The following is a 118834-nucleotide window of genomic DNA, read 5'->3' as shown; positions in this document are numbered from 1 at the left end:
TCTCTCTCCAGGTCTGCCCCATCTCACTCTCTCTCTCTCTCTCTCTCTCTCTCTCTCGCACATTCTACACATAAATGCAGATGTATGCACATGCATGCATATACTCTCTCTCTCTCTCTCTCTCTCTCTCTCTCACACACACACACACACACACACCGCACATACACTTATCTAAACGCACACTCTCTCCTCCCACACAAACTATCTCCTACATAGAAATTATCTGTCGTCTCTCTCTCTCTCTCTCTCTCTCTCTCTCACACACACACACACACACACATACACACACACATGTACACACCGCACATACACTAATGAAAACACACACTATCTCCTCCCACACAAACTATCTCTTACATAGAAATTCTCAGCCTTTCTCTCTCATGCATACACACACACTCTCTCTCTCTCTTCACGCACACACACTCTCTCTCTCTCTCTCACACACACACACACTTAAATAGATTTACACACATATATATAATTTTAATTAATTAAATTTTAAATTAAATTTTAATGGTAAGGATGAGTGGTGAGGTGTGCTCACTCTCAAATAAATGCATCTTACATGTAATCTCTCTCTCTCTCTCTCTCACACACACACACACACATGCACATGCACACTATTTATATATACATGCTTACATACCTATAGATACACATACATACATAATATATATAAGTGTGTGTATCTATAGGTATGTAAGCATGTAGACAAAGATTTCATTGAAAGATGTGAGATGAGATCTTTTTAGATTCAAATTGAAAATTGCATTGGAAGATGTGAGATTTGGCTCCTCCTCACGCTTTGAGGAGGAGTGGTTATTTTGAAATAGTCCCACCTCCTTTGCCCACGTGGAGGGAGGTGGAGTTGTGGTTAATCCTGTATAGATAGAGAGATATTGGAGGAGGCTTACGCGAAGGCACATTATTGGACATCTAGGAGTTGGGGAGGGAGAGGTTTGGCAACTCCGTTACTTTTCACTCCATGGCGTTGGATATTGGCCCTATTGTGTGTGGGGGGCGGGGGCGGGGGCGAAGGGGTCGCGCTTCATCTTGCAAAGCTGAGCTTCCTTTTGTTGCAGGTGGTTGCATCCTTCCTTGATGGTGTTGGCTCTGCCCATAGAGCTCCTGAGTGTCGTGTTGGGCGATGGAGAGGCAGTGCAGGCTTCTTCTTGGGCTATGTGGAGTTGGTGTTGGAGCTGGGTTACTGTGGCAAGGGTTGCCTTGCGATCTTCCAAGGCTATAGGCAAACATTGGCAATGGTGGTGGCCTCTTGGAGATTTTCTTGTGTTTGCTGTGGTGGTCAGCTTTGGCGAGCATGGCCTGTTGGTGGGCGGCGGTCACCTGTTCATGTTAGTGCTGCATATAATATATCATGAAAGTGACCACTCTCTGGCAAGGTTTGAAAAACCTTCTGCAAAATTGGGTATGCTGTTATGTGGGTGGACCAAATGCCCTCTGAGCGAGCTTGCTGGGACATGTGTGGACCCATGTAAGGTGTCTATGGTATGGCTTTAGGATGAAGATGGTGATGATGAGGGACCTTCATCAGGAAAATCTGGGGGTGCTGTTCTCCTCAAAAAATTGGGTGGTCCGGCAAAGGTCTTCCTCCTCTTCCACTTTGTGCCGAGCTTCCTCTTCTGCTTTGATGATGGGCTTCCTCATGCTGGTGGGTATCCACATGGTGTCATTTGGACGGCAAAGAGGTTGGGGAGGGCTTGGGGTTCGAGATAGGGATAGGGGGTGGAATGGAGGTGGTGCCCTGTATGTAGATTGTTTGCGGGCAGTAGGTCCTCTTAGCCTGTAGTGTGATAGATGACTTTGGTGAGGAGAGACACGCCACGAGCTTGAACTAGGGGTTTGAGCATATTTCATGGAGTTCCTTATGTAAATATTCCACCCAATTAAATTGTACGCTTTGGTGGATGCGAGCTAAGGTGGAGAGGTTGCATAACGATTGAATCTATCCATCCAGTGCAGGTGATGAGTAGGAATGTGAGCACCCAGGCATGCAAGTAGGAATGTGAGCACCCAGGCATGCATGACGAGTTTGGGGCAAGTGATACTTTGCCATTCAACCCTGTTTTTAGTGGTCAGCCCTTGGAAAGCATCACACATATGGCACATAACATTGTTGTACCGGATGTAAGGTTGCTCGACTCATGGGAGATGAGGTGCATCCTGAACGAGATTGAGGGTGAGATGGACTGTTTGGAGATTTCCCTTGTCTAGCACTTGCCCTAGGGCTTGGTTGATGTCGTAAGTTTCAAGGAAATATAAGCAATTCAATAGGTCAAGCTCCCCAAGGCTACAATGTAGGCAAGTCGTGGAGCCTTATTTGCTCTAGGTGGGTGACCATGGCAGGGTCTATTATGGCCCACTAACAAGGTTTTGTATAGTAGAGCAACTTGTGCTCAACCTTGTGGGTATTCTTCATGAAGCTATGTATGGTGTGGCCCTCAACCTACTGCATGAGCACCTCTCCCAAGTGGGAAAGCTAAGTCAGATTCTTTACATAATCCTCAAAGTGGTGGCCGGCATGCCTGCACTTTTTCTGCAGGAGGGTATGAGTTAAGACCTCATAAGATGAGTCTGAATGTGTGGGGGTAGTCCATGAGAGTTGGGGGTGAGAAAGCAAGCAAGGAGCTGAGAGAAATCGGGGGGAAAAATGGCAAGAGTTCAGCTAGAGGGCAAGAAGAAAAGTGAGTGAAATGAATGGGGGTGGACTCTTTTATAGATTTTCAAAGGTATGCCCATGGCTTCACAAAGGTACAAGCATGGCTTCATAAGGGTACAGCCATGGCTATAGAAAGGGTACGACCATTCTACAGAAAGGGTACGACCGTTCTACAGAAAGGGTACAACAAGTGAATGGCCGTGGCTTGACCACGGAATGACCGTGTTGAGGCAAAGTGAATGGCCGTAGATTTGATAAATGAATGTCCATGGCTTTGATGAATGAATGGTCGTGGCTCTAAAGAATGAATGGCCATGGCTCTTTGAAGTGAATGGTCATACGTTTGGAGTTGGGTTGTGTGTGAACAGGTTTTGTACCTTAAGACTACATGGTCAGCACCCCATTTACGGGTTTTATACTGACTCCTTGCCCAATTAGCGACAACGGGGGAAGACAAATCTAATGAGGTTTGGACAAGGCTGAGGGCTTATCATCGTGAAGCTCTAGTGCTTCACAGGAGGGAGGCGTTAAACGATAATGCAACCCTTGCCCACTATCTACACCACCTAGTGATATCCTATCCACCTCGGCTACCCCACCCGCCCTTGTTTAATGCCTTGTTGTGCAGAGCTTGGTGCGGATGAGGCTCTTAGAGTAGATGGGTTATATTGGTGAAGGAGAGGCCTCCTTTTGGGTGGCATAGAAGCAGGGTGATTGTGGTTGCTGCTGGTGATAGGAAGTGTCACCCTACGAGAAAGGAATTGGGTGGCTAGGACTCTTCATTTATCATGAGAACTATAACTTACCCTGAGGCTAGTTGTAATGTTACTGTCCTTTCATCCCAATTGATTTAACATCGGTTGTTTCCCATCCATCTACATTCGAGAAGGATCTCTTTGTGTAATATTCCTGCAGGCATAACATAGAACTTGCATTCCAAGGGGTTATTCTTGATATGAAACAAAATTATAATAACAACTATATATTGGACCGAATGTAAAGTAACAATAGTGATAGTGGTTGGGGTGTTCAATAAGGATGGCCTCTCGAGAGAGTGCCATGTGAACATAGGACATTAAATTGTGGTTAGCACCTGTTTTTGTGGTTAGCACTTGTTTTTGTGTGAAACCCGTCTCGAAGTGGTCATTCTTGGCCATAAACACGCAAATTTTACTTCCTAGTCTTCTTCTTCAAGGTCAAATTCTTGGGCCTTGTTTACTATGGTCATTCCTAGCCACAAACACACAAGTTTTACGTCCCAGTCCTCTTCTTCAAGGTCAACTACTTGGGCCATGTTTACTATGATTTGTTTTCCCCTAAAGCTTTGCTTGCCGTTCCTTGGATTTGTGCTGTGCCATTTCTTTCATATCTTCATGTGTTGATGTTTTTTTTATTTCTTGAGGTGAATTGCCAATAAGGTCTTTTGTGTAAGTGGGCTATAGTAGCACTTTAGCTTGCTACCCTTGAAATAACCAGCCATCTCGACACCATTGAGGGTCCCGATGTGCACTGTGCCTTGTGGGGTTATTTTAGTCATTAGGAAAGGTCCTAGTCCTCTATATTTGAGTTTCTTTTGATGATTTTTAGTACTATAGAGGAGGACCATATCCCCCTCGTTCATCTCCTTGTCTTTGACTCGGTCATCAAACCACTGCTTGCGCCTAAGTTTTTCTACCGACATTCCATACACAGCTATGAGATGTGTTTCATTAAGCTTTTCAAGTTCCCAAAGTTGAGCACTCAGGACATTCCCACACTGAGTTTTTCTTGTACAACCACTCTCAAACTGGGCATCAAGAACTCCATATACATAACCGCCTTTAATGCCATAGGTTAAACTGAAAGGTGTCATGTTAATGGCCACTTTATACGCTATGTGATAAGCCTAAAGTGCTACTGGCAACTTTTGTTCCTAATCATTGTGGCTTGCCTCTAATGTTTTGGTCAAGATAGTGCATATGGTCTTATTTGTGCTCTCGGCTTGGCCTTTGGCTTGGGGGTAGTAGGGTGAGGATTTTCAGTGTGTGACCAAGAATTCTTGTATAACAAGAATTGTATAACTTTATTAATGAAGTGTGTACCATTGTCACTCACCAACTGAAGAGGGCATCCAAAGCAAGTGATCACACACTCGCAAAAAGGAATTCTACTATGGATCTTGCATCAGCTTTTCTAGTGGCCCTAGCTTTGACCCATTTTGTGCAATAGCTCTACTAATGTATATTATGATTGGGAATGTTGGGTAGATGGACTAATGGGCCCCATAAAATTGATGCCCCATTTCTCAAATGGTTGTAAAGACATGACGGGATTGAGAGGCATTATGTCCTTATGGTGTGGAATTTCTACCCCTGTCTTCATTCATCGCATCGTTTGATGTATTCTGCTGAGTCTCAAGAGACAGGGAGGTGGGTCACCACAGTCTTGCTAGTAGGATTTTTTGAGTAGTAATATTTGCCCCCCATGAAGTGTCCTCTTGTGATTCTAGAGTGAGCTTGCTCCAAAATAGAGATGTATTCATCTTGGACACGTCGCTTCATACATGTAGGCTCCACATGATTCACATAGATGTCATATATGTATAATGCATAGCATATCTTCTATATTTTAATCTCTACACTAGATATCTCACCCTTTGTGGCATCTTCAATGGCCGTGGGTCACCTACAAGCTTCATAAGCTCTAGCATATAGTGGTTCATACATGTCATGTTTCACACCTGGATTTCTACTCACTAGAATTCCCAACTTATCATCAAGACTATCCAAACTAGATCATAACCTACATGTCCAATGCCAATGCCTTCAACCTTCTTCTTGCCTTTGTCCAATATGCACTACTCTTAGTGCTCACATCATGTCTCAATCTCCCTGACCATGGACTCACATTATATCACTACTACTAGATGTCTCATATAGCCCATACATACTAGTAGACTCCTCCAAATGGTAAGTGCTCATCCACATTAGCATCAATGTCATCAACCATGACAATCTCACTATCATTATACCAAATTAGCAATCTTCTCAAATATTACATCACAACTAATAAGGACCTTTTTTGTCACTAGATTGTAACACTTGTATGATTTCCTGTATTGTGCATACCCAATGAATATACACTTTTCTACCTTTGGATCTAATTTCCTTCTCTTCTCATCAATAAGAACATCTATATAAGCTACATAACCAAAAACTTTCGAGTGCCCAATGTCAAGTCTATAGCTAGTTATCCTCATCTCTGTGGTGTACTCTCATGAATAGCTACTTATAAGTATCTTATTCAACAAGTACACTGCTATTGCACATGCTTCTACCCAATAGTAATTCGGCTTACTCTTCTCATTAAGCATGTCTCATGCTATCTCACCAAAGAATCTATGATTTCTCTCAGTAACTCCATTTTGATAAGGTGTGTACCTACATGTAAGTTGCCTTCGTATCCTCCATGATCTCACAAGAAATCATTAAATGCATGTGAAAGGCGTATTCACCTCACCATTTGTCCTCAAAAATTTGGTCCACTATCCATATTGCTTCTCAACATATGCTTTGAACTCTTTGAACTTCCCAAATGCTTCACCTTTTTCCCTCAAGAAGTAGATCCATGTCATTCTACTATAGTCATCAATGAAAGTGTCATAATACCTACAACCATTTATGGATGGGGTTTGTGTTTGATCCTAGATATCACTATGAATGATTTCCAAATGTCTTCTAGTCATTGACAATCCTTTGGTAATGGAAGTGTTGCCTACTTCCCAAACTAACATGCATCACATACATGATTGCTTCTATCATACTTGAACTTTGGCAAACCACCAAAACAACCCCTTTAGTTTGCATAGACTTAAGCTTTTGGATATTCAAATGTCCAATCCTCTTATGATACATGTCAATGTTTTGCACAATGCCATGTGAAAACATGGCTGATTTTAACTCCGAGATACCTACATCCAAAGTGAATACTCTTTCTACCCTTTGTACCTTTTCAATAAAATTATATCCAGTCTTAAAGTCCTCAAGAAAATAGCTATACTCATTGAACCTTACTTATAATCCTTACTCAACCATAGCTATACTCATTGAACCTTACTTACAATCCTTACTCAACCACCATTTGACCCATGGTGGATGCAAGGTTCTTTAGTGATTGATAGCACATACAATACATCCGACATTGTCTTCACTCTCTCGTCAATACATCTGGCATTGTCTTCACATTACAATACATTCAACATTGTCTTCACTCTCCCATCATGTATCTTTAATGTGGCACACTACCAACATGAGTAATGAGATACTACGTATCATCTCCAATAACATCATATATCCATGTGTTTGTGTGGGAAACTTCCTATCAAACCATTTACCACATGACATGTTATATGGATTGATGCACTAGACTCAATGTACCAAGTATGATCTCCTTCACTATGTGAAGTCATAGTGCCCATCATATGCTTTATTACAAACACATGATATTCATTCCCTAACCTACATTGCTAGAGGATGCATAGGTACCATGTTGAATTTTGCCACCTTGCAAATTATTTTACTTATAAAATTACCTGGCCATATGTCCAATCTTACCACAATAGTGACACTCACAATGGCAATTCCACACTACTATTAAGATTTCCATCTACCTCTTCCTCTAGAATTCAATCTCCCCTCAGCTTAAGAGTATGAATTTCTACCTCCTTACCACCTATACATCCTCTAGATGAGGATCTCCCCCTGCTTCTTTCACCTCTTTGTGTGTAAAATGCCTGGTCCCTTGCATGCCCATTGCTACTTGATGATGTATCTAATCTAAGCTTCAACTCTTCCACAGTAAGCAATGAAATCAACTCTTTAAAATTTACGAGATCACCACTTCTCACAGTGATGATGGAAGTATCAAATGATTTATACTTCTTGCCTAAACCTTTTAATATAATAGCAACCGAATCATTATCATTGATATATGCCAGTACATTTGCACATGATTTGATCTCATGCACACTTCTATTGTTCTGTGTTATACTATGTATGTTTTATTTCAATTGTATCTTCCTTGCATTTGTGTTCGTGTCATACATCTTCACCAATGTATCCCATGCATCCTTGTTATTATCTGCATCCTAGATATATCATAACATTCCATCTGTTACACAAATCAAGAAGTAATTTAACACCTTAAATTATCTTTCTGACCAATTCCTATATGCTGTAAGTTGTGCCAGAGTTGCACATTAATTGCAAAAACCCTTGGCTCTATCTCTTCACCTATCACCAAATTCCAAAGCTCTTTGCATTTCAAGAAATTTATCATGCGGTACTTCCAAATCTAGAAGTTGTTCTTGTCAATCTTTTCACCACTCATCTTGGCCAAACACAATGATTTAATAAGCACACTCAACTAATCAATGTAACCAATGTGGTATAATGCTAATCGTTCGCTGATATATCTATGCCTACATAAATCACATCAATGTAGTGTTAGCACCACTTGTATATTCACTTACTCAATGCAAAACCATTTTGAAAATTATTCCCAAACCATGTACATGTTCACATTGCACTCCCATATGCTCATTTTCTCCATATATATATACACATATAGTTGCATTAGGCATTAAGTAGACGCCTAAAAATTGTCATGCCAAATTTCTATAAGCTCCAAATCAATACCCTCTTGGCAGCAACATGTAAATTAGATTCTCAAAAGCTTTCAAATACCATGTAGCAATAGCAAATGCTTTTAACAATCACAATGCATATATTCCAATTTATGAAGTTCAACCTACAACATTAAGCTTCAACCAAGCTTGTGGGAAAAAATCACATACATCAACACTTCAACTTAATATTGTAGCAGGGATCCCAAATCTTCACCCTTATCTTGTCTCGTTCAGAACTTGAGCTACAAAACTCCAAATCTAATATTTTAGTAGTTTAAACACATTTACATAAAACAAGCTTTTTGTCTATTGTGATACAAGTCGATCTCTGAGTAGCATAGTGAAAGTTATCTATTCAAGCAAACTACAGTTTTTTCCTTCATATGTTTACAAATTAGCACATTTCATTCGTATACATTTCCACTTGCAAGCTTCAATGGACAGCATCAACTTTACTTGCTTTGGCTTCTTCCAAATACCTATAATCCACAAGAGAAGGGTTTGTTTAACTCAGCTCTTGGTCGAGCTCTATCATTTTCTTCCGATTCCCACTCCAATGGTGCTTTATAGCTTCAATGGTGACCTTCTCAGCTTCTTCCTTACTCTAAATAGCTTCTTCTTTACCACTCTTTCTCACACTCACAAAACCCTAGAAATGAGAGCACCAAGATCTGGTACTAAGAAAAGAGAATAGATTAAATTAGAGGAGACACACACAAACCCTAATATATGAGAATATACACACAAACCCTAATTGTTCTCATTAATCCATCTTACACAATGTAGAGAAGCTTCATAGGTAGCTTCATTCTCCTTCACCAAAATCAACACATTCTGCAAGTGATAAGTTCACACATAACATAAACTAGTACTAATGCGCCCACAGACGCTTGGGGCCAATTGGGCACGGCCATTATTGTTCACACACTACCAGACTACTATTAATATACCAACAACTGCCGATGAGCGTGTATTCTCAACACAACTCTCTAGCATTGTCATTATTGTATCACATTAGCGCTAATTACTTACTTTTCTTATACTTAGATTATGCTAAGATGTTGAGCCTAATCTATCACTATCCACCCTAATTACTCCCAACTTGCTTATTTCAAGTGACTTCTGATGTAATTACTTTTCTTGTACTTAGATTCTGCTAATATATCCACCCTAATTACTCTCAACTTTTCTTATTTCAAGTGACTTCCCATGTAATTACTTTTCTTGTACTTAGATTATGCTAATATATTGAGCCTAATCTATTACTATCCAACCTAACCACTCCCAACTTACTTATTTCAAGTGACTTCCCATCTATTGCTATCCACCCTAATCACTCCCAACTTGCTTATTTTTCAAAGTGAATTCCCATGTATCACAAGGAATTCTTCTAGCAAGAAGGCCATAATATCATTTATGAAATGTGTACCTTGATTACTCCACTAATTCTATTGTGTAATTAAAACTGATAGAATTCGTGGTGCTCATACTAGATAAACTATGTGGAGGAGAGAGACTCACAAAATACAAGAACATATCTTGCTTATTAAGTTGCTCAAATACAACTAGGCTTCTTGCTCCATACAAAATGCCTTCTAGCTCCACCTTTAAATAGATGAGCTAGTGGACCTTAAGTCCCTTCACACACACACCCTTCTCCTCCCCTTTTACATAACCTTAGTCTCTTAATACCCCCCTCAATACCAACTATGAAAAAATTTAGAATAGGTGGTATTAGACATAGGATGCCTTTATAACATTAGGCGTACAAGGCTAGGAATATAGGTGTGGTTACATTGAGATTTAAAACAATTTCTCAGTGGAGTTAGAGGCTGATACAAAGTTAGCCTCTGACTCTTTGTTAGGACATTTAGAAGTGATATGTCCCATTTGTTTACACTTGTTACATTTCATTTTGTTGGGATATTTGATCCAACAATTATTTGCCAAATGACCCACCTTTTTGCAATGGACACATCTTACTTTGATCACTTGATGTGACAAAGTTTGTTTGATATTCGATGAAGTTGTTGCATTTGAAGATTCAACTCCTCCCTTTGGCCTCTTTTCTTCATCAAGACAAGACCTTCAAGGGTGGGATTAGGTATGTTCTTCAGGGTGGTGACTAAGGTGGGGTACACCTTCTTGACTGCTTTTAGCAAAACATCCACTACATCATCTTCATCCATTCTCGCATTCAATGATGCAAGTTGAGCCATAAGGCCCTTTAAGTGAGAGATGAAGGCTCCAATGCCGTCTCCCTCTTTGAGTTCCAAGATGAAAAATTTAATTTTCAGTGAGATCTTGGAATTCTTACCACGAGCTCCATAGAGCTTATCAAGCTCATCCCATTTCTCCTTTGCAGTTGGAAGCTGGTCCACATGGTGGATGAAAGCATCATCAAGATGAAGCATGATGATGGCTTGTGCCCTCTCATCATCTTCAATATCTTCAGCCTTAGTTCGATCAATAACCTTAGTGCCAGAGATGAATGGCCAAAAGCCTTTGGACATCATCTTGTACTTGACAAGGACTTACCAAGTGTGGAAGCCCTCTCCTGAGAACTTCTTAATTTGGGTGTTGTCCTTTGACGTTGGGTATTGAAGGAGATTACTAGAGAGTAATGGGATGATTTATGAAGAGGAAAAAACTAAATTTTTTATATATTTTGGCTTAAGTAGAAAGAGAAAGGCTTATAAGAGTGCAACCACCCTTAATCAAGCCAAGGATGTTGCATAAAAAAGAAGATTAAGATGGTTTAGCTTATGGTTTAGCACTTAGGGTTTGTGCCCAACCACTAATTCTAATGGTGGGGGAGAGCTTCATTAGTGTCAATGAACACTTTATTTGGTGATTAAGATCATCATTAGTGTTAAAAAAACATGATTAGTACTTAAGAGCACATTTCTAATGTCTAATGACACTTGCATTGGTGATTAGATTCACCATTAGTGTTTAAGAACACTCTTAGTGTTTAAAAACACTTTGGAATGACTTCTTTTTGTTGGATTAGAAGCCTCATTAGTGTTAATTGATACTATTAGTGCTTATAAGCACACTTTGAAAAAGCTTTGTGCACTTGAAGATGATGTTGATGATGGAGCTTGATGAGAATGAGGCACATGAATACCTCATGATGTATGGCCACCGCTTCAAACTTTAAAAAAAAAAGATCAGCAAAAATAAGCCCTCACAAGAGCACTTAGGTGATTAGAGCAAAGAGGAGAGGATTAGAGCAAGAAAAACTTGATTTTGAAGCTTTAATGGTGAGCTTCAATGGCTTTGAAGGGGGCAGCCCTGGTTTTTTGACTGTAGCAAGTGCGTCGAGCCACCATTAGGAGTAAAACTTTGACTGTGAACTCTTGAGATCATGGGCTTCAAAAGCCCTAAGCCAATGCTGCCTGTGCAACCGCCTATACACTGTGTATTGTTGTACAGCAACAGCTGCGCTGCAGAGACAGTGCCGACTCACTCAGGCGGCAATGCCGCGGCAGCGAAGGGAGATTTGCGTCGATTGACCATATGAATCTGAGCGCCCAGCAGTCTCCTTCATCTTTCCAGTTAAAGCTCCCCAAGATATTGCCTTCACGAGAGCTGCTAGAGCTCCTCCACTGGTAGGAGGTTCTCCACAAAGGAAAAGATAAGAAAATTGACCTATTCTACACCACAAAAGTGACCTACTCTTGCCAAGCTCTAGATACCATGATAGAATTCGTGGTGCTCATGCTAGATCAACTATGTGGAGGAGAGAGACTCAAAAAATACAAGAAAATGTCTTGCTTATTAAGTTGCTCAAATACAACTAGGCTTCTTGCTCCATACAAAATGCCTTCTAGCTCCACCTTAAGCTAGTGGACCTTAAGTCCCTTCACACACACACCCTTCTCCTCCCCTTTTACATAACCTTAGTCTCTTAATAGAAACGTGAGAACACATTCTTATAAAGGAACTTGGGATTTGATATTGCATTAGATTTTTGAGTTTCTTTGACCTTTTTTTCATTTAGTAATAGTTTATGGTAACTCTAATATAGCATGTATGTGATTCTTCAGTAAACAACTAGGTTAATAGGACCGACATAGTCAAAATTCCCCACTTCTCAAAAGGTTGAAGTGATACCACTAGGTTGAGGGACATTTTATCCTTTTCTTGGACCATGGTAAACCTTTAGCATTCATCACACAATTTGACCAAAAAAAAAAGTGCATTTTCAAAGAGCATTGGCCACCACCTTAGGCCTCTTCTTGAAGGACCTTACAAGCTATGGAATCAATGTGGAAAACTGTTTTAGTAATGCCAAAATGAGCTTTCTCAAGAAGACTAATAAATTCATCTTTGTGAACTCATCTTCTCATGATGCCATCTTTGCATTTCTTGTACAAAATTCCCTCTATTAATTGATAAGGGACAACCTTCTTAATAAAGCATCTAGATTTATCTCTCTTGATGTGCAGGAGACCGCGAGGGAGACTATTGGATAGGTAGTGGCAATGTATTTGCCATATAATGTTTTAAACCATGATTCTACAGTTTGTAGAATCATGGCGCCATGATTATCATTCTAGAGAGATTCAAATCATCCTCTAGTGCCTTGAACAACCTGTGAACTAATGCCCAACTCATAGTCTAACACTAGCAGTCCCAATATAATAAACAAAGAACTCTCACAAGAGAAGAAGGTACTCCTGCCCCACCAGCAGTTAGTTGACTGATATGCTTTCTATTTTTTAGTATTATGGCAGGTAAAGATGTGAACCTCGATCCCTTATATGAATACCTAAGGTCACCCACTATCCTCAGGAGAGGAGGAGATAATAGAATCCCAAAGAATAAGGCCAAGGTGAAAGAAACTAAGCCTATCCACCAAAGGCCAGTTACCTTGGTTTACTCATGGAACGAGGAAGACTGTAAGATTTCTCCCTCCAGCTTTTGAGGTGTAAAGGTGTAAGAACCTCCCCTTCTATTCTTGTAATTATTCTCCTCTCTGAAAAAGAAGAAAGATCTTGTTTTACCCTGTTTTGGCGGACCAGTTTAGCTCTCTTTTTTGTTTGGTTTGATCCAAGAGAGAGGAGAGATAAAAATATCACAATTTTTTTGAATTAAAAACTTATCCACATGTGTGAAATATGCACCTACCTTAAAGGTCTCCCCTTCCTTTTACCAAGGTGTCAAAAATTCATTATTCCTCCAAAATATCTCATTTTTTTAGTAATATCTCATAGTTTTTAACTAATAAACCTTGTACTTAGTCAACTCTTCACCTTATGTGAGCATTTACTCATTTTTGGGTATTTTCTTTTATTCTTTGGATTTATCTCATCCAAATACTTGGATTAATCTTATTGGTCCATAGGAACCTAAATTGAACCATAATCTAAAATTTTTAAAAAATCTTGACCCTTAAGCTAAGGTCTTTTAAATCATATTTAATTGATTCCTAATGCACTTTGGAGAATTTATTTTGAACTTTTGTTTCATGAGAAACCATTTCAGACACTAGGAGGATTTTTATATCCAAAGATATCTCAATTTTGGATTATCTCTCTCTAGATATTTGTCCAAATTCAGCCAAACTGAGGCTGAAAAATTCTAGAACTTAGTTGGATTCAGTTAGTGGCCTCCCTCACTTATAAATAGACCCTCATTCGTTTGTATTCTCATCTTTGAGCTATACCATGCCAGTATTACATTAAAATACTCATATTTTTTATTATCCCTTTAAAATCCTCTACTTTTGGAGAGAGTGGAGCTTCTCTCTCTCTCTCTTCAACCATCCTTGGAGCTTTCCTCTCAACACACTAACCAATTGATTGGTTGGGGGCTTTTTCTAAGATAGAGAAGCAAGCAAAAACAAGAGGTAAAGTGTAATTTTATGGTTTTTCTCTACTATTCTCAATGTTTTCACTTCTCAACCCCTCTTAAGCTTGAGAAGTTTCTAAATTAAGTGTTTATAATGCAAATCAAGCTTTTCTTAGGAGTTGTAATTAATAATTAAGAAAAGTTTACATTTATGCTTAATTAGGATGCCTTTAGGATGCTTTTTATGTTTATCTCTCTCTCCCCCAAAGAATGGTCATTCCTATGACCAATTCTCTATTCAAATGATGCTTCTCATGGAGAAATTCTTAATTCACAAATCAAACTCCAGGCTTGTGAAGCTAGAGGTTAAGAAAATAATTTTTTATACTTATATGCTAATAAATTATGATAATCTTATGAGTTAAATCCATAAATTAGATTAAGGATTAAAAGATAGTTATACTATCATAATTATATTACTAAGTCTTATTCTTTTAAAAAATATTAAAAATTATCAGTAATAGCAGTGAAACTATGGCAAAATTTTTAAGAAATTGATACACAATTCATTCTTATACATAATGTAAAAAGAGGACTTCCTACCATATTCTAGGATTGAATATCCTAGGCTAAAAGAATGATTTTCATCACATTCAATGAAAAACTAATTTTTAAGGTTTATATATAATTAAATAATTAAGAAAAGAGAAAATTATGGTAATTTTATTTAAATGATAAAAGAGAAATTTCCCATGACATTTGGAATTCAGTCATTTAAATAGGAAGAGTGGAATTCTTAGCATATTAGAATTAATGGATATTTTATTTAAATTTAAAGAGAATTTTTAGATAAATTTTTTTTTATGCATGAGGAATATTTAAATGATAAAAGAGAAATTTCCATGACATTTGAAATTCAATCGTTTAAATGGAAAAAGTAGAATTCTTAGCATATTGAATTGATGGATATTTTTATTAAAATTCAAAGAGAAAATTTAGATAAATTTATTTTATGCATGATAAATATTTAAATGATAAAAGAGAAATCTCATGAAATTTGAAATTCAATCATTTAAATAGTAAAAGTAGAATTCTTAGCATATTGAATTAATGGATATTTTTATTAAAGAAAAGAGAACTTTTAGATAAATTTATTTGATGATAAAAGAGGAATTTTCATGATATTTGAGATCCAAGAAATTAAATGAAAAAAAGAGAAATTTTTAGCATAATTCAAATTATGAGTATTTATCAAAAGTAGAATTTTAAGCATTATCGAAAAATATGGATAGAATTGATTTTTATAAATTTCATGAATTCTTTTATTTAAAAGAAGAATATTGAATACAATTTATTTGAGAAATTGAGAAAGAATATGGAAATAGCCGTTTAAAAAAAAGAACCTTTATCTAGGCCAAGCAATTTTGTGACAGAAATTTAGAAAAAATCTCATTATCGGTATCGAAGTAAGAAAAGCTACTAAATGGGAATAAGATGTAAATGGGATGCAATAGGATGGGAATGGATGTGATAAGATATGAATGGGATGTGATAAGATATGAATGGGATGTGATAGGATGTGGTGTGATAGGATGGGAATGGATGTGATAAGATATGAATGGGATGTGATATGATGTGGTGTGATGTAAATGAATGTGGATGAGAAAACGGATGTGGATGTGCATGTGAAATAATGTGATGTAAATGAATGTGGATGTGAATGATGAGATGAGAATGAGATGTGAGGTTATGTGAAAGGATGAGATGTAAAGTAAATGGATGTGGATGTGTATGTGAAAGAATGTGATGTAAATGAATGTGGATGTGAATGATGAGATGAGAATGAGATGTGAGGTTATGTGAAAGGATGTGGATGTGGATGATGAGATGAGAATGAGATGTGAGGTTATGTGAAAGGATGTGATGTGATGTAAATGGATGTGGATGTGGATGTGATAGGATGTGATGTGATGTAAATGGATGTAGATGTGGATGTGATAAGATGTGATATGATGTAAATGGATGTGGATGTGAATGGATGTGATGTGGATGTGATGTGATGTAAAGGGATGTGGATGTGAATGTGATGAGATGTGAAGTCAGAGGTGTGAATGTGAATGAATGGATGGATGTCAATAGTCGTGCATGTGAATGACTGGATGGATGCGGATGAATGAGATGGGATGTGTATGAATGAGATATGATGAGGATAGATGTGATGTAATGTGCATAGAATGTATGTGAAGGGATGGTGATCAGAATGAATATGATGGATATGATGTGATGTGATGTGAATCGGTGGGTAGATGTGAATGGAGGAGATGTGATGTGAATTGGGATAGATGTGAATGGATGAGATGTGATGTGAAATGGATGTGATGTGATGTGGATTGGGGTAGATATGAATGGATGAGATGTGAATGAATGTAATGTGATGAGATGTGGACATGGGTAGATTAGTTACCTCGGTGCACTTGTGGACCAATGTCACAGCACAATCCTCACTCCACAGTGAGACAGTGGTGGATAACAAGAAGTGTTATTTCAGTACCACTCTCTAAGATGCATAGAATTGGTAAATGATGCTAAAGTGAAGAAGAAGCTAATCCAAACAAGGCTCGAGAGTCTCACAAAGGTAGTACAATAAAGTGAACACAAAGCTTTGTGTTGAGTTCTTGGCTTCTTACACCAGTACTACCAGAATAGCAACAACAATAGGGAATAGTCACTAGCGCGTTAAAGAAAGCAATCCTGATAATAAAGAAGCTCATTAGAGAAGCCATTGCCTTTTGGAACCAAGCCCACACTTTTCTCAAAAAATCTAGATTTCTCAAAAAAATTCCCAATCAACAAAGTGAACAACGGTGCTAAATCCACTCTTCGAGATCCCAAGCTGGAGAAGGCTTGGCATTTATGATTATGTAGGTAAACGCATTTGAAAGATACAATAGGGTGGACATGCGTAAGGTTTACAGGCTATACAACAGAGAAAGATATGATTGGGCCACCATGCTACATAGAGACTTCACACATTACCTCAGCACAACAATAAGGTGGTCAATCCGTACATCCTCACATAGGTACTTAGCCATGCTGTTGGGATTCCTTTGCTAGATAGCCACTTTTAGGAGCCAAAAGAGTTATCCATAGAAAAAACAATCTTGTAGAAAGAATTAGAGGAGCATTCCAACGGTCTAACTGAAACAAAGGATTTGATGGCCAAACTTAAATTGAAGGAAGAAGAATCATACAAGCCACTCCTACTCCAGCACTCCTATAGGAAATGGAAAAATCATCTTGGATGGTCACTATGCATGAGCTTGAAAAAGGAATCATTCACTACCTCCAATTGAAGTACAATAGGGTGGAAGAGTACTTGCAATAGGGTGACGCCTATGTCATCGTGCATGAGCTCGAAAAAAGAATCGTTCACTACCTCTAACTGAATAACAGGGTGGAAGACTACCTCGAACTGGGTGGAAGGCTACCTAACTGAAGTACAATAGGGTGGAAGACTACCTCCAATTGAAGTACAATAGGGTGGAAGAGTACCTGCATTAAAGTACCACAGGTTGGAAGAGTACCTGCATTGAAGTACAACAGGGTGGAAGAGTACTTGCATTGAAGTACAACATGGTGGAAGAGTACCTCGAACTCGGTGGAAGACTACCTAACTGAAGTACAATAGGGTGGAAGAGTATCTGCATTGAAGTACAACAGGGTGGAAGACTACCTCCAACTAAAGTACAATAAGGTGGAAGAGTACCTGCATTGAAGTACAACAGGGTGGAAGACTACCTCCAATTGAAGTACAACAGGGTGGAAGAGTACTTGAAAAATAGGGATTATGAGATGAAAGCTTATGTATCCCCGATCTTGGATGGTCGTGCACGAGCTCAAAAAAATAATCCTTTACTACCTCTAGCTGAAGTATAATAGGATGGAAGAGTACCTACAAATAGGGTGAAAGGCAAGATTATGAGATGGAAGCCTATGTCTCTAATCTAAGCATTTTATTAATCAAGATGATCTACTACCATATGCAAGATTATGAGATGGAAGCCTATGTCTCTAATCTAAGCATTTTATCAACCAAGATGATCTACTACCATATGCAAGCCTCCACCAACATAATTCTCAAGGGATATGCTCATAGTCTAGAAAAGGTGATAAACAAATAAGAAAAAGCACGTGGACCAGGCTACCAGCAGGGATGCTATAATTAAGCATAACGAGTTGGAAGACATCAACTAGGCTCTCAACACAAAAGTAAAAGGGCTCCTCAAGTAGTTGGAGTATCATAAGCAGGAGGTGATACAAGAAAGAGAACAAAATACACAGTTGTAAATCCATGTGAAAGGCCTCAAAGAACAACATAAGGTCAAGGTAGCTGATTTGGAAGCCAAGGCACACACACCACTGCTAGAGGTGCAAAACAAGGTAGCTAATGAGGAAGATAGTCCACTACGCTTTTTGAAAGAGATTGGAGGAAAAGAAAAAAGAGTTGTAGGCCATAGAGACATGCTCAAAAGTGTAGATAGTAGCCTTAGAGGGCCAGTTGGCACAAGAAAAAGAGATCTATGAGATCAACTGTGAAAACTATGATATCCAAGTCAAAAATCTCAAGGGATCTAGGTCTTACAAGCCAAAAAAGTCTCCATGCTTCAAAGCTATCAATAGGTGATTTCTCACCTCAATGACCAGATATTGGATGCATATACTATCATAACAAGTCTCCATACAGAGGAGAGAGATGACTTAGCCACTCAGCGCACAGGCAATGTTGAGATATCGAGCTCATCTAGTGAGGCGGTGGACACTGACCCGCCTGGGGGATAGGCACACCACTGGCATGGTTGGTGAGATCATGGGTGATATGCGGCCAGTGGGATGATAGGCTGTGTGACAGCCATTCTAGAGACTGGCATAGTTATAGCGCCAGCTCATTTAGTTGGGTTCACACTATAGAGAACCCTAGTATGTATTTAGTTGAGTACCTTTTCATATGTGTGTACTCTTATCTTTGTATATCGTGTGTTGAGTGTTGAGTGAAGAAGAAGAAGATTTTCAGCCTCTCACCTTGTGTGTTCTCTATTAGGGTTTTGTGAGTGTGTGTGTGCTTGCAAGAGCTCAAGCTCTCTTCTCCCCTGCATCTTTTCATGGTATCAGAGCCTGGTTCATGTAAGGGCTGAGCTGCAAGCAAGAGAAGCACAGGAAGCGGTACGAGGGTAAGAGCTCCAACTACTCTTCCCTATTTGTGTTGGTGATTGACTGCTCTACGGGAGGCATCGGCAAACGATCTCTGATTGAGGAACTTTCTTCGTGGGAGTAGAGCTATAGGGCAACTATACTGTCCTATTGGACTACATTTTTTGGGCCGAAAACACGTTTTGGGCACGTTAGGACCTCCGTTTTTCAGAAAGCAGGCGATTTCGAGCACTGCAGGTAACTCATCGATTCTCTGCAGAACTCTGTTTTAAGAACTGTAGGAAGACAAATTGGCTGTGCAGACACTGTGTGTGCTGCAAGGAGGTCAACAGTTACCATTGGGTGTATGTATGCACTTCAAGGTCACTGGTTGTGACATTTGAGTGTACTACAGTACCGTTGCAAAAAATAGAGCAGTTTGTGCAGGACAAACCAGAGTGCTATTTCTGGTAAATTTGTGTGTCTGGCAAAAGATGTTGAATGATGGCATAAACCAGATTGTTGCTGAGAAGCTTGATAAGAAGAACTTCCATGCTAGGAGGTTCAAGCTGACGAATTTCCTGATGGGAAAGGGTTATTGGGACTACATAGAAGGTGAGCATGAAGAGGCACCGGAGATACCAGAGATCAATCCGACTGCTGCAGATGTGAAAGAGTTCAAGGATTGGAACCAAGGAGCCGAAAAAGTTATGTATTGGCTCTCTATCAGTATACAGAATACCATGATTGGGCACATACAAGATGCCAAGTCCCCCAAGGAGGTGTGGGACACCTTGGTAAAACTCTATGAAACAAATACCAAGGCACGCAAGATACAGTTGAAGAATGAACTTCACACTGTGGAGAAAAAGAGTATGTCTGTGAATGACTATGTATTGAAGATAAAGGGTATTGTGGAATTCCTTGCATCTATTGGTGTTTCAGTAGATGATGATGACAAGGTGGAAGTCTGTCTACCTGGTCTCGCGCCACAATACAAGGGTTCAAGACGTCTATTCAGACTCGGGAAAACATTCCCAATTTTACAGATTTGGTGTCTATGTTGATTATAGAAGAGAAGAGCTTGGGTGGAGACCAACAGTCTTCACAAAATAAAAACAGTTCAGAGCAACATGCCTTCTACACAAGTTCAGGAAGAGGACGAGGTAGAGGAGGTCTAGGACGCAGTCAAGGAGATGGCCGAATAGGTAATTAGAATTATGGCTAGCAGCAACAACAACAACAGTCCCAGAATTCACAACAACAACAACAACAACACGCAGGTGGAAGAGGCCAATTTAGAGGCAGGGGGAGTCCAAGAGGTCGTGGAAATTGGCAAAGGCAGTATAATGATACACGTGGATGCTTTTATTGTGGTAATCCTGGACATGTGCAGGCAGATTATTATAAGAAGCAGGCTGACATGCAAAATGGAAAATTGCAGCAAAACAACTATGCATCCTCGAGTAGAAACAATGAGGATAATGAAAGGTTGTTTGTTATGCAGCATGTTGTTAATGCCATGTCTGAAAATGTTGAAGCAGCACATAAAGATGATGTATGGTGCGTTGATTTAGGTGCTTCGAACCACATGACAAGTCATGGGGAGTGGTTCAAGGAGATGAAGAATCTTGAAAGACCAGGTTTTGTGGAAACAGGGGACACTGCTCATCCAATTGCCCATTTTGGAGATGTGCCATTGTCTATGCAGGATGGCAAAGTGAAGTACCTTGTAGATATACTTCATGTTCCGAAGTTGGCCAGATGATTGAGTAGGGTTTGCAGGTTCGATGGTTGTTATGTTGAAGACTTTAAAGACAAGTGCAGGTTGGTTGCAAAAGGCAGCAGAGTGGGCAGAATGTTTACGTTGAATGTAAACATGCCTGAAGTGAGTGCTGCAATGTTTGCAAATGGTTCAGGAATTGTTGCAGACACAGACATTTGGCATAAAAGAATTGGACATGTGAATGTGTAGAGAATGAAGTCTATGCAGACTAAAGGAATTGTGACAGGGCTGCCAAAGTTTAAAGTTGAAGGTATGCAGAGAATATGTGAAGCATGCCAATTTGGAAAGCAAACAAAGCATGTATTTCCACATAACAGAAATGTGAGCAGAAATGCACTAGATGTTGTGCATTCAGATGTGTGGGGTCCTACGAAGACCATGTCTATGAGAGGCTGCAGGTATTATGTGACATTTATTGATGACCACACAAGGAAAGTGTGGTTTTACTTCATGAAGGAGAAGGGTGAGGTGTTCATTCACTTTCAAAATTTCAGAGTTATGGTTGAAAAGCAAACAGGGAAATATGTAAAGTGCCTGAGGTCAGATGGAGGGGGAGAGTACTTCTCCAATGAGTTCTCTGAATTTTTGAAGAAAAATGGTATTCAGAGACAGTTTACATGCAGATACACTCCGCAGCAAAATGGAGTTGCTGAGCGGAAAAACAGGCACATTGGTGAGATTGCGCGAGCATTGATGGAAGAGAAGAATATGCCGCATAGCTATTGGGATGAGGCTGTTTCTACAACAGTTTACATCATGAACAGGACTCCAACTGCAACCATACATGATGTAACTCTAGAGGAGAGGTTTACTAGCAAAAAACCTGATTTGTCTCATCTGAAAGTCTTTGGATGCATTGCATATGTGCATGTGCCAGATGAGCTGAGAACTAAGCTGGATCCAAAAGCTAAAAAATGTGTGTTTATTGGATATTCCCTTGAGCAAAAGGGATACAGGTGTTATAACCCTGCTACACGTGACTTGAGGGTAAGCAGGGATGTTGTTTTTGATGAGATGAGCAACTGGTATGCTGCTGAAAAAGAAGTTGTTGGGACTGATGTGAGTGGAAATGTGGTTGCACAGAATGCAAGTCAGGAATCACAATCTTTGAGTGGACCAGGAGAGTCCTCATCTAGTGGTTCAGTTGATAGAGCATGGAGTGGTAGGCTGCGTCATAATACCAGTCCTGCAAATGTGATTAGTACATCACATAAAGGCAAAGAGAAAGTGGTTGAGCCCCTTAGTATGCCTGACATTTCTACAGGGCATTCTCATGTTGATGGAGAGTCTAGGGGCGCAGAGATGAGCCTTGATGAGGAGCTTGGGATCCCAGCTATGAGAACACTTGGTGTAAAGAAGGCTATGGAAGCTATGAATACAAAGCTGCGAAGATCTGGGAGAGTGAAGAATCCTGTGCAGAGGTTTACTTATGATGGTTATAAGGAAAATCACTATGCATACATGGCAAAGGTTATGCAGGTTGTAGAGCCCACATGCATTGATGAGGCTGTTGGAAATGTGTGTTGGGAGAAAGCTATGGATGAGGAGATGGATGCACTATATGGAAATGAGACTTGGGATTTAGTGCAATTGCCTAAAGGCAAGAAAGCCATTGGATGCAAGTGGGTGTACAAAGTAAAACATAATAGTGATGGAAGCATAAGTAGGTACAAGGCTAGATTGGTAGTAGCCAAAGGATATGCGCAGACATATGGCATTGATTATGAGGAAACTTTTAGCCCGACAACAGTGAGAGTTGTGATAGCAGTGGCTGCGTCAAAGAAATGGTCTTTACATCAGATGGATGTAAAGAATGCATTCTTGAATGGGGATTTGCAGGAAGAGGTGTATATGTTGCAGCCACCTGGTTATGAGGATGTGAGTCACCCCGAGCATGTTTACAAGTTGAAGAAAGCCTTGTATAGCTTAACACTAGTTCTATAATTGGAACTAAAGTGTCCTGAGGACACTTTAGTGTCCTGTTTCTCACCAAAACTTTGGAATTTTTTGGGGAACCTAGAAACAACATTTTTACACCTTGTTTCAACCATAGGTCGGTTAAAAGTCAAAAAATAAAGGGGATTTTTCATGATGTCAAAACACAAGCTATATTAGAAATTTGACAAAAAACTCTAACTTGAAATTTTCATTGAAATTTGAAGCTGTTTTATCAAAAATCCCATAAAATGCCTAGAACTTCTTGAATAAATCATGTTTTTCATATTTGTAAAAGTCAATTGGTAGAACTTGGGGTTTCAAAACAACACAATCTCCTTTAGGTCCTAGTTCCTAAGCTACTTGTGAACTATAACAAAAATCTCATAATTACCAAGATGCCGAAAAAGAGAAAAATTTTGGTCTTCCAAAGGTACTTCCATAAAACTAGGGTTATGTTAGTGCAAATTGGCAATCGGAAATGATTATAGAGTTCAAAAACAAGTTGTTACATATTTTTTGGGGTCCCAAGCTCAAGTAAATCTTGCTACTTGAGCGCTATCTTAGTTTTTCAATCATGCTACATTTTTCAAAATTTCTAAATTCTCTCTCAACAACCATGAAACAAAGGTTTTAGGTGCCCAAATTATGTTTGTACAATGTACCTTAGCGGAATTATTCTATACAGACAAAATGTTGCAAGTTTACTAAGGAATGTAATGCGTATGACTCAAGAATCTAATCCAGAATTTTTGTTGTGTGCAGTTTTGACATTTTGAAACAATTAATATTGGTAGCTTACTAAGGGGCTTTTACATATAACTTTAAGATCTCAATGGATAGAGTAAGCATTGTATCACCTTAAAAAACTTACAAACACATTAAAACCATGTATTGGTTTGGATACAAATGGATGCTAAAAAATGGTGTATCAAACACACACAACTTTCTACTATTTTAGACACTCTCAATTGAATTTTATTTCATGTGAAACTTGGCAAAATCTTTGACACAAATATGAAATAATTACTTGGAATTTTTCATGGGGATTAGTGATTTTTTTCTCTAAGCTTATAAGCTGGTTTTCTCAAACCTGAGTTGTAGTCTCATGCAAGTTCTATTTATGGGTGTAATTCCTTATCATGCCAGCATCCAAATTGCAAGGTTACATTTTTTAAAGACACACTAGGTCACATATTCAAACTCCTCAAGAGGGATTTTGAATATGTCTTTCCTAGTGCAAGTAGCATTTTATTTGCATCGTCCGAAAAAGGACACTTAAGTGTCCTTTTTTGGTACCAAACTAGTGTTAAAACAAGCACCAAGAGCATGGTCTGACAAGATTTCTGAATATCTTGTCACTATTGGCTTTCATGTAGCCAAGGCAAATTTCTCGCTATATGTGAGACACAGTGATGGAGGGGTTGTGCTTGTTGTCATCTATGTATCTAGATGACTTGATCATTATGGGGGACCATGATGCAGAGATCTTTGATGTAAAGATCTTGCTTAGACAGAAGTTTGAGATGAAGGATCTGGGCGAGCTCAGATATTTCTTGGGCATTGAGGTGATTAGGTCACCACATGGTATTGGATTACTGTAGAGACAGTATGGCTTGGACATATTATCCAAGTATGGTATGACAGGTTGTAAGCCTATCTCAGTGCCATTGGATCAGAATGGCAAGTTAAGTGTACATTCAGGAGAGATTTTGGAGGATCCTACTATGTATAGGTGCATAGTAGGAAGCTTGATCTACATGACGATCACTAGGCCAGATTTGAGCTATGTTGTTGGGTTGGTGAGTCAGTTTATGCAGGTTCCTCGGAAGCCACATTTGGATGCATTGAGACGCATACTAAGGTATGTGAGGTCTACTTTGCATTGTGGACTATTTTATGAAACTGGGGACAGAGATATGTGTACATGGGTACACAGATGCTGATTGGGCTGGTAGTATCTCAGATAGAAGATCTACTAGTGGCTTCATGTTTTCTTTGGGGAGTGCTGCTGTGACTTGGAGTAGCAAGAAGCAGCCTACGGTTGCTCTATCAAGTACAGAGGCCAAGTACAGGTGCCACTATGGCAGCATGTGAGGTAGCTTGGTTGAGAAAGCTACTTGCAGATTTGGGTCTATCAGTGGTGGATAGACAAGTCATTTTCTGTGACAACATTAGCAGTATATAGTAGTTGGCCAGGAACCCAGTTTTTCATGCTCGCACGAAGCATATAGAGGTCCACTACCATTTTGTCAGAGAGAAGCTCTTGGCAGGAGACCTTGACCTTGTTTATGTCAGCACACAGGATCAGGTAGCTGACATCTTCACCACCAAAGCATTGGATACAAAGAAGCTCCGCACATTCAGGGCTTTGCTTGGCGTACATGAGATGGAGTTGAGCTCGAGGGCGAGTGTTGAGATATCGAGCTCATCTAGTGAGGCGGTGGACACTGATGACCCGCCTGGGTGATAGGCCCCACACTTACACCACTGGCATGGTTGGTAAGATCATGGGTGATATGTGGCCAGTGGGATGACAGGCTGTGTGACAGCCATTCTAGAGACTGGCATAGTTATAGCGCCAGCTCATTTAGTTGGGTTCACACTATAGAGAACCCTAGTATGTATTTGGTTGAGTACCTTTTCATATGTGTGTACTCTTATCTTTGTATATGGTGTGTTGAGTGTTGAGTGAAGAAGAAGAAGATTTTCAGCCTCACCTTGTGTGTTCTCTATTAGGGTTTTGTGAATGTGTGTGTGCTTGCAAGAGCTCAAGCTCTCTTCTCCCCTGCATCTTTTCAGGCAGCTCACTGAAGCTCACCAACAAAACGAGAATGAGACGTGGCAAAGGCATTAGTAGTAGCCCAAAAGGCACAAGTGATTTCTCCCTAACAACAGTTAAGCCATTGTGGGTAAGCTGACCAAGGCAGAAGATTCATTTGGTAAGCTAGTGGAAAGGGTAGCACCTCTGGCTCACCTTCCAGTGGTTCCTTGGGCCCCTTCATAGGCCTTTACTTTGTTTTTTACTTCACGAACATTCTCTCTTTGTCAATATAACATAAATTTAAGTGAGGAACTAACACAAGGGGATCTAACATTAATCTAACAAAATACCACTAGATACGCAGACCCCACAGTCATAATAGTTGTATTTAACGGGGCTCTCGACCTAAGAGAGGGACAATCTACATATATATATATATATATATGAATTCAACTAGATTTAATGAAGATGAGGAGCTCCTAGAGCTCATGAAACCTAATAATATTAATTCTTTTATTACTCTGCTTTCCCAAAATACAAAAGAGCCTAGAGTGGATGCTCACACACAGGTGGGTAGAAGCATGGGATATACACCAACACCTACTTCTACATAATAGTAAAACTTACCACCCTTATGGAATTCTTAAACTTTTTGATATCATATGTGCACACCTGTGTACTCTACAAACATTATTAGTATATGATTTTGAGCAAATACACATAGAGTATCCTTCATTCCCTAAGGAAGAAGATCTCCAAGCCCTTAATAATTTCTTCATCACTAAGGAGTCACAACCACCTTCCGCCGATGATGGGGATAAGGATAAGTAAGAAGAAGATCTTCAAGCCCTTCATGATTTCTTCATCTCACTAATAAGAACCCACAACCACCTTCCAATGATGGGGATAAGGATAAGCAAGAAGAACATGAGGACAACACCTACTCGGTGTTTAGTCTTATAACTACCTATATATCTAGTATATATGATAATCAAAATAAGGGAGAAACTAACACACCACTAGCCGAGAGTGACTTTCCTTCTTCCTCTTTTGATTTCAACACTAACCCTCTCGACCCTAAGAAACCCTTCGACAGTCAGCTAGAGGCAGACCCATCTACTCAACACATTCAAAGATGAGCTGAGACCGACCATTCAAAAGACCCTATCTTGGATCTGCCACACAGAATATGAGTAGCTTAGTCTCATAGGGAACCCATTGCTTAAGCCTCATCTAATGTATCGGGCTCTATTACAAATTATGCCTTTTGATACCACAAACCCTATTCAGATAGAGACATCCCCAAGCCACCAATTTACCATATCCCTTGGTAGGGGACATGCCAAAGGAAATTGATCTTGGAAAGCTAGAGCAGAATGGGAAGTGGTCTTCACATATATCATGATCCTATCAACATCCAAATGTGGCTTCTTAGGACTCTATATAAACTGACTAACTAGTCCCACTGAATAATATAAATTTGGTCTCAAGTAAATCAAGCTACCAACCATCTTTCTATACATAGTAACATCATCCAAGTCATCACCAATATTAGCCCTTAGCTTTGTGTTTTTCTCCAATGGTGTCACCATAGGCTTGTATCCATAGGCTTGTGTTTTTCTCCAATGGTGTCACCATAGGCTTGTATCCATTTATGCTATACTTTACTAACATATCCAAGATATATTACCTTTTAGACAACCATATGCAATGTGATGTCTTGATAGCCTCTATACTAAGGAAGAATCTCGGCTCTTCCAAATCTTTCATGTCAAACTGGTTGCTCAATGATACCTTCACATTGGCAATATCATTCCCACAATCACCTATGACTATCAAGTCATCCACACAAATGATAAACACCACCATACCATTCTATGTATTCTTTACATATAGTGAAGAATTTGAATTTTTCACATGAAATCCAATGCTAATGAGATACTTGTTAATTCTGTCATCACTCCATGCACATGGTGCTTGCTTCAGCCCATATATAATGACTTCTTTAATCCACATACATATGTGGGAAAATCTGGATGTACATAACCTTGTGGCTCTTCTATAAACACCTCTTCTTGCAACTCTCATTCAAGAAAGCATTCTTGACATCCATTTGATGTTTGCAATTCCCAACCTTTAGATCCAGCCAATGCAATCATTGATCTTACGGTAGCCATTTTAGCCATTACGCTAAATGCCTTATCAAAATCAAGTCCTTGAGTTTGTGCATAATCCTTGGTAAGCAGCCTTGTCTTATAAACCCATTTACAGCCAATCACATTCTTGTCATTTCGTGAATCAACTAAATCCCATATATCGTTATGTACCAATAAATCCATCTCTTCATCCATAGCTTTGTCTCAAGCTTCTTTCCAATAGTCTCATCAAAACAAGTAAGCTCTACATGCTTTTCACCATAGATGTCATATATGCATAATGCATAGTATATCCTCTATATGTCAACCTCTATATTGGATATCTCACCCTTTGTGACCTCCTCAATGGTGGCTGTGGTTCACTATGAGCTTCATGAGATCTAGCATGTGGCAGTGGTACATACCTTACCATGCTTTACATCTGGAGTCCTAATCACTAGAATTCCTAACTCATCAAGATTCTCTGAACTAGATGATTCATAACCTGAATTTCTAATGCCAATGCCTTCAACCTTCTTGTTGCCTTTGTCCAGTAGTGAACTATACTCAATGCTCACATCATGTCTCAAACTCCCTGACCATGGACTCATATTGTCACTACTAGATATCTCATGTGGCCCAGACATACTAGTAGACTCCTCAAATGGTAAGTGTACATCCACATTGGTATCAATGTCATCAACTATAACATTCTCACTTTTGTTATACCAACTTCATTCTACTATAATCATCAATAAAGGTGACATAATACTTGCGAAAATTTAAGGATGGGATTTGTGATGGACCGCAAATGGAAATGGAAGTCTTGCCTGCTTCTTTCGAATTGACATGCATCACATACATGATTGCTTCCATCATACTTGAACCTTGGCAAACCACCAACAATCCCTTTGGTTTGCATGGACTTTAGCTTTTGGATATTCACATATCCAATTCTCTTATGCCACATGGATGTCTAACACAATGCCATGCACAAATGCCATGGCTATGTAAAAACATGGCTAAATTTAACTCTGGAATACTTGCATCCAAAGTGAATAGTCTTCCTTCCTTTTATCTCTTTGCAATGAGCTTACATCCATTCTTGAAGTCCTCAATAAAACAACCATACTCATTGAACCCTACTTGCAATCCTTGCTCAACCATTTGATACACAGATACAAGATGATTTGTGATTGATGGCATATAAAATACATATGACATTGTCTTCACTTTTCCATCATGCATCTTCAATGGTACACTACCAGCATGAGTAATGAGATGATGTGTATCATCTTCAGTAACCACATACCCGTATGTTTGTGTTGGCAAATTCCTATCAAACTATTCACTACCATGACATGTCATATGATTTGATGCACCAGATTCCATATACCAAGTATCATCTCTTTCACTACACGAAGTCACATAAAACCCATCACATGCTTCATTGCAAACAAATGATCTTCATTGCTATGACCTGCATTACTAGAGGAAGCATAGTTGCCATGTTAAATTTTGCCATCTCATAATCATTTTGAGGGAGATAGAGAGAGCTAGAGAGAGTTTGAGGGAGATAGAGAGAGCTAGAGAGAGAGAGAAAGAGAGAGAGTTAGAGTTCAAGAGAGAAAGAGAGAAGAGATGGAGAGAGAGAATTAGAATTAGAGATAGAGTCTTCTTCTTCTTCTCTTGATTAAAGTAAAAGTGGAATCTTGTAATGAAAATTGGGTTTAAATTACCAGTAATGCAGAGCTAAGAAGTATCTAACTAGGTATTGAACTCCACCTAGGAGAGCTGATCCTTACTATTATCCACACTATTGTAAGGAGAGCGTGAGGGGGGGAGCAACAACACGCGGGTCACTATCTAGTAAACATTATTGCCGACGATGAGTGGTCCCTTCTCTAAATCTAAGGTCAATGGCATGCAGAAAAATGTTTTGGGTCCTTATTTTGGATTTGCAAACTCGTCCATATGGTAATAATTTTGGTTTTAATGATATGTGTATAAAGATTCATTTCAAATTATATTGGTAAGTCTTCCTGCCATTTGGCCTACTCACGCGCTCATGGGTTGTTCAATTTGAAACCCATCCCCCCAACACACATACTTTTTTTTTAATGGTGAAACCACTATCCCATTAGAGAAAACAAATATACATTCATAGCTATCCCAAAGTGGGGTAGCTACTACTCAGATCAGAAACAATGGGAAAATACTTCTAGTTGTTGGAAAGAAATGCCTCTGATTTCATGAGAATCTTGGAGGGATTGTAAAAGGGCTCTCCAAAAATAAACAAAGAGATGAACAGAATCTCTAGAGAAGAGCAATTGATTCCCACCATGGTAGATAGTACACAATGCCCATAGAATCTAGTCCAGCCGAGGAAGTTTCTATAATCTGGTAGCAAAGGAGAAAGGCAACCAAAAATCCAGAACATTCGTCCAAAATGCCTCCCAAGAAAATGAGCCCAGAGATGTCTGAACGAATTATCAAGAAAATCCTGAGAGTGACAACAATACCAAAGAAGGTAAGGCACACTCTCTGTAGGATGGGAGCAATCCCGTTGTGGCCACTTGAGGTGGTGCCTTGTAAAGATGGGGTGTGTGAGTTGTAATTTCTAATTCGCCAAAACTTTGAAATGGGGATGATAATAAATGCTAATGGTCTCTCTCTCTCTCTCTCTCTCTCTCTCTCTCTCTCTCTCTCTCTCTCTGTGTGTGTGTGTGTGTGTGTGTGTGTGTGTCTCTCTCCGCCCCCCCTCCCCCGGCACATTTCCATGCTCTTTATTAGCATGTGATCCGTTGGCTTGGATATGATGTTATAAGAGCCATTTCATGTGGTGAATGTACCCCTCTTCTATTAGATTGTTTTCCAACTCTTTTTGGGTGTCCCCCCCCCCCCCCCCCCGCCGCGCGGTGCGCTGTGCCCTCAAACCAAACAAGCTGCTTTAACATTGAGCACACCCTTGTCTTTGAATAGCTCATTTTCATAATGACCGAATGTACATTGAGCACACCCTTGTCTCCTCGCTGCCTTATCCCCACATTCCTTTCTGCGCTCCCGCCCACTTTCCCCCCTCCTTACCCTCTACCTTGTCAAGTTCTTTTAGCTTTGGGACAATTTTCTCTGTGGCAAGATTCGGCAACTTTTGGCCTCGAAACCCCAAGAGGACTCCATGGCAGCCACTCCGTCATCCCTAACCAAGGCTGTCGTCCCTTGTCTCTCTTTTTTAGAAGCAGACCTCCAGATCGCTTCGACAGTGGCTTCTTTGGAGGTCTCCACCTTGGTGTGCAAGATTGTGGGTAGCCGCCTGGTGTGCGAGCAGTTCAAGGATCTGTTATAGGCAAGCCTTCTTGGCACACCTGGAAAGATCATTGATATTCATCCCTTGGGGCATGGCTACTATTAGGTTGAGTTCGATTCGCCTGCAACTTTGGGCAGAGTCATGCAGCTGAGCCCCGTCACATTGCATCCGGCCCAAGCCTTCTCTACAAGGTGAGAAAACAGCTTCGACTTGGGGTTCGACCCTTTGGCTGGCGTCTCAGGCTTTCCCGTGACAATCTGCTTTCAAGGTCATAGGAACGGGGATAGGTGGTGCTATAGGGAGAGTGATACCGCATGCCATATCACTTCCTTGCCTTCGGGGGGGACCCTATTTTGTAGAGAGTTGAGTACTCTGGCCTCCTAGGCCAATGTTTCATCTGTCGATAGATGGGACACCTCGCTAGAGCTTGTCCTTGCCGTTGGCAATCCAGGAGGACGCCTTCAGTGGTCCCCCCACCAACCCCAATTGAGATCCTACTCAGGGGAGTGGGAGGGAAACAGGTTTCTAAGTACGAGAGCACCAGGACCTGAGCTTGGTGCAGGAGAGTGGCAGATCGCTGGCTCGAGGCAGAATTGCTAGTTGACTTCCAGAGCAAAGCAGCGCCACCAGGCGCGCTAGGATGGCAAGAGACATGATCTGGAGACCATTATCTCGTCAAGATCCCTCTCCAGGCTTTCAGTTTCTTGAGAGACTCTCTGACCCTTAAAAGCCTTTAACGGGCCAGACCTCGCATCCCCTCCCCCCCCTCCCCCGCCGTCTACTCTGACTCTCCCCCCTACAGCTCCCTTTGCTCTGGCTGTATTTGACCCCCCCCCAAACCTCTCTGGAGTCTTCGAGGAGATGGTGACTCCCATTTGTATATGTGTGGTGCTATATCACTCTAGACCGTCCACCCCAAAGAGTGGCGTGATGATCTTTTCCTTCCCATTGAGTGCAGCACTGGGGACGGATTGGAGCATAGACTCGACGTCCGCAGCTACTTAGGGACAAGCAATAGAGCTCTCGCACCATTTGCATGACTTGCGTATGACTAATGTGCTTACCCACCTCTAGCCTTTGGCTCGGATGCAGTTGGGTGGCTTTGACCATAGAGATCAGGAAGGGGAAATGATGTCCTCTAGCCTAGAGGTGCTGCTTTTTGTATTTCTTCATCTTTCAGTGGCAGTACCTTCCCCCCTCCTAGAGATACTTGCATTGTGACAGGTAGAGTCCAACGTATGCATACTCTAGGGCTGGAATAGAGTGGCTCCACATGGAGGGCATGATTCGTGCCCATCTGGCACGGCTTCGCCCTAGGATTGACAGTGACTACTCTCCATCAAACCCACGCCCAAGACTCTTTGAGTTGAGGGCAGTTCTGACAGTTCCGCCTCCCACAGATCTCAGATATGCGGATTGGCTCATGGAACATCTAAGGATTGGGGGGTCCATAGTGCTTTCAGAGGCGTGGTGTCCTTAGAGAGGAGCTTCACGAAGCAGCAATTGGTGGACCCACTGACATTATCTTCATTCAAGAGCATCATTTTTCAGAGGGACATACCTGCCGCTCTACTAGAAGATCCTGTAGGGCGCGGGAGTCACACTTGGTCCCATTCTTTTGGCCCCACCAGGACACAAGGTAGAGTATGCATTTCAGTCAGTGAAGCAACTATTGCCGGCAGTGGTTGACTAAGAAAACCATTGTCACTAGACGAGTTCAGTGGGGTTTGCATGTTTGGGATTTCAACCGGCCCTTCAACCAGTAGCCTCCAAGGAGGGTCTCCGACGGTCTCTGATCTGGAACCCCATGGTCCGCCGTCTGCCTAGTGGTCACATGCTTGGGGCTTGCTCGCACGTATCATGGGGAGCTTTGAGGATGGGCCCTGATAGGTCACTTGGAGACTAGCTTACATTTAGATAGCTTCTCCTAGAGGCCCAAGAGAGGAGCCTTACTAAGATCCAAGACAAGGACAAACTTAGTCTCGACATCGACTCCCCCATCTCTCTGGAGTGGTTGGCCCTGATACCGGACCCTCCTCCCCCATAATGGCTGGGAGTGTTCACCAGGCATGATATACCCCTAGCAATTCATGGTGTGGATGAGAGCTTCGCCTTGCTCACCATCTCTATTGGACCTCATGGCAAACTGGAAAGAGCAGAGACCCGCTTGGAGGATTTCAGGCGATGCACCTTGTAGAGGGTGAGGGTGATTGGTTTCCATGCACATGAGTGGCACATCGACTCTCCACATCGGCCAAGGTGGCCAGAGAGAGACTTTGGCATTTTGTGGATTTGGGAGGGCCGGCCAAGGTGGCCAGAGACAGACTTTGGTGTTTATGGATTTGGGAGCGCCTCTCACGGATCTCCAGTGGGACCCAAGAGAGTGGATATGGCATGATCCAGAGGACAGTGAGGAGACGCCTAGCACCCCCTTCTTTGCGTACATTGCACATCTGGGCCCTAGGATTCATATGTCAAAGGTTGAGGGCACTTTAGCAGCAGGAGCAGCACAGGACATTGGTAGTCCTAGGACCTCTTGCGGCACACTCTTCTCAGATTTTCAGAAGAGGCTATGGGATAGTTTTCGGTCGCGGAAGATCACTCTCTTCATGTGGTAGTTGGTACATAGGAGATTTGGAGTTGGCATTTGGTTGGCTAGCATTATGTCCGAGGTGTGGCCATCCCCAGGAGTCCTAGCATCATTGTTTTTGGGATTGCCTGAAGGCTCAATAGGTTTGGCAACAGATCTTACGCATTTTCACTATTGGGGGTAGGCCAGCATTATGTCTGAGGTGTGGCCATCCCCAGGAGTCCTAGTGTCATTGTCTTTGGGATTGCCCGAAGGCTCAGTAGATTTGGCAGCAGATCCTATGCATTTCACTATGGGGCACAATTGCTTGGGCCACTGAGGCCATGGTCATCATGTCATATGAGTGATTTATTATATTTTAATAAAGTGTCATTGTCTTTTAAGTCACTAGATATAAGCATATATAAGTATAAAAATAAAATAACTTTAAGTATATATTTAAGTGCAAATAATAATATAAGTAACTATGTAAATAATAGAATATAATAATATTATTATAATGTAGCATGAAAAAGGATGATGATTTATTATTTATTATATTTTAATGAAGTATCCTTTATTTACTAGAGTATAAACATAAGGTAATAAATATACGTTTATAGTTATTTGTAAGTACAATAATAAACATAAGTATAAATTTATTATAAATTTGAGTGTAAGTATAAATATGAGTATAAGTTAGATCAAACTCATTTATACTACCTAAAACCTAACAGTGGCAAATACATTCATTGGTGAAATTGTAACATAGTTTTTCAACTAATAGGTGAAAAGGCCTTTTATGTCGAGTGTCAAACGATCCATTATAAGTAGTCCTTCGAATGTGCATCAATACATACTTTGGAAGCTCAAGAACAAACAAGCATTATGATTTTTTCCATTGAAAAAGATTTTAACCAGCAAGATCATTCCCATTAGTCAATGGCCAAAATTTAGCAAACCGTAATCACAAATTCATTATAGTGCATCCACTATTTGACACGTTTTGAAATTAATAATTAGAATGCAGTCATTTTTTGTATTGTGAGATGTTGACTTGTTTAAGCACACACCTTATGGTGTGTGTGTATCGGGGTCATGTGGTAGATGTGAAAGATAAAGATAGACTTGATTCTAATGCATATAGCACACTCCCAAAAATAATAATAACTCCTAGACAGAGGCCTCTAGTCTCTTGCAACTGGACAGAAGGAGCTTTTACATCTGGTTCAACTACTCCGGTGTGCCTGGCACTTCATGCAATATTACAAGAGTAGGTAGGATGTGAGCGGCAGTGAGAGGTGATTCCTTGTTTGCTCATGGTGACTTGAGCAGTCAGGATGCCAGACAAGTTGAGGTGTAGCCTCTCTATTACTCATATTGTAAATATGAAATCATATCCATGGATTTCAAATGCTTTTATTACAGGGGATTTCAATAATTCGCCCAACTCTCATGATAACACCTCTTACCGCTCTCACATGATGTGTTTTGAAAGGCAAGATTGGACTGAGACAATGACTTCTTTGGATGCATGTGATTTGTGGACACACCTCATGCCACATTCAAAGGGTTAATACTCTTCATCATAATGTTGTTTTGCATTACTGGGCACGCTTGGACAGATGGTATCTTCTAAATGGTGCTCAATATGATGCATACAATGACTTTCCGTTACCTCATAAAACGCTACTTATGATTAACAACGGTTATTTGTCGCATGCTCGTTTCGTTGATTTGGTACATATAGCTATACATCCCCTTCTCACGCACATGCAAGAGGATATAGATTTTTGTTGGTTCAACTTTGTACAGCGTGCAAGCTGTGATATAGGACTACATGGGAGAGAATATAAGGCAAATCAAACAAGAATTATAGTGCAAAAGTACACTGAGATTAGCCACTCTAGAGAGCTAAATAATGACGAACAGCAGGTATTAACACAAGCTGAAAGTTGTCTTCGTCATAATGATGAACAACAAGTGTTAACACAAGCTGAAAGTTGTCTTCATCATAATGATGAACGTAAGCTTAATAAATGGCAAGCTAGGGCAAGATAGAGGCCATTACTAGATAAAGGCTATCTGTCAAAATCTTTTTTCAAACTTCCAGACAAAAACAATGTATTGCAAGGGTCAAAAGAATAGATGATACATGGACATGTACGAAAACACTTCTTCTTGATGCTTTCCATGAATACTTTTCTCGCATTTTTGCCGCCCCTCTCCCACTTTCGAGGGGAAAGAATTATACCTATCATCACACGCCAAGAGACTAACAATATGGATGACCCCTTCACAGATAAAAATTTGGATAATGCTACTAGGCAAATGGAAGCCTCCAAGCTAGGATGGATTGCCTGTGGAGTTCTTTCAGATGTTTTGGAATATTTTTAGATCGCCAATTTTACTTATGGTGAACCACTACTTGAATGTTGGTGGACAGTTGCCATGCTCATGGAAAGAAGGCTTGCTGAAATTACTCCCCAAAAAAATGACTTTGTGAAGAAGCTATATCGAATTGGAATCATCTCTCTTTAATACCAGTCATATATAAATTGGTCACCAAGATGCTTGTCAATAGAATAAAGGGTGTCCTACATGCAGGTTTGCATCTAGCGCAGTATGGATTTGTCCCTAGAAGATAAATCATTGACAATATAGCAAATGCATGTATTGGCATTGAATATGCCAAGTGTATGTAGCAGGATGTTCTCGTCATGGAGGTGGACATAGCCAAGGCCTTTGATATAATGTATTGGGACTTTATAGCCCAGGTAATAGACATAATGGGCTTTGGACCTAGAATGAAAAATGTAATCTTTTGGCTTCACCCAATGCTCCTTTACACAGATAAACTGGCACAAGATGGGTAGCTACATGGTCTCTCCATGGTGGATGGTACACAATTAGTGACGCAGGAGGCATATGTTGATGACCCTCCCTTTTTTCATAAGAATATAGAGGTTGATATAAGGACTCTCATGAAAGCACTATCCCTCTATGGTTTGGTTGTAGGATTACATGTAAATTTTCAAAAATCAAAGTTGCTTCCTTTGAAAAATTATGACTGGCAAAATAAGATTTGTGGTCGGTGAGATCATGTGACCTAATGAGATAGCTAGGCATCTAGATTATCCCATTGGTTGGGAGTTGTCTTTGAAGGATGAGACTCAATGGGTGATGGAAAAATTGCACTCTAAAATAGAATATTGAAAATTATCTACATGATCTCTACATGTGTGATTGCACATAGTATATAGTCAATAATAATGGCATATGTCCATTTTTATCTTTCGTTTGCCTACCTTGGTCGCACAAACAAATTGACAATTTCATGTTTAAAGCAATGGAATGCCTATGGAAAACCAAAATGGATAGAAAAGGGTTACATTTACTAAGGCAAGAGCTCATATGTTCACCTAAAATGCATGGCTCAATGTCCTTAATATTAATTATCATATACTAGCAAGGAAGCCCACTCTCCTACCTATATTTATAGATCAAGTCAAGCCATGGGCACGCATGCTGGGAGCTATGTGCACTAACATGTGAACAGATGATTGGATTATCAATTATGATGATATAGTCTTTGGGTATTTCCATGGTCGTATTCCAAGCTCTTCATATTCAACGGCTCTCATTCGAGATTAGTAAGCTATACTTTGTCATTTACAATGGCCTAGTAGGCCTCCGAATCGGGGTAACTCAATGTTGTTGCGGAGTATTCATTGGAGCAAGGTATTTGATCAACTGCTTAGTTTGTCTCAACCAAGAAAGGAATAAAATCTATCTATATTGGGGAGTCGTCACATACGTGATATTGTGGATGAAAATGGTTATGTTTTCACCTTTCCACATGTAGTCAGGCAATGTAATTTAGGGATGCATCACAAGCCAACCTAGAGGGTCATTTCGGAAATGATGTAGACGTTTCAATCAATCCCAATGCTTGAGGAGATAGAGAGAGTTCAAGATTTGTGTTTTGATAGAAAGCTTCCAGGATATATTCTTGTGCCTTTTTTCCCAATTGTCTATGGCCAAGGCTTATTGCTTACTCTTACTGCCTCCATGCATTGAGGATCACACAAATCACCTCTATCATATGTCAAAATCTCTTGCTTAGTGGAAAGCTGCATTGAAAAGAATTTGGAAGAGTGGATCTCCCCTCAAGCAAGGACTGTTTCTATGGAGATGTCTTTTGGCACGAAGTCATATTGCCACTACATCTTGACCAACAATTCTCGATATTTATATAATGAATGCAATGATTGAGATCTCAAGGGCATTGCCAAATCCTACATGTAGCCCATTCTGTTGCTTTACAAGGCCTCAAGGTCTCTGCATGTACGTACATTAGCTTTAACACTCGTGTAAAAAATTAGATCACAGAGATTCTTATATATGTCAAAATCTGCTCCTTTTTCTTTTCATTAAGAGTTATAATATGTAACTAGAATTCAGGGTTCAGAAGCATGGTGCAATAGCCACTCAGGCAAGGACCTACAGACTCTCAAATAAACTGTGTTGTGTGAAAATTACATTGGAAGTCACAAAATTCAAGCCATGCATATGTGACTTCTTCTAGACCATGCCAAGTCCTACAAATGCAAATGTGACTGCTTCTTGACAAGCAAGAATGTGGCTACAACTATGCCATAATCCTTTGTGAAAGTATCTGTTGTGATGCTCTTTGCGTCTCCATTACAAACCACTGGTCTGTAGGCATGATACTGCAAACCACAAAATTAGGTTAAATCTATTGCCTTTGTCTGCTCTCTGACAGTTTGTGGATTAGACCATCATTAACCATTTCTTCAAAGCAACAGTTTTATCAAGTATGAAAAATGTGTTCATGAACGGCTTGCATGAGCATGCATCTTGACAGTATCTTGAGACGGAGGAGGAGAAACATAGTATCTTGAACAGAAATTTCTATCAAGTAAAATAAAATCATATTGAACAGGCAGAGGGATGGTACTGCAGATTGCGAGGACAGGATGGATTTATTGCCTCTGATCCCCCTCAGGTTCGAGCCATTGCCACAGATTTTCCAGGGCCCTTCTTTCTGGATCCCCTTTCTTCGCGCAGGTGATGGACATGAGGGATCGGTATGGCAGCACACGAGAGGTGTGGTCCCCCCCGCTCTTCCGACCTTCTTAATGACACCCTTCTCCTCAAAGGAGCTGGCTGAGGCTCCGCAAGCACTCCCCCCGGGAAAATTCCCGAGGGAGGATGGGCTTCCGGTCTCTTTATTTCTTCATCATTGGGATCTCATGGAAGGCAGCTTCAAAGCCGCTTTCAATCAGATTATGGTACCAGAGAGGCTAACAAAGGGTTTGATGCACTTGATTCCCAAGGATGGAGAGGACAGATTGGAAATTGGGCAGTGGAGACTCATCACCCTCCTAGCTACCGCCTACAAAATCCTAGACAAAACCATCAGCAAGCGCCTTTTCAGCCCTTCCTCCCTAACTTCATTCATGGCACGCAGACAGGCTTTGTTCAGGATCGGAGTATCCACGACAACATCTTCACTTTTTGGGAGGCGACTGCCTCGGCCCGTTTGAGGCAGGAGGATTTGATAGTTCTCCTCCTCAATTTTGAGAAAGCCTACCAGGTGCTCATTCAGGGGGCCCAAGGTGACAGGTTCCCTCTTTCTCGTTCAGTCCGGCAGGGCTGCCCTCCGCGCCCTTGCTTTTCTTTTTTGTAGTCGAGGCCACGGGCAGTTTCCTCTCCGCCCAAGAGACCGGTTTACAGGGGTATTTGCTCTCACAGGAGGAGCTGCTTTACTCAGAGTTTGCCAATGACACTGCAGCATGGCTGACAAGAGAGGAGAGGATTCTCAAGAGATTCGCTGATGCGATAGAGATCTTTTGTCATGCATCCGGTGCAAAGATCAACTGGCACAAGCCGTGTGGATTTTGGGTCGGCTCCTCGCCCGCCCCGACTTGGAGGCCAGTTGAGACTTCAATGGATCTCGAGCAACACTCCTGTTCGTTATCTAGGATGCCAGAGAGTAGAGCCCCCTTCCGAGGACCTCAGTGAATGCACTCTGCTGAGAGTGAGGGTGATTGGTTTTCACAAGCATAGTTGGCAAGTTGCCACATCAACCCTCCACTGGCCAAGGTGGCCAGAGAGGGCATTTGGTGTTTATGGTTATGGGAGAGCCGCCCACACATGCACCTTCAATGGGACCCAAGAGAGTGGACCTGGTAGGATCCATTTGCTAGGGAGTGGCTCCCGTCAGTATACAACATGGCTCGGCCCACACATGCACCTTCAATGGGACCCAAGAGAGTGGACCTGGTAGGATCCATTTGCCAGGGAGTGGCTCCCGTCAGTATACAACATGGCTTGGCCCGCAAAATTCAGATGCTTAAGATTGAGGGCACCCCAACAGCTGCAGGGCAGTCCTAGGGTCTCTCTCCACAATTTCTTTCGGATTTCTGGAAGAGGCTGTGGGACAACTTTCGTCCACGGAAGATTACACTCTTTCTGTGGCAGTTAGCCCACAGGAGCCTCACGGTTGACACTTGGTTAGCCATAGGAAGTAGATTAGCAATCTATTCGAGGTGTGTCCATTTGTAGGAGTTCCAGCATCAAAGCATCATTGCCTTTGGGATTGCCCGAAGACTCAGCAGGTTTGGTAGAGATTTCTCCGCATCTTCACTATGGATAGGGCTCCCCCCCCACACTTACTTGGGTCATAGTTGTGTGGGCCACAAAGGCTGAGCCAGCCATGACATATGAAGAGGATGTTGGCACTACAGGTTGCTCATCATCAGATCTTGACAGCTCCAGTTCTGGCTCCCTCTTTTGTCCACTGGACTCCAAGCTCCTGCCAAAGATGGGAGATTTGCAGTGCATGGCATATCTGGCGAGCTCGTTCTAGTGAGGCCATCAAGGGCACCCCCACCCCACCAGCGGAGTCCGGAGCATATGGCTCAATATCATTCACACCCTCCGTGGACACTGGGGAAAGCTTTAGGGTGGCTCTGATCGCATGTGGAAGCGCCATGAGGCGATCTTCCCTGGCCATGAGGCGGCCTTCCCTGGACCTTTTCTCATTGACAGAGGTGGTAAGCCCACCTGACATTATAGACCATAGGTACGTTTGCACCCCCCCCCCCCCCCCCCCCGCCCCCCAACCCACCCAAACTGTATGAGGTAACCTCCTCCCCCTAGAGCGGCCAGCCTGGGAAGGAGAGCACCCCCCACCCCCCCCATTTTTTTCTCATCACCTTGATTATCGCTCCCTTGACAGAGCTGATTTTGTACTTAGCCTGCACGGCTGTTTTTTCTTGGTAACTAACTTAAGAATATCTTTTCTTTAAAAAATAAAAAATAAAAATCAGACAAAGGGAGATCTCAACCAATCGGGGGCACTATGCTGCCATAAAAGCCCCTTCGGAGTGGAGGAGAAGAAAATACCGCAGTTCCTCTCACATAAATTTGCTGCGTTTTGTTTGCGCAGATCTAGATCATCCCTGTATGCAGGCCCAGGTGGCCAAAACAGTGTCAACGGTGGGTGTCACTACATATACTGCAAATACACTGGGTGTCATAACCCTGAATACCCTCGAAGGCCTCTCAGCATCTGGTCTTCCAAAGATGCCACGCTGTGATACTAGAAAAAATCTCCCAAGTGGTGTCAATACTCAGTGAAGGTGGTGTGATTGTAACTCGGGGATATCCTAAAGCAAACATCTCTGAGCTATGCCCCTACAGAAAAGAATAACAGGATCTGCTCCCCTCCCCTCAAAAAGAAGCTGTGGGCCAAATTGAGTCAACCAAGCAATAGCACCCCCAAGTAATATAGATAAAATCACTCCTCAATCTGTCCAGGAGCTGGGCTATAGATACCCATATCCTCTGTGCTCCTCTGCACTCCCATAAGCAATGATACACTCTCTCGGATGAAGCTGGACATCTAGGATAAGAGGAGTCCATGCCAAAAATAGATTTGATGGGCAGCCCATTGTGGTGAAATAGCCAAAAGAAGTAGGATATCTAGCTCCTCCTTTACGAGTCCTAGAGTCTCTGCCAGAATCTCCTCTGAATGAGGTGTAATGTCATATGCCTCCCAATGAGGCCTAAGACTAGGAACTCTCTAGGTCTGTCCAAACATGAGCCACCTGGTGTTACGCAGAGTGTAGTTACAGAAAGGTATGCTCCTCACAGGATTGATCACATCAGTCCATTCCCACTTACCAGGGTCCCAATGTAGATATCTGATAGGGCATCCACCATATAGCCATAGGCACCACGAAGCATTGAGTAACCATCATTGGAGAAGGGTTAGTATACAACCACTTCCCAGGGCGACACCACTATTCTCACTCTACGGATCATAGAGCCAGGTGTGATCGCCTCTACATCACCTCTCTCCATCTGCCATCCAGACTGAATGGAGTAGAAGGCAACATACTCTTCCTCCTTAGGTTTTGGGAGTCCCATCACCTCAAGGGACACACCTGTCCCAAAAGAAACCCCCAACCACAAGTGGTGTTGATACTCATCTAAAAATGTACATGTGATCTAGTGGTTAGGTATAGCTGCATCAATTTATGCAATCCAACCGTGATTCCCTCTTAGATGCCTCTCTCTGATCATCTGGAAGACTTTTAAAGTTCTTCCATTTAAATACTCTCTCATCGCGCATCTCTCCCAGCCTAGCCACTCCATATATCTTGCTGGACACAGGGGCCTGCCAAGATCATCTTTGATAAGGTCGTTCCATATAATGGGCTGCATGCCAATCTCATCTACTGGGCTTGGGGACCTATGATGTAAAAATATCTCCATACTACTCCAAGCCTGGATGATGGAAGAAACGAATGGGGGTTGGGTGGGTGGGTCATCTGCCTCTGAGAGGATAAAACGTGTGATGTGCCTCCAGTCACCACCACTCTTAGGGACGAATTCAATAATATGGCAAAAAAAAAAAAAAAAATCCTTCCTGGGCTCAATAACGAGAAGGAATTCCCTAGGCACCAACTTGCGAAGCAGAGCTTTGCACTAGATCTCTGGATCAATATTGTTCAATCCTCCTTCGTGCTTGGGGATAATAGTTTCCCAAGCAACTCTGGCCCTCGTTTCCCACGCAACTATGGCCCTCGAATATCTAATGTTGTGCCATTGAGCCCTGACCATAAGAAGTCGAGGATTAGCGTCCGCAACTGTCTAGTGAATCTACGGTCATAACACCAACAAGAGGTCACATACCAAGTTGTGCCAAGCAACACCTGGTTTACCACCAAGGCTCTAGATGATAGATCGAGCTTCCAGGAGCTCCGAGGAGGAGCTTTTTCTTTACCCTCATGAACACAAGGGCAAACTACTGGGTAGGTGTAATGTCCATCCCAACCTGGCATCCAAGATATTTGGCAACGTGTCCTCTCTCAATCCATGTGAAGTCTACATCTGTGCCCCAGTCAATTCTCTCGGAGTCATTGACCCAAAATCTGACAGACTTATGCCAATTTATGAAGGACCCTACTGTTGCTACACAAAACTCTTCCAAGACAGTGCGAAATGAGCAATGACATGAGTAGGACGCCTCAAGAAACATCTTTATATCGTCAGCCAACTAAGAGTCCAAAAGCTCCTCCATGCTCAATGGCATCTCACTCCAGAAAAATGCTCAAAGTTTCTCCAAAAATGAGATACAACAGAGGAGCTAAGGGGCACCTCTGCTGTACGGAGCAAGAGATCTAGAAGCACTCACTTTGACCTCCACAAGAAAGCACAGGGTTGTGAGCTTCGCCAGAAAGGCAAGAGGCACCTCTGATCCAATCTTGAGAAAATCCCATGCGTGTGAGAGTACCCTCTAAGAAGTCCCAATCCACTCTATCACGGGGTTTCTCAAAATCAAGTAGCAAGATTGCCAAGGGCTGATTACTTGCCTTGACCCACTCTACTGCCTCCCAAAGATGTTATCAAAGATGCTTCTTCCTTGGAGGATTCCATTTTTATTTCTTTTTCCAGGAAGAAGATCCTTCTATTAGTTACAGAGAAAAACAGCCAAAATGGCTAAGTACAAATCCGTCCCCAAAGAGGAAACGCGAGTCAAGATGAACAAAGGGGAGGATGCGCTTCTCCTCCAACTGGCCGCTCTAGGAGGAGAAGGCGATCTCATACAATGGAGGGAGGGGGAAATAACCACACAGGTGGTCTGTAATGCCAAGTGGGCTTGCCACCACTATTTGTAAGAAAGGGACCGTGTCGCCAGATCTTGAGGTAGGCCTCCCAAAGCTTCCTCATGCAGTCTGAGCCGCCCTAAAGCTACCCCCACTGACCTCGGAGGGTATGAATGATATCGAGCCAAATGCTCTGGATAGACCCTGCTGGCGGGGTGTGTGCCTTCGATGGATTTGTTGCGTTGAGCTCTCCATATATCCCATGCAGCTATACTACTACGAATCTCCCATCTTCAGCTAGAACATGGGGTCCAACGACTAGTAGGCGGGGCTCGAACACTGGCACTCGAAATACAAAGGTGAGAGACTTGAAGGGCTAGTACCCCACCTTCCTCCTCATACGGCATAATGATCACAGCCTCAGCGGCCCAAAAAATAGTGCCCCATGTCACAATACGGGCGGGAGCCCAATCAAGGCCTTTGGGCAATCCCAAAGACAATTGACACTGAGACTCCTGAGGATGGCCACACCTTTGACATAATGCTGGTCTGCCCCCAATGGCCAACCTAGTGCCAATTGCTAAGCTCCTATGTGCCACCTATCACATGAAAAGAGTGACCCTCTGCAGCCGAAAGCTGTCCCACACTTGCTTCCAGAAATTTGCGAGAAAATGTGGTGGGAGGCCTTGGGACTACCAATGTACTGCTGCTGTTGCTAGAGTGCCCTCCACCTCTGACATCTGAATCCTACGGCCCACCGTGTAGCAGTGTAAGCAAAGAAGGGGGTACCAAGGATGGTGATAAGGCTAACATTGCTCTATGTAGGCCTGTCACATTACTTGGGACTGCATACAAAACTTTTGCCAAGGTAGTGAGCATGAGATTGCAACCAATGTTACTTATAGTCATTAATGACACACACAATGGAATCCTCCAAGACACCCAGTTGAGGCTTTTCAGTGGGTGTCTCGAGGGAAGCTCCTAATCGTTATCTTGGATGCCAGGTTGGCATTGACATCTCCCATGAGCAGCAGCTCGCCCCCCTTCTTCTAAGAATTCAGAAGAAGTTGTTATACTAGAGTTCGGCTAGGCTTTCCCTAGCTGGTCGAGTGTTGGGGTAAAGGCATTATGCCCACCCTTATAGTATGTACAAGCCCATAAGTTATAGTACATAGTACACTTAGTACTTTTAATGTACTAAGTGCACTATGTGTACTAGTGCAATATACTTGTGTGATAGGGGAGTCACACACACTCATTCCCATGAGTTGACTTATCCCCACAACTCTCTCTCTCTCTCCCTTGCTTCTCTGTGTATGTCTCCCACATGAATCTCAAACCCTAATCATCTCTCCCATTCAACTGGTATCAGAGCCTTAGGTAGCTGTCTTGATTCTCTCTCCCATTGCCCTGCACTGGAGGTGTGTGAAGCGAAGGCTAGCTTGGGTGTTGCAGGTGTCAGCTGACAGGCAGCGCAGCAAAGCGCTGCACAGCTGGTAGCGATAAGGAGCATTAGCCACAAGGCAGCATTCGTAGGCAGGCTGGGCGAGCACGTGGCAAAAGGCAGCTGAGCAGGTTGCCCAGCCAACCAGGCGCAGCCAGGCGCCTACGGCGTGAGCGAGTAAGACACGCAGGCGAAGGCGTAAAACCATTCATTCGTAGTGAAGTCGTCGGCTGGCTACAAGGCGTAAGATACGCAGGCAAAGGCGGCGGCAGCTGGGCGATTTCAACTGTCCCCGTGGGATCTTCTTCGACGGCTCGGTTGGGCAGCGTCAGCAGCTTGAGACGCCAACTCTCCCACAGGAGGCGTACCCACCTAGTCTAGCTTCGACGAGTTGGCGTCTGTCCCGGCTTAGTTGTGCTGTCGTGGGAGAGTTGGCGCCGTGAGGATACAGCCATCGCTATCACCAACGCTTTATGTCTGGTCCTTCGCCTGCCCAAACAGGGCCACGTCTGTGACCAGCCCAAGCCCAACTACAAAAGCAGCAGCAACTGCATCAGCATCAGCATCAGAAGCGCCCCCCCCCCTTTCCTGCAACAAAAAATCAGTAATTACAAGGTATTCTGCTTCAATTTTTTTTTGGGATTTGCAATTGAGCAAGTACAATCAATCAATTGAGCAGGTACAGGTGCCGAATTGCTCAATTTCTGAGCAAAATTGGCAAAATTGGGTGACATTGGTCACAATCAGGATCAATTTGCAAGAAATTGGATGTCGAAATTTGGGGCTTTGATGTAATTGTGCAATTAAGCACTCATACATGTTGTATGATGTGAGAAATCGCACATTCGGGCGAAATTGCAGCAAATTGCAGTGCAAATCAAGGGGCTTTTGTGCCGATTTGGTTGATTTGCATGCAGGCAATCGCATTTGATGCTTTGGGCAATGTGTTGATGCCTTACAAGCACTCAATGTGCCTGTAAATCAAGGGGCTTTCATGTATTGGATGCATATGTGGCCAGGGGGAAGCACTGTGAAGACTTTGGATGCCTTCATGTGCGTCAATGTACCATGTATGATCAAAAATTGATCCTAAATCAAGGGGCTTTTCAAGTTCGTATGCTTGTTGAGCTTGGCAAAGCAGCAGGCAAGACATTTATGCCTTGAATCCTCAAAAATCAGCTTGCAGTCAAGGGGCTTTTGCCCAATTTCTGTTCGGAACTGTTGTATGCAGTGTTCGGGACTGTAAAAGTCTGATTTTCACTCATTTGGACAGCCAGGAGAGCATTTATTGCTACTGTACCTGCTGGTACAGATTTGGTACAGCTTTGTACAAGTTTTGGCATGGTTGTACACTGATTTGAGTGAGGAAAAGGTTCAATTTCAGCTGTTGTACTTGTCGGTACAGGTTTGGTACATCACAGGTGAGCACTAAGTACTGCTGTACAGTACTTTGGAAGGGGAACAGAGCACATTTAAGGTGCTGTCCTAAATCTGCAGCAACCAGATTTTTGGTGATTTCATCACATACAGTGGGAGAAAAGTTGCATTCTTGCTTCCGCAGTGGGAGATAAAGCTTGGGAGAACAACTGTGAGCACTTTGTGTGCTTTTGGTGCAATGTTTGCACATTTTGCAGGGAGTCAGGCATTGACAGGTTGCATATTGCTATGGCAACCACAAGTGAGAGCTCTTCATTGCTTCACATCAAGAAGCTTGAAGGCTCACATAACTATGATATTTGGCAAACCCAGTGCTATAATGTATTGCTCCAGAAGAAGCAGCACAAGCCTATCAAAGAAAGGGGTGTAATGCCCGCTTCTCTTACTGCTGAAGAGTGGGAAGATATGGATGAGCTGGCAAGATCTACTATCATGTTGTCTGTGTCAGACTCATTACTTTTCAGCATTCGTGAAGAGAAGAAAGCTTGGGGAATGTGGCAGAGATTGCAGGACTTGTATGCCCAGCAAAGTGCCTCAAGCAAAGTGTTGGTTGAAGAAACTCATAGGTCTTCAGATGAAGGAAGGGGCGTCTATGGCAGCCCATCTAAATGAGTTTAATGGTATTGTCAGCCAAGTTATAAATCAAAAGTTGGCAATGGACGATGAGTTCAAAGCCACTTTTCTGTTATGCACTTTGCCAGAGAGTTGGGACACATTCAAAACCAGCCCTTAAATGGTGCTGAAAATGGTCCAAATGGACAGCCAAACATGGCAGAAGATATCCCTATGGATATACCACAGTTAGAGGAGATACCGGGCATGATTTTTCAGCCTTATGGCATGGAACAGGAGCCACCAATGGGTGATATGCAGGCTGGACAAATGATGGTCATTGGGTACGGAGGTCCACTAGACCCTCCAGAGCCCCTGACAGGTTTGTTCCAGGGGTTGACTACTTGATGCTTACTGACTGTGGGGAGCCCTCATGTTACAAGGAGGCTTTACAGAGGGCAAACAAGGCTCTTTGGGAGCGTGCTATGAAGTCAGAGATGGATTCTCTGCACAAAAATGGAACATGGAAGTTGATGCATTTGCCTACAGGCAAGAAGGTTTTGCCATGCAAATGGGTTTACAGGCTCAAAGTTGCACTAGATGCAAAGCCAAGATACAAAGCCAGGTTAGTGGCTAAGGGCTTCAAGCAGGAATATGGTGTGGACTTTGAGGAGATCTTCTCTCCAGTGGTCAAAATGACCACACTTAGAGCTGTGTTAGCTTTGGTTGCGCATGATGATCTGGACTTGATTCAGATGGATGTGAAGACTGCTTTTCTTCACGGTGATCTCCATGAGGAGATATATATGCAACAGCCAGAGGGTTATGCAGTGAATGGAAAGGAGAAGCTTGTATGCAAGCTGAAAAAGAGTCTTTATGGGCTCAAACAGGCACCAAGAGAATGGTATCATAAATTTGATACATTTATGAAATCCCAGAAATTCAGGAGAAGTGACATAGATCACTGCTTATACACCAAGAAAGCTTTGGATGGCAGTCTATTGATCCTCATCTTGTATGTTGATGATATGTTGATTGCCGGGAAATCTCGTAAAGAGATGGATGCCTTGAAGCAGAGGCTGCATCAAACCTTTGATATGAAGGATTTGGGTGATGCAGATCACATTTTGGGTATGCGGATACTTCGGGATAGAAATCAGCATGTGTTGTATTTGTCTCAGAAGGAATACATTGGCAAAGTTTTGTAGAGGTTCAATACGGACGGGGGGAAGAAGACTAGTACTCCTTTGCCTCCATATGTGAAACTCAGTGCTATGGACAGCCCACAGTCAGATAGTGGCAGGGCTGATATGGCCAAGATTCCGTATGCTTCAGCTTGTGGCAGTCTCATGTATGCCATGGTTGCTACTAGGCCGGACATTGCATTTGCAGTGGGAGTGGTTTCTAGATACATGGCCAAACCTGTCAAGAAGCATTGGGAAGCAGTGAAAGGTGTCATGAGATACCTGAAGGGCACACAGGATATGTGCATTTGTTTTGGCAAACAGGATGCATTAGTGCATGGTTATACGGATTCGGATTATGCCGGTCATCCAGATAACCGGAAGTCTACTACCAGTTATGTGTTTACATTCACAGGAGGTGCTGTGTCATGGATATCCAGGATGCAGAAGTGCACAGCCTTATCTACTACAGAGGCCGAGTATATTGCAGCCACAGAGGCTTGCAAGGAGGCATTATGGCTATCTCGGTTAGTGGTTGATTTGGGTTATACAGGGGATATTCCATTGTTGCATTGTGACAGTCAGAGTGCCATCCAGTTGGCAAAGAACCCTGCCTTTCATGCAAAGACGAAGCATGTGGATGTGAAGTATCACTTCATCAGAGGGGTGATAGAGAACAAGCAAATTCAGCTTGTTAAGATTCATACGGATGACAACCCGGCTGATCTGTTGACAAAGAGTTTGCCTCCGGAGCGGTTTGCTCATTGCAGACACTTGATGGGCATTGGATGAGGCCAGTTTCAGCCTTGATATGGCCTTGTATATTATCATGTACATGCTGATTTTTCTTTTCTTTCATTTAAGGGCACTTTGCCTTTAAGTGGGAGGTTGTCCCTTATAGTGTGTACAAGCCCATAAGTTATAGTACATAGTACACTTAGTACTTTTAATGTACTAAGTGCACTATGTGTACTAGTGCAATATACTTGTGTGATAGGGGAGTCACACACACTCATTCCCATGAGTTGACTTATCCCCACAACTCTCTCTCTCTCTCCCTTGCTTCTCTGTGTATGTCTCCCACATGAATCTCAAACCCTAATCATCTCTCCCATTCATCGAGTAGTGGTGGCGAACCAGGTTCTTCTTGCCAATTGCCACCATGTGGTACATTACCTCCTGCTGGTCTTTCTCCCAAGCATGTATTGTCAAGTTTAGTGTTTGATCTGGAACTTTATGTGGGCTAGCAGTAATGGGAGACCAGCTAGGACCAAGGTGGCATGGAGAGTGATCATTCAGCCTCGAAGCAGAGAGGGCTTGGGCTATTGTTCGAGGTATTCTTCCAGGCAGTGAGCCTTGGAAGGACTTCCTCCTAGCTAGGATCTCCACCCGCACTCCGATCCTGGGGGGCCCTTGGCACCTCAGAGCATGGGATGGGCCTTCACAAAGATGTGGGCATGTGGCTTTAGCCTAGCATTTGAGGACAGATTTACAGCTAGTCTCTTGCATGCTTGGGATCATCTCAAGCCGGCCCTACAACAGTGGCTCCAGTAGCCTCCGAGGAGCAGCTCTGGTAGCCTCTGATCTAGAATCCTATGGTCCGTCTGCCTAGTGGTCACATGCTTGGGGCTCGCCCACATGTATCATTGGGAGCCTTGGGTACAGGCCCCGCCAGGTCACTTGGAGATTGGCTTACATTCTGACAGCTACCCCCAGAGGCTCAAGAGAGAAGCTGGGGCGGAGACCGACTTAGCCTTGACTATTGGGCTTCATTGCAGATTGGCGTGGATGAGTACTCCGCTTTAGTCACCTTCTCTATTGGGCTTCATTGCAGATTGGAGATTGGCTTACATTCTGACAGCTACCCCCAGAGGCTCAAGAGAGAAGCTGGGGCGGAGACCGACTTAGCCTTGACATCGACTCTTCCATCCCTCCGGAGTGGCTGGCTTTGATACTAGATCCTTCTCCTCCGCAATGGTTGGGAGTAGTCTCACTAGAGGCACAGTATAACCTTGGCAGTTCATGGCGTGGATGAGTACTCCGCTTTAGTCACCTTCTCTATTGGGCTTCATTGCAGATTGGAGAGATCAAAGACCCCCTTAGAGGACCTCAGGGGATGCACCTTGCAGAGGGTGAGGGTGATTGGTTTTCACGCACATGAGTGGCACGCTCACCCTCCACCGGCCAAGGTGGCCAGAGAGAGACTATGGCAGCTATGGATGTGGGAGGGCCGGCCTATTACGAGTCTCTAGTGGGACCCGGGAGAGTGGACATGGCAAGATCCAGAGGACAGAGAGGAGTCGTTTAGGGATGAGGTGGATAAGCTCAGGTAACAACTCTAAAGTTTCACTACTGATAGAGTTCTATGGACTTATCCTACAACCACATGAGAGCTTCGATGCTCTTGTGAACAAAATGAAGTCCCTCATGAACCAGCTTGCTGCTCTCAAAGCTAAAGTGGAAGAAGATGTGGCCGTAGCGGTTCTAATCAAATCAATGCCAAGTAACCTCTACGAAAACCTCATCACCACATTGAAGAACCTACCCAGTCTTACCTTAGAAGGGGTCATAACCTCCTTCAAGGCGGCAGAGGAGAAGAAAATGAAGAATAAAGTGGAAGGGGCATCTCCTTCTTCACAAAGAAGAACTTCTCAAGTAAAAAATGTTCTATTTGTGGTAGAAATAACCATGCAGAGAAGGATTGTTACAGGAAGAACCCTTGCAAACACTCTGGGAAAAACAATCACAATGAGAAGAATTGCTTTCACAAGAAACCAGAGACCAATGTCACACAGAAAGAAGAAACCTACAAAGAAGATGCAAACTTTGTGGAGTATGAAGACTCTTGGGCCTTTTAAAGGTCTACATCAAAATGGCTATAATATCAACAACCATACCCTAAGGACTGAACTAGGCACAACTTCTAGAGAAACTATGTCATAGACATAGATTTATCCAGATGAAGTGTGTACTAAGATAACGCTTGAGGGGGCTATTGAAATACAATCCTTATCAAAGTACACTAGATTTGTGAGTGAACAGCCTCTTACAACAAAGGGCTCTTGTATTTGTTTGTGTGAACACATTCTTCAAGACTCAAGCAAAATATCTAGATATTATATGATAGCTTGACCTAAGCAGTGATGTCACATCCTATGCTTCTAAAGCTAAAAAAGCAATGTACTTGTTTGAAGTAATACACACAACAATCACTTCATTGACTCATGCAAGTCTCTCTCTCTCTAGAGTGTATTCTACCACTCTCTCTCTCTCTTTAAGCTTTCACTGTCTATGCTTTAGCTTCAGCCATGTTTCCTTATCAGCCACCATAGCCTAGCAGCCCAAGCTCCATGATTACCAACATTGTTGTCATCGTTGAGAACAAAGTTCTAATGTGCATAAGAAGGGGAGACGTGAAGGCACATTCACTCGCTTGAAAGGGCATCCTGGGAGAGATTTATCTTTTCCTTTCATGGTAGGGATTCTTGGTTAGAGGATGACTTCCATAGGAAGCTAGATTCATTCCTCTTTTCACGGGCAGCAAGGCTGCTTCTCGGGCAGTGGGCTGCTGTTTTTGGGCAGCAGCAGGCAGTGGAGAGAAAGCGGCATCAGATGTTGTAGATGGCAGGAGCTTCATACAGCTGAGCAGCATAGAGAGGATAGACCCTCTCTCTAATACCATGTTGGTAATCATGGATCTTGAGCTGCTAGGCTATGGGGGGGTGATAAGTTAGCATGGCTGAACCTAAAGCATAAATAGTGAAAGCTTAGAGAGAGAGAGTGTTAGAATACACTCTAGAGAGAGAGAGAGAGAGAGAGAGAGACATGCACGAATCAATGAAGTGATTGTTGTGTGTATTACTTCAACCAAGTACATTGCTTTTATAGCTTTAGAAGCATAGGATGTGGCATCACTCCTTATTAGGTCAAAGCTATCATATAATATCTAGATATTATGATTGAATCCTTAAGAGTGTGTTCACACACACAAATACAAGAGCCCTTTGTAAGGGGCTGTTCACACACAAATCTATTGTACTTTGATAAGGCTTGTATTTCAACAGACAATAAAGCTTCAAATTTGTTTTTGTTTTTGTTTTTTCATAAAAGAGACTTCTATTAAGTAATATATAAGCATACAAAGGGGAGATCTCAAACCAAAAGGTAGGGATATCTCAACCAATTGGGGGCACTAAGCTGCCATAAACGCCCCATAGGAGTGCAGGAGAAGAAAATACCATGGTTTCACTCTCTCATAAATCTGTTGCATGTTGTCAATGTAGCTCTAGAAGATCCTTGTATGTGGGCCCTCGTGGCCAAAAGAGTGTGAACAATGTCACCCAATATATTACAGTATCATGACAGCCCCATTTTCAACAGCCTCAATGGGGAGGGCTACCACAGGGACCTGTCAGAGGAACATATCATTGGTAGTATTGCAGCATGGCACATTTGTGTTACGTACCTAGTGCTAATCCTCGAGATTAGTGGCCTAATCCGGTAGGGTTAAGGGAGCCTTGGGATTAGGAGAAAGCAGGCTAATATGGACGGCTAAGGTTATTATTAATAAATCCATGTGTTACTGGCTATTTATAACAGTTTGGTTATTCTATAAAAATGAAACATGGGTTATTGTTGTCGTAACCTCACTATTGGTCAGAGTTTGACCAAGACTTCGGCTACATGTGGGGCAGAGCATAGATTAGCCAAAGGACTGGCATGGATATGTGGGAGTCAAGCCTTAGCCCCTGGCTCGGGGGTGGTTCAAATTGTAAAACCTACGGTTGGGAGGTGAGCTACCATGCACGCCTTTTAGGGGGTTTGTACTAATCATCCGTGTCAGAGCGGCGTAAATGTGGACTATCACATTCAAAGGTAGCTTGGAATGTGATAGTCCAACCTCCCCAGAAAGAGGGCGTGGGCATCATTGATCTTGTGGTGTAGAGTATAGCTTTGTCCAACAAGCTTGATGTTTGTGGCCTGAAGCCCAGGGGAGAGATGGAGAGACTTCTAGCCCCCGTTTCAGCCTCCACTTGTGGCAGCCCATGGCCCTTGTTGATCTTCTTAGAGGGCCCTCCTCTGCAAGCTTGGCACCTCCTTCAAGGACAAATTTGCGGCCAGCCTCTTTAGAGTCCAGGACATTTTTAACCAGCACTTTTCTAGTTACCCTTCTCCGGTGACAAGGAGTGCGGCTCGGGCAACCCTTGGTGGGAAATGCTCTTGTTTGCCTTCCCTTTGACCACCCCTTGGGCATGTGTTCATATGTGACTATTCCTTGGAGGAGGGTCATGACCCAAGCAAGGCCTTGACCTTGGTCCAAGCTGTCACCTTAGAGGGCTGGATTGCAGTGGTATGGGATGTCATAGTCGGCCTAGCCTCATGGCTTGGGGGTGCTCCATAGGAGCCATGGTTGGGCGGTGAACCGCCAGCAGCCAGATCATGTGTCTTGTTCTTGTATGTGTATTTGTATTGGAGAAGGTCCCAGTAAACTTTCCTGTTTTACTTTCCATGGATTCCCAAGATCCAGGTATCCTCTACGCTTTTGTGCTAAGGTTGATTTGATGCATACTCATTGAAGGTATCTCTCTATACCATGCCTAATTTTTTCATTTCGAGAAAAAAAGTTTATGCTTTTTAGGGTTCTGCTGACATGCTAGGTTACATGGATTCTGAGAGGGGGAAAATGCAAACTTCATGCGTGAAATAGGCACTTAGGCAGCCATCTGCTGAGAGTGAAATAAGCACTTGGATACATCCCCACGTTCACAATGGAATTTATGTGTCCTACAGATAATGGGAGATGAATAGCACCCTCACAGCTTGGTACATTTGGCCAGCCCGCTGCAGGGAGGACATGGAAGGTATCCCCTGCCCCCCATCCTCCTCCCCTCCCTCCCTCTTACAAATAGGGAGTAAAATCATTTGCCGCTATATAAATACAACTCATCCTTACACTCCTTTTTTTATATTTAGTAAGTTGATGTATTCATATAAAATTCAATTAGCTCAACAGAAACATATGTTCCGACAGTCAGGTTGGTTGTAAGTGATCATAGGAAAATAGGCATACCTTTGAGGATCAGAATCATTCTCAGCATATATATTTTGAACAGAACATATCAGATCCGAGACAACTCCTTGCAATGACTTTGAGGAGAAATCACCATTTGAAGCAAATTGTGCAACAAAGTGTAGATCAAAGACAAACTAGCAGAGAATAAACCAAAACATGTCTGAGATAAACAATTGAATGAACACAGTTAATAAGAATGGCCATTGGCTGTCATAAGGCAGAAAGTTTTTTAAGTTAAACTCACTTGTACACAACCTTCTGGTTTCAAAGACCTCTTACGTTCCTCAAAACCTGTCCAAAATCTATCAGAATCTTTCAGCCACATCAGCACTCCCTTTGTAATATTCATCAAGGGTGCTGAAACCAATTTTCCTCGTCCAGGTAACGCTTCTGTTGCACTTAGAGATATTGTATTCAGCTTTAAGAAAAGCTCCTGAACAATGCCACTGCTTCAGAACAAGTATGGGTCATTTATAATATAAATTACAACAAAATAAATTTCAAACTCATGCTAATCTCTTAAACTGAATACAGTGCAAAGTGATGAAGTCAAAATGAAGAGTACCAGACATGCACCGATGTTCTAGTATGTAATATTCCATGAGCAACCAAGAGAGCATGATCATAGACTGTGTGAACATCTCAATCAGAAACCCACATGTAACAACACTTCTTAAGGCCACCTCCAAACGGCCGAAGTCTCGACACTGACCTACATGCCAACCAAGTGTCGGGATTTTCAGTCTCGTGTGTGTATGTTCCCTCATGCGTTTGAACCCCTGTTTGTGTGTGTGTGTGTGTGCGTGTGTGTGTGTGTGGGTTGCTGGGGTGGGAGGCCGCCGAAGACCTGCTCGACTGTCTCGACTTGCTCCCTTGCTCTGTCGACCTGCTCGTCTGCTCCCTCATCCTGTTCGCCTGCTCGTGTGAGAGCACATGTGGTGAGGCGATTGTCCCAGGACTGTATCGGCCCTGTAGCCTATACTGTGTCAGCCCTGCAGTAATCTACGCGACCTTCTGAGGCTACCCAGATGCTCTTTTTTCTCATCGCCAATCTGCTCTTTTTCATCTCTTCCTCGACCTGAGTGCGTGTATAGGAGTGTGTGTGTGTGTGCGTATGTGCTGTGCCTCGCTACAGGTCTATTTTTCCCCTTCTGTATAAGTCGCTTCAGCTCTCTGTTTTTCCCCTTCTGTATAAGTCGCTTCAGCTCTCCGTTTTTCCTCTCCTTGTAAGATTGCATTCCAATAGTGCTGTTCCCCCTTTTTTCCTGATCTGTGTCTTCCTGCTGAATCGATTGGTCTCGATGGCAGAATCAAGCAAGTATTATGTCAAGAGAGCTCTTTCTCCTGAACCTAAAAGACAATCAAGGGAATCTCTGCCCCCCATAGCTCCTTCATCTGAAGATGCTTCCTATGTGTTTGACATGTTGAATGAGGATTTTCAACAAAGTAGAAGAGAATGGATACTACCTGCTCCGGAACTCACTTACAAGATGAAGTTACCTTCTCTTGTGCATCCTCTGAAGAAGCTCTCTCAAACTGCAGTCATCATCTTTTTTCCAGGTAAAATACCCTCGGCTAATGATGTGGGAAAATGGGTGAATTCTCTCCTAGGTGGATGCTATGTAGAAGGAGTCTATTTTGCCTCCAGAGGATTTTATGAAGTTCATCTCTTGGATGTATTGACAAAACAAAAGATGCTGGAAATGTCCCCTTTATTTTTTGGTCGTCAAATGGTGCACGTCATGCCCTGGTCTCCTAACAAGGATTATTAGAATCTCATCAAACATCACTGCCCTGTATGGGTTGAAGTTGTTGATTTCCCAGATTATATGAGAACAGAGCTTCCAGGCTTAGCGATGACTTTGGGACAAGTGATTTGTCCCCCTCGTCCCACAGGTAACAAAAATCGTTTTTGCATTTTATGGGATACTGATAGACCAACCCCCTCTTCTATTGCAGTTGAGATTGAGGGTGTTAATTTGGGAAAGAAATATTTCACTTTGAAATGGGGCATTTTTGCCGGAGCTTGTTTCTCTTGTCACAAGTTCGGGCATCTAGCTTCGGAGTGTCCCTCAATCCTTCATCCGCCTCCTCCAGCTGCCATTCCTCCACCATCTAATAAAGGAGGTCAAAAGACTTATGTGGAAAAGATTGAAGCTAAAGGAGCAAAGCCTTCACTTCCTACAGGGAACCAAGCCAATTTAGCCCAAAATAAGGATAAAGGAAAAAGCAAGCTAGTGGAAAATATTTCATCTTCTCACGAGGGTTGGCAGAATGCAAAGAAGACGGTGCCTCTCAAACAAAGACCTCTCCAATCTCGCAATTGGGATGCTTCTGCTCCATCTCCTGGCCAACCTTCTACCTCTTCGGACAGCCCCATCTCAAAAGCATGGGTCAATGCAGTTAAGAAGGGTATTCCACTTTGTGAAGAAGATGATTTAGTCAGGGAATTGGATTTTGAGGGTCAGCAAGACCCTGTGGCAATGGCAGAGGCTTGATGCCTCCCTTTCTCTTTGAGGATTGCTCATCTCTTGTACATATTTTCATGCGTACTTCTCTTAAATGTTTTTCTTATAATATACAGGGCCTCTGTAATCAGCACAAATGGAGACTCCTATGGCATTATATAAACAATACTCATCCTGATGTGGTGTGTCTGCAAGAGCATAATCAGCATTCTTTTGCTGGCCAGCATGGGTTCTTTTCAGGCTATGATATATTTTATGCAGGATCTGGACAATTCTCTGGGCTGTGCATTTTAGCCAGACATGATCTGCAGCCATGTGTAGCATTTAATGATCCTTATGGCCGATGGATGATTATCCAATGCATGATCAATGGAGAGATTTTTGAAATAGGCTCCTTGTATGCTTATCAAATTTCAGCTTCCAGAGCTCAAATGTGGGACTCCATTAACCAATATCCTTGGTCTTCAAATGCTCTACTTTGTGGTGATTTTAATAATTCCCCTCACTGGAAAGACAATACCACACATAAATCCCATATGATTCCCTCTGAAATCCAGCGATGGGAACATATGAATTCTTCTCTTCATACTGCAGATTTATGGACAGCAATTCACCCTTCGGTTTTGGGATTCACATATCATCATAATGCTTTTACAGAATATTGGGCCAGGCTTGATAGATGGTATCTTATTCATGCTCAGCAATATGATGATTATACATGTCAAATGTGGACTGATTATTCTCAGCAACTATCTGATCATACTCCACTCTGGCTCAACCTTTCTTTTGGTATGCCTCTGGACGACATTCAGCTCTCTTTAGTCAGACACTTGCAGGTTAATCAATTATATCTTTCTCATGAAAAATTCCAGCAAATGATCAGATTGGCTTGTAAGCCATTGTTAGCTCATGCTCGGGAGGATCTGGATTTTGCTTGGAACTCCTTTGTACATTGTATTCAAAATGTCATTAAGGAATATGGAAGATGGTACATGGCAGAAACTAGACAGCATATCCAGTGGGCAAAATCATACAAGCAGTCCTTGGTACAGATTAGCCATCAAAGGTCTCTTTCTGCTTCTGAACAGAATTCATTGTCTTGTGCTTCTTCCATAATTGATGCTAATGATAAACGCAAGCTTTCCAAATGGCAGACAAGGGCTAGAGTTAAACCTATGCTGGATAAGGGCTGCTCCTCGAAATCTTTCTTTCGAAATTTACACACGTACAGACAAAGTCAATCTATCATGAGAGTCAGGAAATCGGATGGTCTTTGGACCCAGTCTCTATCTCAGTTAGAAAAACAATGCCTGGATCATTTTCGGCTTCTTTTTTCTCTACCATCTTCTTCTACATCTCAGGCTGCATTGGCTCGGAGCAAATTTATTGAGCTTGTTTCTCCTATTGTTTCTTTGCAAAAAGCTTCAATGCTGGAAATGTCCTTTTTGGATACAGAATTGGATGAAGCCCTCAAGCATTTGGGTAAACATAAATCCCCAGGTTGGGATGGTTTGACAGTTGAATTTTTTGTAGCCTTCTGGGCTGAATTGAAGGGTCCAATCTTGAAGCTCGTTAATGTAGCCTGGCAGCATCAACATCTTCCCTCAGCTTGGAAACATGGTCTGGTTAAGCTTCTGCCCAAAAAACCTCTGTGTGAAACAATGGATGACTGGAGGCCTATCACTTTGATGCCTGTTATATATAAACTTATTGCTAAAATGCTGGTACACCGGATAAAGGATATCCTTCATGATGGACTTCATCCCAGGCAATATGGTTTTGTTCCAAGAAGGCATATACATAATAATATCTCCAATACTCTCATTGCAATGGAATATGCAAAATACTCTGCTCAAGATGTCTTGGTCATGCAGGTGGAATGGGTGTGCAGTCAAGAAGCAAAACTGTGCAACATCCCCAATTGCAAGTATGCTGAGACACCTCAGAACAACACTGTTGCAAAAGACAAAAATGTGTTGGATGCAGAGGGCTGGCAGACCCCGAATCCTAGAAAAGTAATCAATATCAAACCCTGACCATTGCAATCATGCACTTGGACAGAGTCATCTGCATCTACATCTCAAAATAAAGCATACACCTCTGCAAATGTCAATGCTGGGATGTTGTGGGCTGATGTGCTTAAAGGTGGAATGATGAAACTGCAAAGCATGCAGGCTGATATTGATATGGCTTTTACTTGAAATTTATCCCTTTCTTCTGACAATGAATGCACCAATAAAATGTGCGACATATAATGTACCTGTAGATTGGTTTGGGACTATATGTATAGAATGAAACCGGATATAGTATGTTTGCACGAACACATGCTCTAGCTAGGCAAACTGGTTTTTTCCATGACTATGATATATATTATGCAGGTTTGAATACTTTTTCTGGAGTTTGTGTATTGTTCAGAAATGCATTATAGCCGACAGTGGCTTAAAATGATCCAAATGGCCGTCTGATCGTTGTGCAGTGTATGTAGAATGGCCAAGTTTATGAATTTGCATTGGTGTATGCGCCCTCAATATCAGCCCAAAGAGCTAGGCTTTGGCACAAACTTTTGTAATATCTATGGTAGGCAAATGCATTTCTATGCCGGGACTTCAATAATTCGCCATTGTGTGATGACAACACCCATGGTCACTCACAAATGATTGCAGTTGAAAGGGTATCATGGACAAATGTAATGCATCATTTGAATGCAATGGATATCTTGAAAGAAACTTGTCCACGCAAAAAAGGTTTCATGTTTCATCACAATGCCCTTACTATACCGTGCTAGATTGGACCATTGGTATAATTTAACTACTGATCACACTCTGATCTAGTGGCATGCCATATGTGGGTTGATTATTCCTTGGGACTCTCATATCATGGTCCTTTATGGATGGGTCTCTATTTAGATGTTCCCCTTGAATCTCCCCTGAGTAGCAGCTCGCCCCTCTTCTTCTAAGTGTTCGGAAGAAGCTTTTATACTAGAGTTCTGTGAGGTTCTCCCTAGCAGGTAGAGTGGCGGTGGCAAACCAGGTTCTTCTTGCCACCATGTGGTACATCACTTCGTGCTGGGCCTTCTCTCGAGCATGTATTGGCCAGGTATAGCGGTTTATCCGAAACTTCTTATGGGCCGGCAGTGATGGGAGGCTTGCCAAGGCCAAGGTGGCATGGAGAGTGATCATTCAGCCACAACATAGAGGGGGGCTAGGCATCATCGACCTTGCTATTCAGAGTCGTGCCCCGTTGGGTTGGAGGACTCCTTCCCGGTGGTGAGCCTTGGAAGGACTTCCTCTTGGCCCGGATTTCAGCCCGCACCCCGAGTCTAGGGAACCCTTGGCCGCAGAGTGAGACCACCGATTATGATGATTGCCCGCATGATTCAGAGCAAATCATTGGTACCACACGAGATTGTTCGGGCTGAGTTGGGTGCCGCACCAATAGCGACCGAGACCCTATTCCAGGCAGTTACCTTTTTACAACGGCTATGGGAGCTCCCTCAGCAGAGGTACTCCCGATTGGCATTGACCTCATCCATACAGTTGGTAGAGGATGGAGATACTCATTGCTGGTATGCTCAGATGAGATCGTGGTTTGACCTACATGGTTTGCGGATAGAGGCACTCCCACCCTTTCAGTACAGCCAGGATTGTCCATTTTTGGATCTCACCCGCTCAAAGCAGAACCGCGTGATTAGGATGGATATCGTCAGAGTGGACACAGAGAGGACATGGACTAGTCCCCTTGAACCCTTAGGCATGAAAATGGCTCGTTACAAAAGCCATTTTTTGCACACCTTACCAGATGATTTGATCACCCACCCAGTGTACATGGATGTACACCTATCACATGGGATACATTGTGCCATTGGACAAATCAGACCTCATCACACCAGCTGCGGATTGAGACAAGCGATATGTGCATCAGATCTCGAATGACCACATTTATCAGCTATGCTACCAGGAGGCAGAGACAGAGGAGCACTACATTTGCCAATGTGCAGTCTATTATGAGATCCGAGGGAGATATCACTGCCTCTTTCAAGAGGGTTTTGGGCCGTTATGCAAGGTCATGGAGTTTGAGTATCAGAGATGCTTGGGATTGTTCCTACTTGAGCTCAGGAGACACAAAGAGACCCTCTTGGCAGATAGGAGAGCGAGCCATGATGTACCTGAACAGAGGATCCTAACAGATTTCTTCAGCGACAGCACCAGCACCCAGCCCACACACCTCCTGATACCTCCTCCATCGAGCCATCAGGCACCAGCCACGCTCCTAGGGAGTCACCACTGATACAGCAATCGTCTTATGTCGTGCTCGTCAGCCATGCCCAGTAGGATCCCGACCACGACATCCTCACCATCACCAGATCAGAGCCATTATTGATCGGCATCAGAGGCGCCTACCTCACTTCTACGACCTCTCCATTCTAGACAGCCCCATGGCAGAGATATTTGATCTGAGGAGAGGGCAGCACTTCAACTGCTCAACATACATGGATCTACTTGATATACATCTAGGAGTCTTACTTACAATTCTTATAACTATAAGATAGTCAGTTTATTGTACTTTTCAGTTTCATTTGGTTGTTCTCTTTGATGAGACACCAACTTCAGATGTACTCTCAGTTTTGGTCTTATAGGCCATTGTGGCCTCTTAAAGACGTTAATCTATCATTTCATTTCATTTCTCTCTCTCTAGAAAGAGAGAGACGAGACGGTGGGTCCATGTCATCCCAAGGGCAATCCCACTTTGGCTCAAGGGCATGCAGCTTTGGGGGTACTTGAGAGGCAGTGTGAACACATACAGTTCCAGGAGCCGCGCACCAAATTGTGGCTATTTGATACACTTGTCACACCGACCAACCTGTACGGAGCTCCAATTTGGGGGCCCACATCACAGATCTGAGAGAGAACCGGATGAGGAATGGAGGCATACGGAAAGACCACTGATTATGATGATTGTCCGCATGATTCAGAGCAAATCATCGCTACCACATGAGATTGTTTGTGCTGAGTTGGGTGCCGCACCAGTAGTGACCGAGGCCCTATTCCAGGCAGTTATCTTTTTACAGTGGCTATGGGAGCTCCCTCAGTAGAGGTACACCCAACTTGCATTGACCTCATCCATACAGTTGGCAGAGGATGGAGATACTCATTGCTTGTATGCTCGGATGAGATCATGGTTTGATCTACATGGTTTGCGGATAGAGGCAATCCCACCCTTTCAGTACAGCTTGGATTGTCCATTTTTGGATCTCATCTGCTCAGAGCAGAACCGTGTGATTAGGATGGATATCGTCAAAGTAGACACGGAGAGGACATGGACTAGTCCCCTCTCACCACATGGTTTTATCACCTGCCCAGTGTACATGGATGTACACCTATCACATGGGATACGTTGTGCCATTGGACAGATCCGGACCTCATCACACCAGCTGCGGATTGAGACAGGGCGATAAGTGCATCAGATCTCGGATGACCGCATTTGTCAGCTATGCTACCAGGAGGCAGAGATAGAGGAGCACTATATTTTCCGATGTACAGTCTATTATGAGATCCGAGGTAGATATCACTGCCTCTTCCGAGAGGGTTTTGGGCCGTTACACAGGGTCATGGAGTTTGAGGAACAGAGATGCCTTGAATTGTTCCAACTTGAGCTCAGGAGACACAGAGAGACCCTCTTGGCAGACAGGAGACCAAGCCATGATGTACCTAGACAGAGGATCCTCACAGATTTCTTCAGCACCAGCACCAACAGCCCAGCCCACACACCTCCTGATACCTCCTCCATCGGGCCATCATGACACCAGCCACGCTCCCAGGGAGTTACCATTGATAGAGCAGTCGTCTTATGTCGTGCTCGCCGGCCACGCCCACCAAGATCCTGCTCCATTCTAGACAGCCCCATGGCGTAGATATTTGATATGAGGAGAGGGCAGCACTTCAACAGATCAGCATACATGGATCTACTTGATATACATTTTCCAGTATTTTCTACTCAGTATCATCTATGAGTCTTACTTACAGTTCTTATAACTGCAAGATAGTCAGTTTATTGTACTTTTCAGTTTCATTTGGTTGTTCTCTTTGATGAGACACCAACTTCAGATGTACTCTCAGTTTTGGTCTCATAGGCCATCATGGACTCTTAGAGACGTTAATATATCATTTCATTTTGGCCCATTGGTTCCTTAGTAGACGCTTAGGGCATCCCAGCATAGACGGAGGTTGCAGCGGCAGATTCGGATTATTCTTGCGAGGCATGCGAGACACCCAGTCAGGGTGCTGACCACAGAGGATATTGAGGAGATCCGCCAGTGTCCGATGCGGCACATATTATGAGATGGAGGTACCTCCATAGTGTACCTTCCAGTTCCAGTTTCATTTTCTAGGTGCCAGTAGTATCATCTTTATTTTTCATTTTCTGGGTTTTTTTATCCAGACATTGTATCAGATCCACCATGATGTAACTTTTGGTCTCATAGGTCATTATGGCCTTTTGAAGACGTTAATATAACATTTCATTTCATTTCATTTCTCTCTCTCTCCTTATTGGAGAGAGAGAGAGAGAAAGAGAGAGAGAGAGAGAGAGAGAGAGAGAGAGAGAGAGAGAGATATTAAGCCTTTTGAAGACGTTAATATAACATTTCATTTCATTTCATCACTCTCTCTCTCTCTCTCTCTCTCTCTCTCTCTCTCTCTCCTTATTGGAGCTCAGATGCCATCGAGAGGCTCTCCTACGAGCTAGGACAGCACACCAGGATCCACCCCGCCTACGAGCCATGACAGATTTTTTCAGGGCCAAGACCACCCCGGTAGATACGACCAAGACCTCCACTACCCCCTCGGCGAGCCAGACGTCCCATAGACATCCTTCAGGAGGAGTCACCCTTGACAGAGCCATAGCACTTTGTCGAGCGAGACGCCCACGCTTACCAAGACCTCCTCCACGGCCGCTTCATCACCGGTGGATTAGAGCCATCATCACCCGCCACAGGAGACAACTGCCCCGGCGCTTTAGTTTCTCTATCTTACAGCACCCCATGAGAGAGATACTGAGATGAGCAGATTACACCAGTCTAATGCTAGTTGTAGATATTATACACTTTTGTTGTACCTCAGTAGGAGTATTTTCCTTTCATAGCTGTTTAGGACTGTTTTAGGACTTTTTCTTTTGTCCTTTATGTCTTACTTTTGATGAGACACCATCAGCTATGTACTATGTTTTGGTCTCATAGGCCACTTTGGACTTTCGCAGACGTTAATATATCTTTCTTTGTTTCTTTCTTTCTTTGTCTCTCTCTCTCTCTTTTCACACACTCACACCATGGATCTCTTTGATCCTCCATAGCTTAGGCCTGTACCTATGCAAACCCTAACCCTAACCTACAATATCAGTATCAGAGATTTTTAGAGTTTCCGCCTGTCTAAGCCTTGCCTGCTCCGCCCCAACAGAAGAGGCGGCACTACTGGCCAGGTCGCCACCTCAGTTCTTTGCCTTGCCACTCATCTCCACCTGCCCGCCTACGCTGGCTCATCTCCGCTCTTTGCCGACTCTAACAGAGCCTGCAGCTAACGTGGCCGCTCATCGTCACCGCGCATCACTTGCCGGTTGGCCTCCTCATCGTCATCTTCAGCCAGTGCTGGCTTAAGCTGCCCTCTGTAGCCCGTTATCGACCTGCTGCAGCCCACCTCTACAACAACATGCTGCTCATTGCTGCCACTACACACTACCATGTGGTACATAGAGATGCAGATGCGAGGTACATGTGGGTCCGAATATGCAGAGAGGGGGTCCGCGAGCTATATGTGGCGGTATGCTACTTTCCCCCAGCCTACTCCAGGTTTGCACCATCAGGAGAGTCGCCCTATATACCACTATATGATGATATCATGAGGTTTGCCAGCATGGGAGACATATTACTATTAGCAGACTTTAATACACTTTCAGGCACAGAGCAGACAGAGCTGTATGATACTCAAGAGTCAAGAGGCTATGTACCGGGAGATCATGGCAGAGGATGTAGGGTTGCAGAGATCAACACAAGATGAGGGGGAGATAACAGATTATGGCAGGCATTTTCTCACACTCGGGAGTGTACATGGGTTGGTCATATACAATGGCTTATCGAGATGGCAAGGATCAGATGCTCTCACACACTGGAACTCTAAAGGGGGGAGCAAGCACAGTGGACTACTTGATGGGATCTCCTTCATTGAACCTGATGTGCAGGGTTTCACGATTTCCAGTAGGCCCATTGGTGGCATAGCAGCCAATCAGGCATACCTGAGTTTCACACTAGTAGGTAGATCCCCGAGAGAGAGGCCAAGCCACTCATCTACCTAGGTACCCGTGATATCAGTTTACACGTGAGACAGTTGGGGTTTACCGAGATGCAGTATCTGATGGCTTGTTCGCTTTAGACCCACATAGCCCTCAGGACGAGATCATGAGAGGATTGGTAGGTGTACTACATGCATCCGCCTCATATCCGTGTCCCTGCACTATGATCCCTTCCACCCACCCCCGCAGCACTGCCCCACAGAACAGTTGGTATAATGATGAGTGTCGTGAGACACGAGCACAGCTACAGCGTGAGATTGCCATTGGGTCTCACACGCATAGACAGGCCAGGATGATCTTTTGGCGCCGTGGGCGGAGGAAGAAACGAGCCTATCTGGCTAAGCTAGAGGAGATCTACCAACTCTTCCTCGGGAAGGACAGCAAGAGGGCATGGAAGATGTTTCCGGAGAGACACCCTAGTACTCCGATTACTGCACCTGAGGCATGGCATATTTATGCTAGAGAGCTATATGATGCACCACGACATCCCCCCACCCCCCCTCCACTGGGAGCTAGGCCGGCTAGCAACACCTTTTTTACTATGCGGATGGTGATAGATGCGATAGACACGTTACAGAATGGAAAGGCATAGGATCATGATGGGCTAGTTGGAGAGCACTTCTCATATGCACGAGACACTTTGGCTCCGCTCATCGTACATGTGTTTAATCGTGCCATTTGTGAGGGTTTCCCGACAAGCTGGACAGAGCATATCATTGTACCACTCTTTAAGAGTGGGGACCCCATGGTACCAGGTAACTACAGGACGATCATGATTGGTCATTACTTGGCCAAACTATATGGCTCTATATTGGAGTCGGACCTAAGCCGATGGGCAGAGAGGCATTGTCATCGAGCACATGGACAGGCTGGCTTCAGGAGAGGATTTACTACCTTGGATCACATACTGACACTTCGGGCACTCGGGCACTTATTGAAGAGGGCAGGGCATAGAAGAGAAGGATATACTGCTGCTTTGTGGACTTCTGCAAAGCCTTCGATACCGTACCACGTGCCGGGCTTATGCACAGATTGCATGACATTGAGGTACCCGAGGATAAGCAGTGGGGGATATATGCTTTGTATGAGTCTGTGACAGGTAGAGTCCGAGCTCCAGGCGGACTATCTGATAGGATGACCAGCACGATAGGGGTGAAGCACGGATGCCCGCTATCGCCCACCCTCTTTGGATTGTACATTGATGCGGTCTCTGATTATGTAGACAGATTGGGAGGCCCAGGGGCATGCCTAGCAAGGGTGTTGATACCCATCTTGTTATATGCTGATGATATTGTTCTAATCTTAGACTCTCCGGAGGGATTACAGAGACACCTGGAAGCATTACAGGCTTTCTGTGCAGATAAAGACCTAACAATGAACCTTGTGAAAACCAAGGTTGTGGTGTTTAACACCACACAGGCATGGGTGAGGAGATCAGAGCCTCAGTTCACTTTCCGAGGGGAGCCGGTAGAGTACGTCAGGTCATATGTCTACTTGGGAGTTACTTTCACAGGACCTCGTTTCTCCCTGAAGGAGGCAGCAGCACTTAGATTAGCTCGAGGGCATGCAGCCTTGGGGGCACTTGAGAGGCAGTGTGCACACATACATTTTCACAAGCCACGCACCAAATTGTGGACGCTTGTCACACCGACTCTCCTGTACAGAGCTCCAATTTGGGGGCCCAGTATACATCAGAGATCTCAGAGAGGGAGAAATGAGGGATGGAGGCAAATGGAGAGACCACTGATTATGATGATTGCCTGCATGATTCGGAGCAAGTCATCAATACCACATGAGATTGTTCGTGCTGAGCTGAGTGCCCCACTAGTAGTAACCAAGGCCCTATTCCAGGCAGTTACCTTTTTACAGCGGCTATGGGAGCTCCCTCAGTAGAGGTACTCCCGATTGACATTGATCTCATCCATACAGTTGGCAAAGGATGGAGATACTCATTGCTGGTACACTCAGATGAGATCATGGTTTGCGGATAGAGGCATTACCACCCTTTCAGTACAGTCTCGATTGTCCATTTTTGGATCTCACCCGCTCAGAGCAAAACCGCATGATCAGGATGGATATCATCAGAGTGGACACAAAGAGGACATGGACTAGCCCCCTTGAGCCCTTAGGCACGAAAATGGCTCATTACAAGAGCCATTTTTTACACCTCTCACCAGATGATTTTATCACCCGCCTGGCGTACATGGAGGTACACCTATCACATGGGATACGTTGTGCCATTGGACAGATCCAGACCTCATCACACCAGCTGCGGATTGAGACAGGACGATATGTGCATCAGATCTTGGATGACCGCATTTGTCAGCTATGCTACCAGGAGGTAGAGACAGAGGAACACTACATTTGCCGATGTACAATCTATTATGAGATCCGAGGGAGATATCACTACCTCTTCCGAGAGGGTTTTGGGCCGTTACGCAGGGTCATGGAGTTTGAGGATCAAAGATGCCTGGGGTTGTTTCTACTTGAGCGCTCAGGAGATAAAGAGAGACCCTCTTGGCAGACAGGAGGCCGAGCCATGATGTAGATAGACAGAGGACCCTGACAGATTTCTTCGGCACTAGCACTAGCAACCCAGCCCACACACCTCCTGATACCTCCTCCATTGGGCCATCAGGGCACCGACCACGCTCCCAGGGAGTCACCACTGATAGAGCAGTTATCTTATGTCGTGCTCGTCGGCCACGCCCACCAGGATCCCGACCACGGAATCCTCACCATCGCCAGATCAGAGCCATTATTGCTCGGCATCAAAGGCGCCTACCTCGCTTCTACGACCTCTCCATTCTAGATAGCCCCATGGCGGAGATACTTGATCTAACGAGAGGGCAACACTTCAACTGATCAGCATACATGGATCTACCTGATATACATTTTTCAGTGTTCTACAGTATTTTCTACTCAGTATCATCTCGGAGTCTTACAGTTCTGTTCTTATAACTGTAGGACAATCAGTTTATTGTACTTTTTAGTCTCATTAAGTTGTTCTCTTTGATGAGACACCAACTTCAGATGTACTCACTGTTTTGGTCTTATAGGCCATTATGGCTTCTTAGAGATGTTAATATATCATTTCATTTCATTTCTCTCTCTCCCCACCATGTGGTTTCACCCACCATAGCCATGGGCTGTCCAAAACCCTAACCTAGGCCCTGTACCTTCAAATGGTATCCGAGCCAGGTTCTCTCGCTTCCTCAACCTATCAGGATCCTCTAGCGTCGCCTACAGCTACCTAATACAACCACTGTTTCCATCTGGAGGTTTTCTGCCCAAACGTGTGCTGTTGACGCCACTTCACTGCTGCTGACAGTGCCACCTGTGGGCTATCGCCTCTGGTGCGTCTATTCTCTGCCTCTTCTGTCATGTCCTCCACTGGCTACTACCACCTTCACGCTGTCGTCTGCAGCCACCTCTGAAACGGCTCCACCGTCGAAGCCTCTGTTGCCTGCCATCGCGACCGCCCTCACCTGGAGCTGCTCTTCCTGGTCGCCATCAGCTTCTCGTCTGTGTACGCCAAGCGATTGCAAGTTGCCCTTCAAAATGTTGCCTGTGTGAGGATCCACAGAAGTAATAGCATCATTGCCTTTGCGATTGCCGGAAGGAATAGTAGGTCTGGTGGCAGAGTCTTCACCTCTTCACGATGGACAGACACACAGAAGGTCCGCTTCATTGCTTGGGGCACCATTGCCTGGGCAATGGAGGTAGGCCTGGTGATACACTCGAGGACAATGGTACAGGTTTCGCGCTAAGGCTGTTGCATTACTGTGTCACAACCATCAATAGCCACAGAAGTTTTACCAGAAACCAGAGATGGAAGCTCATTAGCAACATCGCCACCCACACACACCTAGCATGCGCAATGCATGTCAAGGGTGCAACCATCCCTCTCCGGGACTCTTTCCCTTTCATTTGGACATGCATAATTCACACCTTCTATGGCCACCATAGTTGCAAGCATTCTTTGCATTCGTGCATTCGCATTCGAGAATGCCGAGTTTGCAAAAGAATGCATTGAGGGTGGATGCATTCGCATTCGTGGCAGGTAAAAAAATTAATTTTTTTGGGCATAAATAGAATGTTCAAGAGTGCTGGAAATGTACTCAATACTCATATTATCGCATAAAGAGTGAAGTACATAAGTCAGAGTACTAGACTGTAGTCCCAAGGCAAAGAGCCCAACACACTAAAAGTGAAGTGTGCTCACACGGGGGAAAAACCCTTGTCCAGCCAAGGTAAAAAGTGCCCGTGTGTGAGGGGTCATGTACATGGTGAATCGTGATCATTCATCATCTTCCTCTTCAGAGGAAGAAGATGAAGTAGCATCCTCATCTGTCTCAACAATATCAGCTTCAGCCTGCTCAGTACCAACTGCATGCATGTCCTCTTCTTCCTCATCCTCCATAGACTCACGAGCCTCTTGTGAAGAAACAAGTCTCTCATCATCTTTCTCCTTGTTGATCATTTCCAAAGTTACCTCCACTTTCTCATACCCTCTTGCCTTGATTTTGGAAACAAGTCGAAGGTTGGTATGTATATATACAAATTTCTCAGTGTTTGAAGGTTTCAACTTGTTCCTCTTTTTGGTATGAATGAGTGAGAAAGTGCTCCAATTTCTCTCACATGGGGAAGATGTAGTTCCTTGAGAAAGCACTCGAATGGCAAGTTGTTGCAATTTAGGGGTGCTTGCACCAAAAGACTCCCACCACTTTACCCCTTCATGCATTCTGCTTTCATCTAGAGCAAGTGGGCGAGAAAAAGTACCCTTCAATGACCTGTAATTATCCAACTCATCCATCAATGCACCTTGCTCAACAACATCTCCATGCGTATAACGCTCAATAAATGTCATCCATCCATTTTGCACCTCTTCATCTGCTTCTTGTCCCTTGCCTCTCCAAATTGGATGCAATACATAGCCTGTGGCATGAAGAGGAGAGTGCATCATGTCCCAACGGTCAACACATAAAGCCTTTACTTGGTTCAATTTGCATTCATCAACACCTGTCATTTTTTGTATGCTTTCCACCATCCTATCTGTGAGCTCATAAACTAATCCCATGGTGGCTCCCTCCCTATCAGCCATGCGAAGAATCTTCAAAATGGGTGCCATTATTTTCACAATCTGTCTTGCATCCTGCCAAAATCTTGTCTCTAACACTTTGCTTGTAATCTCCAAGCCAATAACTTTGTTCTTCACCTGTTTTGCATTTGTCCATTCATCGCTTACAACCATCTTCCTCAAGCCAGTGTAGACTCTCTCATCTAGCAAGTTTGACAATACAATAAATGTGTAAGCAAAACGTGTCTCTGCTGGCTTTAAAAGCTCCTTCTTGCTGTACCTTCGAAACATGTCCAAAAGAGTTGGCTTCCTTGTTATAAACTTCACAATCTTCTTTGCCCACTCAAGAACGGGGGAAACCCATGTCAAGCTGCCAATGTCTTCAAATAGCAAATCCAAACAATGGCATGTGCAACGCGTAAAAAAGATATGAGGCCATTGAGCCTCGACAAGCTCTCCCGCAACCACACAATTTGATGCATTGTCCATGCATACCTGCACAACATTGGTAGGACCAACATGAAGAATAGCATCTTTAAGGATATTAAAGATGAACTCTCCCGATTTCGATTGACCGCTTGTGTCAACGGCTTTTAAGAACACACTGCCATAAATACATGATGCCAGCACATTAATGATTGGCCTTTTCTTGGTGTCGGACCAGCCATCACATACAATTGTACATCCATATTTCTTCCATTTATCTCTTATGCCAAGCAAATCTCTATCTATGCATTTGACTTCATCACTCAACTCCTTAACACGCAATGCCTCATATGAAGGTGGCTTGTATGAGGCTCCAGCTTCGCCAATGGCTTTGACCATATCCAAAAAATACGGACTTTTCACTATGCAATGAGCAATGTCCTTTGCATAGAAGAAACGCCGCACTGTAATTGTTGCATTTTTTCTTGCTTGCAATTGCCATGCTGCTCCCAATTTTCCTTGAGAATGGCTACCCTTAGAGACTCTTTGTCTTTTGTTTGCAGAAACTGCCTCGTTACATGTACTAGAAGAACCACATACATTTGACATTGAAGCTGCCACATTTGATACATCCTGAGCAGCATCCCCCAAATCCCCCACCGCATCATCAATTGCCTTTCTATCATACATAGGGTCAGCTTTGACATGCAATCGCCTGCATATATCTTTCACATCCTCTGGGGCATGCTCACATTTGTCCACACCGTGCCCTGAAATGGCTAGGATGTGAGCACGAATTCGCAAAGGCCCACCTATCCACTCATGAGGACAAAATTTACACCTGCACTGATACATCCCTCTTCCTTTCTTTTCCAAGCGGGTTACATATTCCCACTCCGGTCCCGAGGATTTTCCCATTCCCAAATCTCCAAGGCTTGAAGGCAGGAAGTCCTTCACTCGGTAGTAGAGACTCGAGAGAAGCTCGGGAGTCGGAAGCTCGCGGGTCGGAAGCCCCTTGGGCGGCTGGGCCTCGCTGTGGCCTGTGGGTGAGTAGAGACACGCAAGGGAGCAGAAAGCGTAGGCGTGTAGTGCTCACTGCTCGCTGCTGGAGCCTGGTCGACACTGGACAGCGCGCAGGGAGCGGAAGAGCGTAGGCGTGTAGTGCTGGTCGACAGCGCGCAGGGAGCGGAAGTGTACGCGTTATGTTAAAACTGCCCAAAAGTGGCCCAATTCGTAAGTGTTAAAAAAATTGCAGGTAAAGTTTGCAAAGGGATGCAAATTGCAAACGTTTGCAAACGTTTGCAAAGCCTTGCATTCGAGAATGTTTGCAACTATGATGGCCACTAGGAGTGTCTACAAGGAAACTCCCACGTCATGTGTGAGCATTGAGCATCCTTCCTGCGCACTTGGAGCCTGGGATCATTCCTCACCCATTGGGACAGTGGCATTGTTTGGCACGACAGGACACCAGCATGGCTCTTCCCTCTTCCCTCTTCCCTGTATGTAGCCTCCCTCCAAGAGCAACCAGCCAAGGAGGGACCATCCCTCCCCTCTTTTGTACATCACCTTTCTAGATGGCAATAATCTGCTATTATGCAGATTATGATGCAGTTGTATTTCTTTTTCCTGCATAAAGATATCTTCTTCAAAAGAGAAGAATTGAAGACCTCTTGGTCATATGCCTCTCAAATTTAATTGCTCACCTTGATCCATTTCATTGCCTCCCAAAACGAGAAGACCTTGCTCATTTATTGGAGGCTGATTATTTTTCTTAGGACTGGATACAAAGCTAACCACGGTGATTAAGGCCAAAAACATGTGTTCTGTATCCCAAATCTCACTTAAGGCCACTGGAATGTCTCCTACAAAGGGAGACCAGATGGACAACACATAGCACAGGTACTAGTAGTTACCAGCTGCAAAACCCATACTTAAAACCCCTGTTAGGCCTCAAACAAGGTCATACTGTTTTTTGTTCTTCTCGAACTTCTGCAAATCTACACATAAGAGCCCTCCCCTAGTACATAACTTACTGTCTCTCAGCTTTTGCCACTGGATGAGAGTGATCACATGTGATCTATATGGCCCCAGCTCACCAAAACCAAGAGGAGCCCATCAGATACTACCTACGATCTTACTGAAGTCCACATCCTGTGTAAATGTGCTCTGGGAATCACAGAGTGGATCCACCATACTCGGGAAATAATGAAGGGAACACCACCAACATATCGGTTGACAAAAACTGCAGACACAGTCAACTAGGTTTTGAATGTGATGTGACACAAGTCAATAATAGCGAAGACGTGATAGGATTTTTTCAGGTGCTCTGCCAAACCCTATCGATATTATTGATTGGAGCAAAACCCTAGCAGGCATAGAGTTCATCCTTTTCTATATACTCCATATTGTGTCTTTACAGCTATCGTTGATATGGTAACAGTAATAATTAATACATGCATGAAGGGAAATTGAGGCTTGGACAGCAAGGAACTTACGATATCACTGGCAGATATCATCTACTTCTAGTTTGAAGTATTAATGGCAGTGAGTTAGCTTTTTGTTTTCTCTATTATATTAAACTCTACGAAAAGACAGCCATAATGTCATTTAAACCATTGTGGGGCAGAGTACCAGAGTACTTTTCTTTATGTTATAGTCTAAATCAACAAAACCACATCTTGTTCCTTAGAGTAGACACCCTAGGAGAAACCAGAGATAAAGGCCAAAGACCTGCTTCTGCCTGGACAGTAATATAAGTTCCAGCCTTTGCCCAGCCTCCATGTTCACCTCCACGAGAACATGGCTGCACTTTGAAACACCAGAACCAAACATGAATCCAATGGTTCACACTAGCTTCAACCACCTAACGATCTAGACAGGGATTGGGCACAAGTCTCCAAAGAGACAACTATGTACTTAAACCAAAGGGTTGTGTAGTAATGGAAAAAGCTCACAACATTTTTTGAAGCCATAACCATGTATCTTTTGACATGCAAGAACTAGATGCAAAGCCGTGTAGTCCTTAAGCTCTCATAGTCTCCATGACCTACCATACAGCAAGCCACATCTCACAGCCCTTTGGCACAAAGTTTCATCAAATTCCTGGCACTAATAGCAGCTTTGCACAGAATCTACCTGTAGAGGATATGCAAAGAAAAGGGCAATATTACTTAGCAGAGATGTGACACTCTACAGCTAATAGATTTGTAACACAGATGCTTTACTTCAATGCCATCCAGTTTATGTACTTTGATGTGATTGTTTTATATACATTTTTGAGAAAAAGCGCATCCAAATTGAAAAAGAAAAAAGTTCCAAACCTCAAAGAAAGCTGAAGGCTTCCATTTTCTGGATTGAGTAGTAGACTCTTCACTGCTCCATCCGAAATTTGTATACACATCAGACTTCAGCTTAGAAGAAAATCTGTTGAGAAAACCTTCTTCTTGAATTTCAGAAAAGCGATTCTGAATTTTTGTGACCACCTGCTGTAAACGGGATTTGCAGATCACCAAGTCTTGAAAACAACCATCATCCATGAGTGATTGCTCTCTACAATTGATCTGGCCTCCTGTCAGAGCCATGAGTGCAGCATATGGGAAACAGTCCTCTGTGAGGATTGCTGCATTCACTAGAATGGCAATCTGCTGATCTAATGTTTCAGCACTTTGTACCACTGGATGACCTCGTCCTATCTTATTGTTGATGTTTTCAATACTACCACCAGTCATTGCCTTCAACAGTGACTGCATGTAGGAGTTGAAAAGACATGCCAGGCCATCTACGACTGAACCCCCCATATGCATCTTTGATAGAGGTGCACTGTCTGATGCAAAGTTCTGCACTGAAACATTAAGACCAAGTCATGTTCAATCTGAAAGCCTTACCTTTTCCAAGCAAAACATTTGTATAAACCCAGGGTACCAAACATGCTTCATCCAAAAAACTTTATAGTTATTTACAGCATCTTCCTAGAATCATATGACTTTTAATCCATATATCATCATGGACACCTTTGACAGGCTTCAGCATTTGTAAGTTGCAGCTTTAGAGACTATAGTAATTGCATTTAATGCATTTATCATCTCTGACCATGATTTAAAAATGGTAGCGGTCAGAAAGTCAGGAAAATTTAGATTCTATCTTGTGTTTTCAACTCAGGCCATGTTTTGTAACATGAGATTAACTTTTTTTCATCTGATCTCTTCCTGGAGAACTACCATTCTAGCTAAGCATGAGGGTGGTTTTGGAATTATTGATACAAATGTAGCAGACTTGGCTGCCCGTACACTAAGTGGAAGCACCAGTTACATCACAACAAAAGAGGTTATACTCTAGGCAGTATTTATACTCTCAGGAGTCTACACACAAACTAGGGAGAAGCACAAGTTCTCTACCTCTCTCCACTAATCACACACACACACAATGAACCAAAGGAAGATCCCACAGGTATGGAACACTATTACAACTTAAATCAAAACATGACAGAACACACGAGTACACCAGGAACACCCAAGCACCTCCTTATGAAAGTGTGATACAATAGACTCACTGCACCATGAGTACACAGAGGTAACAAAGTAAGAAAACCACTGACAATCAATCCAGTAACCTTGGGAAGTCCTAGGGCTAGCCTATTTGTATATGAGGAGCACTTGACCCTTTGGATCACCCAAAGTGCTGGGTATCTCCTAAACTAGGAATACCACCATTTGGTGGAGTTGTAACTTGGTTGAACACAATGTTAATCAATACACTTAAATACACCAAGATTTAACGGACAACATACTCAATACAAGAAGTAATTTGCTGAATTGACAAGAGATGCACAATGAGCCAGAACCACCGGCCCCTCCCTCAAATAAAGTATATTGATCCTGGGAGAATCAAGTACATAGTGTCATGGGCATTTCTGACCAGATTTCCATACCAATGCATATGAGTACACTATTTCAAACAATGTAGTTGTCGGTATAGACTTGCAACTCACACTACCCTCTCAAGTGCCCATGTTCCCTACCATTTGCTCTCTATTGTTCCACCAACACATGGTAGCAACAATCTGCAAGAGAACACGTAGGACAAGAGAACAATACACACGGTATGTGATCATGGAGTTCGGTTCCTCCCTCCTGCTTGAAAAAGAAAGGCTGAAATTAGGGTTTTTCAGCAAAAAGACCAGAAATTACAGCAAAAATAAGAGCTGTTTTGCTGAATTTCAGTCATTGGGAATGTGTGGGAGAGTGAACACCACCAAGAAACACTCTTGTAAGCTTGGAAAACACACTAGCAAGCTTGGATATGGAATTGGGAAGGAGGAAGTGTAGAAAATACAGCCAAAGAGGCCTCATGAAGGCCCCGGGGTGCCTACTTCTAGAGAGAGAGGAAAGAGAGATATGGTGAGTTGTCCACTCTAGGTGTCAAGTACAAATGACAAGTGCCTTGTGGTGCAAGCTAGAACCAACAGCAAACACAAGGCTGGTCATAACTTATAAGTGAGTTTTGGTCGCCCAAAACTTCATAAAGTGTAAACACACTCACTTATAAATTAGTGCTAATTCCTAAGGCTAGGTTTATGACCAATACTTACCACTTATCACATGCCACATAGCCATGTCAGCAGACAGTTTCACATGCACGGTTCACAGACGGACATCCCCTTACCCGGAACTACAAATTGGTCAGGCAAGCATGAAAACAACATGCAATTTCAATTGTAAGCAAGCACATAAAGATGCTATGCAATGCAGCATTGGTATGGACAATCCCCGTTCATGAAACTATACCAAAATAGACGTGCTCCAGGCAAGTACACGAGGTACCAGACCCAATGGAACACCAATCCTCCAGGCATTTCTGGGCATGTACACACGAAGCAAGTCCCAACGGAAAGCCAAGTCCACAGTATCACATGAGTGGTATCAATCCTCGGCATTGGGCAAGTATGCTGAACTAAGCATATATAGAGATGTAATCTCCTGTCTGTCTGCTGTAGCAAACCTTGTGCCAGTGCGTCTAGGCAAAATGTCCAAGGTAGAAAGGATATGCATCTAGGTCTCAGAGTCTTCCGACTCTGGAAGAGGTGCATATCCTTCACTATCCTTTTCATCTTCAAGTGTCTTGTGGCACGTCTGGCATAGATGGACTCCAGTAGTAGATCGCATTGTTGTGACAGAGTCCTCTACCAATGGTCTTCCGCTCATAGGGTGTACCTTCCACGTGTGTAGATTGATCTTGAATGTTTGGTCCTTTCTCCAAATGTATATGTGGTCAGTATCCCAGTCATGAATCATTTTTTATTCTTTCATGAATGGTCTGCCAAGGATGCAGTCGTAAGAAACTGGCTGACGTCCAAAATTCATCACCACAAACGTGTGACGGTAAGTAGTTCCCAAGATCTTAATTTTAAGATCCCTCAGTAGACCGATGGGTCTAGCTATGGCTCCATCAGCAAGTTTGACCAATAATGAGGTGTCTCCAAGGCAGGTGCTTCCCATTTTTCCCAACATTATTTTGTAACAATGCTCACTCCTGCTCCTCCATCCAAGATTGCTATAACTTGGAGGCCATCGAAGGTTATCGGTAAAGCCGCATTGACTTCGTCTCTTTCGAAGTATTGTCCAAGCTTATTCACTCGAACCATAGGGTGCCAATTACCTTATGGGGTATAAGAAATTCTTCTTCCTCGGATTCATTAGAGCTATCAGGCTCCATAGTTTCGTGCATGCCTACCCCGAGACATCCTTCCATCCAGTCTTTCAGATCATTCCATAAACTCGGGCTACCTTGGAGCAAGGTGCCAATAGGGATTTGGATCTGCAAAGAGAGAAAAGAGGAGAGACCTGCAATGTCTCTTGGAGTTGGGGTCCCGCGAGGAAGGTTGGTTTGGCTTGGTCTTAAGCTCTTTTGAGTGTAAGGGATGGGAACAGGGATTTCACTCCTCATTCTCCTGAGATGGCCATCCCCTAGGTTTATAAGATATTCGGCCACCCTGTCTCCCTGTTGGGGGCTAGCTGCTACGGTGGGAGCTGCTACTTCTGCCAGCCCTTGTGGGGGTGAATGGTTTTGGAGCTCTCCAGGATATACTTGAGCTTCTTCCGCAAGTCTCTGATTTAAAACCGATGGCCATGGTTAAAGATAGGTTATAGGAGGCTCATCTTCCATTTGCACTTGGCATTTCCTAACCAACTCTTGGGTTGCCAAGAGTCTTTCTTTTTCCTCTATAGGTTAGGATATTCAATGAGCTTTTTCGGTAGTTGGTGCGTGTCAATAGGTTCGTTGGCTCGGGCGACACAACGTAGTAAGTCTTCTTCACACGAAGAAGTTGACGCATGAGTTGTCGTGCCATCTTCTGAACTGCTTTTGATAACCACCAGGCTCTCACCCTTGCCAATCTTAGTGGCTTTCTTTCTTGAGCGCCTAGTCGCTCGTGCTTAATCAAGGGCACTAGCTTGGCCCTCATCTTGTGAGGTTGATGCCTCCACTGAAGCGTGAGTTGCGGCCCTCTGCTTGTTCTACAATCTAGTTACAGCGTTAAGTGGGACTGCTCTGATGAAACCGTCGTTAACACTCAACAAGTTAAGGCTGAGCTCGGATTTGCTTCGTGAGCCCTTCTTGTTGTTCCAGGTCTTAGCGGACAATCCTTATACATGTGATCAATACCACACCCAACACACACGGGAGTCAAGGCGGGAGCACCTACAGAGGTACTTGCCATCCCCTTCCTATTGGGACACTCGGCCACTCGGTGAGGTCCTGCACAATCATAGCACTGTATGGGTTGTCGTTTAACCATCCTATTCATGTCTCTGGCCCGCAGCATGGGGGCTGCTAAGTACAGCGGGTACATTTGGTCTCCCTCCATAACATAGTGACTTAAGATTTGAGAGGGTGGGCTTATTGGCTCTAGGGTTTCATAAGTGGACACTTCCGAAATCTCCCTCTCATTCCCATCTTCGCAGATTTCAATCAGGGTTAGCTAACGAACTAGTGCAACTCTTGGCAGTGGGGAATGAGGTGGAAGAACCGAGGGTGGTAAGGGCATTTCAGGCACCCTAAGGATTCCTCTTTGGGCCACTTCTTGGCCTGGTTGAGGTGCGTTATGGAGTGCTAGTGCTGGCAAAGCCAGTGGTTGCTTGGGGTTGGCTAGCAAGCCCTAAGGTAGAGCTCGAGCTAGAGTAGCTTTCTAATGATAGCAGTTGGAGACTTCATGATTGCCTCATTTTACGTAATATGTACAGTGGACGCTAGGACGGGGTCTCAGATGTGGGCACTCCGCGCTGGTATGGTTAGCTCGACAGACCGGGCACCATACAAGCTCCCTCTTTGGATAGATATGAGGTTGACCTCCTCGTTCCCGACCTTGGCCGGTTCTCCATTGCTGGGTCGTTTGCTGCATTAATGCAGTGGCCAATTGCTCTACATGTTGTCCTGACGTGGACTCCTTGCTTTTTCCATCAGGCTTTGTGCTGGTGGTCTTAAAAGAAGCTTCTGATGTGCCTTCATGAAGTCTCTCGGGAACGTGTTCCCTTGAAGTTGTCCTCAAAATCCATAGCACTCATGTAGCATTGCTCAAAGGAGGTATGGCCCAAGGCATACAATGAGTTGTGTAAGGGCACGTCATCAAGACCCTCAAGAAATCTCCCTATTAATCTTTTGTCAGAGAACTTGTCTCTGGCACTGCAACGTGAGTGGAGATATCTGACTCTATTGATGTAGTCTCTAATGGTTTCTCCTTCTGTCTGACGTTGTGCAATAGCTCCACTGGGCTCCATCTGGTGCCTTGGCCAGAATATCCCACCTTGAAGGCCTCTTTCAAGGCTTCAAAGAAGGCCTTGTCCTCAGCTTTCAAGGACCTGAACCATTGGCTTGCTTTGCCATCAAGGGTGAGGCCGAAGGCACTCACCTTGACTTGATCTTCTACATGGCCAAAGGCTTCGCAAATTTGATTAAACATCTCCAAATGTGAAATCGGATCTCCAATCCCATCAAATTTCGTGATAAGCTTCGAGATGTTAGCGGGTTTATCCCGCTCTAATCTTGGTGCAGGTGCAGGTTGTACTGGTATTGGGGGCACGATGCCCGCAGTCACCCCCCTCCCTATTTCCACGGCTAATCTCAACATTTCTGGTGTTATTCCTGCCATGGCTGGAGCAGGAGTAGTTTGAGGAAGGGTTGGTGGAGGAGTGGAGCTAGGAGAATAATATACCATTGGAGGCCCTTGTCTGATAGGTGGGTTAGCATGTACCCCTTGTGATCCCATGTGGTACCCACAGTAAACTCCTTGTGGTGGGTATTGGTGATATATAGGTGGACCGGATTGATGTGAAGGGCCTAGGTAGACCCTTTCCCTTTGGTGAGACATTTCTAGTCCTTGGGATGATGGACCTGGCCCTAGGTTTTGTACCGGACGTTGGGCCCTATAAGGATCAGCCACACCTGAGACAGGCCTCTAGGGCTGACCATGTTAGCTAGAGGGGCTGGTCACCCCTCGCATATTTTTCCCATATTTATTCCCACTTTATGGAGTCTTGGGCACTTTTTTCCTAGTCGTGAGCTGGTCCACTGCCTACATCTGGGCATATATATAGCCGGGCATACCCTTACTCTTTTTCATTGCTAGCATTGTTTGCTGCAGTCCCTCACATAAAAGGTCTTCTCCCCTCTTGCTCAAGACATACCCTTAGTCTTTCTCCTTCGTTTTTAATGTGCATGCTCTCTCCCCCTTGCTCCACACTTGTTGTACCTTCAAGCATTGCTATTTCAACACTCCCCCTAAATGTGATAAGGATCTATTACCTAACATGCTACATTGGACCTCCACTCCTAGCCATATGCTGAAGTGGTCCGTCTCAGCTTGCCCTATGGGCTACAATGTTGGTTTTGATTTGACACTTTACACACGTGAGGATGAGGTTACAACCAGGGGTGAGAAACCATGTCCTTTTTCTCTTCACTGCCTTTAGCAGCCTTTGATTGCTAGGTGTATTAGCTTGATCTTCGCTTCAGACTCAAAAGACATTGTGCTTGGTCTTCTTGTTTACGAATGACTCAATGGCTATGTTCCAAGATTTTCCCGAGAGCTCTTCTTTTTCTCTCACATACATACACTTATTTCACGCGTCCACATTACCAGGAAAGGTTACATCTTTTTCCGACTCATGGTCGAGACTTTACCTACTCATATTGGTGGCATTTACAAAGGTTACATTGTTTTCAAAATAAAATTATGGGCAAGGTACCGAGTCACATAAACACATTTATTTCAGAAGCTTTACTACCCCAATCACATATGATCCCAAAATTCCTAGCATGAAAAGACGATGTACAAAACATTATGATCAATGCTAAAGACAGTGCCAATGTAGAACCATTGTCGATGATGCCCAAATTGATGTAACCCAAACTGATGGAGAACCCAAAGCCCAAATGAAAGTGCACATATGAATACACTCTTAACCAAATCCCTTTACACCAAAAACTTTTACAAATTGATAATGTTTTGAAACCTTATCTCTTAGGATTTTGTTCACCACAAAAACAAACGCCTTTGAGAAGGCTAACGTTTCTAATCTGTAAGCTGAGGCCATGAAAATGTACACTGCCTCTTTGTAGAGCGAGCTTGCTTGTGGATAAGAGATGACCTCAATGGATGAGTCGGTAAGGTATTGCCCTTTTGTCGTCAACAGTCTTTGCTCCTTATTCTTCTCTCTTAATTCACAGCCAAGAACATAGCTGGGACCAAAGAGCAGCTTCGGTGAAACACTTTGGTGCTGATAAGTGGAAAAATCCTTCTCCTCCCTAACAATGTTCACAAATGTCTCTTACTAGACCTCAACCCTAATGAAAAGAAGGGAAACCAAAATCTTAAAATGAAAAATATCTTCTTAATGAAGATTCTAACCCTTACCACTTGATTAATAAAGGCTTCTAATCACATGCTAAGAACCAACCCTAGGAGGCTCTGATACCATGTGAGAATTCTAGGAACCTAGGAAGGCTCATAGTGATTCAATCGTTAAGAAAACTAATTAAAGATTAAGAGATAAACAAACCTCATACAAAATGAAGAGACTAATCACACAATAGATAATATCATTGCATTGCTCTCTCATGAGGGAACCCAATTACATGATTTTACACTCTCAAGAAGCCTGTCCACAAGATGCATGCACTCTTGTGCCATCCATGTGTCAGTAAATGCTCACACTCCCAGTGCCACCTTGGCATGTGCTACCTTTTTGACCACTCACTTCACCTTTCTTTCTTCTTCCTTTTTAATGTGCATGCTCTCCCCCTTGCTCTACATTCGTTGTACCCTCACAAATTGCTATTTCAACAGTGAAGATACACCAACTCGCCTATTCTCCCAGGGCGAAGACAAATCTGATGACATGTCCTCCTGTGGTGCCTCCATGACATCAAAGACTGTAGATACTGCACTCAAAGCAAACAGTAAGTGAGAATAGTGCTCCTGAATGACCCCAAAAACTGAAGCAAAAGATTCTCCATTAAGGAAGTAGCAAAACCACCTCTAAGACTGGAGGCCATGAAGCTAATGACAAAGCGTTTCTCTGTTCGAGTCTCAAAACCAGCTTGCTCTCTGACCCCGGCTCGAAAAACAAAAACAAAAACCAAAGATTCTCCACTCAATGCAAACGGAAACTTTGAAGACTCTCCCTCAGAGACTTAGCTGAAGTACCTATGACCTGATGCAATGAAGCACCTTGGGTGTGTGCCCAACCAAAGAAATGAGAAAATATGAGACACACACACATGCATCTCCTTCACACTCATCCTCCAGTTCTGAAGAAGCCTCCTCCTCATATTACTCCTCCAAGGTCCTCCGACAATCCTTCGTGATGTGCTCAATGGAGTCACAATAAAAGCACTATCCAAAAGCCATCTTGGCGCAACACTCTTGAAGGGTGAGGCGAGTCACCAAGGCTCCCCCACTTGCCTTGTCCTTATCATCCTTGGACTTGGATTGGCTACCCTTGTCTTTGCCTTTTTGCTGCCCCTGTTGTTGAGTCCGAGACTTGAAGCTCTCCCACATCTCGAGGATGTAGCAAGACGAAACGCATCTGAAAGATCATTGGGCCAATGTGCACGAATATTTGCGTGCAAGGCTGGTTCCACACCATCCATAAATCGCTCAACCTGCTCTAACCGCCAAACGATCCTTGGGAGCATGAGCAAAAGCTTCTAGAAACGAACGAGATAGTCGATTATCAATTCGCCGTGTTTCTACATCAAACGCTCCCACTGTTTCTTCAGATCAGGCTAGTATTCTACATGAATAAACTACTCCAAGACCGCCTTGTGGCAGTCATCCCAGCAAGTCACAAAGTGATGCCTAAGGTGGTATTCCCACCACAAGAGAGTCGCACACCCGTCAAAGCCGTACGCACCAAATGAAGCTGAAAAATATGCGAACCACCTGTTGCTGCCTACGTGGCAGCCTTCTCGCAGGTCCAATTGGTGACGATTTCTCTGTCCATCTTCCTGTTGTGAACTTGGGAGGCTTCAAAAGCTTCAATAATTGAGCTCGTTCCTCATGGGACAAGGAGGAAGAGATCAACAAGCCAGTAGTCCCCCGACGTCAGGCCGGTGAAGGTGAGCAAGAAGAATTGTCCGGAGAATCCAGTGGAGAGGGATCTGCAAAGGAGACCGTCAATGACGCGAATGGCGTCCCTCGTGCTGACTACACGCAAGTGTAGAATGATGATTGTCAAATTGGGAGCAAAGCTCATCCGGTACATCCTCCATATTGTTTTGCCATTGTGTCCTCAGAATCATCCAACACTTTCTCCGAAGCACGGACCCTTATAGATTCCATATCTGGAATCCTAGGTGCTCAAGATGCCAACTCCATCCTGTCGAAGCGAACAGATATAGCCTCCATTTTAGCTGCTTGTGTGTCCATGGATGCCTTCATGCTGAGAAACAAATCAATGAATTGTGAATCCATGACAAATATCAAGTGATCAAGGGATTTCAGCCTATGTGATGAGGTAAGGGTTTGGTGGGAAAGGGAAGCACATAATATACCTTAATTTATAACCGAGGAAGAGAACCCAAATATTCACTTTCCCCAAACCCAAACTTGTGCACTCTTGGAATCTAAGTGCTCTACTCCAAGAAGTCAACGCACACGGGTGCCAAAAAAGAAAAAAAAAATTGCAAGTTCCCCAGGCTCTAATACCAACTGTAGAACACTTGTGCCTATGTGCTAGGGTTTTCCAAACATAATAGGAAGAGTGCAACGGAATCACACATGCAATAATCCTTATCTACTGCTCTATATTATGTACAAGAAAGAAATAATACAACTGAAATTCAACTACAAGATGTAGCCGAAAATGACGTCAAATCACAGCCCTGTGACCTGTACACTCCTAGCTTGCACTTCACCTACAGAGAAATAGTCTATGAAGTCCAACACTGAAGAAAGATGAATTTGACGATTTGGCTACCTACATATATTGACGCACCAATGCTCCTAGTTGGCCAGTAGTATTGGTGTCGAACACCTGTACCCAACTCCCACATCATCAATGCCACATCACCACCACCACATCATCACTGCCACATGGCAGTGCCACATTGCAGTGTGCCGTGTCACCTGGCTGTCCAACTCTGCCTGTCGGCTGCTATCTGATGTCCGGCTGTACACTGCATACTCGTAGGTGTATCACAAAAGGATCAGAGGGATGAGCACTCACGAGTCAATAATTGATGTAGAGATCCTCCCAATTACTATATTGAGACAATGGGGAAAACATTTAACCTAATAAAAGTCAAGGACTAAACAGGATAATGAAATTTACATTTAGAGTATTGTAAAATTCACCTCAGCTAGCATATCAAGATGATATGCACTAGCAGATAGCTTCTGGGGTGACTCAAGCAAATGTTTTACTTTAGCATCACCAGATCTGCAAAGAATCCTTTGAGATACTTGTCTAGAGATTCCTGCTTTATATTCAAGAGCCCAATTATCAGCAGCAGTTAAAGATGTTATAGTTTCCTGTATGTGTTCAAGATTTTTTTGCAATATGCACATCATAGTTGGGCCTAGAGCCTTGCATAGAAATGGACACAATGTTAACCCTTGGGATTCCACCAACCAACAGTGTTCATAAGCAATCCATGCACACTCTACTGCAGCGTGTAGTCCACCTGTGACAAGCAAAACATGCCTCTTCAAAAGATTAATCAGATCTCCAGTCTCCTTGTAGGCCCAAAGCACCAACTTAGAAGCAAGATCTTTATGATCTCCAAAAATTGCTAATGAACTTTTGACTGCCTCTAGAATCGCAGAGAACACTGACTGTGAAAGGGCTGCAGTGTACAATCCACCAAAGAGTGTCCCACATGGATGCAAGTTTTTGACACCATACTGAATCCTTTTGTGGTACAAATCAAGTAACAAATCATGTCCCTTGACAACCTTTCCAAGCTGATTTAGAGCAGTCATTGCAGTGCGAACCTCAAAACCATGAACAGATATCCTTTTCGTAGTCCCAATCAATTGCTTGATTAGCTTAGAACGTCTGTCTGCAAGGGCTGTTTGTAAATCTTTGGTCTTGTGTGCAGGGATGTCTTTAGAGAATGCTTCACAAAGAATATCTCCCTGTTTTAGTGCCTCCATAAACTCTGTCACTTTCTGGTCTACCAAAAACACATCTAGTTGGTCTATTATTTTCTGAAAACGCCTTTGAGAAGACAGCCAATCCTCTTCAGAACTTTCCAAACACCTGGAGCTCTCTATTTCAAGGTCATTTGGTAGTGGATCACACTTCATCAAGCCATTAACGGCTGCAGCCTTAGATAAAAGAAGGCTCTGCATGGAGGTCAATGATCCTTCAAGACCTGCTATTCTGTGCAAAGTTCTGTACAGGTTTAACTTTATCAGATTATTCTATTTTCATGACTACTTGGACAAGTTAAGTGTTCCTCTCTTCCACTCTTTTTTATTTGTTTGCACCCACATACAAAAAAAAAAACATTATCACTGTCTCTATTACACAATGCACAATGCATAGAAAAAGCATTCACACATCTAGTTCAGCAAAAAGAATTTTACACAAATCAAACGAATGAAATGAGAGCTTGTTTTGCTTTAATTTAATCATTGGTCTGGAAAAGGCTGTCAAAGATCAGTCATCTGACAAGCTGAGAGAATCAAGGAAAGTTCCGCCCTTAAAAGTAGATAGATAAATCTCGCCTTGCATTTGCATGTTGCAGTGCCCTTCTCATGGGGTGGGTTGCATTGCTTGTACGGAAGCATCTAGAAAAAAATCAATCAAGGTGGGTTATAAGTATAACTAAGTACCACGGATCATAAAAGAGATTGCAAGGGAGTACACTGAACTGAAGGTTGACACAAGAGACACAAAAAGCGCAGATTTTCTAATAGAAAGGCGCCTTGAAATAGCGCCTTGAAATAGGCTAGCTACATTGTAATTAACTTGTTGATTATCTTCCCAATAACCCTCCTGATTAGCCTCCATCTCCTCTCCTTGATTTGCTCCTAAAACATCTCTCCCTACAATCACTCCCCAAGTTTTCTCCACCTCCCCATGGATGCCTAGCATTCTAACCTTTACATGGTTTCAATTTGAAGATATAATTTGCCCTTCTACTAACGACACAATTTGGCATTTGTGAAGTAACTCAATTTTAACCTCCCTCTCAATGGAAAAAGTAGGGGAGGTTCATAAAACAAAAGACAAGACATTGTATGCTACATGTATAATGGCCACTGGAGCTTGTTCCAAAGTGATACTGTCATGCTCTCCCATAGGAATCTCAAGCACATGTACCATCACCACCTCAAGAGCAAAGAGTCCCATGGCACTCCCCCTTACTGCTGGCATCTTGCATACCTTCCTTGGACAAAGTTTGCTTCACCTGATTGTTGTCGATCAAATGCCTTTTTCTAGCATCCTTTCTCAAGATGCCCTTTCTTCTTACAAAAAGGACAGACTTTGTTGTTAAGTGCTTGTGATTTGCACTGTAATGACTGGTTTAAAAAATATCAGTTTCAACAATAGGTTTAGAAGAATTAAGGTTTCTTTATCTCCTATTTTCATCTAAGAGAGTTGCAATTTCCAGAGTTAGCCGTTAGATTGAGCCCGGAGATTGAGCACAGCGGCAAGCTATTGAGAAGCATTGCCATGCCATCATCATCTTCTACCCTAGATCCAATGCTAGCTAGATGTTGTATAAGCCCAACTTCTCTAGACGTCTTGGTGAGGTCTACATCCAGTATGAATCCATCCAATATGCTGAGGCCGATGATGTCGAGTGCTCTTTCGTTGTGCTTGGCATCTTGATTGCCTTCGCCAAACGACGACTCCCGAAAGAACCCTTCGCCAACAAGTGAAAGCGGCTTTTTATTTGCCATGTATGAAAATAATTTTTTCAATTGTGAATGACATTGCCATTTTGTGTGCAAGGATCGGGAGGTCTTAATACTTGACGGAGTCAGTGCCTAGCCCATTACAAGGAGATTTTGATTATGCATGTGTACAGCACCATTGAATGAATTCAGGTAAAAACAAAACTTGCAAGGAAAAGAGTTCCTTCCATATGAAAAAACTCTTAATGTGTGAATGAAAAATAAAAGATAAAATACTAAGAGTTTTTTTTGGTTTCTAGATACCTTAGTGCAATTAAGACTGCTTTTCACCCTATTGAATTGCTCAACGATGGCTGACACAATGGTTTCTCTTGGACTACATATTCTTGACTCATCCATGTGCCAGACAGATGATCACTTCTATTTTTGCTGTCAATACAGCCATAGAAAGCTAGCTTCGCAAGGACATAAGGGGCCAATCTTGCAAGCGGCACTACTTGGAGGCTTGCAACTCAATGTATGATGAGACTACCAGAGTTTACTTAGTTATGTCATCACCACACTCCTTGTACAGCTGCCTTACTTCAAAGCAATCTGGTCAAGTTGCTTTGATACAGTTTTGGAAGTACGTGGCAACATGACGACAGCAATTACAGAACTTTGCAATCACGAAACCCTTAGCATTCAGGATTGTTGTTAAGGCACACAATTAAGCTTGCGTGAGTACATCCTCTAACAAGAGAATATCTAGGTGGGTGAGAAATTTGAGAAGAGCTGGCTCTTGATACAAAGAAAAAAGGCAGATTATAGATATAATCAAGTATCATGGATCATAAAAGAGAATGCAAGGGTGTTATGTACCTAACACTTATCCTTGGGATTAGGTCCTAATTTGGGTAGGGTTAGGGAGCCTTGAGATTCAAGGGAAGGTTGCATGCAGGTTATAGGTGGCTAAGTTTCATTATTATTGATAATCCATGGTTATTGGCTATTTATGACTGGATAGTTATTTATGGCGGCAATAGTCACTATATAAATGACTTTTGGGTTATCGAGGTCAAAAATTGTTGTACTTGAGAGTTGATAGAGTAGTCTTACTCCTGCCATGGACATGGCGGTTCACAGGAGGTCTTGCCTAGGGTGCCTTAGGATAGGCTCTGGTGGTATAGGCTGCCAAGGCTAACTGGCTTGGCTTGTAGAGATTGGAACCTTAGTCCCTGGCTTGAGGGAGTTCTAAATGCAATCTACGGTTGGGTGGTGAGTTTGCCTGGACCATTCTATGTTGTTCTAACCTTGTGTGTGTAGCAAACCTTGCTGCTCGAAACACGAGGGTTTGTAACACCAAACAGTGTCATGGGTTCACTGTATGGCAGTATGCCTCCACAAGTTGCTACTTACATTGCGCAATGGCCTTTACATGCTTGACATGTATGACAGGAGTAGTGATTCTCATGATGATGTTCTGGTTGCTTCCACATCACAGGTTACGCGTGACACTAAGTTATGGCATACTCGGTTTGGTCACCTTAATTTCCCTTCTCTTATGCGTTTACAACGTCAGTCTATGGTTCATGAGTTGCCACCTATGCAGCTCCCACACACGCACATATGCGAGGGATGTATATTAGGAAAGATGCATCGTCAATCCTTTCCAAAGGATGGCACTATGCGAGCTACTCGGCCATTGCAGCTCGCACATAGTGATCTATGTGGCCCTATGAGGGCACCATCTTTTGCACGATATTTGTACTTTATGACTTTCATTGATGATTACACTCCTTTTTGTTGGGTGTATGGTTTGAAAGCTAAATCACATGCATTTTCAGTTTTCCAAGAGTTTCTCCCTATGGCTGAAAATGCTTACAACCATAAGCTCATGACATTGCGTACATATCGAGGGGGGGAATATTTGTCACATAAGTTTATAGGTTTTATGCAGTCACGTGGTATTTCTCATCAATGTAATACTCCTTATACACCACAGCAAAATGGTGTGGCTGAGCGTTAATGCGCCCAACATCTTAGTGGTGGCAAAAGGCGCCGGCAACACACTCCCCATGTGAGCACCACCTCGGTATCACACATGTGGAGGTGGCGAACTGTTACCACTTGAGATCCGTTGTCAAGAACAAGAAGACTCGCAACTCGTTACCACAGATAGTGCCGAAGGATAATGCAATGTTAGGCATGAATAGATATAGATGCTCAGATAGGAGGAATCTATGAAGGGTGCAGTCGTTGTATGCTCTCAACTGAAAGTTGACAGTTGCATCATGAGGCTTGTTATAGTGATAGTACTCAAGATATGTTAAGTCTGTAATGGGCAATTGCTCTGTATTAGTCTGAAATGCTTCCGGAATATAGCTAAGAGCAAGTTTGCCATTAAATTGTTGTTCTGAGTTGTTCTCTACATTATGTGGATTAAGTTTGCAATGTCTCTGTTCTACTAAACATGCTGTCTATGTATGAGAGAGTGAGTGAGAAAGAACGAAAGAAAGAAAGATATATTAACGTCTACGAGAGGCCAAAGTCGGCCTATGAGACAAAAAATAATACAACTGTGTTCTTCCGGTCATCGGAAGAAAAGAAACAAAAGAAAAAGTGTGCATGTGTCTGGATACAACTATGAATCATCATGGATCGGTGGAGCCCATATACAAACAATATAAGGGGGGTGGGGATGTGGATGGAGTGCTGAGGAAAACCTCTGTTGAGTAGCATTTTGCACCATCAACCAAAGGAAAGTGTAGGTCCTCTTAGAATAAGTCTGAGGAGAAACCATAGCATGGAAGGAACTTTCCAGAGAAGACAATACGGAGAGCTTCTCACCACACAACTTCCACCTTCAAGCATGCTTCATGCATGTTCTTGGATCTAAGGATGGTGGAAAGTAATGCCTTCCAAGAGACCCTCTAGGAAGCTCGCAGGTGGGAGTGCCTCGCACCGTTACAATCAAGAAGGCAGTGCTGAAACTTCTACAACCTCGCACGAGCAAGAAGAAGTGTTAGAATTCAGGCACAACTTGGACCAAGAAAAGGAGTGCCAAGAGCGAGAAGCCGGGCACAGTCCAGATCCGAAAAGCCCAAGAAGGATGGGGCAGCAAAACAAAGAAGAACAACCACAACAAAACCCCCGGAAAAGGTTCAAGGGAGCCCTAGCGTCATTAGCCAAAATTTTCCCAGTGTTCTCAGGAGAAAAAAGGAAAGATGAAGATCTACATGTGAGGAGGTTTGAGCAATACTAGAAAGTGGCCAGACCTCGGGATGTGGAAGAGCCAGAGCTGAGTGAAATTCGCAAAGATACTTTCATGAATACCTTCAAAGACAGAGCCACCGTGTGGGTGTGAAGATATCAAGACAACCATTTCCAGACCTATAAGGAGGTCATGACTGCTTTTCTGGGAAGATTCCATAAAATAAAGTCTGCAACTCAACTCTGTGATCAAATGAGAGAGCTCCGACAAGAGGATATGGATGTGGAAGCTTATGCAACAAAGCTGCTAAGCTTGAGGCAAAGAGTGGCAGAACAAACCTAACCCTCTATGCAACTTGTTGCTGATTGGTTTGTCCAAGGGCTTAAGCCGGGTATCCACGTAGCAGTCAGCACAAAACAAGCGGAAACTGAAGAGGAGTTCGAGGAACTAATGGAGCTGGCCAAAATGGCTGAAAAAAGAAGTCATGAAAGGAGACGAGAAGAAGCCCAGGAAGAGTGTCACCATTGAAGAGGATGATTCAAGCGACTCCTCACACAGGACTCACCAGCGGCAGTTAAAAAGAAGAAAGAAAAAAAGAAGAAAACTAGGAAGGCACAAGTAAGCCCCGGAGAATTGATGTTGCACGTAAAGCAGCTGATGCAAGAAATAAAAAAGAGCAAGGACTTAGATTTCCGCAAGAATGTGTTATGTTCCCAATGCAAACAGGAAGGTCACCTCCAAAGAATGCATTGTGCCACCAACTTATACCATTTATAATATGTACAATCATAGTACATGGAACTGCATGTACAACATGAAAAATAAAGCTCCCATGGTGAACAGCATGGAAGGAGCGGAAAGAAGACCCCTAGGAATGGGAAGGTATGGAAATAGATGCCACCAAAATTATTCAGAAAGGAGAAACCAAGAACGAGCCAATGGTTCTACAACCTTCACGTGCCATTATTGTCAACAACCTGGACACACCAAAGCAGAATGTGCAGAAAGACGAGTAAAATTGATGCAACTCAAAGAAAATCCGCCAAGCGCCAACATGATGCAGCCAGATGACATATACAGAAGGAGATGCATGACATCTTGGCAGTCACAAGGGCTAAAGCTAATGAATCTGGTGTAGTAATAACTCCGCTACATAACCCAAACTTACCCCAAGCCCGCAAGAAGGTAGCTGTGGACTGGGATCAGCAGGAAAAGGTAAGAATTCAAACTACTAAGGAAATCAAGAGAAGGCAAGAAAAGCAAAAGGAGGATGGCTCACGCGCAAGCAAGCATGCATAGCACCTCAATAAGGAATGCCTAGAAGAAAGCCAGAAGAATGCTGACTGGTTACAAACCAATGTAATATCAATGCTGCTGGATAGACAGGTTCAGCTGAGTGCTGGACTTATGTCCAAGATTCAAGGCCAAAATCATGATGGCAGGCATTGAAGGATTGAGCAAGGAATTGAAGAACTCAACGGAAGAAGAAACCCCGGAATGCAGCAATATGCAAGCCGAAGAACCCCTAGTATCCAGAGATGATGAAGTGGCCAAAGTCCGATTCAATTGAACAATGTACTCATCAATGATGCAGTGCTGGATGGAGGATTCGGGGCGAATGTCATCACAAAGAAAACTGCATTGGGATTGCGTCTCAAGTGGAAGCTCATTCTGTTCAACATAAGAATGGCACATAACAGGGTAGTAGTACCTAAAGGAATCATCAAGAATGTCCCAATGAAAATCAAACAAGTTGACTTCAACATAGTGGTTATTACCACAAAAAACCACACCGGGTCTTACCAGGTGTTATTGGGAAGGCCCTAGTTGAGACATGGCAAGGTGAACCAGGACTCGGACACGAACAGAATCACCATCAGCAAAGGAAAGCGGAAAGTGCATGTTGATCTCTCCAATACAAGGGGATCAATGAAGCCTGCTCAGAGACAAGTCCATGCTAAAACATTCAACATGTCAAAAGACTTTGATGACGACGAAGAGAACAGAATACTCCGTGAACACCCGGACCTGGACCTGGTGCCCTTGTACATGTTGAATGTGGATAAAGTAATAAGGCATTATGCAGAAGCATTTCCAACTCCATTTCCAAGCTTGCTAAGGTGATTTTCAAGCTTCCAAGAGTGATTCCGGATGCTAATCACTCTCCGACACACTCCCAATGACTGAAATTCAGCAAAACGGCTCTCTTTATTGCTGTAATTTCTTGTCTTTTTGCTAAAAACCCTAATTTTAGCCCTCCTTTCTCAAGCTGGACCATAGGAAAAGCTTTCCCAAGGTTCCCTTCTTCCTCTTGAAGACTTTTGTCGCGAAGAATTGCGACAAATCGAAGATCTCTTCACTCCAAGGACTTCCATCGCGAAGACTTCCGCTAATCGACTCTACTTGCAATTGGTAAGCTTTAATGCTTAAATATGGAAGCAAGTAGCAGGAGAGAGGAACCAGATGACAAGATCACATACCCTGTGTACTGTTCTCTTGTCCTACGTGCTCTCTTGCAGATTGTTGCTACCATGTGTTGGTGGAACAATAGAGAGCAGATGGTAGGGAACATGGGCACTTGAGAGGGTAGTGTGGATTGCAAGTCTACAACGACCACCACTTGTTTGCAATACTGTACTAGTATGGAAATCTGGTCAGAAATGCCCATGACACTATGTACTTGATTCTCCTAAGATCAATATACTTTATTTGAGGGAGGAGTCAGCCGTTCCGGCTCATTGTGTGTCTCTTGTCAATTCAGCAATTTACTTCTTGTATTTGAGCAAGTGTCCATCAAATCTTAGTGTATTTAAGTGTATTGATTAGCATTGTGTTCAACCAAGTTACATTGGTATCAGAGCATACGGTTCTCTTTCACTTCTATCGTAAGAGACGATCACCGTGAACACTAGCTATGTCTACACTTAGAATATTAAGGACAGCCATACAATGAATGTTGGAGATGCTAACACAAGAGGCAGGGACAATGAGATGCATGCTTCCAATGCTTTACAGGATGAGCAAACTCATATGGTGCACAATAGGTAACATGAATATGTGGGACGGCCGTCCCGTGGCAAAGAGAAGATGCAAGAAGAAGAGTCCATAGTCTTGAGGGCTGAACTTACTCGTATGCAGGCTCTTCTCCATGCACAACAAGAAGAATTGAACCTCTACCGCCACAAGGATCCATTGGTACATAACCGTTTGAAGACCAAGAAAGCTAAATCTTATATGGATCATGCAATGGCAATGATTGCTCAAGAGTTGCACATGCAACCAAGAGATGCAGCACGTGCATACTTGGCTTGTACCAAGGATGCCTATACAGAAAAGCAACCATCCCACATGTCTTGGAATCCCCACAAGTGCCCAAACAAGAATTTATGTCTAAGAGGATGAATCTCCATGCTATGGGAGAGGAACAATCAATGACTTCACGCCATGCAGGAATACCTCATGTAGCCCGTAAAGGATACAATGTTTATGGCAGTGGTCAAAATGTATGTCAAATGCCATTGCCGGCTGAAGATGTGCATGCACAACACATGCATCATGGGTTGCAATTTTCTATTGGTGCAGGTATTCCGCGTATCTCTCATGCCACTCATGCCTTCGAGTGTGCTCATGAGAAAGAAGCTATGGCTGAAAATGTATCAATGCATGTTGAGGAGCTAGCCATGCCTCATGCTTACAGGGCACATGTATCTATGCCTTATGCATCACCTTTTGGTCCAAAAATGATACCAGACACAGGGGCTGTCCGAATGGACAAACATGGGGGAAAGCATGTTGAGATGCAGGCACATGCATCAAAGTCTCATGACATCAAAGCCAGAGACAAATCTGTGAAGTTTGACACATATCATGGGGAATATGATGCATCAAAGGCACTTTCTTTTATTGCCCAGTTTAGTATTGCTTTCAGTGATAATGAGGATTTCACTCAGAAATCCATGATCCGGCATGTAAGCATGTTTATGAAAGGCACTGCTGCCCATTGGTGGCTCACGGAGAAGCTCTCACCGAATCCTGTTAGATCATGGGAAGAGTTCAAGGAGAGGTTCTATGCTCAATGCTTGCCTTCCAATGCATTGAATGAGATAACAATGAAGTGGGATGGGTGAAACAAAATGAGGGGGAATCAGTAAATGCATATGTACAAAAGTTTTGGAAAGTGCTTTTGGAGGTGTCTCCATTTATGCATGTCATCGAGGCGGAAAGGAAGAGAAGCTTTCAATCGGGATTGCAACCCGTGTACAAAGCGGGACTACAAATGTATCCTGGTCATACCTTACACCAACTAATCGCAGCCGCCACCGCCACCGCCACTGAGCAATTGGAACTCAAATTGAGTCGATCCAACAAGGCTAAACCCTCATTTCAAGGCAAAGAGAGGGCTGTCCAAAACCTGCAAAATGATGGACAGCCACCTAAAAAGGACCAAAACCAAGATAAAAATGGTCCAAAGGCTGAAAATAACACTACCAAGAAGCGTCCCTTCAAATTGAGAGACTATGGTCTCACTCTAGAGCAAAAAAAGCAATATATGAGTGAGGGGAAATGCTTTATTTGTGGTAGCACCATGCATATTGCAAAGACATGCCTAAACAAGAAGCGTGATAATGCAAATGCATCAAAGCCTAATGTGCATATGGTTCCAGATGTGCAGGGCAACACTTCACATGATAGCAAAGACAGGGTTGTATGTAAAGCTTGGAGACAGCTCAAGGATCAACTCGCTTTGTTCATGTTTAATGATTGTAAATCTGAAAATTTCATATCCACACAGATGGCAGCTGCTTTGGGTATTAAAGTGGAGGAATGGGTCCTCAAATTGAAGCAGGGGCTGCCTTTGTTGGTAGAGAAGTGCAGGTCATGCCTATTTTTGGCAAGTTGCGCATACACATTCAAGGTTATGTGGATCATGAGGATTTTCTTGTGGCGCCTTTGAATGGTTGTGATGTATTGCTTGGAAAGCCTTGGCATACACGTATTGATCCGTGCAAGGCTTACAAGACCAACAGGATCACCTTCATGTATAAAGGCCGAGAGCATGTAATTGATGCTGGTGAAGAGGGTGATACCATTCCCCTTGTATCTCATGTACAAATTAAGAAAGTAATGAAAAAGAGTGTTTTTGCGTACTTGATTTTTGTATGAGATCATGTTGAGGAAAATAATGTACATGTAAACACTCTTAGTAATGATAGGCTAAAATTTTTGCAAGAGCACAATGATTGTTTTGCTGATGAGTTACCAAATGAGTTGCCACCCGTACCACCGGAAGATCATCCCATTGATCTTGTGCCGGGTAGCTCACTACCTAATAGGCCAGCCTATCATGTAAGTGCATCCCAAAAAGAGGAAATTATGAAGCAGGTGAATGAGATTCTTGAGAAGGGTTTGGTTCAGCCAAGCTCTTCCCCATATTGTTCCCCAAAAGAAGAATGGATCCTTTCGTATGTGTGTATCAATTATAGAGCTTTGAAAAAGCTTACCACCAAGAATCGGTTTCCGATTCCATGCATAGACGACATCCTTGGCAAGTTGGATAGATCGGCATGCTTTAGCCGAATTGATCTCAAGAGTGGATATCATCAAGTGCGTGTAGTGCGTGAGGATGTACACAAAACTGCTTTCAGGACAGCATTTGGGCTTTATGAGTATCTTGTTATGCCTTTCAGTCTTACAAATGCCTCGGCTACATTCAATAGAATGATGGATCGCATATTCCGTGGGTACAAGAAATTTACAGGTGTCTTCTTTGATGACATCCTAGTCTTCTCGAAGACCAAAGAAGAGCATAGAGCTCATTTGGCCATTGTTTTTGAAGAACTCCGTAAGCATAAACTCTTCATAAATGCAAAGAAGAGTGAGTTCTTCTTGTCAGAGATACATTATCTTGGGCATATTGTGTCCAAAGATGGAGTGCGGATGGATCCTGCAAAGATTGATGCAATTCGCAATTGGCCCGAATTGAGTTCGGTGCATGAGATCCGTAGTTTTCTTGGATTATGCTCTTACTACCGTGGGTTCATTCGGCACTTTGAATGGATTGCTTCTCCTTTGCATGATTTGACAAAGAAGAAGGCCATGTTCAAATGGACTAATGTAGAGAGGGATGCATTCCTCAAATTGAAAGATGCAACTACTCATGATCCAGTGTTGATCATTCCGGATTTGCAAAAGCCTTTTTGTGTGGAATGTGATGCATTTGGAAATCGCATAGGAGCTGTCCTTAATCAAGAGGGACATGATGTGGCTTATGAGAGCCGTAGATTGCATGATGCAGAGCTATCCGTGTGAAGACAGATCACCAGAGTTTGAGATATTTTCTTACCCAAACTACGTTATCAGAGAAGCATTGAGGATGGCCAATTTCCTCTCTATGTGACATGTGTCATTTTCAGATCTTGCACACCCCGGGAAAGAAGAATATAGTGGCCGATGCATTGTCACAAAAGCCGTATGTAGCAGCTATCTCGGTTGCCTCTCATGGGGACTTGTCTACCATGCGTGATTTGTATCATATGGATGCTGATTTTGCCACTATTTGGGCTGATTTGATGGCTGGTCATGCACATGCCTCATATGTGATCAAAGAGGGTTATCTCATGAAAGATAATTGCCTATGTGTGATGTCTGACATGAGACAAAAGGTTTTGGATGAGTGCCATGCTCCTCCATATGTTGGTCATAGAGGCATAATGCCTACTACGCACATGATTGAGCGGTATTTCTTTTGGCCAGGTATGCGGAAGGACATAGAGGCACATGTACGTGCATGTATCACCTGTCTCAAAAGGTGACATTTGATAGGCAAAAGGCACCAGGTTTGCTTCAGCCATTGCCTATTCCCACGCAGCCATGGGAAAGTATTACAATGGATTTCATTATGGACTTGCCACAGACCCAACAGGATAATGATGCAATTTGGCCAATTGTGGACAGGTTTACCAAGCAAGCTCATTTCTTGCCGGTCAAAAAGACCATCAAAGCTGAGCATATGGTTAAAATATATCTTGCACAAGTGTTCAAACATCATGGAATGCCGAAGTCCATTGTGGGGGATAGAGATCCCAAGACTACAAGTCTCTTTTGGTAGCCCTTATTTGATAATATGGGCACCAAATTGGACTTCTCATCAGCTTATCACCCTCAAACGGATGGGCAAAGTGAGGCTGCAAATTCAGCCGTGTTGGATCTCTTGAAATGTTATGTGGCGGATCAGAAGTCTTCTTGGGAGAAGTACTTACCGCTTGTGGAATTTGCATACAACAACACGGTGCATGCATCTACAGGAAAGGCCCCGTTTGAGATTGTTTATGGTAAGGTGGTTTTGCCACCCATCCTTCGCACAAAGGATGAGATATTTGCAGCTGATGAGTATATAAGAGACTTGGATATTGCTTTTGCTCAGGTGCGGACAGCCATTGCAAGGTCACAAGACAAGCATAAAAGGACTGCCGACAAGCATAGAAGGCAATTGGATGTTAAAGAGTATGATTGGGTATCGCTGAAATTTGACAAAGCAAGAGTTGCAAAGAGGCCTGGCAAAGAGGGTGCATATCCTAAGCTTGCAACCAGGTACTATGAGCCTTTTCGAGTGATCGAGAAGATCAATGAAGTGACTTTCAGATTGGCATTACCTAGTCATTGGCACATACACAATGCTTTTCATGTGAGTCTCCTTCGCAAGTATGTAGGACCGAAGCCCAGTGAAATGGTCATTGAGGATCCACTAGAAGTGGATGAGCTTGAGGAGATCTTGCAGCCAGAGCAGATTGTGTATCACAAGGAACACAAGCTTGCTACAGGCAAACTTTTGAGGCGTTACCTTGTGAAGTTTAAGAACTATCTCCCCATTGATGCTAAATGGGTAGATGAAGAGTTCTTCAGAGATTGCCCGCATGTGCTTCAGACATATTTGGATGCTTTTGAGTTGCGGACAATTGTTTAGAAGCCGGGGGGCATGTCACCATTTGGCCACCCAATTGGTCCACCCGTGTTTTCTTATCATGTATGTACATTGGACTGGTGTCCATGGCAGTTGTATATGCTAGGGATTGATGCCACTCATGTGATACTGTGGACTTGGCTTTCTGTTGGGACTTGTGCCTCCGTGTACATGCCCGGAAATGCTTGGTGGATTGGTGTTCCATTCGGTCTGGTACCTCGTGTACTTACCTGGAGCACGTCTAATTTGGTATAGTCTCATGAACAAGGATTATCCATACCAATGCTGCATTGTATAGCATCTTTATGTGCTTGCTTGCAATTGAAATTGCATGTTGTTTTCATGCTTGCTTGACGAATGTGTAGTTCTGGGTAAGGGAACGCGAATGTGTAGTTCTGGGTAAGGGAACGCCCGCCCGCGAACCGTGCGTGTAAAACTGTCTGCTGACATGGTTATGTGGCATGAAACAGGTAGTAAGTATTGGTCATAAACCTAGTCTTAGGAGTTAGCACTAATTTATAAGTGAGTGTGTGCACACTTCATTAAGTTTTGGGCGACCGAAACTCACTTATAAATTATGACCAGCCCGGTGTTCACACACTGATGTCCCGAGGTGGACATAACCCAATGTCCACCGCCCAGACCTTATCCCCTTTGTACAAAGGGAGTAACAAGCCATGTGTCCACTCTAGCTTGCTCCACAAAGCACCTGCCTGCCACCTACACTGGACAACTCACCACCTCACTCCTCTTCCTCTCTCTAGAGATTGGCGCCTCCTTCATGAGGGCTGTTGGGCTGCATTTTCTGCACATTCTCCTTCCCAACTCCATTTCCAAGCTTGCTAAGGTGATTTTCAAGCTTCCAAGAGTGATTCCGGATGCTAATCACTCTCCTACACACTCCCAATGACTGAAATTCAGCAAAACAGCTCTCTTTATTGCTGTAATTTCTTGTCTTTTTGCTAAAAACCCTAATTTTAGCCCTCACTGGCCACCTGTTTATCTATTGGCCGACTGCTGTTGGGAAGTATTATAAATAGTGGAGGCCACAATCCCATTCAATCATCTCATTATTCACCAAGAGCTCAAGCAAATCAAGGGCTAGACAAGCCAAGGGAGTTGCCAAGCAAAGGGGTGGAGAACTGAAGGTCAAGGGCAGGGATTTTCCAGCCAAGAAAGGTCAAGAGTTCTGTATTTTCTTTTCAGATTCACATCATTCTAATAAAGCAAATACACCATCCGTGGTGGGGGCCCTATAGAGGGTAATTGGGACCCAATACTGTGTCCTCTCCATCTCTCCCTCTCTCTCTCTATTTTCTGCACTTCTCCTTTCAGTTTGTGCGTTAATTTCCGTCGCGAAAAGAGTGCTGAATTCTGAGTATTGAAGTTACCGATTCTTCTCCGAAGCTTCCGCACATTACAGTGGTATCAGAGCCTACTTCAAGTACAAAGATTCAACAAGGAAACTAGAATTTTTTCTCTCGCTTGTGTGGTTGGTTTTTAGACACCGGTGGACTACCTCTTTCGGAGTGACTCCTATCCCTCGAAGGACGGTTGGTTTTTAGCCTCCGAAAGCCTGCGGACGTCTCCCACACAGATAGTGGATGGTCAGATTGCGTTCCGGAAAGGAAGTGCATTTTCCTGCTATGGCGAGCTTCGACGACGAGAGAGACCAAGAACCATGGGACCAGGGTGCACCAGGCAGCCCAACTAGGGCACCAAGCTTGAGTGTCACAAACATGTTCCAGCAGATGATGCGAGCAATCGCAGAACAGACAGCCAAGTTGGATGAGCAGAAGGCACAGATCTTGGCTCTGGAGGAGCGTACCCGCTCTCCAGCGGCGTTGCGTTTTCCATCTCCTCCTCCCTCTCCTTCCGTATCCCAGATACCAGATCCTCGACTCATGAACCCTCTCACAAGGTCACAGCCGCAGCCAAGCTCTTTGCTTGAGTTGCAGATGCGTGCATTGGAGATCCGACAACGAGAAGACAAAGCCATGCGACGCGTGGAACACGAGCGTTACCTCAAAGCATTGGACGCCAGATTGACACCGGCGGCGCCCTCAAATCGTTTTCCCGAGAAAATGAACTTCAGTAAGTATAATGGTAAACTCAATCCCACAACTCTCTATTCATGGTTACATCAATTTGAAGCTTACTTTGCCACAGTTAGGAAAACAGATACTGACGGAGTGATCTTAGCCAGTTGGTACTTGGAAGGTGAGGCCATTCCTTGGTGGACTCAGTGGGCTCATGCCCGCACTAGATTAGGTATGGCAGCTTATGTGTGGGACGAGTTTGTCCGCGATCTTAAGCAGCGGTTTCTACCGCCCCACTACCTTGAGCGACTCGAAGACGAGTTCAGGGGAGCGCGTCAGAACGCGCAACCAATCCTTCAGTTTGCCAATAAAATTTCGACGTTATGTCTGCGATTAGTCTCATCTGATACGGACAAGAAAGGGCAGTTTTTGTATGGCCTGGACATGCAAATCCAATGGGAGGTGCGTATGTTTAGGCCAGCCACCTTTGAGGACGCACTCTCGCTTGTGCAGAGTGCAGAAATGAAACATAATGGTGGCAAGCCCAAGACTTCCCAACCGGCTTCTCCCAGGGCTACCGCCTCGAGGGGCAAAAGCCAAAACCAGACGGGGTCTTCCCCAGGACAGAGCCTGGGAGCCTCTGGCTCCAAGAACTCGAACAATGCATCAAAGCTTACTCCAGACCAAAAAGCGGAGGCAGGCAAGACAGGTGGCAAGTTGAGTGCTGGGGAGCTTTCTCAGTACAAGAAGGAGGGTCGATGTTTCTTTTATCATACAAAAGGACATACTTCTCGGGATTGTCCGAAGAAGCCTCCAAAGCCCGCCACTGCCGCCTCCACAGCTTCCGTGGTGAGCTCCGCTCCCACACAGACCCGAGCGGATACCCCTAGTTCTTCAAACCTCGGTGCTTCAGTTGAAGCAATTATTAGCCGGGAGCTCGAAGATAAGCAGAAGGGCGCCCATGACCAGGAGTATGAGCGCAACGAATTGCTCAAGTCCTTTGGCTACATAGGTGGCCAGAGAGTCATTGTCTTGTTTGACAGCAGCAGCACGGAGGATGTGGTCACGGAACAGGCCGCTAGGCGTGCCCGTTTCGAGCTGACTTCGGTGGACAAACAAGTTGAGGGTTTTAGCACAGGCATGACAACAAGCGTCAAGTATGAAGCTCTAGGTGCTAAGTTAGTGATTTAGGGCATAGAGTTTGTGCGTGACTTTATGGTTGCCCCTCTTGTAGGAGCAGACATAATTTTGGGTATTCAGTGGTTTCACAAGTTTCTTCCTGATCTCAAGTGGGACAAGCACACGTTCCAGATCAATCGGAATGTGTCAAACGCCCCGATGACCATTAAGTGTGAGCCAGGAATTCCGAACTTTCCGCTCATAAGCCACTTGCAGGCTAAGCGAGCAGTCAGGAAAGGCGCACAGTGTGCGATGATTTACATCCAGACAGCCCAGACGGTGGCCAGTGCTTCCGGGAAGTACTCGGTTCTCCATGAAAAGTTCCAGAAGATTTTTCTTCGGGACAGCCTCCCTCCCCAGCTCCCCCGTCCAGACCGGAGGACCACAGGAGTGACCTCCTCCCAGGCTCGGAACCCCCGAGCAAGTTTCCGTATCGCCTGTCCAAGGCAATGGAATCGGAGTTGGACCGCCAACTCCAAGAATGTTGCAATCTGGCTTCATCCGCCCCAGCGTGTCACCATTTGCAACACCGATCTTATTTGTCAAGAAGAAAGATGGGTCTTCCCGTTTGTGTGTCGATAATCGTGCACTCAACAAGCTAACTATCAAGAGCAGATTCCTGATGCCTCGAATTGACTATATTCTCGAAAAGCTGAATGGAGCAAAGGTGTTCTCAAAACTGGATTTAAAGTGTGAGTACCACCAGGTACGGATTGTGGAGGGGGAACATCCCCAAGACAGCCTTCGTACGAAACGGGCCCACTATGAATTTGTGGTCATGCCATTTGGCTTGACGAACGCCCCAGCTACATTTAACCGCATGATGATGCGTGTTTTCCGGGATTTGATTGGAAAGTGTGTGTTCATATTTTTGGACGACATACTGGTATTTTCTGCTACGGTTGAGCAGCATGACGTTGATGTGGGAAAGTCCTTAAGTTACTGGAAAGCAACGAGCTCTATGTCAATGAAAAGAAGTCAGAATTTTATCTGTTCCAGGTGCATTACTTGGGATATATAATTAGTGCTGAAGGCATTCGACTTGATCCGGCTAAAGTGGCCGAGATTGTCAACTGGGAAGTACCTCAGACAACCTATGACATCTGATCATTTGTGGGTATATGCCGGGCATATTCCACCCACATCGACAAGTTTTCTGACCTCTCGACAGATCTCACCGATCTGCTAAAGGGAGTGAAAACAAGAAGGCAAAAGATTCGAATGACTCCACGAGCGTTGGAGGAATTCCAGAACCTCAAGATGGCTTTATCAGAAGCACCTTGTTTAGCACTTGCCTCGTGGGACGACCCATTTCAGGTGATCATCGATGCGAGTAACATCGCAATTGCAGCTCTATTGCAACAGAATGCTCATCCAGTAGCTTACATGTCTCATAAGTTACTGCCCGGCGAGAAGAAGTACTCAGTCTATGATCGTGAACTCCTAGCAGTTATACAGGCCTTAAAACATTGGAAACATTTTCTGTATGGCCGTGACTTCGAGGCTCGCACTGACCATCAGGCATTACGCTGGATTCAGACGATGCCAAGTGCACAGTGGAGTGATCGACAACACCGCTGGAGTCAGATATTCCAGCAATTCGGTGGTATCATTGAGTACCTTCCAGGAAAGGCCAATCCAGTGGCCGATGCTTTGAGCAGGAAGGGACAAGTGTCTACGATTCAGACCACTAGACTTGATCTTGTTGGTACAGGACTAGAGGACATGAAGCACACGTACGCGGATTCCGAGGAATTTGGTACATAGTGGGAACATGCATTGGATGCCACAGGACCATGCCACTTTCTGATACGCGATGGTTGGCTTTTCTACAAAGGTCGACTATGTGTGATGAAGTCGTTCAAGGCAGCTCTTCTCCATGATGCCCATGACGCCATTACAGGTGGTCATAGGTACATGAATTCGACTCTGGAGAAATTAGAACGGCAATACTATTGGCCAAAGATGAGGCGTGATGTGTTTACATATGTACAACGCTGTGACATTTGTCAAAAGGTGAAAGTGCCTCGTGGAGAGAAGATAGGGTTGTTACAGCCCTTGCCAATTCCTGAGGGTCCTTTCCAGGACATTTCGATGGACTTTGTCACAAATCTGCCTCCAGTCCGAGTAAGCGTAATACGCAGTGCTTAACTATTCTTGATAGGTTTAGCAAATTTGTTATGCTTATTCCTTGCAAGGCCAATGTGACCGCCAAGGATGTTGCCCAGTTGTTCATTCGGCATTGGTACCCGATTGGCGGGATTCCTAGAACCATAGTGTCAGACCGAGATGCCAAGTTTACCAGTCATTTTTGGAGGGCATTGTTTGATAATTTTGGTACTAAGTTGAATTTTTCCAGTGCATTCCACCCATAGACGGATGCCAGACAGAGATATACAACCAGTTGGCCTTTGATGTGCTGAGGTGTTATGTCCACGATCAGCAAGGTAAGTGGGAATCGTATTTGCCTTTAGTTCAAGCTGTTTTGAATGATTCTTTTTCTTCAGCTATTGGCAGGACTCCATATGAGGCAGCGTTTGGAAGACCTTTCCAGTCATTGTTAACCAGGACTTCGTCTTCAGTACTACCGGAGGCGAACAGAGTGACGGAGTCTTACCAAGAGATTTTAGAGTCAGTAAAAGACAGATTGGCTAAAGCACAAGAGGCTACACTCGACAGGCCAATAAAGACCGAAGGGATATGGAGTTTTCGGAAGGGGATTGGGTTTATCTTCGGATTATGAAGCAAAGATTGAAACAGGTGGGCAAGCGATGCCCAAAGTTGTCTTTCAGGAGCTTCGGACATTTTCCCATCAAGAAAAAGATTAATGAGGTGTCTATGCAGTTAAAGCTACCTCCGAGTTGGACTATGCACAATGTATTTCATGTCAGTTGGTTAAAGCCATATGCAGGTCCACCCCCTTCAGAGGTCAAAGACGAAACGGAACCAGACATTGTTGATGAAGCAGAAGTTAAGGTTCCAGAACAGATCCTTCAGCACCGTTTCAAGCATGGCTCAGGCCAAAGACTACGACAGTTCCTCACAAAGTTTCAGGACCAAGGAACCCATGAAGCAGTATGGCTCGACAAAGAGTTTTTCGAAGACTATCCGGCGTTATTGACAGATTATTTGGAGGCTATGCAGCTTCCATCAAGCTAAGCAGAAGGGGATGTCACGTGCATCCCGCACTTGGATGCCACGTAGACATTTCTGTACAGAAGGTGCAGGACCTGGGATGGTGAACTGGTCCCATGTGAGCCCAGTCCGGGACGAGTCAACCAGGGATCCATCTCAATTGTCTGAGGTCAGGTGTGCATTGTCCTGCACAGGAGTCCAAGGTCAGGTGTGCACTGTCCTGCACATGAAACAGTGCCAGTCCGCGCTATGAGTCTCCCTCTAGAATGATGTCAATGATTCTGTGTATCTGGTATGGTACCGGATGCCAGATCACTGAGTAGTTAGTGTTTAGGACAAGGGGCCAGCCCATAGGGCTACCCCGGATCTTAGCGTGGGCATGGGAATGGTGTGGAACCAATTCCTCTAGGGCAAGAATAAGGTAAATTCCAGGAGTTTACAGTCTTTACATGGCTGTAGGGCAGGTATGGGGCAGCCCATACAGGCTGCCCAATCCTTGGAATGTGGGCAAAGGCTGTGCCCAGCCCTCTGGAAGCAAGCGCATGATGCCCAGTCATCTAGGGAATAATGCGCAGCATTTTAGGTGTTTTTCCAGCATTTAATGCTGTTATCTCAATCGTGGGAGACATTTAGAACTGGCCGCCTGTTTATCTATTGGCCGACTGCTGTTGGGAAGTAGTATAAATAGTGGAGGCCACAATCCCATTCGACCATCTCATTATTCACCAAGAGCTCAAGCAAATCAAGGGCTAGACAAGCCAAGGGAGTTGCCAAGCAAAGGGGTGGAGAATTGAAGGTCAAGGGCAGGGATTTTCCAGCCAAGAAAGGTCAAGAATTCTGTATTTTCTTTTCAGATTCACAACATTCTAATAAAGCAAATACACCATCCGTAGTGGGGGCCCTACAGAGGGTAATTGGGACCCAATACTGTGTCCTCTCCATCTCTCCCTCTCTCTCTCTATTTTCTGCACTTCTCCTTTTAGTTTGTGCGTTAATTTCCGTCGCGAAAAGAGTGCTAAATTCTGAGTATTGAAGTTATTGTTTCTTCTCCGAAGCTTCCGCATATTACACCCAGCTCCCTAAGGCACAAAACAACCATGCACTGATCTAACTTGGTGAGGATAGGGGGCACCTGTAGGTGCTAGCCCAAAAGCTAACCCAACGGCCTCCATGCCATCTACGTCCTGCACACTATCCAACCCCAAAAGGGGAGGACTCAATAGTCATTCTCGCGTGATGCATCATCCTTCTGCGAAGATGACTCGGCAGCTTCATCAGCGAAGATGACTCGGCAGCTTCATCACTCTGACCCATTACATCATCATCCTACAATACATTGTGTGTGGGTGACGCATGAGCCTATCCCCCAACATTCCACGAGGGCAGCCATGAGAGACGACATGCCACTCTTGGCAAAATGCTAGCTGAGACAGAGCCTTAGGTTTTGTCGCTTGAGAGGCATGTTTGCGCCGTCTCCTACGACCCCTAGCCATAGGGCAATCCCCAGCAAAGTGGTTGTGCTGGTGACAAGCCCGGCATTGGTCAAGCCTACCTACAATCTCCATACGTTGCTTCAACACAAGCCGTTAGGTCTGGGAAGCAACACGACGTCCTCAAAAAGCTCATTGTCACAAGCAAGCACCATAACCCTAGGAACACGTCCGCCGAGGCAGTGACCACCTAGGCGACAGAGGTCAGCAAGGCAAGGGTAGGGGGCATCTGTAGGTGCCAGCCCAAAAGCTGACCCAATGGCCTCTAGCATCGGCCAAAACGCGTGTGGAAGATCTGGGAATCTGAGTGCAAGAGGAAACCAATTCCGGTCTTCTCCAACAACATCAAAACTAGTGTATGGTAGGAAAAACATCTTTCTTAGGCCCAATGGGAATGGGTTTCCCTTCAACACCTCCGAGGCTGCTTCCTCAACATCGAAGTCTAGTTGGAAGAAGCCTCTCCCAAGCAACCTCACATCTTCAAAGTGGAGTGTGAAGTCAGAGGGCAATGCCACAAGTACCCCCAAGCCTCATGAGAACGAGCTCAGTTATTGAAGCTTCTAAAGCCTCCAAAGTTCAACGGGAAGATGGACGGAGAAGTCATCACCAATTGGACCTGCGAGATGGTTGCCACGTTGACAAGAGCATGTGGTTCATATATTTTTCCGCTCCATTTGGTACGTACAACTTTGACCGACGCCACTCTCTTGAGGTGGGAAGACCACCTTAGGCACCACTCCGTGACTTGCTGGGATGACTGCCACAAGGTGGTCTTGAAGCAGTTTATTCCCGTAGATTACGGGTGTGAATTGAAGAAATAGTAGTAGTGTTTTATGCAGCAACATGGCGAATGGATAACCGACTAACTCACTTGTTTATGGAAGCTTTTGCTCATGCTCCCAAGTACTGTCCAGCTGTCCGAGCAAATTGAGTGATTTGTGGATGATTTGTGAATGGTTTGGAACCATCTTTGCACGCAGATGTTCATGCACATCACTTCCCCATGTTTTTTCAGATGGGGTTCATCTTGCTATAGCCTACAAGGCTCAAGATGCGGGAGAGTTCCAAGTCTGGGACTCAAAAACAAGGGCTGCACAAAGGCAAAGACAAGGGTAGCCAGTCCAAGGCCAAGGATGTGGGGGAGCCTCAATGACTAGCCTCGCCCCTAAAGAGCATCATGCCAAGATGGTTGGTCGACAATGCTTTTATTGTGACTCGACGGAGCACATCGCAAAGGATTGACTCTGGATCTTGGAGGAGCAATCTGAGAACGAGAGTGAAGGAGATGCATGTGTGCACATCTCAAGACTCAACTTCTTTCATTTCTCGAGTCGAGCACACACATAGGGTGTGCTTCATAGCATCGGGACACGAGTACGAACAAAGGAAGTTCTCAACCAGGTCTCTAAGGGAGAGTCTTTACAGTTGCCGTTTGCACTCAGTGGAGAATCTTTGGCTTCTGTGGCGGCCACTTCAGTTCCTAGGGTCATTTAGGAGGACTCTTCTCACCTGCCGTTTGCATTGGGTGGAGTACTCATCTTCAATGTCTGATGTCATGGAGGCACCACAGGAGGACATGTCATCAGATTTGTCTTCATCCTGGGAGGATAGACCAGTTGGTGTATCTTCATAGTACATAGATTTCTTGAAGCCTGTACCGACTACAACCTAGGATTTGACTTTAGTATATCAACAAATGTATTACTTGGAGTATCTTCCACAAGACATGGGTGGTTTAGACATACAAGTGCCAACAAGCAGCACTGACGGATACAGATTTGGTGCAGCATTTCTCAGGAGTATTGTTCTTGGTTCTGCTTTCTTCCTTCAAGGTGCATTGGAGCCGGTGCAAGCAGTTCTTGTGCTCCATTTGAGCCGATGCATTAGTGGTTGGAGTTTGGAGGGCATAGTCACTCTCTGGAATGTTCTTCTCGTGGGCTACCAGAGGATAATTGGTGGTTTGCATTGTTTTTTCATGGGTCGTTGGACACACAGAAAGTGCTCGATCCGGTGGAAGTTAGTCATCCACAAGTTTCTTTGTAGGTCTTTGTACTGATGCCGCGAGGACAAAATGTGAGCCTTCGCAGTGGACACAAAGTGGTCTTATAGTTTCGGGATCTTGGGTATCTTGGATGAGCTTTGCTTGGATCTTTCTTTTTATGGAAGGGCACTTTATATGGACACCGTGCAGCTGAGGATAGTTGCAATGCAAGGAGGGGAGAATGTAACACACCTACAAGTATGTAGGGCACAGCCGGACATGAGATAGCAGCCGACAGGCAGAGTCGAATAGCACAAGTGACACGTGACTGCCACATGGCAATAATGATGTGGCAGTGGTGACATGGCACTAATTATGTGGCATTGATCATGTGGAAGACGAGTACAAGTGGCCGACAACAATACTATTGGCCGACTAGGAGCATTGGTGCATATATATACGGGGGTAGCCAAATCATCATATTCATCTGCTTTCCTCAGTATTGGACTGCCCAAAGCGTTTCTCTGCAAGCGAAGTGCTAGCCAGGAGTGTGCAGTAGGTCACAAGACTATGATTTGACATCCTCATTCTCAGCCACATCTTGTACTTGAATTTCAGTTGTATTACTTCTTTCTTGTACATAATACAGAGAAGTAGTCAGAAGACTAAAAGCAATGCTCTTTCCTCTCCACATTGTTTCTCTGTCAGGATCTGATTATTCTTCAAGAGCAAGCAGAATGGGTAGTAGTGGCAGACTCTTCCATATCTTGGCCTTTGAATTTGAAAAAGTTGGTCACGCATGCAGAATGGGTAGTATTGGCAGACTCTTCCATATCTTCGCCTTTGAATTTGAAAAAGTTGGCCACACATGCAGAATGGTTAGTATCGGCAGACTCTTCCATATCTTGGCCTTTGAATTTGAAAAAGTTAGCCATGCATGCAAAAAACTTTCTGCATAGTCACACACACACAAGACACTCAGGTATCCCTCTTCTCTGAACCCTCTTCTTTGAACCCCCAAGGCTAGCAAGTTTGGCTTTTATCTGTAACCACAACGGGATTGCTGAAAATGATGGATTGATATTGGGCAGCTTTTGGTCGCATCTATGGCAAAGCCACATGACATAGAAAGTAACCACTATGAGATTGAGGTTGGCACCTACGTAGAATTGGTGGCGGGCTGGGGAAAGTGTCGATAGACTGATGATACTGGCCAGCAGTTTCTCATCTCCACCACCTGTCCCTCCACCATGAAAATCTGGGAAGTGCAAATCTGTAGTAAACATCCTGAAAGTGATTTACTATAAAACTCCGTGTGAAGTGCAAGTCTGTGGTAAACACCCTTAAAGTGGTTTGCAAAAAGCTGAAGACTGGTACAATAATCACTTGCTTAATTGTAGAGGAGCTTCACAATTTCCTGAGCTTAGGTTGTGGAGCTGGTGCCTTGCTCTTAACAGATTCTTCGTGTAAGAAGAAAATGTGTACATTTGCAATTTGCACATATTTTATGTAAGATGTGTGTTGTTTAGGAAGTATGCTCGTGTCATTTGGGCCGTATTGGATGCATTGGGTGTTAATATGCTTGCTTATTAGAATGGAACTTATTAAGGATTTAATTACAAAAGAAGCTGCACCTGATCAGGGAAACATAGTTTGAGAGGGCATTCAAACGCATCTCTTCGGCCGAGCGCTGCTTGAGTTTCAGCAGCTCCGAGTGTAGGACTCGGACACACTGTCGCAGACACAGAAAAAATTATGTGTGTGTGTGTGTGTGTGTGTGAGAGAGAGAGAGAGAGAGAGAGAGAGAGCGCGCAATGTAAGGGGCATAAGGCTAAATAAAAGGTGCTGGTACCTTCTCGTTGAGGGGCTGGCATTGGGAGCGGAGGAAGCGATCGCCATCGAAGTTCTCGGCCTGGAAGTGGGAGAGCGCGAGGCTGCTGCCCACCGCCTGCAGTTGATGCGCTGATGCAGACGGATCCAAATCCATGATTCAGTTAATGATGAGAACGTCCCCGGACAAATGGCACCAAAAATGTTTTTTTGCATTTCATTAAATATATTATGTGAGATTTTCAAGAATAAAAGTGTTTTTTTTTAGTTTTATTTTAGTATGTAATGATTGACTAGAGGCATGACCCGGCCCCTAACTGGCAAGAGTATTCTTCCATGCATAAAAATAACTTAAAGAATTTAAGACGGCCTGCCTTTTGTACTGAATGTAAGAGATAACATGTAAAATAAAGCAAGGAATGTCTCGACAAAGCATTCCAGTGGAAGACTCAAAAAAGTATGTTCCCTATACCCCCAAACAAAGTGTTGCTCCTATCCATTGCATTCTATACAAGAGATGGGGAGTATGTTTGGACAAAGCTCAATGGTATTTTCTTGTTGGCAAGCTGTGGAATAAATATGTGGAGCCTAAAAAAGCTTGCCTAGCCTGGTTGATTATGCACAGAGCTATTTGGACACAGCTAAAAGCCCTCAGACTGAATATTGGGGATGGAAAATGCCACAGATGCCATGATTTAAAGGATGACTTATACATATTCGTACATTGTCCTATTGCAAAGGAGTGCTTTATTGCCTTGGCCAAATGCATTCAGATGTGGAATGGCTACACCCTTGACTGGAAAAACTTGATATTGGGAGAAAGCATTAGATGCACTTTGGAATTGTGGGCTGTCTTGAGAACTGAACTGCTATGGTGCCTGTGGTTACATAGACTTGAGTTCATTTTTAACAGCAATCCTACTAACAACATCCAGCTGAAAGAGAATTTGATCCATGCAAGTGAAAGATACATACAAAGGAGGCTGAATGATCTAGACACCACATTAGTTCTACTGCACAGGAAAGCTAAAGATAGATAAGTGGACCAGCTGATACATGCAATTCAGGATCTGTTGATGATGAGAGAGCTGTCATCTCCAAGGATACGTTGCTTATTAAAGCGCTTTATATGTTGTAACTTCCCCTTCTAACTTCTTAATATAAGCTGCCCCTTATTTGAAAAAAGCAAAGAATGTTTTGGAAATGGACCAAAGAAAAATGAGATTATGTTAGAAGAGGAGTTTTTACAAGGGAAGTTACATGGTATGGTGGATGGGTTTGCAAAAAGGATTGTGATGTAGAGTTTGAGATTGACGCGGTTGAGTGATTGGCTTGATTGTGTTTCTTGTAGGATTGTTGGAGGATGATGGGTAGGCTTACAAGAAGGGGTGAAGGGGGATGGGGGGTGGGAAGTTTCAGGGGGTGGTGATGAATGGCAAGCCAAATCGAGTGTAGTAGGATGAAGTTTACAAGGAGGGTGCTAATTCATTTGGTGTGAGCATGTAGAGATTTGAATGATCTGACCAGTAACAGTAGTTGGTTCCAAAGTTTGCATTCATGCTCTTACTATTTGTCCATATGTGGTCTATAGTTGATTGTTGCAATGTGGTTGGCAATGTGATGTGTTGTGATATGTTGTGAGCAGCCAAGAAAGATGTGAGAGATGCATATGTTTTTATTCGCTGTAGTGCGTCAATGTTGAAATCACCGATGAGGACAATTTGGTGATGCGTGCTAAATTTTTGGAAAATTACTTGTAGTAGTCGATGAAGAGCGCGAGGAGATGAGGTCGGTGATCATAAAATCATTGATATTTGGAAGTGTTTATTGGTGTGGTCAATGAAATGAGTGGAAAGTGCTGTGATGTCTTCTTGTTCTTGGCTATGGGATGATTGCACTTTTAAAACTAGATTGTAATAAATTGCAAGACCGTGACCACCGGTTGAGGTGATGACATTGAAATTTCCAAGCTTGATTCTTTCACCTGCGTGCAATCTTGTTTCTTGGAAGCATAGAATGTGTGACGACATCAACGATTTGTCGCAAAGTATGTTGTCTTTGTGTTGTCTTAAGGAGACTATGTTCAAGGATTGGATGATTGTGTGCGAGTGGTCCAACTGATTCTAGAAGCATTCCCATCTTCTTTCGGCTTGCAAATGTTGATTCTCTAGCCGGACGCTCTCGTCAATCTTTATGTGTGTGGCTTGTACGGATTCTAACAAGAATAAGTTGTTTGGGTCTTTGATTCTTAAGAGAGTTGTGTATACCAATCCATGGCCACAGATTTTTTTTCGACTAAATGCCAAGCTTTTCATCGTGAGCCCTTGAGACCTGTGTATCGTCCTTGTTGATGCAGGCTATATTGGGAATTCCTTTCTTGTGATTGTATTCAAAGCATTTTTACCTATTTGGAATTCTTTTGCAACCATATGCAATGGTGTCCATGTACGAGGTATTGCATGTGTGTATAAGTGGCTTGACTCGTATCTTGCTTTTTGTCCTATTTGTTGAAAGGAGAACTTGATCCAAACAAGTGGGGGTGAAGCTTGCAAGTTTGAGCTCATGAACTTTCCCTCCGCACCATTCACAAGCTCGTCTATAATGTCATTGTTTCCAACACACAACTCAATGGTCATATTTGGCTTTAATTAGAGGACTTGGTGGAGTCCAATGGTTGCTTGAGGGTCATGTGGTATTTATACTTTTCTACTACATGTTTGGCGTCATATGTCGATTGCCAGAAGGAGATGAGGCTCTCCTAAATTTTGATGATACACTTTGTCATTATGCTTATTTTTGTTGTCATTGGTGTAGAAGAGGTGGGCTATATCATTTTGTTGAGGAGGTGCTCTACAAAATGTAGTATTTAGCTAATGTAAGTCCATGTTTGTATGAGTGCCTATTCTTATTCTATTGAGAATGTTTATGAAGGTTGGATCGCGTTGTCTCATAGTGGTTTTTAGCTCGTAGCACTTTGGTGTTGTTTACCAATATGTGGGTGCGATTGCTTCTAGCAATTGTGATTATGGCTTGAAGATCCACGAATCACAAACAGGACTTGCTTGGAAAAGATCACCACACATAATGACATCAATGCCACCAAATGGTTTATTGTGCACGTGCTTGATACAATGCAATCGACTATTAGCAAGTCTGAGAGTTCTAGATCCAATGAGGGAAATCTCATCAAATACAACCAATTTGAGATTCTTGTAATGTGTGGATAAGATATCTAGTTTCTCTGTGGATATACTTACAGGTTTATTTGTGAGTAATGGTAAGTGCAATGCTAAATGGATTGTTGTTCCACCTATGTTGAATGCAGCCTTTCCCGTGTAGGCCATAAGCATACACTTTTACCTCTTTGCCATAGCAACAGTGAATTAAAAGCATCACAGGCATCAAGGCCTTAGTATCAAGCTACTGCTAAGACGGACGCATCAGCATGCAAGCGCATAGCTTTGTTCAAACTCTGTGCTCTCTCTCTCTCTCTCTCTCTCTCTCTCTCTCAGTTTCTACGAAATGAGTAGGAGTAGTGAATTAAATCAACCACCCCTAACATAGATGCGTCAGCATCAAGGCCCATAGAGCTTAACAAATCAAAGCATCAATAACATGAAAGCCTTAACAGTCAGCATCAGCCCGCTCCTAATAGAGACGCGTGCTTATGAAGCTTTCTTGATTCACATCACAGAGAGGAACAAGAGGTGGGTGGAGGGCGTGCGGCAATGGACGAGCATCCTTTATAAAGCCTTTAATAATAAAACCTAATCTTCGCAATCCTTTCAGTCCCAATAGAAAAAAAAGGCCAATAACTAACCTTCGAAATGACCACCACTTTTCATGAACCACCCACAAAAGGCCATGATGAAAAAAAAAAGCATGATAAACAAGACTTTGAAATGGCCCACTACTTCTCATGATTCTTTTTCCTTAGCCAAAAAAAGGAACCGATCACTAAGGCCTTGCCCATGGTGGCAGGCCAAAAAAAGGCTCGTTCTCGGGGGTAAGTAAAAATAAGCCTTATATTTGAAGCCCATTTTGGGCCTCAAAAGTGAACATTTGCTTATCCAAATGTTAAAAAACAAACAGCACTCACACCGAGCCCCTTCATCCATCTCAATAATTTAAGCCACCCTTGAGCAATGATGGGGCACTCCCTATTTGTGGATTTGGATGGTGGCTTTACCTCAATGTCAACCATTTAATATTACCACACAATGTAAGTAGATTTATACATATCAAATCAATATTACCAAAAAGCGTAGTATTAATGTGAGATAAATAGAAGGATTTTACATCCATCTCCTATTTAACTTCATGTCTTCGCATCTCTATATAATAGTTATCATTCTAAAATAAACATCAATAAACTTCAAAGCATGCACACTTATTGAAAGACAACATAGATTGCACATGTCACATCTTTGCAAACATTCTTCTTTCAAATGCTTACTTCATTGATACAGAGATATCTATGAATGTAGTCTCTGGCATTTGTAGGTTGTTGTATCAATAGCTCGTTCTCTACCTTTTGGACATATATTACATTTACATTCTTATGCATGCCATTTACAATACCACTTTGTACATAACATTGGTTGTGAGAAGACTTCATTTGAACCTTCTATACTGCATTTGTGTTCCACAGTATGCTTTACACATACTTTCACTGCATCAGACGATCTAACACGTTGCATAACAACGTATAATTATCCATGTGTGAATACTTGTGTGGCCAAATAAAGTCTCAACACACTCAATGTTTGTCCTTGGGACTTATTTATTAACATACCAAAAGCTAACCTTATAGGAAATTGTCTCCTTCTGATGTCAAAAGGCAATTAAGCATAGTTGGTATGAATGTTATCTGGGGAATAAAGACAGACCATGTCTCCAATGTTTGTATCTGTAATGATTTCTGCTTCTATCACCTTTGAGTGAAATTGCTTACATATCAATCTAGTACCATTCTCTTTGAAGATCGTTGTATAGCTATTCTACCAAACTCAAAAGAGAGTTCCCATGGATCAACATTCGTGGTGGAATTACAACTCTGCCTTGATTGTTTGGATGGCCTATAGAGCCATCTCTAGTTTGTAAAGTCCATTCGACAAATTCTTATTCAATAAAATCATAAGCACTTTGTCTGACCCGCATGTTTTGGGTGAGCTTTAAAACATTCACATATCTCCAACTGGCAGAACGTTGCATCAACAATATCCTCACACGATCCCTTTGCCACAACGGGTAAGATTTGCTTGAAGTTACCACTATAAAGAGCATAACATTCGTGGTGGAATTACAACTCTGCCTTGATTGTTTGGATGGCCTATAGAGCCATCTCTAATTTGTAAAGTCCATTTGACAAATTCTTATTCTGTACAATCATAAGCACTTTGTCTGAACCCGCATGTTTTGGGTGAGCTTTAAAACATTCACATATCTCCAAATATGTGACTGGCAAAACGTTGCATCAACAATATCCTTACACGATTCCTTTGCCACAATGGGTAAGATTTGCTTGAAGTTACCACTATAAAGAGCATAACATTCGTGGTGGAATTACAACTCTGCCTTGATTGTTTGGATGGCCTATAGAGCCATCTCTAATTTGTAAAGTCCATTCGACAAATTCTTATTCTGTACAATCATAAGCACTTTGTCTAACCCGCATGTTTTGGGTGAGCTTTAAAACATTCACATATCTCTAAATATATGACTGGCAGAACATTGCATCAACAATATCCTCACACAATCCCTTTGCCACAACGGGTAAGATTTGCTTGAAGTTACTACTATAAAGAGCATAACTTTCCCACTAAACACTATATCACTTTGCATAATGTCTTTCAATGTCGTGTCCAAAGCCTCATATGCATACCGATGCATTGTTGGAGCCTCATTCCAAATGATTAACCTTGCAAGCTTCAACACCTCAGCCAATGGGCTGTTAGCTTTGATACCACACGTGTTGGAAGCATTAAGAACCAATGGGATTTTGAAACATGAGTGTGTTGTATGACCATTTGAAAGTAACAATGCAACTATTCCAGATGATGCACATGCCAATGCAACTTGTTTCTCTTCACGTAATCGAGATAGCAAGGCATTATAAAGATATGTTTTGCATGATCCACTTGGTCCATTGAGGAAAAATACACCACCTTGGTTCAAAGAAATAGCCTCAGGGATAGTATCAAATGCTCTTGATTCACAACTATTTAGATTCATTTTCATGGAAGCAGACAAATCGACCTGTTGAATAGAATCAAACATCATCTCTTCTATCAACAGACCATTGTTGACAGTGGCAACACTTGATAGAAAACCCTTCAAAATCATGTAGCTGCTTTCCATATTGTTTGTAAGAGGTCTTGCATGTGCAATAGAGCTTGATTCTTCGCTACTATAGAATGACAAACACCAACATTAGCACACCCTCTATGCTACAGGAGGGCATGACAAAATCATCTGAAAGTTTGGTGGAGAATTTGTTCCAAAGCTGTCCAAGGGATATAGGCTCACAAAAAGCTAGTATAATGACAAATAGTTGACGCAGTTGGAATCTTGTTTTCTGAAATGCAGCTTCTTGAAGACACATATACCCCTCCTCGTCACTCTCCAACATTCATTTGGCTTCACATGCACCCTTAAAATAGGGAAACAAATGTCCATTCACTGTTCGTACATCCTCAAAAGATTTATACCCTTTGCACACTATGAGCAACATGCATAAATAATATTCCTGACCTGCACTCGGGCTAACATTATACATATGTCCGATCATATTTTTCTTTTTTCTTTCAGTCCATGATCAAAGAGCTGTATTTCCCACCCACTTGCAACAAGGGAAATAAACATATAGCAAGCTATTTGCATCTCCATACAATTGATAAGATTTGAATCATTCGGTGTGGTGAGAGAAGTTCTTTGATTTCTGTCACAACTAATTACATCATGCAAATCATCCTGATCATTGAATATCACATTATTGTGCATTGGGAGATAAACAACAACCTTTGTATCTCAAGCTTTTCATCATGCAAATCATATTGGTATAAGTGCCAGCATATGTGCCTTTGTGGACACGTACCATGTATCCAGATATTAACTAACCTCATCAATAACACCATTTGTATCTTGCAACTCTATAGTAGCTCTATCATGTCCTTTGTATACATACTTATACAAATACTTCATTGTTGTAATGGTAGAGCATACTTCTATGTTAATATGGGCTTTGTATCTCAGAGAGAGAAAAGGGTTATATGGGACAACCCATCAACTATCCACCCTATGGTCCTTCACTTGGATGAAACTACCATCGTCTCACTGCATGTAAGTTGGATACCATTGTCATCAATGCTAGTAGTCTCAGAAAACTTCCGAGGGTACCGATGTTTTGCAACTCCTGTTAACCATGCAAGGAGAGTGCATATTTAGTTCCCCACATGGTCCATGGACATTACAATGATTGATTATGTTATGCAACTCAGGAAACATTATCTTATCAAGAAGTTCAGCACATACCAACATATCATAGTGAGCAATCTCAGTCGGTTTGCATCTACTTTCCAATATCAATAATATATGTGTATGTGGCAAGCCTCGTTTTTGAAATTCAATAATAGAAGCCCCTTCCAAATAAATTTTTTTCACCAATAAGTGCATCATATCTTTATGCTTTAGCACGCAATGCTTTTTGGTTATTGAGTATTCGTACTAATCTTGATTCTTCCATGCTACTATATGCATCAACAATGTACTGTTACAAAAGTCAGCCACTGCGTAGAAGGCTGGCATTTGAACCTTCCCACCCAAGGAGGAGTTAAGGGGAGCACTCTCTCCGCTGTGTAGCATATTCTCTCTCATGTACCACATTGCCTCGGAGAGGACATTCTCTTGTAGCACATTCTCTCATGTATGACATTTTCTCTGTTGGAGCACAGTCTCTCTTGTATCATTCTTTTCAACATTTTGGCATACAATGTTATGCTCTTGTGGTGCTTTGTCTTTCTCTCTGTGTGAGTGAGGTGAGTGAGTGGTCAGTGGTGGGTGTGGTGTGAGTGAGAGACCTGTAGGGATACTGCGGTGCTAGGTGGTGGTTTAGAGAGCACGGTAGATAGTGTAGAGCATAGGTCTTACATGTCTAGCCAGTGAGGTCGACTCATCCTTGGTTGGTATACTTCCCTGAGAGGATCCACACTCCCTTTTCCCCAACCCTAGTGTTTGTGTCAGTAGTCCGCGAGTTCCCTAGCAAGGACCGGCGGAGCCATATACATGGACACACACACATACACATTGCTCAAATACAAGAACATAAAGGTGTAAAGTGTGAGAGAGATTGGCAAGCTCAAAGGAGAGAGATGAAGCTCTCTACAAGTACAAATGAGTAGCAACCCTAAACTGTGTACGAGGTTTCTTATACACTAGCTAACCCTAAGGTGCTCATTCACACCATCTTGATAGCCATGGTAAAAAACCTAGTGGAATAAAAGTGCGCATGGCATAAGTACATGGCCTCACAGTATAGTACTAACATATATCTAACAGTGTGCAACACAAGATTTAACTAATTCTCTACAACAGCGTAGAGTTAAGAGTCGCAACTCAACATCTTAGAGTAGTCGGGTTGTGCATAACTCCAAAGGCACACTTATAAAAGCACATAGCCCTCTTAGAGCAACC

General features: G+C 43.4%; 1 protein-coding gene across 6 annotated transcripts; it reads right to left on the bottom strand.

Moving 5' to 3' along the window:
* Positions 1-38232: 38232 nt before the first annotated feature.
* On the bottom strand, positions 38233-110314 carry LOC147631447 (exocyst complex component EXO84B-like). 6 transcript variants are annotated; one of them, XM_086809844.1, is made up of 7 exons: positions 110166-110314; positions 109948-110045; positions 84823-85864; positions 74294-74809; positions 54904-55092; positions 54657-54793; positions 38233-38560 (listed from the first exon to the last, which is right to left on the bottom strand). In XM_086809844.1, the coding sequence occupies exons 1-7, from the start codon at positions 110298-110300 to the stop codon at positions 38479-38481; spliced, it is 2199 nt and encodes a 732-aa protein (XP_086665970.1). In that variant the 5' UTR covers positions 110301-110314; the 3' UTR covers positions 38233-38478. The 6 variants fall into 6 exon arrangements, 4 of the variants coding, with proteins under 4 accessions (XP_086665970.1, XP_086665971.1, XP_086665972.1 ...); XM_086809845.1 differs by having other exon boundaries at positions 84823-85852; XM_086809846.1 differs by lacking the exon at positions 54657-54793.
* Between the last annotated feature and the right edge of the window lie 8520 nt (positions 110315-118834).

This window comes from Cibotium barometz, chromosome 15 (assembly GCF_041138505.1).
Source record: "Cibotium barometz isolate CiBa-2024 chromosome 15, ASM4113850v1, whole genome shotgun sequence".
Taxonomy (NCBI): Eukaryota; Viridiplantae; Streptophyta; class Polypodiopsida; order Cyatheales; family Cibotiaceae; genus Cibotium; species Cibotium barometz.
The sequence above is the reverse complement of the archived record's forward strand: the minus strand, read 5'-3'. Positions and strand labels throughout refer to the sequence as shown.

Coding starts and splice junctions, on each gene's coding strand:
- LOC147631447 (XM_086809844.1), bottom strand. CDS start 110,300: ATGGATTTGGATCCGTCTGCATCAGCGCATCAACTGCAGGCGGTGGGC. Junction 85,865..109,947: donor AACTATGTTTCCCTGATCAG/GTGCAGCTTCTT, acceptor AAACCTGTACAG/AACTTTGCACAGAATAGCAG. Junction 74,810..84,822: donor ATCTTGATATGCTAGCTGAG/GTGAATTTTACA, acceptor GTTTCAGTGCAG/AACTTTGCATCAGACAGTGC.